The sequence below is a fragment of the Anastrepha ludens genome, chromosome 4, assembly GCF_028408465.1.
Source record: "Anastrepha ludens isolate Willacy chromosome 4, idAnaLude1.1, whole genome shotgun sequence".
NCBI classification, from domain to species: domain Eukaryota; kingdom Metazoa; phylum Arthropoda; class Insecta; order Diptera; family Tephritidae; genus Anastrepha; species Anastrepha ludens.
The window spans coordinates 104,260,425-104,404,603 of NC_071500.1; the positions used below are offsets into that span (position 1 = coordinate 104,260,425).

General features: G+C 35.9%; 3 protein-coding genes across 3 annotated transcripts; 1 reads left to right on the top strand and 2 right to left on the bottom strand.

The window, feature by feature from the left end:
- Nucleotides 1–11,053: 11,053 nt before the first annotated feature.
- LOC128860424 (type-2 histone deacetylase 1-like) lies at nucleotides 11,054–11,876 on the bottom strand. Its single transcript, XM_054097950.1, has one exon. The coding sequence runs from the start codon at nucleotides 11,874–11,876 to the stop codon at nucleotides 11,205–11,207; it is 672 nt and encodes a 223-aa protein (XP_053953925.1). The 3' UTR covers nucleotides 11,054–11,204.
- Nucleotides 11,877–12,080: 204 nt separating this feature from the next.
- Nucleotides 12,081–95,323, bottom strand: LOC128860423 (chondroadherin-like protein). The gene is made up of 2 exons (XM_054097949.1): nucleotides 94,943–95,323; nucleotides 12,081–13,951 (listed from the first exon to the last, which is right to left on the bottom strand). Exon 2 carries the CDS (start codon nucleotides 13,776–13,778, stop codon nucleotides 12,081–12,083), a length of 1,698 nt encoding a protein of 565 aa, XP_053953924.1. The 5' UTR covers nucleotides 13,779–13,951; nucleotides 94,943–95,323.
- Nucleotides 74,556–81,425, top strand: LOC128861934 (jerky protein homolog-like; the record flags this gene model as incomplete). Its single annotated transcript, XM_054100309.1, has 3 exons — nucleotides 74,556–74,601; nucleotides 80,902–81,155; nucleotides 81,213–81,425. Coding segments are annotated over exons 1-3 (513 nt in total), but the record flags the coding sequence as incomplete, so codon positions are not given.
- Nucleotides 95,324–144,179: the final 48,856 nt, after the last annotated feature.

The following is a 144,179-nucleotide window of genomic DNA, read 5'->3' on the forward strand; positions in this document are numbered from 1 at the left end:
TCGCTGGTCAGTTTCTGACGAAAAGCGCTGACTCCATCAATATTTATGGTATATTCGTTTAATCCGTATTGCGTACATTTTTATTGTTTTGAAGCGTTGCTATTCATAGCTATCGATAAACATTTGTTTGGCACATACCTCAAATTGGTCACTTAGCAACTGTGTACTTTTACTCACTCTCGGGCTAGTATTACTTATTCCATCAAATACCACTTAATGCCTGCTGAGTAGTTGACATAAAAGTCAATTCGAATGCTCTTGTAATTCTACTTTCATTTGATGGCTGCAAAATTTTCAAAAAAAAAAAAAATTCACATTTTATAGCAAAGATTCTTATAAAAAAAATATGAATATCATTCAAAAGGTCTTGACATTCTTCCTTCATTTGGCACCCATATGTGTATGTTATATAAATTTATGGAATTAGAATATTTTTTTTTAATGCTGGGCCCTAATTGAAATTTTGAAGTCTTTTAGAAAACAACTCGCTTGTGTGTTGTAACATCGAGACCAGGTAGTAATCATTCGTAGCCTTTGCCTGAACAGCCCATTTAAATAAAAGTCGAATAAATTTTCAATTTTTCAAAAAAAAAAACAAAAAACAAATACTTTTCCTCTGTAAGCGCATTCTTGTTTTTTAATTTTCAAAGCAAAGCCTGCTAACGGCTGATAGGATCATTTGCTTCAAGTTCAGCTGTTGCTTTTTAGCTGATAAGTTGGCTAATGAGGGCTCTGCAAGTATGCCCTGAACCCTTTCTAGGTGTCAATTCCGCATCGATTCAACTATGGATTGAGGACTTCATGAGCTCTACCCACAGAGGTCGTTGGTCTGAGTTGAACTCGTGCAGAGTAGCCAAGTGCTTTGTGAAAGAACCAAACAGGAAAACAGCGACCTTTCTCCTAAAACTCAGCAACCAAGGAAGAACCTGAGAGTACTGGTGGGTGTAATCACAGTACATAACGTCTGTGGTCAGCATATGACAACCATGGGGGTCTTGAACCGCTCGATATCCCTATCCTGCCTTGAGAATGACGAGACACGACAGCATTTTCTCTGTAGCTCCCCTGCATTTTGCAGAATCAGAATTAAGATATTGGGCTGCGATACACTGAGTATCCTCTTCCGGATTTCTTAAAATTCATCAATGAATGCAAGACATTTGTGGAAGAGTGAACTCAAACTAATTTATCCGTTTTTACCATCCACCTTTTATCTTTCCTATCTCTATTCTTTCTACTGATATCGGCATTCGGGTGTAGTACAATGGTCTACTGACTGCGTGCTTGGACTTATCCAGCCCCCACAAATCTACTAATCTAATCTAATCTAGTCTCAAGTCCACTCATACTTATACACACGCTAATATAGGAGACCCAGCCGCTTCTGGGGCCATGGGCAGTGTTGCTTGAAGTTGCGTCCAACTTCCTTGTATTCTTGAAGGTGCAGAAATAGTTGATATATCAAATTCAGTTACTTAATTTTTCTAATTCAACTTACCACTTTGAAAATAAAAATTGTTTTGAACCAAACGAAAATGATAATGATAATTGGTAATTTTATGTTTATTATTTGCTTTTTTTTCATATTAAGTATATATAGTGTTGTTGTGTTTTATTTCAGAGTAGAATTGCAATAAATACATAATATACATATAGAATAGAAATCAGCAAAAACAATAATTAATTAAAATTAAGTAAACTAATAAATTTAAAACAACAAAAACAAATAATATATGCAATTTCGTTTTTGCTTTTTGTATAACTTTTTTTAGTTTTTTTTGTGTTTTGTCTGTTTGTTTATTTGTTCTGACTGTAGTGACTATGGCTTACGCTGGATATTTTACAAATACTTAGTTGCTTCAGCCAATGATTTTTTAATGCAATTATTTTTTTTTTTTCTTTTTTTGCCTATGTAATGTAATATTATTGAAAAGAGCTGAATATGGTACATACATACATATAAGTATTAAGTTTTGTAATTTCATATATTTAGCTGTAAACTCGTGTGTGTTTTCTGTTTGCTTTTTCTCGTTTGCTTTGTATAATATTTCGTACAAGTATTGCTTTCTAATATTTGCAAATATCTGTATTCAATATCAATATTTGTTGTTTTTGTAACTATTATTTTTTTCATATTTTAGTTAGTAATATACATTCAATTTAATATATGTATGCATTGTACGATTTTCAATAATTATCATTCGATATTCAATTTAGTTTTTAAATTTTTGTAGAATTTTTTCCTTTTATTTTTTCTTGTTTTTAACCATCATTTTACACTTTTATGGTAATTGCGTAAATACAGCTATGTATGTCTGTATGTTTATCAGCTTAAATACACTACGAATTGTTTTTCGGCGCACGCGCTCTTCATCAATATTTACAATAATTAGTTTCAAACTTAATATTAAGATCACTGGAAATCAATTGTCGACTTTTTTCTGTCTTTTTTTCGACCACTTTTACTTACGGCACACAAACACGCACGAAAGGTTGCACAAATAAAATAATGCAAAATCTACGGAGAGAGAACGAAAACTATTTTTTCTTTATTTTTTAATTTATTTTGTTTATTGACGCCTGCCTCAGCTCAGCGTTATGCGGCATAATTTTCGCTTTTTGTTTTTTTTTTTTTTTGAAAAACACTGTGCTCTGATTTTCAATTTCAATTTCTTTCTTTTGTTTTTTGTGCTAAGCTTCGGACAGTTGATCTCACTTATGGTGGCTGACATCTTCAAAATTCAATGTCGTTCCCCGTTTTGTCAGACTGACTCTAATTTTAGAGATGCCGGTATTTGAAAATTGCGCCTGAAGCTGCTGAGAACTCTCTTAAGTAGAAACAACGTTTTATCCTAAGTTTTAAAAGAGTTTTGAAATGAGAAAACTGTTTACGTCTTACAGCCCAATTCTGTACACTTGACAGATTAGCAAAGACCTTTCAAATTATCGGGATTTTTATCAATTTTAAAGCTTTCTGAGCATAACTTTTCACCACTCTATGAGTGAGTGATGAGCAATTTAAGCAAGCAATTTAAGGTAAAGAGAAGTCAGCTGTTTAGGGCAAGAAACTGCTGAAAGGAGGAACAAAATTTATACTTCCATTATCCCAATTTAATTTAAGGTATCCATTTTGTCAGATTGGCTCTAGTTTTAGAGATGCCGGTATTTGAAAATTGCGCCTGAAGCTGCTGAGAACTCTCTTAAGTAGAAACAACGTTCCATCATACGTTTTGAAATGAGAAAACTGTTTACATCTTACAGCGCAATTCTGTGCACTTGACAGATTAGCAAAGAGCTTTGAAATAATCGGGATTTTTATCGACTTGCAATCTTTTTGGCATTCTAAGCGTAACTGAAAACTAGAAAGCTTATGTGCGCCGTGCTTCTCACCACTCTGTGGTGAACAATTTAATTTAAGGTGGAGAGAAATCAGCTGTTTAGTGCAAAACACTGCTTCCTTACTTCGAAACACATAATTTAAGCTATTTATTTATAAGTACAAAATATGACATCAAAATACGATCGTGCTATGCATAAGTAGCAGCAGCGTTTTGCCTCGAATGTACCTTTCATTTCAAATTATACAAAAAAATTGGAATATAAAAAAGTTTAATTTGAAATAAGTTTGAATTAAAAGCTACACAAAGTTTCATTTGAAATAATTTTCCTTTAAAAGCTTCAAAAATGCTTTATTCTCATTGCGTTTCTCATGCGTTTTTCACTTTAAATGTCATAAATAGTTTGTGATGACTATTACTAAAATTTTATAACCGAAACTTATCAAAACTAATTCAAGAAACGGGAAAATTCTTATCAGTTTTTAGTCTTTCATTCTTTCTCACTTATAGAAATTTTAATTTACTAATAAGCTCACACAATTTAGCACAATTCTGCAATTTCTTAAATTTCAATCGCTCAAAACAGTCAAAGAAATTCGTTTTGAGAACATCAATTGAAACTTGATTGATGTAAACATCGATTAAGTGTTCACTACTCACCACTCTAAATAAAGGGTTTTCCAATAACAGTTGTTATTTAAATATATAAAAGGCTATCGAGAGATGATGAACAATTTTTGATGGCCGAAATTGGATGGTATTGAACTGGACAACGTTTATTTTTAGCAAGACTGCGCTACGTGTCACACAAGCAACGAAACCATTGATTTTTACGGGAAAAGTTTTCAGACCGTGTTATTTCTCGAAGAGGTGATCACAATTGGCCACCGAGATCTTGTGATGTAACACCTTGTGACTTTTTTCTTTGGGCCACGTGAAAGAAAAGGTCTACGCCAATAGCCTAGGGCCGATTCAAGACCTCAAAGATGGAATTCGTGAGGCTATCGAGGACATAGGGCAGCCAGTTTGCAATTCGGTTATGGAAAATTTCATGAGAAGGATATTGTCGTGGAAGCGTGGTCTGGGTGGTCATTTGGCTGATGTTATTTTCCACTATTAACGGCATACCTTCCTCTTTATAATGGAATAAACATCCGATCATTTGTATTGAAAAATAGCATTTTTCTTTCAATATCAAAATGACACCTTTTATTGAAAAACCCTTAACAACTCCAGTTATAACTCCATGGTGAAAATATTTAATGGTGTGGCCAATATTAAATCGTTAGCCGGCTCTCAGCGGATTTGACAAAAACAAATGATGGGCTGACGTAGATGGAGTTACATATGAATCGGTTTGTTTACGAAAAAACCAAGAATGTGTTAATGGTATACGGAAAAACTTAGCACAAAGTCAATTCGTTGCCCTCTGAAGAACGACTGATTGGACGAGTGTGTGAGTGCGGGTGAAATGATCGTACAGAATTCGGCTGTCGAATCTCTGCCGTGACGTGGTAGCCGAAGTTCTCCTCACAAGTTTATTTTCCACCATAATTATTAGCCAAACCTAATTATCTATCATTCTTGGGTCGGCGTATATCTGTTGCGTTGTTCATTTAAAGTTAAGCAATATCGTCAACAGTAAATTAAAATAAATAATATTTCAAATTAAAGGTGTCTTGTAATATTATTTATTATAAATGAAAACTGCTTTGACATATTGAACTATTTGACATCTTGAAAATGTATCAAGGAAAGAAATAGAGATAAATAGCAAGGCGCATTCATTAAATGGGTAGAAAACAAAGAATGAATTCCACCTGATTCATTCTGGGCTGACATCCACGATGAAAACAAAAAACAAATCAGCTGATTTACCGATGCCACTTTTAAGGGGGAACGCCACTGTGAAGGGTCAAAAAATAGTCGATTTTTTGGATTTTTTCTTTTTGTAAGTAGAAGTGATTATTCGAAGATCGGACAAAGGGCAATTTATTATATATGTATTAGACTATGTTGGGGTAAATTTTTATTAAAAATATTGGAAATTGACAAATTTATGTAAATAAACGTAACGAATAAACAAAAACTGGCTTCATCTGGTGGCAGCGATACGGCAATGAATAATCATCTGAAGCCAAAAACCCAAAAGTTTATTAATGTACCCAAAAGTGGCTATCGTTGTACGTAGCCTTTTTTTTGGTTTTGACAAAATGGTGGTGATTTGAATTTCGATGTGTGTTTTTCACAATTCTTTTGATTTTCAACAGGCCCAAAAAAAAAGTTATTTTCAAAATTTTGACAATCGGCTACGTACAACGATAGCCAATGCGATAACAAAAATTTTGAAAAAAAGAAAATTAAAATCGGTTCGTTAGTCTTCAAGAAATCGTTGCCACCGTATAAAAAAAAAGTCGTTTCGAAAAACGCGTTTTAAATAAAGCAACGTATCGTAAGAGCTACGGGGCCGAACCGACGGGCGCTCACTTAAGTGGACATAGAATCGGGAATAAAGCGAATTTTGCTTTAAAATTGTTACCATATTTTTTTGAGTATTTATATTAACAATTTATGCAAAAAAAAATCAATTTTTTTTAATTTTCACAGTGGCGTTCTCCCTTAATAGATTCGCCTTGATAAATAGCCAATATGAAGAAATAAGTATTAGAGTAGGAATTGGGCTGTTAATGCGTATTTAATATGCGATGAAAATTAACAAAAATTCAATATATCTTAAGGGGGGAGCCTGCTTTAGAGGCTTCAAAAAGTCGATTTTTGTTTTTGCATAAATGTCTTCCCAAACTATCCAGGAATGTGTTCTCAAAATTTCAGAAGCAAATTCAAAATATCTTCGGAGTTACAGAAGAAATTGTGAGCAAGCGTCGAGCAGGTATACGAGCGGCCGGATCGCTTGGACGCGCGATTTCTCGGTTTTTTATTTTTTTCGATTTTTTCCTAATTGGCGGAAAAGATAGGGAAAAAGTTAATCGTCCTATCGAAACGAGATTACATTGATTGAAGTCGGAATTAAATTCTCTTCTAGTTGAAACTAAAAAACCTTAAGAAAGTTAAGATTAACCCACTTTTTAAACAAACTAAAGTGAATTTGTTTTTCCAAAAAAATTAATTTTTTTTTTAATTAGCGAAAAATTGTTGAATTTCTCACTTTTTGTTTAATTTTCTTGGTTTAACTAGAAGCTATACTATACTAAAATAAAATTTTTTTTGGGTTTTTGGTTTGAGATGAAAATTGCGACTTGCATCTTTCCCGCCGCACGCTCGAGGCGCCTCGGCAAAATGCTTGTACCGGGCATAACATGACATATATTTTAATGAAAAAATTTTGAAAAGACTGTTGAAATATTCGTTTCAATCGAATATTTCTTTTCTTCCCAAAAGAAAACCACCAAAAAATCGATTTTTTGAAGCCTCTAACGCAGGCTCCCTCCTTAATATGTCTTAATTTTTTTTAATATTTTGATCAACAAATTTGCTTGAACCGTTTTATAAATAACTGCCCCAATTCTAAAGCTATTCTGCTTTAATTTTGCACCTGACTGTTTTTAAATATAATCTCATTTGTAGCTAAAGACCTTCAAAAAGGAAACACTTAAATATTTGCAGCTCACAGAGAACTGATTGCTCCAATGTGAAGCTCTCAGCGGCTAAAATTTTCAAATACCGTTACTTCCAAAACTGGAGTGAATCTGCGAATACAGTGAACGCCATAGAATTTAAAAGGCCTCAATTAAGTTAGGTCAACTATCAAAAAATTGTACCCAAATTTTGAGCTTGCACAGTGTAATTTAATGCAAGAAAAAAGTGAAAAGTTAATTGCTGCTATTTTTGTAATATATGACGATTAATTTCGTTTTTTTTTTCTTTTTTTTTCATAAGTTACATAGTTTTTGCACGTATGTATGTGTGTATGTTGGTGTTTGTGCTTTTCAATTATGCGTTTTGACTACATTATAATTATATTTATTTACAAATGAAAACCAATTAAAATTATAATTATTTAGCACAACTTTAAAAAATTTACAAATTGTTTTGTTTTTTTTTTGTTTTTTTTACAAAAAATGCTTTTGCTGAATACACGTATTTTTCCGAGTTTGCAAGTAAATTTACAGCGCTTACATACAAGTACATATACATATACATAAATATAAACGATTATGCATGGGTGTATATGTAAATAAGTCTTTGTCAGACACTCATTCCTAGGCCAACCTTTATACACTACGCCGGCAATTCGAATCGTTTCTTGTTTTTGCTTTAGAGTTACTTAATACATATACAAAATTTTAAATACATAGCAAATAAAAATTATGATAATAATAATAAACTAAAGCTGCTTTTGAAAAAAAAAAATCAATTACATGTTAACGTTTTTTAATACGAAAACTAATCACGAAAATAGTTGCCTACTTTTTTGTTTGCGGAAATCGGTAATAAAGCCAATAACGCTTACGATAACACCTAAGTAAAATCCGGTTGCGACACTAAGTATTAAGTTCGGCTTAGAGCAGCTATTTGTGAGCCCAAATACAAAACTGATACCTCAGAAAAAAATGCATGCCGGAATATTTTGCGCCGAATATTTGACAGCTAATCTTATTACCCAATATTGTTAACGGTATTCTGGCACACGAAAGGCGCTGTCAGTAGCGTGGAATACACAATACGGTGTACCCAATTTGTTCCCTCATATATGCATTATGGCCTACTGATACCGCTATAACACATTTTTGCTGGTTCACAAGGTTTCGTAAGTGTCGTGCAGTCTTAAGTCTTAAAGGTTTTAATGGCAAAAAAGGGCACGTAGCATAGTACGCACAACAGAAGGGGAACTGTCAAGGCAGACAAAGAAAGAGGGAGAGACCCGAGAGAGAATAAGAGAGAGAGAGAGAGGGAGGGAGAGAGAGAGAGAGACACAGAGAGAGAGAGAGAGGGAGAGAGAGAGAGAGAGAGAGAGAGAGAGAGAGAGAGAAAGAATATAAAGGGTGATTACATTTCAAGGGCCGATATAGAATGTGAACCACACCTAAACGTCAAGTTTTTTTCTCCTCTTCGTTTGACATTTTTCAATTTCCAACCATCCCAACTTGAACCATAGAAAGATACACAATCGATCAATGCATTAAAGTTATTCGGGCTTATTATGAAAACGGGCGTTCAAATCGGGTGCATACCGCGCATTTCGTGAATTTTTCGGTCAATTTAATCGTCCAAATGTGCGTACAATCGGAAAAATTGTGCAAAAGTTTGAGCAAACCGGATCTGTAGGAGATGCAAAAACACTAGTGCATGCTCATACAGCTCGTACTGCAGAAAATATTGCTGCTGTTCGCGATAGTGTGGTTTAAGAGCCGTCCACCGCAACTCGTCGTCGTGCCCAACAATTGCACCTCTCACGCTCGTCGTTGATGGACATTATGCATAAAGACTTGCATTTAGACGCTTACAAGGTGCAATTGACTCAAGAACTAAAGCCTCTTCACCATTTCAAGCATCGTCAATGGTCAGAATGGTGGCAGGAAATGGCAACAGTGAAAGGCCAATTTTCGAAGAAAATCATATTCAGTGATGAGGCACATTTTCACCTCAGTGGATTCGTCAATAAGCAGAGTTGCCGCATTTGGGCGAATGAATAGCCAAGAGTGATTACCGAAAAACCAATGCACCCACAAAGAGTGACTCTTTGGTCCGGTATATGGGCCAGCGGCATCATTGGGCCGTATTTTTTCCAAAATGAGGTCAGTCAGGCAGTTACTGTGAATAGTGTTCGCTATCGTGAAATGATAACAAACTTTTTATGGCCCGAATTAGAAGATATGGATGTGGACGATATGTGGTTTTAACAGAACGGAGCCGTTTGTCACACAGCTAACGAAACAATGGCCTTTTTCGCGCGAAAATTCGATGGCCGAATAATCTCACGTCGCGACGATGTCAATTGGCCGCCTAGATCATGTGATTTGACACCATTGGACTCCTTTCTTTGTGGTTAGTTGAAAGAAAAGGTGTACGTCGATAAAGCAGCAACAACTCATGAGCTAAAGGATGAGATGATTCGGCACATTAACGGCATAGAACCTCAATTATGCCTCAGCGTCATCGAAAATTTGGACCATCGGATGGAGGTGTGCCGCCGAGGCCACAGCGGCCATTTGGCGGATATTTTGTTCCATACGTAATTGAACCATACCAATATTATCATAATAAAGAGAAATGACAATAAGTTTCACCCTTTATTATGGAAATATGTGAATAAATATTTGATCTTGGATGTGGTTTTATCCATTTCGATAATCTAAAAAAACAATTTCAGAACTGCTTTTGTATTTTTATTTTTATTTTTGAGCTGCCCAAAAGAATAGTTTGCAAAAAGTTGATGGTATGCTTTTCTGTTACACTGTTACTCTCACACTAATGTGAAAATTTGACTTGACGCGATTGTAGTGACTACTATTTCCAGGTATAACACCACTCTGGGGTTTCGCAAAAATCTTAAAAAAATTTTTAATTTAAGCAATTGTTCAGGGTCTTGAAAATAATATCAAATTGGTTCTATTGTGTAAATAATTTCTCGCAAAGGTGAATTTTTAATTTTGCCGCAGGTCATTGGAGCTGCTTGTGAATGCTCTCAAAACTTTACACGTAGTTTTCTCGAAGCCAAACTAGGCTGTTAGATTATTTGATTAATCTATGAATGATTTGAAATTTGAATTAGTTGCAAATTTTTTATTTGGTGATATCTGGTTTTTTGTAACAGTACATAAATAAACCTTTTTAATACAGTTCACTACTCACTCTTTTGTCCAAAAATCTATCATATTTTAATACAATTTACTACTCCAAAATCGTACCATTTTTATCATTTCTAAAAAAATTTATTAAAGACCTTTATGAGCTTCCAAAACTTCGACTTTACTTCAAAACTTTACTTTCACTTTAAAACCTTTGCGTTTATTTTTCTAAGCTATAGACTTTACGAAAAAACTATACGCCCATGAAAAAGTGAGAAAACGTGACTTTCAAAACTCCTTTTTGCATGAAAGTCGAAAAAGGAAAGAGGAAGAAACACTTTTTTATACTTCAAAAATGTTAAATACATCAGAGCTCGGCGCTGACTCATAATGGTGACATGTATGATTATAATTCAAGTAACTGTAATCGTATAAAAATTAGGTATTGCAATTGCAGCAATCGTAATTGAAATGAAGTCATAATCACAAGCGCCCATCCCTGCAATAAACCTTCTGTAGAAAAACTCCATTACCTTTTTTTTTCAAAATTAGGTATTATTTCGGCCACTAGATTTGTATTACCCCTTAAGACCTGCTTTTCAAGCAATACACGGCACCCCTTATAAATGTTAATAAAATAGCTGACAAATTTACGAACGCTTTAGCATAGATTTAAAATTAAATTTATAGGATATTCGTCCCTCTAATATTTCTCTTGCAGTGTTTTTCCTCACTCCTCGATTCCTGCTCCTCAAAATTAGCGCTTTCAATCGAGCGCGTACTAAAAACTGTGCAAAGCTATGCGTCAGAGAAACTCGAATTCTTGCTTTCCCTATCATTTCTGCTTTCCCATTAGTGCATTTACTGCAATTGTGAGCTGGTTTTTAGTCATTTCCTATCTCTGCTTCTTCTAATTTATTTATCATTTCCCATCAATGTGCTTTTTCTATTTATTTTCATTTTCACTTTTCCCCTCTACTACCTCTCTTTATGGCCTCACAAACGTACACATCTCAAAACTGTTCCTGTTCGCCGCAACCGGATGTTCGTAGGCGTGTTCGTATTTCTCGTAGTAGGCGCTGCGACTTGTGCCGCACCAGTCGCCCTTTAGCGTATATCAGTGATATCGTCTTAAGCTACCATTGTTGTTGTTGTTGTTGCCTCCAACTCCAATTGCCACACCACAACCACCAAAATGATTGCCACTTCCACTTCCAATTCCACTCCCACCGCCGCCTATCGTTGCATAACCATTGCTGCAGTTGTTGTTATTGTATGCTGGCACACGCTGTACGGCAGTATTGTTGCTATTGTTGATGATCTGTCCATTGCGCATGGGCAACGCTGGTGGCGGTGGTGTCGGTGTGGGTGTAGGTGTAGCGGCTGACAATGCATGGTCCAACGGTAGTGAATAGTGTGAATTATTGTGTATATAATTGCTTTCACTCTCACGTGGTGAACGTTCGCCGCTCAGTGTGTTGTTGGCATGTTTGCGGCCAATGCTGCCGTGTGGGCCGTGATTGTGATTGAAGTGATCCTGTGTGAGTCGTATGTAGCGATCAGCCGTGGCCGTGCGCTGTCCAGTCTGATTGGCAAGATGCTGGCTGCAAGGTGGCTCGTGTGAGAGTGAACTTTCAGCGCGTTCGTTGGCTGACGGCTCACGGCGTGTGCTGCTGAAACGTGGTAGCGAGGAGAGTGCATGTGCGTGTGGTGGCGGTGGTGGTGGCGGCTTGCCATTTGGTATTTTGTTGTTCGAGTTGCTGTTACTGGTGTTGTTGTTGGTCATCATGTGTATTTGGCTGAGTTGCACGAAGGGCGATTGTAGTTCGGCAGGTAGCACGCCGTTGGTATGCACACCGTTTGGTACTTGCAATTGTTGTAGGGTGTTTGTGGCGACCGAAGCTGTTGTTGTGGGCGCCAAAGTATTGTTAGCATTCACCGTCGCCGTCGAGGTACCCCAACCTCGATGTGGAGGTGGGGGTGGTGCTTCTAGCTATAGCTCGGTGACGGGAATGGGCCTGGAGCCCATATACGGCTGCGTCTGATGGATGTTATAACCACCATTGCTGGTATAGGGGACCGTTGGCTGTATGCTTAGACTGCATGGGTGCTGCTGTCGTGTCATGTACTCCTCATCGGAGCAGGTTTTTTGGTATTCACGTTCCTTGCGACCCAACGCGGAATTGCCCCAACCGCCTTTGAGTGTCTCACGTATGCGTCGCCGGCAACCGTAAATGAGCAATGATAGGCCAGTTATGGTGGCGGTAGTTACGACCACGACTACAACGATTAGCGCTTGCTGCTTGGAGTCGCTGTGAGAACAGCCAAGCATGGCTGGCGATAGATGCGAAAGCGGTTCTTTGCGCATGGGTTCCGGGTAGGCGCACATCACGCCGATCAACTTGTCGGTGGACGAATTCTTCGAGACAAGCAGATTGCGTAGCCACAGCACTTGACAATCACACACAATGGGGTTGTCGGAGAGATCGAGTGTCTGCTGATCGGACCAGGGAATGAGTCCTTCAGCAAGTGTATGCAAATCATTTTCTTTGAGTATGACGTGACGCAGATGTGGCAGGCCACTCAAAGCATTCTCCTGCACTTCTTGCAGCATTTTGTTAGACGAAAGATTCAAGTGCTCGAGATTGGTGTTGGCAGTGAAAGCGCCATTTTGCACGCTGCGTAATCGCTGAGCGCCCGTTATCTCTAACTTGCGCAACTGCTTGAGACCGGTAAAGGCACCACTACCAATCACCTCAAAATCATTCTGTCCCAGTAATAGTTCTTCCAATCTTTCTAAGTGACTCAGCGCATTGGTGGGCACAGTCTGTAGCCGATTATCAGCCAAATCCAAGTACCGTAAGCCCTCCAACCCTTTCAAAGCCTCGGCAGATATATTGTGCAACCCGGCACCACGTAAATCCAAACGCGTCAAGCCCTTCAGAACAATAAAAGCATTGCCTTGTATGGACGTAAAAGAGTTCGTACCCAAATAAAGCTCAGCTAAGTTAGGCATCGCTTGGAAAATGCTGGGCGCCGGTACCGTAGTCAATGTGTTATCATCCAAATATAGCGTGCGCAAATTCAACAACCCATCAAAGGCGCGTGGGTCGATGCGATTGATGCGATTCTGTCCCAAATTTAATTCTTCTAATTTCGACATTTTGGCAAACGTGCCTTGCTCGAGTTCGGCTAACAGATTGCCACGTAAATTGAGCACAGTTAGTGCGGCCAAGCCCACGAAGGTCATATTGCTGATTTGTCCGATTTTATTGTGATTCAGATGCAGCTCTTGAAGCTTACGCTGGAATTGGAATGTACGCATTGGCAACGTGACCAAATCATTATAGGAGAGATCGAGAAACAATAGCTCTGCATAAAATTGTAGAGATGAATCGATGGTTTTGATTTTGTTGCTCTGTATCACTAGGCGCTGTATGAAAGGATTCAGCGTGATGGGTAAGACGTCGAGTGTACCTTCACCGCACCGCACCACTAACGTATCGTCGTCACACTGACAGCTACTCGGGCAGTTTGCCAATGCGAAAGCGGGCGTCATTAGCACAACGAGTGCGATGAGACTGCATAGGAGTAAAATTGAGGTGGGAATGCTTCTACTGCTTGTGTGAAACCGCTGTCGTGGGCAAACTGTTGCGCCTGTTGGCTTATTTTGCAATAACTTCGGATACATTTTCGTTGTTGGTTCTTTGTTTATTTTGATTTTAATCTTGCTTTTGCTAAGCTGACTTGATTGCTATATTTTTATAGTGAAATATCAGCTGTTCTCTTCCTCGTTTGACTAATGTCAAGTGCTTGGACTTAGATTTCGCTTATTACGAAACTTCATTCGAAGGATGTTGAAAACTGAAATGAGAAATAGAAGAAGGGAAATTAGTGGAAAGTTTTCTAAGGAGTTGAAAGAAAAACAATAAGGTAATGGTAAATGTGCATACAAAATAAAACTTAAAATTTCTTTGGTTACGTTAGAGTAGGCTCTTGTAGAATATGACATAAACACATATTTTAATGAATTACTAAATAATTTTTTTTAGTCACACTGTGCACAAATTTTAACTCTTTTTACAACACGCCATGAGTTATTGGAGCTCAAATGTAGTTGATCTGCATTCTAGAGGTCTCACCTATACGTTTTTTGAAAAACTTCAAGTTTCAATTATAATCAAAGACATTTTTCACATGCTTTGGAAAAGATAAGTTTAAGCAAACATTTTTTTTTTTAATTTATTTAATATTCTTCTATTATTCGGCAGCCGCCGTAGCCGAATGGGTTGGTGCGTGACTACCATTCGGAATTCACAGAGAGAACGTTGATTCGAATCTCGGTGAAAGCAAAATTAATAAAAACATTTTTCTAATAGCGGTCGCCCTCCGCGTGTATTTCTGCCATGAGAAAACTCCCCATAAAAAACACCATTTGCCATTCGGCTTGAAACTGTAGGTCCTCCATTTGTGGAACAACAGGAAGACGCATGCCATAAATAATAAGAGGAGCTCGGCCAAACCCCTAACAGAAGTGTACGCGCCAATTATATAATTTTTTTAATTTATGCAAATTTTAAACTCTTTAAACTGGCACAATCTTACAATATATCAAAACTAAATAGGCTAGAAAGCTTCGTACTCGAAATTTTTCTAAAAATTCTGACTAAAAGTTTAAAACTTTGATGAAAAAAACATCAATATATACCCACATTTTTTTAACACGTTGGCTGCCAATGTATCACTGGTGATCATTTCAAAAACCTACCCCCAGGTGCCAATGTATCACCGGTGATCATTTCAAAAAACTACCCCCAGGTGCCAATGTATCACCTGTGATACACGCCTAGGCCCCTAGATTTTAGGGGCTGGGACCCTAACGGAAGGAGTTTTCAGAAAAATGAAAGTTTATTTTAAAAGAAAAAATATTTTATTTCACAGTAAAATACAAAGTTTTGAAATAATACGAAATTAAAAATGAGAAACTTCAATTCAATTCTGGAAACAGAAAAAACTATATTTTTTGTTTTTAATTTTAATGCAGTTGTTGAAAATGTTTAAGACATAGGTATGGTGACCCTCGACATTGGGTGCAGTATGTTGCCACTAGTTTGGCCTTCTTCCTGGCGACTGACGACGAGTTTGTCGTCTTTAATTCTGAATAGCACATGCCGCAACGATGTCTCTTGCGCCTACCATCCTTTGTTGCTTCTGTCGACGTTATTAAAAAGTGTTTCCCTGCGGAGGTGAGCGCGCTATTGAAGCGCTATCTTTTCCACTCATGAAAAGGATAATGCTTTGACGAAAATCAGGATATTTGCATTTTATAAGTTTTTGACACTATTTCAGAGGACTGGGCATTATCTGCGAAGTGAATGAATTTGAGCAAGATCTGGAACCGGTTACGAGCCATAACTTGTGGGACGAATGCGTTTTTGAACAATGTGCTTGGTTTCCAATAGTCGGTTTTTGCAGGGTATTTTACCATTCCCATAAACATGACTATGGCCAGAAACTCCATGATCTCCTGGCGATCAGTATCTTCCCACATCATCCTACTGCTGCTGCGAGTACCGATGCCAGTTACTTGAGAGTTTGCATTCCTATTTGCCTCTTCAACAATAATATCCAATATCTCATCGGTCAAAAACTTTCGTTAATATTGAAATGGCGTACCGGCATCATATTGCAAAACCTGGGGTGGATTGGTAAATTCTTCGAAATTTTTCAAAGTCTCTCCGGTAGCAGGCGAGGTCCATGCTGTCGTAGTTTCCGTCTGTTCTTCATCAGCAGTATTATTAACATTTGTAGCACTAACATCGAGGTCTTCATCAATACTGTCATCACTCCTTGTATCACTGCCTGAATCTGGGATGTACTCATCTTCATCTGGACTAAAATCCTCTCCACTAACACTGGAATTTTCCATTGAATTCAACGCATCACGTATTTCCTCGGAATTCATAACTTCACAACTTCACTTCACTATTTTTCACTGTAATTTGCAACCAACTGCTCGCTATGAACTCAAGTTTAATACTGATTTATTTTGATTTACTTGTTCGAAATGTGATCACCGGTGATCACATTTCAAAAAAAAATAAGAATCGTTTTAAAAAACGGCAAGTGGTCACCAGTGAACACAGCACAAAAACATGCTCATACGCGTCAGGAGCGTGACTTTTATTCCTGGTAAAAATATCTCGTTAAAATTCAAACGGGAACATGACTTTTTTTGCTTGGCACCTGGGGGTAAATTTTTTTTGTGATCACCGGTGATACTTGGCACCTGGGGGAGGTTTTTTTTTGTGATCACCGGTGATACGTGGCAGCCAACGTGTTAATTATTCTTCAAAAATTCCAATCTCTAAAAAGATTTGATATCTTCAAAAACTCAAAATAAATTGAATTTATCCAGACAGACAGATCGTGGCAAATCGCTGCTTAGCACGGCTTCGAAGCTATTTATAAATGTTCTCTATGAACGAATCAACAAATATGCAGAAGGCATTATTGATGACTACCAATGCGGATTTTGTAGAGTAAAATCAACAATCGACCAAGGCTTTGTTCTTAGCCACATGCTTGGAAAACATTACGAATACGAGCCAGATGTTCACTGACTTTTCGTTGATTTTAAACAAGCATTCGACAGTGTTAAAAGAGATAGGATTCACCCTGTACTGCTAAATCTTGGAATACCAGTCAAACTAATAAAGCTCGTTATCGCAACGCCCACAAATACAAAAGCAAAAGAGATCATTCAAGTGAAGCGCACAGATTCTTTCTCTATTGAAACAGGTGTAAAACAAGGTAATTTGATGCTACACTTTGTCGTAAAAGAAGTCACCAAAGGTGGTGCCTTCTTATTTAAAACAACCCATATATGTACTTACGCAGATGGCATCGCTATTCGCTCGAGGAATATGAACGATTCAAAAGAAACCTTTTTTAAAAATTAACAAAATTGCGAACGGCATTGGGCTGTTTGGAAACGAGAGCAAAACCAAAAATTCGTTGAAGTCAAGGTGGCCTATAGGCGTGCAAAATTTTCATGTGGGAGCTTACACTTTTGAAGCAATACAGCATTTTTTTAGTATTTTGGGAGTTGTGTTCGCATGTAACGGTACTCAACTTCTGCAGTCCGTGATCGCATCAACGCCGCAAACAAAACGTATTGGGCCCACCTTAACTTGTTCAAGTCCCAGCTCTTGTCTAAAGCTATTAAGCAAACTATGTATGTACAAGACCCTTTTCCGACCAATCTTAACGTATGGATGTGAGGAATGTACTCTTAAAGGTGCTGACTATGCGCTGAATGGTAGTATGAAACGAAAAATTTTAAGAAAGATTTTTGGTTAGGTCATGTTTGCTGTATTCCTGCCGGCCGTGCCGTGAAGAAAGCCATGACAGGAAAGCAGGTTGGCAGACCGAGGAACCGATAGATAGACGCAGTGGAAAACGATCTCCAGGGTTTGGTACTACGTAACTACGAGGCAAAAGTTTAAGTTCGACGATTTTAAAGGAACATTGTGTAGGAAGCCTTGACGCACCACGCGTTGTAGTGCTGTGAAAGAAGAAGAAGATAAGCAGATTTTTTTAAATAAATCTAATTTGTATTTATATATATATATTAGGGGTGGGATTATTTCGAATAATATTCGAATAAACATTATTCGAATAAAACGAATAATAATATTCGTTTCAAATAATTCGAATAGTTCATTATTCGAATACCTTACTATTCGAATACCTCACTATTCGAATAGTTTACTATATATAGTGAGGTATTCGAATAGCATTATTCGAATAAACGAATAAAAAATTCGAATAAATATTATTCGAATTACGAATACCTCTCGAATAAAAGATTTTATTATTCGAATAATTTTTATTCGAATAGTCCCACCCCTAATATATATATATATATAATTGGCGCGTACACTTTTTTCGGGTGTTAGGCCGACCTCCTCCTCTTATTTCCGGTGTGCGTCTTGATGTTGTTCCACAAATGGAGGGACCTACATTTACAAACCGACTCCGAACGGCAGATATTTTTATGAGCAGCTTTTTCATGGCAGAAATACACTCGGAGGTTTGTCATTGCCTGCCAAGGGGCGGCCGCTAATAAAAAAATGTTTTTCTTAATTTTGGTGTTTCACCGAGATTCGATCGAACCAACGTTCTCTCTGTGAATTCCGAATGGTAATCACGCACCAACCCATTCGGCTACGGCGGCCGATACGAATTTGTATGGGCAGCTGAAAAAAGATTTTTTGAAAACTTGGAATTTTCTTTCTTTTTTGGTTTTATTTCTAATTTGTTTTAAATTTGTCATTTTTTTCTAATTTACAGTCTCTCTAATAGAAATCTGACCGATATAATTTAAAAATTATTTGACCAGTTCGGTTCTAGGCGAGAGATATTTTTTTTTGCGAAAAAGAAATGCCCTATCATTAAGTTTCTCGTTTCCTGTGGCAGAACTTTAAGTTTGCAATTTGCTGGTCACGCTTTCATTAGGCAGACTGCATATAAATCGGATTTAGCTGGTAGGCAACTAGGAAAGTATAAAAAAAAATTAGAGTTTTCGGTTTTTGTTTATTTTAATTTTCTTTAATTGAAATAAATCGCATTTACCTCTACATGCAGCTAAAAAGAGGTTTTCAAACTATTTCAAATATTCCCCACCTTGAAAAAAATTTATGACGTCCTCATTTTCTTTCCACCCTGCTATAATGCCACACCGGAGTTCAGCAATTTCCGATTTTTCATGCTTCACAACGAGCAGTAAATAAGCACATACATCCATACACATATGTATGTACATCAAACGTTCGCTGTATTCGTATTCATAGTCCACGGCGAATGAGTAATTTAAATTTTCTGTGTATTTTCGCATCGGAATCCGCCTTCACGCTTTTCCCGTTACATGAGCCTTTTCCATTAAGGCGTTGCATTTAAGGCTAAAGAAGAAAACAAAGAGTGCACAAATTGCTGTTCACAGATCCTTTTTCAGTGGGATCGTGCGTTGTAGGGTCGGTCGTTCTGTTGAACATTGGAGCGACCCTTAAGCGCTAAGAAAATATTAATCTTTTATGAGTAAGTATGTGCGTAAATGGATATTTTAAACTGATGGCATCCTTCCGGCCTGTATGCCTTCCTGTCTTTATGCCGCTCTGTTGTCTGCCTACATATCAGCCAAGTGTATGTTCGCCGCTGACGCACCCAGCTCCTTAAGGCGTTTTGCTGCTTGAAATTTGTTGCTGCAGTTACTTTTGTTTACTGCTTGTGAATGCGGTATGCTGTCATAACCCAATCTTTTTGTTTGTTTTTTTTTTGTGTTTTTATTTTGGTTTTCTTGCTTTTATGCGAATAATATTTTACTTTTCTTTTTATTATGTAAATACATTACATAAACACCCAAGAGCATTGTGGCCTCCATATCGGAGGCACACACACACAAAGCCATATAGATATATATATATATCAGCGTATTAATGTATTCATAACAAAACGACCTCCTCATATTCACTTTTTTATGCATGTGGAAGAGTGTGTATTTACGAGCTGCAGCGCAATCAGTCTCTGCGGTCTGACCGCAAAAAAACCGTCATTATCATACATTTGCCATAACCAACTTGTTGGACGTAGATACATTGAGCATTTGGCAGCCATTCGTAGGCAACATATTCTGTGTGCAAAAAGATATGTAAGGGACACGCATACAAACACCTTTAGTCATACATGAATGCTATGCAAATTTATATGACCATTTACCGGAAGGAAGAAATTTTCCTCATATCAGTTTACATTTTAAAATGACGCCGCTAAGCCACCTTTCTTTAGCTTGGCAGCTTGACTGTCAGTGCGCCTGTGTGCCTGCCTGCCTGCGTGCTTGCCAACCCGTCAGTCAAACGCCTATCTTCTTACCATTTACTTACATCTCTTTCCTGTCAGCTCTTACATTTGTTCGTTCGTGCGCTCAATTCCATTGTCTTGCTGCTTCCCTCCTTTCCCGTTGTATGCCAGCCAATTGCTGTGATAGAACCCTTCACAACAGTTCAAACATTTTTTATGGCACACCATAACCCACAAGCAAAATGATGTGTGGCTTTTTGTGGTAGAGGTAGGCGAGCGCATGAAAAAGGAATAGATAAAAGACAGACCGAATGACGAATTGTGGAAAATTGTGGAATTCATGTGGCATTTTGCTTGTAAATTGCTTGGCAAAATATTACCAACTTACTGCCAGTTACTCACACCTCGTAGTGCTTATAGGCGTTAGTCACAACTGAGCGATGATAAAATAAGGGAGCATCATATTAAGCAAACAAGCAGTGAACATCGCACCAACAATAGATAACAAAGAAAAAGTTGTGTGGAAAATGTGATGGTAAAAACAATCTAAGTAGGCCTCAAGGCTTTGTTATTGTCATACGCACCAAAAAAAGGTCAGAAAGAGTGGCAGAGAGAGGGGGAAATAAAGTTAATTTTTTGTTTTCCTTTTGTATTTTTGTTTTTGAAATGGAGCCATAGTGCAAATGGCAGGCGAGGAGGGGCGTAAGGGGAAATGTTTGCTAGCGTGAAAAGTAAGTAAAAAATGGAAGTGCTTTGGGTGAACCGGAAATTTTCATAACAATGTAGCAGCGTACAAATATATATGTAGGTACATATATGGATAATAATCAAGGTTTTTACAAAAATAGTAGGTTTATGGAAAAGCGTAAAGAATAAATTTAAAATTATTTTACATTGAAGGAATTCCTTTTTGCGAAAGAAGATAACCGGTCTGCTATAGTATACTTGTATACAACCATATATATATACGACAAGGATCAGTGCTGGAACCAACTTTGTGGAACATCATGTAAAGGGTGTTTTTTTTAGAGGTTACGTTTTCAAGTTGGCACTACTTTTTTCGTAGATGGTCTTTTTGACAGCTGTCACTTGATTTATGCTCAGTTTGGTTTGCCATTTCATAATGAATAGACTTACACCTGAACAACGTTTGCAAATCGTGCAAATTTATTACGAAAATAATGGTTCGGTTCGCGCGACGCATCGCGCGCTGCGTCCAATATTCGGTCGACATAATCGTCCATCAGAGTCACTAATTCGATTAACCATGGATGGGTTTCGCACCACGTTTGCTCTAGTGCATAATACGCATCCTCAGAGACGTCGTACAGTGCGCACCGAAGACGCTATTGCTGCTGTGGAGCAGAGTATCGAAGAAGACCCGAATGAGTCCAACCGCTATCGCGCGCAGCAATTGGAGATGTGCCCATCCACTTTACGGAAGATTTTGCGGAAGGATCTTGGTTTACGGGCTTACAAAATCCAACTCGTGCAAGAATTGAAGCCGAACGACCATCAAGCGCATCGCACGTTCGGTGAATGGGCCCAAAACGAGATGGCCACCGATCCCGATTTTCACAAGAAAATTTTGTTCAGCGATGAAGCTCACTTTTGGTTGAATGGGTATGTCAATAAGCAAAATTGTCGCATTTGGAGTGAACGTAATCCACAAGCCATTGCTGAGACGCCGTTACATCCTCAAAAAGTCACTGTTTGGTGTGCTCTATGGGCAGAGGGAATCATTGGTCCATATTTCTTTAAAAATGAAGCCGGCCATAATGTTACAGTCAATGGAGAGCGCTATAGAGCCATGATTAATGACTTTTTCGTGCCTGAATTGGACGATGTTGATGTGGACGACCTTTGGTTCCAACAAGACGGCGCTACATGCCATACAGCCAACGCAACAATCGATTTATTGAAAGAATCTTTTGGTGAGCGCATTATCTCGCGCCGTGGACCTGTGGCGTGGCCTCCAAGATCGTGCGATATAACACCGCTGGACTATTTCTTGTGGAGCTATGTGAAGTCGCTTGTCTACGCAGATAAGCCCGAGACGATTAACGTCTTGGAAGAGAATATTCGGCGCGTTATTGCTGACATACGGCCCCAATTGCAGCAAAAAGTGGTCGAAAATTGGGCCTCTCGGCTGGAATTTATTCGAGCCAGCCGAGGCGGCCACTTGCCCGAAATCATTTTTAAAACATAATGGCAAACCCTTATCTTTATAATAAAGCTAAATTCTTGGCTATAACATTAAATTAATAGGACTATGAATAAGTTCGTGCGGTTTTACAACAGATGGCGTAACTTGATTATTATTCCATCGATCCACATTTCCAAACATTCATTGGAGAGCTACTGTCGTAAGGCACAAACGTCAGTATACGTTTTTTATTTGAAGCGTAAACAACAATATTTTTACCACACTTGAAAATGTCGAATTTCGTGCCAAATAATGTGTTTTTGCGGGGAATTCTTCTTCATTATTTTAATATGAAGAAAAAAGCAGCCGAAAGTCATCGTATCTTGGTGGAAGTTTATGGTGAGCATGCTCTATCTGAGCGAACGTGCCAGAAGTGGTTTGCACGCTTTAAAAGTGGTGATTTTGGCTTGGAAGACGAAGAACGCGAGGGTGCGCCGCCAAAGTTCATGGATACCGAATTGGAGGAATTGCTCGATCAAGATCCGGCTCAAACGCAAGAAGAGGTTGCAAAAACTTTGGGAGTTGATCAATCAACCATTTCCAAACGTTTAAAAGCCATGGGAATGATCCGAAAGGTAGGCCATTGGGTGCCGTATGAATTGAAGCCAAGAGACGTTGAACGCCGTTTTATGGCATGCGAACAACTGCTTCAACGGCACAAAAGAAAGGGTGTTTTGCATCGAATTGTGACTGGCGATGAAAAGTGGGTCCATTACGACAATCCAAAACGTCGGGCAACGTATGGATACCCTGGCCATGCTTCAACATCGACGTCGGCGCAGAATATTCATGGCCTGAAGGTTATGCTGTGTATCTGGTGGGACCAGCTGGGTGTTGTGTATTATGAGCTACTGAAACCGAATGAAACGATTACGGGGGATGTCTACCGACGACAATTGATGCGTTTGAGCCGAGCACTGCGAGAAAAACGGCCGCAATACGCCGATAGACACGACAAAGTTATTTTGCAACATGACAATGCTCGGCCACATGTTGCACAAGTGGTCAAAACATACTTAGAAACGCTCAAATGGGATGTCCTACCCCACCCGCCGTATAGTCCAGACCTTGCGCCATCCGATTACTATCTCTTCCGATCGATGCAACATGGCCTGGCTGACCAGCACTTCCGTAATTACGATGAAGTCAAAAAATGGATCGATTCGTGGATTGCGGCAAAACCGACCGAATTTTTCACAAAGGGAATCCGTGAATTGCCAGAAAGATGGGAAAAAGTAGTAGTAAGCGATGGACAATATTTTGAATATTAAATTTGTAACCATTTTACGTCAATAAAGTTTCAAATTTCGAAAAAAACCGCACGAACTTATTCATATTCCTATTATATCCGTTTTATTTCATCTTGAAAACCTAAACCTCTAAAAAAAACACCCTTTATTAAGTGCTGGAGGGCGAAAGTCGTTTGAGCTGAACATAGGTACACACCGTATAATCTCGAAAAAGGCGATCAAATATCTTGGGGTCTGGATAGACACAAGACTCTGTTTCAGCCAGCATTTAATAAATGTAAGTTCCAAGGCGGCTTCTGTCAATGGTGCCCTGACGCGACTTCTCCCTAATATAGGAGGGCCCCAGGGAAATCGCAGACGACTACTTTCATTTGTTGCTGACATAATTCTTTAAGCAGCACCTATCTGGGCGGGGGCCAAAAAGTCTAATCTACGGGAAGTCACCCAGACATACAAGCAAGGCGCGCTGCGTGTAGCTTGCGCGTATAGAACGGTGTCTGATGATGCAATCTGCGTAATTGCTTGAAAGTTACCTCTAAACCTCTTGCCAGATGAAATGTTTCGGTTCTATAACGGACAAGGAGCGCGCCCCACACCAGGAGAAAAATCAGCGGAGCGACTGCTGACAAGAGGCCGGTGGCAGCCGCGGTGGGATGACTCACAAAGCGGACGTTGGACCTATAAACTCATACCGCGTGTTGATGAGTGGTTAATGAGAAAACACGGAGACACCGACTATCACCTTTCGCAGTTGCTTAGCGGACATGGCTGTTTTCAGGAATACCTGCACCGTTTTAAGCTGGCAGACAGCCCTTTCTGTCCAAACTGCCCGAATATTGACGAAAACGCAAAACACGTCATGTTTTATTGCGACCGCTTAAGAGAGGAACAAGCTATCCTGAAGCAAGCCCTGGGCCATCAACCGTCCTCCAGCACCCTCATACGAGATATGTGCGTAACCAGCGGTAAGTGGGAGTCAGCGCAAACGTTCGCAGGTAAGATTATGACGCGACTTCGCCATATTGATTGGTAACGCAAAGCGTTTCAGCAACAGAGAAGGCGGACAGTTTCTGACGAACCGACAACAAGTACAGACATTTGAGTGGAACACTCAATACAATATCATATAGAAAACAAGACGGTAGCGAGTTAATATAACACTACTGCAAGTTTTCCGATGTCTCCTTTACTTTGGAACTACCTATAAACATAGTGGGAGAAATTGGGACTATCGGTGGTGTATAGCCTTCATATACCTACAGGAGAGGAACCTGAACGCAGGTACCTGTTGTGTCTTCGGACAAAAACGCGGCTCTACCCAGAAGTTATACTTTTGTGGTCCTAGGGTAGAATTAGCTGAGTTGGAGGATTGTTATAGTATTAGTGGGAGCGTGCCCCACATACCATTGGTGTGACGGCCCCTTTGAGATGTTAGTGACATTTTGATTTAACCTCATTTAAAAAAATATATATATCTATATATTATAATTACAAGTCGAAAACTGAACGGTTGACAATTATGAAAAAACTGTCCTAGTGAAAGAATTTCGAAAACGAAAATTAAATTTTGAAAATTTTGAAAAACTAATTAATTTTTTATAATTCTAATAATTAACAGACGCAATTTGTTTGCTTATACTAATAAAACGGCCGACAACTACGAGATTCGATTTAATTTTCTATATTTTATACTTGAATGGCCCCGCAAACTCTAGGTTAGATGAAATATATAAAAGAGGTTGTCTGTAAAGTCGGTTTACTGACGATAGTTTAACGTGACAACGTCATAAGAAAATGCTGATGTAATGGTTGCAATTTTCAAAACAAAATTTTAATTTTATTTGTTTGATAGATATTTTGTATGGATATAGAGGAGGAGGTAAATGGAATTGCAATGGAATAGGTCAAGTTACATTTACACAAACGTGAAAAATTACGAAACATTTATCAAATTCATGAAAGATATCTTCAATTTCGATTGTGCATCAGACGTTAATAAGTCAACAACACTAAGAGGCACCATCATCGATTTGCCTTTTTCAAGACACTTTACACTCGAAACACTCCCTTTCATTTCCTACTTCTCTTATCATCGTCCTATTCTCAACAGAGAAATGGTTCATTACCATGCACACAGGAAGAAGGCATATGCAAATACAAGTATGTGAATTTATATATAAATCCGCATATACATACATATACATACATATATATGCTCACTCAAGTAGGAGAGAGCCAGATGTCGAACGTTGCCGAACGCGGGGGCCGATTGTGCTCTTTGTCGTTCGTTCCGCGCTCTCGCTTGCAGTTCAAGCAAGGTAATGACGTATAAGCAAGATAACGACGATTGAGCAAGATAACGACACATTTTTTCGTGCGTGCAGCCGGCTAAATCGAAGGTTTATTTATGATGTCGAATTAGAGAATTTCAAAAGAGCGGAATGTATATTTGTTACAATTTTTTAAAAATTTTCCCCAAAGTCATCAGAGAAAGAAATAAACTGAATTGAAAATAATATAGCGGCATATTCCCTCTGCTATTTTTAATTTGTTAATTTTGATCAAACATAGTTATATGACCCTTGTGAACTAGAGAGCTTGAGTATACAAGCAGACAAGCAATGAAGCGCGTAAAGGTCAAAATAAAGACTTCCAGCACTCATTTAGTTTTTTATTTATTAGAACAACTATTGAGAAACAAAATTGGATGATTAATTTTGCGCCATCTTGTATTATCTATGTGCCGGATCCATTTAAGGTTTAAGTCACAAATATCACCCATATTCGTAACCCAACTAAATTATCATATTGTTTTCTTTTGTGTCTATGTGTGCGATATATTTTTTATGGCCTTAAAATAAATGTGAATAAATAATTTTACAAAAAACACTAAGCTATTTAACTCTTTTAAAAATGCAATGAAGAGTTAGTTGTAAGGACCATTGGGAGTAGAATTTATTTTGATGAAGTTTTCCAAACTTTTTCAAACTTAAATGCAGTTAAAGAAACAAAAAGAAAAAGCCTTAAAGGTTTTGCTAAAACTTTGATGACATTTGGTAGCCTTCACCTCTTATCTCATTCATACAACTTAAAGTATTTTAAATCCCCAGCACACCACAGTAGTGTAACGCTCAAAATTGGTTTTTATATGCTTGCGACATGACCAGATATACCAAAACGAAGAACGAAAATTTGCTTTGAGCTGCCTTTCCTGTTAACAACTTTTATTGAACTAAGTGCATCCTGGAATACCCATACTGTCGATTGCTTTCGATTGTTTCCGACTCATATGCATACGTCCAAGATTAGTCACTTTTTTCGATGCCTTGATGTGCTTTGAATTTCTGCAACATTTCTTTACACCAATCGAAACGAATCCGAGTACTTTTTGAAGCATTTGCCAAACTATGCGGTATCCAACGAGAACAAATCTTCTCGACAACCAAATGTAATATTTAATGTATGTGGGTTCCATTAATATCCAAGGATACCTCTATCTCCCGCTATGCCATATGACGATCTTGTGTTACCAGTTATCGCACAACATCGCTTGCTTCTGGAACAACAATCGTTTTTTTACAGCCTTCACGTAAATCATCTAAGATCAACTGTCACGTTGGAGCTCTTGGTACCAGCGTTTCACAGTGGCTAAGTGTGTAGCCTCAACGCGAAAACTGGAAGTAAGTTGGTCAATGTACTCGTGTCTCAATAATCTACGTGTCATAATACACAGTGAATGAATATGAACAATAGCCATATGAAACAGAATTCAATTTTTTGGCAGCATTTGATAGCTGTAAATGTATAATCAGAATGTGGGTACAAGCAATGGTCATCGAATTTTGGGAAAATTTTAGTCAAGATGCTGAAGATATGTGTCTTAAATAAAAAGTGAAAATAATATTGAAGTGAAAACTTCTTTAGAATCGTTGGGAGTGATTTGAGAAAAAGTGAAACGAAAAAAGCGACACTCTTGGCTACGAATATTACATATACACGTAGCGACGAACTAAATAACTTTTAGGCCAGCGCCGACAGCATGGCGCGATAGCCGAGCGGCTAGCAATGTGAGCTTCCGATCCAAAATCCTTGGTTCGAATCACAAGAAAAAAAATTTTTTTATACAGTTATTTTATTTTATTTTATGATATGTTTATGAGGAGCTTTTTTTCATGGCAGAAATACACTCGGTGTTTTGCCATTGCCTGCTGAGGGGTGAGCGCTATTAGAAAAATAGTTTTCCTTAATTTTGGTGTTTTCACCGAGATTCGAACTGACGTTCTCTCTGTGAATTCTGAATAGTAGTCACGCACCAACCCATTCGGCTACGGCGTTTGTTTAATTTTACTGATGCAAAAATGAGGAAAAATATATGAATAAAGTTTGCTTACTGTTTACACATTTTCCAAAGGTGACGGAGAACCAAAAAAAAAGTCGATTTTCAAACAAATACGAGTGCATATGTGTAATTGTGTTAGAGTTTCGGTCACGCCCCAGCAAAACCTGCGTGCATATGTGTTTGTAACATTCAAAAAAATGTAATTGTGTTAGAGTTTCGGTCACGCAGGTTTTGCTGGGGACGCTCATAATAGCAACCGCGTGTGTATTTTTATATTCGTAAATATTTTCATTTTTAAATATTTACCGCAATTATGCAGAAAAATAATGCAGAAAAGTGTCGTGAATATCGACAGAAAAAAAAATCAATAAATAGCATCACGGAATTCATTCACGAAAATTTAATAAAGTATACACCAGAAGTATCGCGGATACTTACAAAAGATTACAATAAAGTTCCAATGATTTTAAGTGGCGATTTTAACGTAAATTTTGCATTGGACACAGCGGTTCCTTTAATTGACTTTCTCAATACAACATTCAATTTAAAAATGTCTAACAATCGCACTGAATCGACAACACGATCAAAAACAACCATTGACGCGGTATTTCAAAGACATGTTGACAACATCGAAACCAAAGCATTTGTATCATATTTTAGCTATCATAAGCCACTCGTATCATTTGTTGAAATTGAAAACATTGAGGATGAATAATAATAAAATGAAGAAAATAAAATATGAACTTTATAGCAATATTATAATGAACCTATAATTATCTTGCTCCTAATGCTGCTTTCGTCTTATTCTCTCTCAGTTTGTTTTACGGAAGGTTTCACTTCTATCGCCTCTAACCGTTAGACTGGTGTTTTTTTTTATTATTATGAGAGGATTGTACCACCTTCGTGGACTTAGAGTATTTCTTTGAGCCCAATCTCCATAATAAGAATTTGGGCTGTTTTTTAAGTTTTATTTGATCTTCGAATATGAGGATATATGAGAATTTGGAGCTGAGTGAAAAAAATTACAAACTACTATGGCTTCGACTCATTATGTTAACTTCGGTAGGAAGTATGATTTTTTGATCCCAAATAGAGATCAATGGTTAAGTCCAGAGAACCTATTAACGGGATTTCAACACACTTTCTACGCCGACGGATCCAAAACCAGTGATGGTAGTGGATCTGAATGGTACTTAGTTGAAGACACTAAACAAAAAAGGGGATGGTGTATGCAAATTCGTAGTGACAGTCAAGCTACCCTAAGAGCTCCTGCTAATCTATGCTGCTCTTCGATATTAGTCGGTGAGTGTGCGACAAAGCTGGACAGTGTTGCAAAACACAACAAAGTTTGCCTTATTTGTGTGCCTGAACATTGTGGTCTTGCAGAGTGGGCGTGATCACAGAGCACAACGCCTGTGGTCCACATATGGCTACCATGGCGACCTAATATGCATATCTCGTCGTGAGAATGAGGACACTGCAGATCATTTCCTCTATAGCTTTCCGGCGGTTTCTAGAATCAGGCTTAGGCTGTTCGCTTGCGATGGACTGAGTATGGACAAGGTTCATACTCTTCCTCCTAAGATTCATCAATGAATCTAAAATATTTGCGGGAGAGTGACCATAAAACAATTTTTTCGTCTTACCATCCATACTGCGTCTATCCTGTCGCTCTATTCCTTACACTGTAATCTATCCGGGTGCAGCACAATGGTCTTCCTGAGTGAGTGCTTGGACTTGTCCAACCCTTCAAAAATCTAATATAATCTTATGGTTTCGACTAACGACAGAAGAAGCTTAATTCTGTCGCAAGACAAAACAGGCTTGTACTTATATGGGTTCCGGGACACTCCGATGTTCAAGGAAACGAAATCGCCGACGAATTGGCCAACCGTGGATCAGCGGTGCCCCCACAGGGGCCAGAGCCATTAATTGGAATCAGTTCCGCAGGAATTATGAATTGGATCAGCGATTATGTAGGCAATCTACATTAAGAGCGTTGGTCCGGACTAGAACGCTGCAGAACTGCAAAGAGTTTTGTTACAAGTCCGAACAGAAAACTGTCAAACTTTCTACTAAAACTTGGAAGGAAAGATGTCCGGTTGATGGTCGGTATCATTACAGGACACAACCCATGGGGTCAGCATATGACCACCATTGGAATCATTGAGGACCGAATGGGCCTGTCATGCTTGGAGGAGGCGGATAGCACTGAGTACTTTATCTGTGAGTGTTCTGCCTTTGCTAGAGCACGGCTACGAGTTTTGGGTATCGGGTCCAGAGAATGAGTAATATTCGTTCTCTAAAACCGGATGATATTTACAGATTTGCCAAAGAATCTGGAAAATTCTCACAGGAATAACTATCTCTATCTCTGTCTCTATACTTTCCTATCTCTTTCTCTGATACTTTTCTCCTTTTCCTCCTTGACTATCTACCCTCTTTCCAGAGCTTCAAATACAATGGGTTTTTTAGCCTGAAGGTTTTAGGAACCACCAAATCTTCTGGTGCTCCTTGGCTCGACCGTTTCAAATTTCATTTCAATTTCGTGGTTTCGACTTCTGTGAACACTATTTGAAGTTTTAGTCATATGACACTTTAATACCGTTTCTGAGGAACTCCTAACTAAGGGTGCGACCAGAGTGAACGCTAAAAGCCGAGCCGAGATTGTCAGTGCGATAAAGATTGTCAGTGCGAGAAAACTGATTACATACAAGTCAATACAAACAAGCTTGTGTATAACACAGTGAGCGCCGACAAGAGCAGAGAGCAAAGCCGATGAGTGCGCGAAAACAGTTTCAAAGCGTTTTGCTCGCTTTTTTGGATTGTTGATGTTTACTTTTTAGAGTGCAGTTGTGTTTTTAACACGCTTTTATTAGGTCGGGTTGTATGTATGTGTGTATGTATGTATGTATGTATGTAACGGAATCTTTGAGCTTAATTTTCACTGGCTTCTAAAAATCTGATCGACTTGAAATTTTGCACACCTATCAAGGAGCGATGACAATGCAATAATTTGATACAAGTTTTCCATTATCTTTGTTAGGATTGTCAGGATTAATATTTTCTTTTTTTACCTGTGGGCAAAAAGTAAGGTGAATTTGGTTGTAAAATGAAAAATCTTTATTTATTCTTGTAAATCAATTTCATCCCCTTCAAAATAATCCCCTCTCGATAAAATACACCTATGCCAACGATTTTTCCAATCCCCGAAACATGCCAAATAGTCCATTTCCGGTATAGCCATCAGCACCTTCTTCGATTCAACTTCTATCTCCTCAATCGACTCGAAACGCGTTCCCCGGAGTGGCCTCTTGAGTTTTGGGAATAGCCAGAAGTCACACGGAGCCAAATCAGGCGAATATGGTAGTTGCGGAACGATACGCGTGGAATTTTTGGCGAAATGGTCACGAAGAACGAGTGCAGTGTGAGACGGTGCATTATCATGATGCAAAAACCAAGAGTATATTGTTGAAATTTAGCTGGATATTTTCTTAAATCATTATATAAATGATGAAATTCACCAAATTCATTCCTTTTTAGTGTAATTGGATGTTTTCCAAACTCTTTTGTGTTAATAATTGCATTAATCACACTAGGAGAAGCAAAATACTCTTCATCAGATGAATCCATTACCGTGTACAGCAATTTTATAAACACAAATGAACAACAAAATTAAATGACATAAGAGCAAAACACATGGAATAAACAGAATTTCAGCGCTGATTCTCGCATTCACTGTGTTATATACAAATTTTCTTCTCGCATGAAAATAAGCGTCAATAAGCTCGGCTCGGCTCCGCTCGGCATCAGCGTTCACTCTGGTCGCCCCCTAAGTGAAAGCAATTGAGCATAACAATAATTTCAATTTTCAACAACTCTCAAATTACAATGAATATTTTTTTAATTTTCTGACAACTGTGAAAAAGAGCAAAATGGAATTTCACAATTTCTGATTTGTGATGTGGTAGACACTTTTTCAGACTGGAGACAGCGTATCAGCGTACAATGAACGATAAATGAACGGAACGTGGAATATGCATGGTGGCGCAAAATTAATCATCCAGTTTCGTGTTTGAATAATTTTTTAGTAGATAAAAAAAAAATATTTCGAGTGATGAAAATCTTTACTTTGACCTTTATGCGCTTTATTCCTTGTCTGTTTCTATCCTGAAGCCCTCTAGTTCACAAGTGATTGACAATTGAAATATGATTGACGCACGGCGGTATTTGCATAAATTATAAATCTGCCGATAGGATGTTCAATTTTGAGCCACCTTGGATGTACCATAGCTCGAACTTCAATAGAGCCTGCTTCCCTAATAAATACTAAAAACTGCTTTGAGCGATCTAACTGATAATAACTGGCAAAGGGACAAGTAATAAGTTGCACATTTACTTATATATCCACTCACTAGAAAATTATTCATTTTAGTTTCCAAGCAAATTGTAATGCCCAGTTTTCTGGAATTTTTGGTTTTCCCCATAACCAGCTTGAATTTTCTATATCATTCAAATTAGTAAAAGCATTGAACTGAATTCCTGAGCATTTGGCTTAACTTAAAATATTTCAAATTCCATTTCACTTTCTCCATTTCCCAGCTCAACTAGCACTTTACCTCTGTATCCAGTGCACCTCCGCTCGCAATTCCCTCATAACCTCTAGCATTTTTGTTGTGGTACAGCTGGTTGTTTTGTGGCAACACTTTGCTTGTTGGCCTGTCGTTGGCTGTTTGTTTGCCTCGTAAATGTTTTTCTCTATCAACATTTTATTTACAGGCATTTCGTTTACCCTCTTACAAGCTTCGTGTTTGTTATTGTCGTCGCATGATGTATGCGTGCTCGTATGTGTGTATGTAAATGTATGAATGTATGTATGTATGTATGAGTAGAAGAAGAGTGCAAAAAGAGTTTGCAGAAAAAAGGCAACTTTTCCAGCCATCACTGCGTATATGCGTTTTTTGGTGTGTGTGTGCATGTTGTTGTACTTATTTATTATGTAAAATTTGTACGAATGAAGATGTGTCTAGATAACAAACAACAACAAATTTAAATTGCTAAAAAGCTGCTGTGGGAGCAAGCGTTCAAACAAAATGCTCAGCACGCTGCCTACAACGATAGTTAAGCAGAGTAAAGGGAATTTATGAAGTTGACGGGGGTGTAGTGTAAGGTTAACGTAAAAGTGCCGGCAGCAGTAAAGAGGTAAGAGAATTGGCAAGCGTTTGAAAGGAGCTGCTGGTGTTGAGTGTAGATGATGATGCGACACAAATGTAAGCATAGCAAACACAAGCGCACAGCAACTAACTTATGTTCAAATGTACATATTTACATGTGTATGGGTGACAAGCGAACACAGTGATTTGTTATTTATTTGTATTGCAGTAGACACAAACAGGCAGCATGTGACGCAACACAAACAAAGATAAGGAAGAAAGTGCCTGCGGGTAGGCGAACACATACACACATACACACATATAGTATATACCTTATGATTGTATATACGTATGGGCAATAAGTATGTGGACGAACGTAGTGCATAATTTAAATACAGGCGTTATAACGCCAGCCGGATTGGCACTTAGAGGAGTTAACAAACCGAGCGGCAGGATCAAGTCATAGCCATGGCCATTATGCATTGGGCAATGTACATATGTACGTACATATGTATGTGTGAATGACATCTAACAATTAGATACATATACATATACATTCACTGGCGAGCGTGACTGGATGCAAGGTGATTTTTTTCAATATTTAAAATATTTTTCTTGTTAAATTTTTGATTTTGGTTTAAATTTTGTTTAAGCTTTAAGAAAAATCATACAAATCAAACTTTAAAACTTTATAAAAATTTAGAAAACTCAATTAATTCTCCCTTAAGTTTTAAACTTTTAAAAAAGGAATTCTTAGAACATTTTTTGCTATTTACGAAAATGCATTATACAATTTTAGTAAAATAAGTGCGAGTCTTAAGTTGCTAAAAAATCGTTTTGATTTTTAATAATAAATTAATAATAATTAATGCAGCGTCTTCAAGTTTTTTCATATATTATAAGAACTGAAATTTATTAAATTTAGCGTTAATTCCTAATATTTTTTTTTAATAATGTTTCTACGCATTTTCTTCCACAAGAAGAAAAATGCCGTCAGCAGAGCCCAATCTTTCCAGTGAAATTCTACCATGAAACATTGGCACAAGTCACGCTGATGGATATACCCCACGGGCATTATATCTCAGCGCATAAAAATCATCTGCCTTTCAGAGGTGGAACGAAACTGTAGATCTCTTCAAAACATCAATAGAGATACCACAAAATATATTATATTATATATATATTAGGGCGGGTCGATTTAAAAATCGCTCATTGCTCTGTGAAAATCGTATTGTAGGGATCAAAATAAGAAACTTTGCCGAAGGAACCATACTTCTAAAACGAATTCTGACGTCCCCCAATTTGGGTCGAACGAAAAATCCCACTTTGACCCATTTAGAGTGCTCCAATCGAGTCCAAATGTATGACCGACCCCCACTAACTTTGGACGGCCGATCCACCCATACTAGTGGCACACCCCCTGGAACTCCCCTGGGGGTTCCCCATACAATCATTTCAAAATATCACCATTTTTGGCCTTTTCATGAGAAAAGAAACTAAAAAGTTCGACCCAAATTGGGGGTCATCAGAGTTCGTTTTTGGGGTATGGTTCCTTCGGCAAAGAATATGATTTTCACAGAGCAACGGGCGATTTTTTTGCCTCCCCACAAATCGACCCGGCCTAATATATATAACTTACGATAGTTGCCACTCTCAATAAGGATATAGAGGGGATCACTTAGGCATGGAAGCCTTTGAGATATATGTAGATCCAAGTATCTTTAAAGTATGAGGTCAGCAGTCTTTTACAATTGAATTCAATACAAGACACTGGTATGGAAAATGCTGAACTGTACTGTCTTCAAAGTAGAACTCTTCGGAAATAATACATTATGCCAAAGAATAACTAATCATCAAAAAATAATCTGCAAAACCCATTTTCGGAAGTGAACTTCAGTTCTTGCCACGACTTCTCTTCTTTAAACTTTTATATCGACTGAGAATGGCTGCCTCGAGTTTGCGAGGCAGAAAAATGCTGTCAACGCCAATTAGGTGAATGGAGTTGCTGCTTTAGGTCCTTTGTTCAATTCTTGCACACAAATTTATGCATAATGCTAGCCTAGTGGGGTGCAAAATGTATGAGTTCCTGTTCACAAATCAGGACTTCTTTGACTCTCAAATATCACTTAACTCCCAGCCAATATTCTGTATTTTTCATTCCACCTTTGTTTTGAATTCTGGCAATTTAAAAGGTATTTTTTCAAATATAATATACACCTGCACACTCATATATATATTTAGGTATATTAATGTCGCTCAGTACCCAAGATATCCCTTTGGCTTTAACTCAATTCCAAGGCACTCATTAAAGGTGATGGCACTAGACCAACAACAATATTTTGTACGTTTGATTGTCTTGGCAAAGTAGAAAACAAAAAATGAATTCGCCTCAGTTCATTCTGTGCTGACAGCCACATGGACACGGCGAAAGAAAAAAGAAACAAATCAGCTGATTTACCAACGCCACCTTTAATAAATTCGCCTCGCTCAATTGCATAAAAAGTTTTGAAACTCTATTTAATATTTTGATATTTATGATTTATTTTATATCAGAATTTAAGAAAATATCTAACAATGTTTTCAAAGCCTCGCTGAAGAAAAAAAAATGTATTTTTGACTGGTATAAACTTTCCCTGTTTAGTTTTTTCTGTTACTCACTGAAATTTATTTTCAACAGGAAAAATTTTATATGTATTTTCTACAATCCAGAGTTAAAAAAAAAATCCCCTCAAATATCTCTTTTTCATATTTTTCACTGGATGTGATTTCAATTAAATTTTAATTTCCATTTCAATACAAAAATTAAATATTTCTCTCACTCCAAGATAAGAATTTGTTTTTTTTTTTAATATTTTGGTTGGTTGGTTTAAGGGTGACCCCGCATCGGAGTGCCACATAGACCGCAAGTTGGGTCCGTTGTGTTGCCCTAGAGCTCATTATTTTAAATGATTTCCCCACCTAACCGAGATTTTTATTGTAGATTTTGGTCAAAGATATTAATTCGTTTCGAGAATTTGATGAGGGATTCGATTTTCAGGTCCGAAAGTACTGAAAGATTGTCAATTGTTGGAGAGCCTAGAAGAGCGAGTCGACTTCTGGCTAGTTTTAAATATTTTTCTTTTAATTTTATTTTTGTGAAAACCCAAGAATTATTTCCAATGTCTGATATAAAGTGAGAATAACACATATTTGGTACGTAAATACCGAGCTCCAGCCTTTGCATAGTATTTGCTTAAAAAGTCATTCCAAGTTAAATTATCCAAAAATTTGCTTATAGTCGTAAATTTTTCTAAAAATTGTTTTCCAATGCTTTAATCAGGCCTAGAGAATGCAATAAGAAGTAAACAAAAAAAAATGTTTCTTTAAAAATTTAAACAAATTTACTTTTTTAAAATAAAATATTTTTGGTACTTTTTAAAATGTATACAATTTTTTTTCAATTTGTTGGCATAAAATATATTTAAAAAAAATAAATTTGAAAAAAATTTGAAAAAAAATTATTTTTTTGTTGATTTAGAAAAACATTTCTTTTGTCATTTTCGAAAACCACCCTCTCAAATTTTTGTTTCATTAACGGCTGTGGCTCAGTAATACTTATAATTTTCTTGGCGGGATTCCTCTAACTTTTCGAGTTACATTCAAATACATACAGCGAACCCATGAAAAATCAATGCAAAAATTCGCACTGCTCAACCAGTCCATTAGTCCAATTGCAAATCAATCGAACGGTCGCTACATACATTAGTAAGTAAATACAGGGAAAAACCAGTACTAATCCGAGTAGTAGAAAGAAAATTCTGCTGAACTCTTTTTAATATTCATAAGCCATCGTGAGTGGTCGCCAGCAAGAGGCATAGCAGCTAGAAAAAACAATCATATTTATGGTTAAGTAGACTTTTGAACTTATCAGAGAGCATATTTTTTATGCGTAAATCGGGCTGTCAACTTTAAATGCGAAGCAGTTACCATTTTTATATAATTAATATATAAAAATCACAATCTTCAAAAATGTATTCGTTCTTCTCAAGCGGAAATACATATCGAAACCGAAAAATCCCGTCACGTCATGACAATACCTAAAATTCAGTCAAACTCTAACATTCACATGTTTACATAAAAATATAAACTCCATAACAAAGTTATGTTACGCAACACCTGAAAACAAACATGGGTGTAAATGCATATTTTAATAAAACACACTCTTGCTCGTCTTCGAGCAGGTTACTCATACGCCCCACACTCTTTTAATATATGTAGGTATAAACTAGAGTTGGCCGTATTTGTGCGCAGCAAATGTCTGTACTTGCCTTACCAGGAAAATCCAAAATTTAATTTTAATTCTGTGCATATTTTATCGGTGTAAATATACATTTTTTGTAAATATAAAAATAAACTTCATTTATTGAAAAACTCTAAAATTGCCGTAGTAAGTGATGTTTATAGTAAACTCTCTACAGCTAAGCTCTCTACAGGCAATTTATTTCGGTAGCAGATATACATATTGTACATATATATATGGGTAAAAAAAAACCAAATTGTATTTATACCTTTTCTGTTATAACGATGCAGTAATTTGATGCTTATACGGTACGCAGACTATATTTTATAAATAAGCTTTTCTAAAATAAGTAGGTATTATATAAGTAGCGCTATCATAACACATTGCAATCAACTTACAATTAATTCTATTTTGAGACGTACTTTTTCTTCATTTGAATTAATTCTTATTAAACTGAATTTCAGACGCACATTACTGCTTTACTAAAAGAACATTTCATGAAGTTTTTATGTAGTCGAACAGCACAGCAACAGGAAGAGCTAAATTTATACCTACTAACGCATTGCAGGCTATTATTAAAATAAATTTCCGGATTTCAAGCATCAATACAAGAGACTTAAAATTAATGTTTCCTTCCATTTTGGAGTGTATTTTTACTTGAGTATATTTTGCTAGGTGCTTGGCCGAGTAGCTACTCCAATTAGTGTAGTGTTGTTTGGTGTTGCTCAACAAATGCCAGATGAAATTTTATGCAAAGGTTTTTAAGGGCAGAAATTCATTTTATTGTAGAAAGATTTTGTGAAGAAAATTTAATTAATTTAAGTAATTTGAGAAAATTGGAACGAACCCCCGGTAACTCAGGTAATTGGCAAACCGAACAGTGAACAATTATTTGTTATTATGGAATTGCCTAAACTTAGCCTCCTCTATAGCGAGCGCCTTTTAGGCAAGATTTCATCACTTAGAGGAACAACAACGTCAAATAATTTTTGAGGAAGCTAAGTGTCATCGTCGTAATGGGGGAAGAGTGAGACCGATATAGTTGGCACAGCACTCGAGATAGACAATTGAATTCATAATTTGCTATACAGGGCTCCAAAATGAGAATGAAAAGGGGCCTACCTGCGCTTGGAGGCCCGATGTGGCACCACTTGTTTATGCATATACTAGATTATATTCTAATGTGCTGAAACCATTTGGTTTTACTGATTAACGACGAGAAATTGTGAATTGTTGCAGATTTTAAGTCTGTCAGACATCGAAAGGGATAAAAGTATAGGCAGCGTTGTCGCGTTCTGGCAAAAAATTTGACAGTAGCAGAGAGAGTGCTCAACACTCTTTACTTACCTATCGCAGCTGCGACAGAAGTTATTAGACGGAAAGCCCTTCCGCCTCACATATGTTACGCCTCATACCGATGCACAGGCTAATTAAAAGCCAGTAGCTCGATGAGATGCTTAGTTCTGTGTAGGCCAGACATATTTAGTTGCCTTAGAAGTAGGCTGGGTAGTCTATCTTCTGTTGGCCAGCGCTATGTAGACCGACCTTGACTATGTAGACCGACCAGAACTTCGCGACGTTTTATTAATCTTAGCTGCAGTCAGAAGAAATCGACTAGAAATCGATGATAAATGAGCAGCTCTACCGTAAACATTCTTCCTTACATCTTCTAGGCAAAGGAGGAATATAGGAGGAATATAGAGAATCCTGTCTAACACGAAGAGTAGAAACTAAATAAAAAGTAGAAAGTGGAAAGATTCCAAGCCGTCCATTAACTATTTTGGATTAAGTTATATTGAAAAGTTACAAAAAAAACCAACACGAATGCGGAAATTCTAACTCAATGCACTGGCATTATTTTGATTATTATTGCAGGGTCCGGCACTCGAAGTGTAACCAAGTTCAGACCGCTCACGTAGCTCATGTATGGGCTCCAACTGTCTGTTAGTTGGCCAAATAAGAGTCCAGAGTATTGTTTACAAGCGCGCGGAAGCATTTTGCCAAAAGTAAACGCAAAAAATCAGTAATGGATTTCAAACGTAATAGTGTGATTGCACTACATTTAGCTGGCAAGTCACAACCAGCGATTGTTCGAGAGCTCGACCACCTTAAAGTAAATAGAGTTTTTGTTTATCGCACAATTACTCGTTACAACAACACGGCAGCATCGCGAAACGTCATGGAGGTGGTCATCGAAAGATTGCAACGTCACGTGAAATGGCTCAAAAAGTGAAGAAGCAACTTGAGCGAGATCCCCGACAAAGTGCCAATCAAATGGCGAAAGAACTGAAAATATCTGACCGTAGCATCCCCGCGCCGCCTCAGAAAAATAATCTCAAAGTCAAACCTTACAAGATCCAATGGGGCGCATAATCTCACACCAAAGCAGCAACAAGTCAGACAGTTGGACTTGAGAGAGCGAAGAAGTTGCTTTGCTGGACCAAGCGAAATCCCCGACAAAGTGCCAATCAAATGGCGAAAGAACTGAAAATATCTAACCGTAGCATCCGCCGCATACTGAGAACTGATCTTAAGGTCAAGCCTTACAAGATCCAAAAGGCGCAAGTTCTCACACCGAAGCAGCAACAAATCAGACTTGAGAGAGCGAAGAAGTTGCTTCGCTGGACCGAAAGCGGTCTATTGCCGAACTTTGTGTTTTATGACAAGAAAATATTTCACATTGACCAATTCGTAAACTCCCAAAACGATACGGCTTATTTGACCGGCTGGTCATACGAGAATTTGAGTCATCGATCAGGAGGCAGCACACGCCATAGGTAATCATTAAGACCACTGTAACCGCAGCTGAGCGCTCTCCAATCGTTTTCATCGAGCCTGGCGTCGAGGTAAATGCGAAACATTATCATGTAATGTATGCTGGAGGTTGCTTTGAGGTCGTGGGCAGACATACATTTCGGTGGAAGATCATGGACGTTTCAAGAGGATTCAACACCGTCTCACAAAGCTCGAGTGAACCAAGAATGACTACAAAAGAAAGTTCCAAACTTCATAACGTTCACACAATGACTCTCAAATTCACCAGACGCGAATCCGATGGATTATTCTCTTTGGGCCATTTTGGAAAGCAGGGCCCGAACTAAAAGATTCTCCAGTCTCGGGGCGCTGAAAAAACTAAAAAAAAAATTTACCGCGAGTGGGCCAAAATACCTTCGGTCAGCTTGCGATTTATTACGGGACCGTCTCAAGGCCATAATAGTCAAGGCAAAAGTTGGGCACATCGGGCAAAAGTAAATCAATTCTTAATTTTGTATTATTTTCACACATTTTTTACTTTGAATTGAAGAAAAGTAATTCTCCAAACTAAATTTATGGCCTTTTTCATTGGTTACACTTCGAGTGCCGGTCCGCGTAGTATTAATATTAATATTTTTATATAATTTAAAAAATAAGCAAACACAGTTCAGCATAATTTATAAAAATTAAGTTTAAAAAGAAAAAAAAAAATCTCTCAAACAATCGCTCAATTCTTTAATAACTAACGAGTCAGCGAGTTTTGGATGGTGAGCATTTTATTTATCTGCCAATTTCGTCTAAGCGCGATAATTTATTGCTAGCAATAAGTTTTGCGCTCGCTTACAAAAATGCAAAAGAAAAATAACAAAAGTAATGGCAGCATTGCGCTTTGCAACAACAGCAATGATGAAACTGATGAAATTTATCTGGCTTTGTGCAGCAAAGCAATTCATTTTCGAGACTTTAGAGGAGCTGCGTTAGAACAAGTTTTTGTTTATTTGCAAAACAGCTGGTTGGTGGAGCACAATTTTCCATTCAAGTTCAACATGTGCAGTTTGCTCGATGCATATTCGTAAAAAAGAGAACAGGCACTACATTCGGGAAGACTTTTGATCGGATGTAGCTTGGAATTTACTGCCACGCTGTTGCTTTTTGCAATATTCTTTATTTATTTGAAATAATGCTTGGCAGAGTTTTCTTGTACATCAGTAATCTGAGGCTGCTCCGACTGTTAGAGTGATGAAAAGCTGAGCGAATGCTGACGTTGGGTGGTGATATATGTATGTATATAGGTATGCATGTGTGGAGGAGTACCGCAAGTACGGCAGAAGAAGTTACATGTGTTTGTGTGCGTAAAATAACGGGCGTATCCCCACTTACGGTAGATGACGAAAAGCATGCCAGGCGTTAGCTACACATGTTGCTTGTTGCCACACAACAATTTCCAAGACATTGCTGAGTACTTGACTGCTTGCTGGCAATTTCTCGATGCCTTTTTGTTTTTGTTTTGTTTATTTGAAAAATTTTCCCACACACTGTTGCCTCCGTTGCCATATTATTGCACTATTATTTATTATTTTGCCATTCCGTTCAACCATTTCTTCCTTCTTATTATGTTTGTACGCGCAAAAATCATCGCTGATCTACGTAATTACATATATACGAACTCGAACTATCTGCTGTTTTTTTATTGAAAATTTATCCATTCCGTTTCACGGGTTAACAGTTTTTATGTAACTTCACTACGCACATGCACATAGGACTTTCCACGCTGTCGAACCCGACATTTGGACGACTTTAGAGCTAAATAAAAGTCCTTTGAAAAATTTTACCCTTGAATGAAAAAAAAAATTAGGAGTGCTTGAAAGCTTGGTATTTTCTTAACATTGATAAATTTTAGTGTAAGTTGAAATTATACAATTTCCGATTTTCATCTGAAGTTTGCGCATATGGTTAAAAATTTTCGAATATATTTCGACTCAAAATTCACATTTGCATCCCATATAAATTATATAGCGGCACACTCCTACTCCATGTTGGCATGTGTGCGTCGGAGGAATCAACATGTTTTGGATTCCCATACACAAAGCAAATTAACATGGCTTTTACTTGGAATATGATTCTTATATACTTAACTGGCGTCCTACCAAAGCCTCATATAAAGGGTGGTTAAATTTCAAGGGCCGATGTTGCATGTGAACCACACCTAAACGTCAACGACACCGTTGGACTTCTTTCTTTGGGGTTATTTGAAAGATAAGATATACGTCGTAAAAGCAGCAACAATTCAAGAGCTAAAGGATGAGATAATTCGGCACATTAACGGCATAGAACCTCAATTATGCCTCAACGTCATCGAAAATTCGAGCCATTGGATGGAGGTGTGCCGCTGAGGCCGCGGCCACTATTTGGCTCATATTTTGTCCCACACGTAATTGAGCCATACCAACTTTATCACAATAAACAGAAATGACAATAATTTCCTAAAAAATTTGTATTTCATTCAAAACCAATACCGGGCCTTGAAACTTAACCACCCTTTATAAAGGCATAGAGCACATCCAAAAATATTTATAAAATTTCTACTACAATTTATAGTTCTCTCACATCCTTTGACTTCACGCAATCACCGGTGCTAATTCTTATGTTTAGAATCATTTCAGAGTAGAGGAAAATATGTGGTGCGTTCATGTATTTTAAAAGAACTAACTCAAGCTATAGCTTGGCTTTGAGGGTTGAGTATTTTGCAATACCACTGCCTATTCAGTGATATGTTAGTTAGAATGCAAATCCATTATTTTTTTTTTCACTGTCACTAATTATTCAGTGGTAATGAATGTTTCAGTAATTCACTAAAAGTTTAGTGATAGTGAAAAATAAAAATTGCATTATCACTAAGCCATTTAGTGATAGGAATTTTTTTCGAAATCTATATTCAAGTTGTTTTTTTTTTATTAATTATTATTACTATTATTATTATTCATTTTATAAGTATAGAAGCGTTGTACAATTGCATGTATTATATATAAATATTTGTATCCAAATAAAACTAAAGTAACCCAAAGGTCTGAAAAATATTTTCGTTTGCACTCTGACTTCTGTGAAGCAGTTATTGCAGCACTCATCTCTACCGATATGAAATCAAAATTTTGTAATGTTGTTATGCAGCAAACCCAATTTGTCATGTCTGCCGTCCCATTCCGACCGCTTTTCTTTCTTTATTTGAGAGCTCGATTCAAACGTATTAGTTGCAGTCAGTTACGATCGCCGGTGATGGTTTGAGATGGTTTAAGGAGTGCATAACAGATGACACCCTGGTGATCCCATCAATTGGACAGCACAACTTATGAAATAATAATATTTTTTTTCGCTGTCGATGTACCTGGTTAACCTGACAGGCTCCAACATTTTCAACGCTTAGTGTTATCATAATAGATCCATTTTTCATCGCCAATGACGATGCGATGTAGAAAAACTTTTTCTTTTCTGCCGTTCAAGAAGCATCTCACACATCACCAAATGTCTCTCGATATCCCTCACCTTCAATTGATGTGGCACCCAGTTAATTGCTTTCTGGACCATTCCCATCGCGTACAACGTTTACAGACGATTCTGTCGGATCGGTCAACTTCCAACTCTTTAAACATATCATCAAAGCTTCGACATGCGTCTTCATCCCATAACTGTTGTAATTGAGTATCTTCGTGTTTTTTTTCGTGGCCTCTTCGCGAAAGGTCGAAACTGCCACTTTGGAAGCGTCGAAACCATCCATCACAAGTTTTATTGGAAATATAAATATTGGCCAATATATAGGGTTGTTCAATAGGTGCGCTTCAACTTTTTTCCGATAGGGAGGGCGAACGACGCAATATTTTTTATTTTTCGCTTGTCATTTGTAAACTTCATTAGTATACATTTCATCATGGAACGCTACACACTTGAGCAACGATTGCAAATCGTGCAAATTTTTTATGAAAATAATCGTTCTGTTGCTGCTACTTTAAGAGCATTACGGCCATTTTACGGTCCATTTAACAAGCCGTCCCGTTTTGGGGTTGTGTGAAGTCATTGGTCTACAGTAACAAGCCGGCGACGATTTGTGAGCTCAGAGCCAATATTGAACGCGAAATTGCTGGAATCTCGGCCGATTTATGCAAAAGAGTGGTCGAAAATTGGGTTCAACGATTGGACTTCGTAAAACGTTCACGCAGTGGTCATGCAAAAGAAATCGAATTTCATACTTGAATGTATATGTTCAAACTCGATAATAAAACAAAAATTAGTTAAAAAAGTCAACCCGTTTGTGTTTTATTCAAAAAAGTTCAAAAGTTGAAGCGCTCTTACTGAAAAACCCTATATTACCAAAACAAAAAAAAACAATGTGTTATAAGCGAACACCACACACCCTCTACCAAACACCCTATTCCAAATATCAAACCCAAATTCCGATAATTCAGTTATCACAAACCATTTTTTTTGTTTTTTGCCTCGACGAGATTCAGTCTTTCGTTGGTTTCATTAATCTATTTGGATTTCTGACAGGGTAGGTGATTAGCCTGCCGATAAAAACTAAATACCAAATATCAAATATCAAACGCAAAGAAACATTACTAAATATGAAACATCAAATACCAAAGAAAAAATTGAAAATACAGATTGTTTATAAAAAATTTATTAATAAAAGCGATTTCGTTATTTAGCTCACGGCACACCATGCCTATTTAGTTTATAGCATTAATAAAGGAGAAATTCCGTAGATCACAAATTCAGTCATTTATCTACAAAATTTGCATTTAAATTGCTTTGTGAGTTCTCTTCAATGCCCAAAGGGGTTTGAAACTAAAAACATCAGTATGGAAAATAAAGGAAAATAACAACACAAAAGAAAGATTTGAGTGAGTCAAAACGATATATGTATAAGAAAGCCTTTTTATGGTTTTACTTGTTTTTAGTAATAGAAAAATTCAACAGTTGCGCCTTAAAGCAGGCAAAAACTGAAAATATGCATTGGCATATCCGTTAAAATATCAGCAGCAGTTAAAGAAATAAAAGCGCATGAACACTTTTTATGATAGGCTAATAGGAGTAAATCATCCAAATTCTACTAAGTAAAAATATCCCCAGCTTACCTCAATTGCAATAGCAAAAAATTAGATCTTAAAGCTGAACCCCTCTTCCTTTTCAATTTTAGCATGCGACTTTTTCGCCATCTTATTGCGTCAATTAGGAGATTAATATGGGGTGGGCCATGTAAAATTTGCTTTTTGAATCGGCTATAAAAAAAACTAATTAATATTTTTTCAAACTTTTTTTTTTATTTTGAAGCTTGAACATAGACATTTATGAATGAAAAATAATATTGTTCAAATGACTGCCACGACTGGCTGTACAGTAGGCCATTCGATCAACCCAATTTTTAAGCACATTTTCGATTGTTTGGCCTCCAATTTCATGAATGGCAACTTCCATTTCGTGTTTTTAATCATCAATCGTCTCTGGATGGTTCGCATAGCATTTGTCCTTAACGGCTCCCCACAAAAATTATTCCAACGGGCTTAAATCACAGCTCCGAGGCGGTCAATTGATATCGGAATTTCGGTTGATTATTCCGTTTTCAAAAACGGTAGCCAAAAGTTCGAGTGTAACTTTGGCAGTGTGACAAGTAGCGCTCGCCATTTACTGTAACCGCGGCTCCTCGCTCATTTTCGAAAAAAATGGCCCAGACCAAAAACCGCACCAAACAGTGACTCGTTGTGGATGCTTTTGCTTCTCTACAGTAACGTGTGGATTTTCTGAGCCCCAAATCCGACAATTTTGCTTTTTGACGTAGCCACCGATGAGAAAATCAGAAAATAAGAAGAAGACTCACCACTTTGGAAATAGGTTTTCAATATTTCCCAATTTTGTTCAAGCGTATAGCGTATAGCGTCCCATTTCGTAAGTGTCAAACCTTTAAGTAAATTATGAACACATTTGACATGTCATTTATGTTACCATTCTCAAAAAATAGGTGGTTCAAAAACAAACACTATATGACCCACCGTGTAGCATTGCAGATGTGCGCTTAAATTTTTGTTAAAACAACTTGGACTCATAGTATAAGTACAAAATTTTGAAAATTACTTATGTAGTACAAATTTGTACATAATTTCTAAAATTTACGAAAACTCTCATCGGCTGATAGAAGAATTGAAAGAAGATAAAGAAAAACTAAAATAGTACAGAGACAAATATTTTGAAATATTTTCCTATTCGTATTTTAATACAAAATAAAATTAATATCAAATTGCTTCTCATTAAATATGAATTCGTTGTAATGACCCATAATTTGACTAGACATTTCTAAGTTTTAAATTTTTATGGATATAAAGCATCAGAAGATTCCCAGTGTTTCACTAATTTTTATATGTTTCAGGTACCACTTTTATTTTCGTCATGTCGGGTATTTATTTATTTATGCAATACTTTCTTATTTACAACACTAAAACTAGACCAAAATGTGATTTCAGTATCAATAGTTCGATTACTTTGATAGGTTCTTTAAATATTCAACTGACTAATGCAGGATTAGATTTGGCTATGCATAAGTAGAAGCGTAATACAAATTCTTTGTACCAATATTAATAGGTATAATACTTAGAATATCAGGTTTGGCATAGTGCACTAAAAAATAAATGCAATAATTAACGACTACTACTTCTTCAGTGGGAGTAAAGGCACGAATTTCATCCTCACGGAATATTTAGTGACAATAAAAATCTTTAGCGATAAGTAACATTTTTCAGTGAAACAACACTCCTTTTTTAATAATAAGAGTAAGACTATATGGGCTGAAGCAGTATACGGAAATCTGTTCAAAACAAACCATCATTTTGTAAAGTATAAAGTTCCTGTTTTGATGTATGAAATTCAGTGTTTGAGATTTCGTACCTGAAGTAAGAATATGAAGCTTTGGAAATTTAATTTAAAATTGCAACTTTCACCTGTAAATTCCTAATTTCTTATTGAGCTGAGAACTCATTGAGCTGCGTATTTCGGGATGGACTAGACTGTGTGTCAGAGAACTTTTACATCTTTTAATATTTTTCTATAAAATAAATAAATAAATGAATAAAAAATAATTGGCGCTTCAATTCTGCAAGTTGCTTGGCCGAGCTCCTTTTTCTATTTGTGTCGTGCGTCTTGATGTTGTTCCACAAATGGAGCAACCTACAGTTTTAAGCTAACGTCGAACGGCAAATGGTATTTATGAGAAGCCTTTTCATAATAGAAATACATTCGGTGGTATGCATTGCCTACCGGGGTGCGACCGCTATACAAAAAACTTTAATTGTTTACGTTTTGTAGCATGGGATTTAAAATCGTTGCATCTTTAATAAGAAAACTGAACTACTAAATTTCACATATCAAACCTGATTTTCTATTCCAAAATTAACATAAAATTACGTTCTCCAGCTGCACCTTCGAAACTAGATAGCTATTTGCGAATAAAAACTTTAGACTAATGCTTCCAACAATCATATGCATGTACTCGTATGTGTGCAGATATTTGAATTAATCGCATTTCCAGCTCAACTCAATTTCAAATTTTTCTCATTATAAGTTTTATTTAATTTTTCCTAAATTGCAACTCCGCCAACTTTATTTGGTGTTCGCCCAAATGTATTTAAAAAAATTTCACAAAAATACACAATTCAGACAAGAACAATTGCATATCAAACTCTAGTTTACCGCATGAGTACCCCATGCAGCGAGACAGGGAGACACAGAGAAGCTGCAAGTGATGCTTTTAAGCCGCCACACTCTCGTAGCCAAGCAGATAAAGCAATTTTTAGCTGTTGAAATAAATTGCAAAAAGTTTGCGAAATGCATAAAATCAGAAACAATCATTTATTTTGCAATTTCATTTAGATGCCAAAAACGCAAAACAAAAACCAAATTCCCAAAAGTCAATAAAAGCAGAAAAGCCAGAGTCAGAATCAGAATTGCAGGACCAACCGGGAAACTGGCTGGCTAGCTGGTTGGCGGACTGGATGGCAAAGTTTTTGGCAGTTTTTCAAACAGTTGAAACAGTGCAACCAGCAAATGAATAAGAAGAAGAGAAAGAAGAAGAAATGAGTGAATGCGCAGGCCAGAGTGCCAGAAAAGCGGCGCTGTTTGAAAAAGAGCATTACTGCCACACATCCATGTATACATGTGTGTACTCATATTAATGTATGTACTTACAGTACCATACTCGTACTCGTACATGTTTATCATAGCTCTGCCCCTAACTGATTGCTTTCTGGAGGACATGACAATGAGTTAGCCGATTGCGTAGGTCCATATGACATTTTTGGCGGAAGTGAAATTTATTTGTGACTACACACATGGAAAAGTCGGTCAGGTGAGCAAAAACTGCAAGTATTTACGATGAAGTGCAAACTTTTTGAGACCCACAGTAGGATGTTGGCAGTAACTACAGAAAGAAAGTTACTGGTTACAGCGCCATTCGTGAAAAGTGCGTTGCAGATAAATTAGCAGCGAAGCGAACAAATTACCTCTTTGTGAATTCAGATTAGCGTTGCATTAGAAGGACTTTCAGTGAAGAGACAAATGAGAGATGTATGCATTTAAAAAGACCAGAGAAACAAGAGCTGAGAAAAGGTTTATGAAAGAGTTCTAAGTGGATCAAACTTGAACTGGTATGTACTTCATCTTTCAATACTTGAAGCGGCCGCATGTGTACATTAAACTTAATTAAAAAAAAATAATTAATAAAAAAAAGTTGCAAAATTCCATTCCTCCATTTAGAGCTTATATTGAAAGGACTTCGCACCCGACAATTTTTTAACCTTCTAAACCCCCCGAAAAGGCGGTTTTCAAAAGGATAAAAATATAGGCCCCTATTATGAGTTGTATTCGATCTTCGATATTCGCTGGTTGTCGAAGATCGAAAATCGAATGTCAATTTGGTATTATGAGCGGTGCAACCCTATCGAAATTTTCGTTGTTTACCGAATTTAGAGTCGAATGCAATTTTGCTTTCGATCGTGTAGCGTATAGTGGGAAAACTTGTTAAAGTGTAAGTTGTTTGCGATTATTTATGGTTTTATAGTAACCAAATAATAAATATATACTAATTTTGTTAATATTATGCAGGGCGAAGGTCATGAGTACCAAACAACAATTAGAAAGGCGAATCCACAATTCGCAAAAGGGATTTGCACCAAACTTCAAGCAGCAAAAAAATGGGAGGAATTTACAACGGAGCTGAATTGCTTGGGACCACCAGTGAGAACGGCAGCAAAATGGATTAAGCTTAATAATGGTTTTTTTTGTGATGTTTATAGAAATACATTTTCATATTTTTTTCGAATGACGAATAATTGAATAAAGAAAATTTATAACAAAAATAAAACAGAAAGTGTGGTGTAAAGGTTTCTATTTAATACTTTTTAGATTTTTCTATAATATTCTCAAAATTTCATTTCTTATGTTTTCCAATTCTCCGTTATTTGACTCCACTTCAATATCTTCAGCATCATCGTACACATTGGGTTGAGCAAGTCCTAGCATACCTTCATTACCAATACTCAATTGGTACGATCCCTGAGCACAAACTCGCAGAACTGTGGCTAGCTTTAAAATATTTGGAATCAATTTGGCTCGGGTGCACTGCTGCAACTGGTTTTCTGTACTGGACAGTAGGTTCACAAACGGCTCTTTAGATAATCTAAAGTTATTTAAAAATCTGTAAGGAAATTTCTGTAATATTAAGTACGTCAACACATTTTGAAAGCTCTAAATTTACTCAGTGGAAGCCATTTCTAGGTGGTTGGATGCGTCCCTCAACTGTTTCCTACTTCTAGCTAGTTCCACTAATCTTTCATCGTCCGATGAATCGTCGAACCACAACTCCGTTGTACTCATTTTCACAAAAAAAAACTTTTTTTACCTTTTAAAAATAATGTTAGCAAAGAATTTCAACACAATCGGTTTTTCTTTTAATTTGATTTGCTGTATCAGCTGAGAAAAAATTATCTATTGTAAATGCGTCGAGCGATCGAAATTCACAATAGTCCTATTCTTCAACGAATGAGCACTATAATACCAAATGAAAATTCGTTCGATCAGCACTTTCGACTACAGTCGAAGATCGAATGTTGCTCATAATAGGGGCCATATATTTTTGTAGCACAACATAAACTTTAAATACAGAGGTGGACTTTTGCAACTTTTGTTCTTCGTGTGGCTACCGACCCGATCTGGGATATGATGAAGAATGATAGATTACCACGCTTGGCTACCCGCTGGAGTGAAAAACAAAATTGTGAGAGTTACTTCGTCAACGAGTATTCGGCATCCGAATTCTGCTTGCTCATTTCACACGCATTCACACACTCGTCCAATCAGTCGTTGTACATACAGCAACGAGCGGTAACATGAGCATAAACCGCGCTGGTTTTTTCGTGTATCACCAACACAATCTTAGTTTTTTCGTAGACAAACCGCTGTCATGACTCCGTTTACGTCACCCAACCAGCTAATTTCCTCGAAATTGCTGAGACTCGTCTAAGGGCCTGTTGCTTGCCACACGTCGTCAATCTAGACATCGTGAATGCGCCCTACCCGCTGCAGATCATGTGAAAAGAACAGAGATCTAATCTCATTTCAACTGTGGAGTTATCGTAGTATAAATTTTGAACAGAGTTTATAATAAAATTTTATGGCACATATTTTTGTCCAACACTTTAACCCAATATTTCTTATACTAATGGGTAATTTTCACGCTTATTTTTTTAAATTTTAGAAAAAATAAGTTTCTATGGTCCATGGAGGGTTTGAATGTTCCACAAAAACATTCCCCTGAAAATTTCAATACAGCTCTACTCGCACGAAAACACAGTACGACAGCGAACCAAACTTTTGCTGAGCGGATGAGCTGGCCAGACAAAGAACCAGTGAGGTGGTTTTGCCCGGATATGAGAGAATTGGCTCTCGCATTTATCTATAGTAAGAAAATCAAGCTTTGGAAATTTAATTTGAAACTTCGACTTTTGGTTGTAAAGTCTTACTTTCTCATTCACCTGAGATCCAGCTGATCGAGCTGTGATTGATTCGAGATGGCTTTGAATATAAATTAGAGAATTTTTACATTATTGTTTACATTTGGTAATATGGGATTTAAAATTTATGCGCCTCTAACAAGAAAACTGAACAAGAAACCTAACTCAACGAAGGTTGGGCAAGTGCACAAACTTGCAAGGTCGCGAAAATTTTCTTCCCACGTGTGGATCGGAGCCACTCGAGGAAGCTTCTAAGGTCTACAAAGTTTCAGCATTTGAATTTTGTGAGTTCCTTTACCGGACATTGTCTACGAGGCATGCATGCTGAGAGACTCGGCATTGCAGCGAGATGTCAGCTGTTTATAGGATAAGGTAGAATCACCTCTGCTCCTTCTACTTAGCTCAGCTTGTCTTGGGGGGCCAAGTTTTAGGCATCTTGCTTGCATTTCTTCATCTGATGAACTCATGAGTAGTTTGAAGCTCGTTAAGTGAAGGTCGAGATCCTCCCCTCAGCATAAATATTACACTATGAATCGAATGGTAGGCCTAAGACTTAGAAGTCGGCGTTTTTTTTTACATCCATACAAGCACTTCAGTCCTAGATACGGTATTCAGTGTTTCTTAAGATATAAAATATCCCTTAACCCTGCGTTAGACACCTTTTTAAAACCTTCAGTTGGTCAACCCCGTCTGGCATTCTTCGTCCTGAAAGAGGATTTTTTTTAAATGTTTTTATCCATAATTTGATAGAAAATTATGTAAAATGGTAAATCCACATCCAACGTCGAAGAAGCCAGTCTCGGCCAGACCCGGAGAATTAAAATCAGTTGAACGACAGCAAACCCTTCAAGCAACGATACGAAAAGAAGTTTAAAAATGTGTTGCAAAAATGACCAACATCACAGTGAATCACAAATTATATGTGCACAGAGTAACTATGAATTATTCCCTTTTGTATACATTTATTATATTTTATTTTTTAAAATATTATTTATTTTCTAAAATTGCATAAATTCCTTTTATTTTGCTTTCACAAAATAGATTTTTTGCAGCAATAATTTTTTCTATATTTTGTTGTGGTTCCCATGAAAACTACATAGAGGTCTGGCCAGACCTATTCGCTCTCTAGTGGTACACAATTCGCCCACTAGAACAAGTTTTAAAATAAAACTAAATAATAAAAAAGGCGGCCGCCGTAGCCGAATGGGTTGGTGCGTGATTACCATTCGGAATTCACAGAGAGGTCGTTGGTTCGAATCTCAGTGAAAGCAAAATTAATAAAAACATTTTTTTAATAGCGGTCGCCCCTCGGCAGGCAATAGCAAACCTCCGAATGTATTTCAGCCATGAAAAAGCTCCTCGTAAAAATATCTGCCGTTGGGAGTCGGCTTGAAACTGTAAGTCCCTCCATTTGTGGAACAACATCAAGACGCACACCACAACTAGGAGGAGGAGCTCGGCCAAACACCTAACAGAAGTGTACGCGCCAATTATTTATTTATTTTTAATAAAAAAAGCTTATACAAAAGCGAAAATTCCGTACTTCGTTGAACGGCGAGTACCAGAGTTGACGTGCGTATGTAGTGCCTGCTCTTACTCATCTTCCGTGCAGCTGATATATCAACTAATTGACTAATCAGCTTTATACGTGCCTTTGATATTCTAATGCATTTTATAAATAATAAAAAAAAAACTTCAAATCGCTTTGTTAAAGCAAATTTGGTAAGCTGCAGTGTTGATTGCATGCTTCAAATTTAATTTTACTTTCCTCATTTATGTAGAGGAAATAAAATAATAAAACTGTAGCTGAAAATAATACAAACAAACCATTTCACACAGACAGTTGCTGAAACTAAAAACTATTCGCCTTCATCACTACGAGCAATAAACTGAATATTCATATAGTTTGAGTTTTTCTTTGTCGTGTAAAGTCATAAGCGAGTAGCGTGCAGACACAACAGACGATTGACTGCTGGGCAGACAGCCACGCTATAAAAGAAAAAAATATTAAAAATAAAAGAAATAATAAAAAATTGCACTTCTGGGTAACTTCAAACTGCAACCAACTATAGTCTGTCATACTATCAACTGCCAATAACGAACTACTCTTCAACTCGCAGACAATTCGACCAAAATCAGTTGGTACTTAAACGCCGAAATGCTTATTAATACAAACGCTACCACGAGTTATATAAGTAAAGTTATATAGGCTGGTTGAAAAGTATTAAAAGCAATGCTTATTAAACAGTAAAGGAATTAATCGAAATTCCATCGTCATTTAAATATTTTATTCATCATTGGAAGAAATAAAAAAAACGTTTTCGAGCTGGGAATTCGTGCTTCATTTACAAGCCATTTGAAGCTGATTCTGATTATTTCGCAATAGAAAGAACAGAATATAGGGAGTAATAATATTCTTTGAAAGGTTTTTCAGCAACAGAAATTCATCAAAAAATGGTAGAGGTGTTAAAGAAATTTGCTCATTCATTGCCAAATGTTTATCGATAGGACTTAGAGTTTAAACGTGGATGTGCATGCCTTCAATGTGAACGCCCAAAAAGTACTATAATCCAAAAATCATGGAGCAAGTTTATTGTTTGTGAAGTGGCAAGTTTTCTTAAGCCTCTCAGATAATAAATACTGCATAGTTTACGGCCTGCGAAAAAATAATACTTCCCAAATATTTCGAAAAATGTAGACTTTTAATTTATTTACTTTTTAATGAAAAAATTACCTTTTTTTATAACAATGTGGTTCAATCGATATTGAATACCATAATAGTCCCAGTTTCAAACTCTATACAAGATTTATGAAAATTCAAACCATTTGAAAATTTCAATCAAAAATTGGAAGGGAGCAATTTTAGGTCTTCCTCCTCTAGTAGGTACGAGCCCAGTGATGATTCGTGATTAAGTGTTCCATAGACTCCTATTCATGACAGCAGAACCTGCATAATCTTGTACTAGATAATCCTATTGTGTTAAAGTGCTTATTACAACCTTTAAGTGCTCCACAGAGTAATCTGAGGCCCTTTTTATCTAGGATTCCAGCAGATTTTGCTCTGTTAGGATTGAAGTTCAAAAACTTTTTGGAGTGATTAAGGCCGCTTGTGCCGTTCCAGTGTTCCTTGATTTTAGTTTGGATCCATTTTTTTGGTTTCCTGTCTTATATGTATTATTTTTGTTAAAGCCGAAAAATCGGGCTGGCCCAATAAATAGACTTTCTGTCCCTTTTTTGGCATAAAAGTCTGCCTTCTCGTTTCCTTCGTGTCCTGCGGAAATGTTATATGGCAAATTACGTAACGGTGTCGGAAAAAATTATGGAAAATCGATAAGAATTTTAATCACTTCAAGCTTACATTGTATTACACTAGAATTCAATGAGCTATAAAACTGCGTATTGAATTTTTTTTTGTTCTGGTTGAAAAGTTTGAAATTTTGATAAAAATGAAGCCAATTTTTCTAGTTCTTGTATAAAGTGTGAAATTCGAATTTACGTAGTTTTTTTTTAGGGGGTGTGGGGGTAAGGGTCACAGCGGAAAGCAACACTATTTTTGCGAATTTTTTTCTGAAATGGAGTAAGTGAGCTGAGGTTAAGCAAGATTATATTTTTACTCGAAAATAGAAATTTGTATTTATTTTTATTTGTATAATTTTATTTTTATTATTTTATTTTTGTAGAATTATACAATATTTATATTTTTATTAATTATATGTACATTATTTTTTAATATATATATATATTTTTTTAATTACTTTTGCTTCCTTACTTTTCAACCACCCTGTATAAGGGCTTTTGTACGCATATAAAATGTAGGTACTGGTACATGCCACATAAGCGCTTACTTAACTGCCAACATTTCCATATAGCAAAAACAAAGACATTCCAACAATTTTGACCATTTGAATCATCAGACAGCCGCAAACAACTTTTAGCTGCTCACACTGCCTCGCCCTGCTGCCTTACAGGACATTTTTGGTCAAATGTGAGAAGCTGCTACTGCATTTGGTTTCCAGCTTTCCGACAGAGGAGTGTATGTAGATATTTACAGCGTATATACACACACACATACGCACCCATCCATTAAACTTTATGACTTGCACTCGCACAAGAGACCTAACAAAATATCCGCCTTTTAGAGCTGCTCAAATATTTACTCCGGTTTATGCTAACCTTTTACTTTTATCACTTTATTGTGCGCGCTTCTTTTCATCAAAAAGTGGAGTAAAAAAGTAAGAGAAAAAAATTTAAAAGTAGAAAAAGTATTGCAAAAAGACATTCAACAAACTTTGCTTTAGACGCCAACACTTTGAGTCCCGTGCTTAGTTATTTCGGGTCCATTTGTATGCTTTTCGCTTCTCCCTGAGTGCCATTAGAGTGACGCAGAGCAATCAGTTTAATGTCGCAATGGAAGTGTTCAGCATTTGAAGTTCTGACTGAGTCATAGTATTATTAGTTTTAGTATTTATATGTATAACAGGGATGTCTGTCGCCAGTTTGGTCATAATTTTTGCGTGTCGTTATACTCGTCCTATGCAAAATGACAGCCAAAGAAAGAATGATATTTTATGATATTGTACAAGATTGCGCAGATTGGTGTGGAAGCAAGAGCGTAACTTTGACGTGACGTAGTTGTAGATGTGCTTTGGGAGAGAGTTAAGAGGAGAGTGTCAATTTTGTGAAGGAAAATGAGAATTGGTGTTATGTTAGTGTTAGCCAGCAAGATTACCGAAAAGGGAGTAGAAAGAAAAAAGTTGTTTGTAAAGAAAAAATATAAATAAATAAGTTCTACAACTATGTCATCTCAACAGCTGTTTCTGTCAAATTCACAGAGAGCCAAGTAGGCGTACTGCGGTATGTGCCAACTTCTATATACTTTCAACTGAGCTGCGAAAACAATCCACGACATTCATTAAAGGAGCGGCGAAAGGAGCTTGGGGAGAATATCATCTATTTATCAACACTAGATTTTTGTGTTTGTATTTACAGAAGTAATCGATGTTGGCCGGCATGTTAGTACCATCTACCCTAAAATTGTTTTAAGCCATTTGCGCAAAGCTGGCTTCAAAAACAAGCTCGAAGCTGGATCGAATTGCCATCTGCGAAGCCTTGGCCAAACGGAATGAAATCGACCAATTTCTTAAACGGATCGTGACTGGGGATGCAAAATGTGTCATATACGGCAATACTGTGCGAAAGCGATTGTGGTCAAAGCGTGATGAAGCAGCTCAAACGGTGGCCAAATCAGGGCTAACGGCTAGGAAGGTTTTACTGAGTATTTGGGGGGACTTGAAAGGCATCATTTGTTATGAGTGCATTCCGTGTGACCAAATACTAAATTCAGATCTCTACTGTCAGTCAGCAACTGGACCATTTGAAGTTAGCGATTGACCAGAAACGGCCTGAATTGGCCAACAGAAGAGGTGTTATGTTCCATCAAGACAATGCAAGGCCACACATGTCTTTAGTGCGTTGCCAAAAGCTCCGAGAGCTTGCTTCGGAAGTTTAAATGCATCCCTCCTATAGTCTGGACTTGGCGCAAAGCGATTATCTCCTTTTACGCTCATTGCAAAACTTTTTGAGATAAGAAATTTGTATCAAGAGGAGATTGTGAAAATTGATTACTAGAGTTTTTCGCCAAGAAGAATAAAGACATCTATGAGAGAGGCATTATGAAATAAAAGGGTGAATATTTGACATAAACCGGGCAATCCAAAACATCTTAAATGAAGTTATTAATATTACACAAAAATAATGCATTTATTTATCATTTTCATTTATATGTATATCAGAAATATATTAGATAGATATAGCCTTCGCTTTTGTGACTCTTTAATCCCAATGGATTCAAAAATATTTTTCTAACTCTCGTCAATTTTCTTAACTCTCGCCAATTGTGATCAGCTTAGGGAACTAATCGGCAAAGGCTGATCTCAAAACGATTAGATTTAAAAAACTTACAAAAGTAATAAAACTTTATAATATTTTTTATTAATTGGGCCAAACAGAACATTTCAGGCTGTATGAAATGTAATTGTTGAGATATTGGTGTGGTTAGTGAAATAAAACTCATAAATTTAAACTATTAATTATATTATATTAGATTATTATTTATTGTTATTAAAGAGTGCGTGCGGGTGCGTGATCTTTACTCGTCGGGTGCTCGATCAAAACTAAATCTCTCTCAACGTCAATGGCAAGCGGGCAAGCAGAGTGACGCTATCCCCACTTACTCACTTCATACATATGTATGTATATGTATGTATAACATATGATGTATATATATAATATATACCGTATAATATAAATGTACCTTACACATTCTCAACACGCCTCCTTACATTTATATTATACATAATAAAATAATTTTCAAATAATTATTAATACATAAATTTTCATCATTAATTCAAAATTACAATTTTACATTTTCATAATAACTTAAATTAAGTTTAACATATTTCTAAATTTTTCAAAACTTTCTTTACATAATGATTTAGTGAAAATATCCGCGACATTATTGTTCGACTCGACCTTTACAATGTTTATAATCTTTTCTTTTACCATTTCATGTACATAATGATAATGGACTTCTATATGTTTGGAATTCTTTGTAAAATTACCATACTTTGCTATATTTATCGCGCCTGAATTATCTTCATATACATTAATAGGTTTTTCAATTTTAATTTCAAATAATTTTAATAATTCAATTACAAATTTAATTTCACTGGCTGCTTCTGATAACGCTACATATTCAGCAAAGGTTGAAGCCTTTGTTACAGATTTTTGTTTTCGTGATTTCCAAAACACAACATTACCAAATAATTTTAATACGAAACCAGTGGTCGATTTTCGATCTATATTATCGCCAGCCCAATCGGCGTCAACAAAACAATCCAAAATTTCACAGTCATTATCACCTTTGAAAGTTAAATTTAAATCTTTTGTTTTGTATAAATACTTCAAAATTCTCAAAGCATATTTAAAATGAGTTTCATTATAACAATTTTGAAATCTACTTAAGTAATTAACTGAAAAACTAATATCTGGCCTTGTAGCCGAACTAATATATAATAGAGCGCCAATTAAATTTCGATATTTAATATCCAATTCACAATTATCCGATTTTTCAATTTTTAAATTAACTTCCATAGGTGTATTATACAATTTGCTATTTTCCACATTATATTTACTCGCTAAAGACTCTATATATTTAGTTTGATTTAGTTTCATTAATTTTTCCGGCACACTATAATCTACGGTAATACTTAAATATTCTTTAATTTTTCCCATGTCTTTCATTTTAAATTTTTCTGATAATTTACCTTTAATTAAATTAATCAAACCTTTACTTTTTCCACAAATTAATAAGTCATCAACGTAAATTAATAAATAAATAGTATCTTTCTCCAATTTCAAAACATATAAACAAGAATCAATATTATTTTTCTTAAATCCTAATTTTAATAGAAAATTATCAAGGCACTCATACCAAGCTCTTGGACTTTCTCGTAAACCATACAATGCTTTATTCAACTTACAAACTTTATTCGTTCCATCTTCATAACCTTTAGGTTGTTTAACATAAACATCTGATTTCACGGTACCATTGAGGAAGGCTGTTTCAACGTCCATTTGTTCTATAATAAGGCCCATTCTACAACAATAAGATAATAAGATTTTTAAAGTTTGCATTTTAACTACCGGAGCATAAATATCATCAATAAATTCCTTTTGTTGAAAACCGCGTACAACTAAACGAGCTTTATATTTGTTATCAGATTTTTTCGTATATAACCATTTCACATCAATAACTTTTTTATTTTCAGGATTTTCAACTAACTCCCACGTATTATTATCCTTTAAACTTTTAATTTCATTATCCATTGCTATTTTCCAATTTAATTTATCTTTTGAATTTATCGCCTCCTCAAAGGTATGTGGTATATCAGTTCTACATAAGTTCGCAAAAATACAATTACTATACGCTTGACTATCATATCTATCGGGAACACTTTTTGATCTGGTAGACCTTCTCATAGGAAAAAGTTCATCCTTTTTTATTTCTTTTTTATTTAATTTCGTCTTATTTTTAATTTTTTCAACATTTTCTAAGTTTTCAACTTTTTCAATTTTTAAATCAATCCTTTTATCATCAAGCTCATCTTTTTCATTTAAACTTTTAAAACTATCATCGTTAAATTCATCATCAGAATTTTCTGTGTTTTCATCAAAATCAGAACTAGTTTCATTAAATTCACTCTCGCTTTCATCCATATTTATACCGATACATTTTTCTTTTGAATTTAAAATTTCAATATTTCGAGAAACGATAATCTTGTTATTCAACAAAATACGATAACCCATGTTGTCATAACCGACCAAAATTCCAATTTCGGCTTTCTTATCCCATTTAGACTGTCGTTTTACTTCCGGCGTACGAACAAAAACCTTACTTCCATATAATCTCAAATTTGACACGTCTGGTTTTTTTCCAAAAAATATTTCGTATGGTGTTTTCTTTTCGATGGTATTTGTTAATGTTCTATTTTTCAAGTAAGTCGCCGCGCACACGATTTCCGGCCAATATTTTCTATCAATTTGCGCTTCGTCTAATAAACAACGCGACATGTTCATTATTGTGCGATTAAATCTTTCGGCAACCCCATTTAATTCATGAGTATACGCGGGACACGGAGAAATTACGATACCCTTACTTTTAACAAAATCATCCACGTCACTATTAATGTATTCTTTACCGTTATCGCATCTCAAATATTTAACGCGCTTACCCATTAAATTTTCACATTCATTCACAAATCTTTTGAAAACATCACATACCTCTGCTTTTGATTTCATAGTATAAACACGAGCAATTTTACTATAATCATCTATAAATGAAATGAAATATTTTTCACCTTTGAAACCCACCGTTTGAAAAGGTCCACAGACATCAGTGTGTACAATTTCTAAAATTTCTTTTGCTTTCTGTCTGTTATTTTTAAATGGTAAATTTGACATTTTAGTTTCGATGCATGTTTTACATTTCATAAATTCACTCGTTATATCTTTAGGAATACCGTCCAATAATTGATCTTTACTTAAAATATTTAAATATTTAAAATTCACATGACCCAATAATCGATGCCATTTTTCTTTCAGATTCATATTATTTTCAATTTTGTTCGCGATATTTACAAATTTATTTTTCTTTTTCAATACGATAATACTTCTCATATGATATAAACCATTCCTTTTTACAGCAACAGCTGTTATTTCGTTTTCTTTATTAATAATTTTTGCCAATTTATTTTCTAAAATAATTTTATTATTATTCGTAATTTTACTCACACTAATTAAATTCGCAGTCATATCTTTTGCAAAAAATACATTTTTCATATTAATTTCACCTTTTTTACCGAAAACATCAAAAATACTAACTACATTTCCGACTTTTGTAGCTTTTACAACACGATTATCGCCCAAATGAATATTTATAGGATTTGTTAAAATTTCAAAATTTTCAAAATATGAATCATCGTTAATAATATGGTCCGTACAACCACTATCGAGTAACCAATTAATTTCGCATACATTATTATTATTATTAACCTTACAATTTTGCGCTGTATTACAGTCAACTCTCGCAATCCAAGCTCTGTTGTATTCTTTTTGTTCTCCTTCTTGCTCGGCTTGGTGCGCACGCATTCCTCTTTGGCCTCTGCCTCTTCCACGGTTGCCACGTCCTCGATGCGTGCCTCTGCCTCGCGTAGATGGCCATGTTGAACTGCCGCTTGCATTTTGGTCGCCATTTTTACAATCTCGCTGAATATGACCAACTTTTCCACATTTGAAGCACCTTCTTCTATCGGACATGAATGCATTTGACCTCGGCTTGTAATTTTCCTCTTTTTGCATTTTTATTTCTTTCATCAAAATTTTGCTTTTTACATATTCTGCCGTTTGTTCTTCTTCTTTTAATACATCAATTAAATCGCCTATATAGCTATAGGACTCCGGCAAAGTATTCAATATATAATTCAGTTTTTCTCTTTCTGTAATTTTTGCACCCGCACTTTTTAAATCATTAATGCACTTTTCAAAATCGCTAAAAAATGTAGAAGCGTCATTATAATTTTTTAACTTAATTTTTTCTAACTTATTTCTGTACACAATTTGTAAAGCCGTTGATTCTTTCAGATATAAAAAAAAAATAAATAATTGGCGCGTACACTTCTGTTAGGTGTTTGGCCGAGCTCCTCCTCCTATTTGTGGTGTGCGTCTTGATGTTGTTCCACAAATGGAGGGACCTACAGTTTCAAGCCGATTCCGAACGGCAGATATTTTTATGAGGAGCTTTTTCATGGCAGAAATACACTCGGAGGTTTGCCATTGCCTGCCGAGGGGCGACCGCTATTAGAAAAATGTTTTTATTAATTTTGCTTTCACCGAGATTCGAACCAACGACCTCTCTGTGAATTCCGAATGGTAATCACGCACCAACCCATTCGGCTACGGCGGCCGCCGCAGATATAAACTATCAAATTTTTTAATCATGTCATATGCCGTTTCTTCGTCATTAATGAATTCCATTTGCTTATTGGAAATACCGTTATAAATGAGACTTATTGCTTTCACTTCTTTTGCGTCCCATTCTTCGCCTTCTTTGTCCGTCTTTGCTCGTTCAATATTATCTGCGCACTTTTTCAACTTGAGCGACATTGTTAATCGTTTTTTCCTAATGGCGTAATCTTCACCATCAAAAATAGGTATCTTGATTTCACCATTGTCAGCCATTTTGTATTGTAAAACTTTCTCGAATTTTCTGACTTAAACAAGAATACAATTTTGACTTTTATTTTAAAACGATAACACTTTTTAACTTTTAACTTTAACGGCAATACTTCACAAAATATTACACGTGCTTTCTGACATACACTGTAACTTATTATTTTTAATTTTCACTTTAATACGGTACCATAGAAAAACTATTATCACACGTGCTTTTTGACATACACGGGATTATTTTATTTTTATAAAAAACGGTACCACTGAAAACCACCTAACCACAACCTGGCACTGCTACCATGTTGAGATATTGGTGTGGTTAGTGAAATAAAACTCATAAATTTAAACTATTAATTATATTATATTAGATTATTATTTATTGTTATTAAAGAGTGCGTGCGGGTGCGTGATCTTTACTCGTCGGGTGCTCGATCAAAACTAAATCTCTCTCAACGTCAATGGCAAGCGGGCAAGCAGAGTGACGCTATCCCCACTTACTCACTTCATACATATGTATGTATATGTATGTATAACATATGATGTATATATATAATATATACCGTATAATATAAATGTACCTTACACATTCTCAACAGTAATGAAGGGCAAAATTTGTCAGGAACAGGCCAATTTCCTCTTCATTGTGCATTAAGGAATACAAGTCAAGGTCTTTGTACGATTTTTACACCCATTAAATATGCAACATTACACTTGAAAATTGTCAATTCGTTTTTCAAGTTGCTACTACTTAACATGCAACAGCTTTTGAAGGTCTCAAAACCACCTTGAACAATACTTTGCGTAGAATTTTCACAACCATTTTTTGTTTTCGCAGCCATGGCTTCAACGTCGCTGGTGTCAACTTAAAAGCGATTCGAGTAGAACAGTTATAAGAAGGAAAATAAAAGCTCATATTTTTATTTTTAAGATTACAGATATGTTGCTTTGGTTGTTATGATGCCACTTCATAAGTTATTTGCACATTCAAGGTCGTGGGATGGCATACGAGCAAAAACAACAAAAAGGACTTTGCACAAAAATGTCTTACAACGACAATGAAATAAAACCAAAATATTTGTATTCCAACAAAAACAACATCAGCAAAACACTTTATAGTTGTATCCGTCACTCAGCGTGGTTTTTAAGTTATTCTTGCTATTTTTGTTGTTCAATGCGTACCATACGGGTCATTGTGGGTGGGAAAAGAAAAGAAACGCGTAAAAGCAGAAACAGCGAAATGACAAAACACTCAATAAATTATACTTATTGATCGTTGGCAGTAGCGCCTCGAAGTATGCTGTGGAAAGCAATTGACGCTAGCTGAAAGGAACGTAGCAAAAGCAAGTGGTGCTGTGAAATTTGAGATGGTATTTTATATTGGTGATGAGAATATCCCAGTTGGAAAACCGCAAGTAGTGATGTGAAGGTTGCGAAGTATTAGCATGAGGATTTAACAACGAAATCATTGCTGTTATTCTAGAGACAAGTATGGGAAATCAAGACCTTGGCTTTAAATAGCTTCAATAAGCTGACAAAGTACAAAAAAAAAAGAAAACAACATAAAAAAAAAACAAAAATATGTGCGCAATTGAATTTCTTTTGAATTCGTAATTTGAATTCTCAAATGACGTGTCAAGCAGTAAGTCAGCGATATTTACCACCAGTGGTCCTCAATACCTTTAAGGAGGTTTTGAGTATTGGACTTACATTTATTCAATTTTCCAGAATTTTATGCTGAAAAAGTTTTCTGATGTTAAAACATACGACGTCCTTGAAAAAAAAAACTCATAAAATATGGTAATTTAATACGTCAAAAACTGTCAGACTGTCAAATGGCACATTAGGCACAGAAAAGCGATTACCTAAACCTGAATGTATATGAAGCGTAGAAGACTTTTGTTGAGCAAAGATATAGTCCAGTTGAGAAAAGCCTTAAAAGTGTGTTTAAGCCGGCACTAGAGTATTGAATTTTTCTTCTTCTTGATTGGCGCGATAACCACTTAAGCGATTTTGGCCGAAATTAACAAGGCGCGCCAGTCGTTTCTTTCTCGTGCTAACCAGCGTCCATTGGAAACACTAAGTCAAGCCAAGTGGTCTTGCCAACGCAGACTACCTCTACTACCACAAGCTGGTTGGTTGGTTAGAGTGGTGACTCATCCAGAAACCAACTAGCGCTTCCGCACCATTTTTTTGCCACATCCTCGTTACCAACTTGTTTAACAGTTACTTACAGCAAAATTATATCCAATCTGTGCGGTTTAGGAACCTTATTAGGCTGTACACGTCTATGCCAGACAGTTGCTCGAGACTCTCGAACAGCGGTTTGCCCAGGGTTAACATTCCGTACTTCCATAGGGTAGAGCATTCACAGAGGAAATGGAAGATTGTTTCCTTTTTCTATGGTTGTTTACAACTATGACGGTATGTGTTATGAGGGATGCTCATTTTGGCGGCTTGTGCCGCATGGGATAGTTTCAGAGCCGGACCATTTGCATCCATACGGACGACTCAACCCAGCCAACGAGGCCGTTGGAGCTTTATTTGCTGCACTATATCTATGTCATCGTAAAGCTCATGCAGCTCATCGTATACATACATACTCACCGTCGCCAACGTGCAAAGGTCCAAAAATCTTCCACAGAATCTTTCTCTCAAACACTCCAAGTGACGTCTCATCGGATATTGTCAACGTCCAAGCTTCTAAGCTGTACGGTAGGACGGTCATGATGAGAGCCTTATAAAATCTTAGTTTTGTTAGTCGAGAGAGAACTTTACTAATCAATTGCCTACTTAGTTCAAAGTAGCACTCGTTGGCAAGGGAGATTCTCCGTTGGACTTCAAGGCTGACATTGTTATCGGTGTTAAACCTAGTTCCTAGTTAAACGAAATCTTTTAGCACCTCTAAATCATAACAGAAACTGTTGCAAAACACGAAAAACACAAGGAATTTCCGAGATCTGCAGACTTTATTCAGCCTTCCTTCTTGCAAGGGAGCTTAATTTTTCTGAGCCTCTTACCTGTCGAGCTGTCCTCTATGCGCGAAAGACAGTTCATGTGGGAGAAAACACGAGAGCAGCGAGTTATCCGATCAAAACGCCTTCTAAACAAAATAAGACACCTTGAAGCGCTTGAGATGTTATGGTATTTTTCTGACGAAAAAATGCTTACACACAGCCACTGTTATGATTTTAGATATTGTGTGCATTAACAGACATGTCGTGGCACCACACTTCTTTACTCAAGGATTTCGAGTGAATTCTGTTGCATATATCGAGGCTCTAGAGGCAGTAGTAGAACACTGTATTGATAGTTTATTGTTGTTTACATGAAGGCAACATAAAACTGCCGATTCTATTATAGGACAACATCAGAAATTTTGTTTCAATTTAGAGGATATTGCCGACAAAAGACTGAACGGCTTGCTAAAACTCACGAAGACGTGCATTATGAATTATATAAAATTATATCTTCGACCAGAGAAATAGCACTGGCAACACAGTGGAGCCTAGGGGTCTAAGTAAGATCCTTGTACAGATCAGGCAGCACTACCTAACCTAACTTAGTGGAGAAGCTCGGCCAACCAGTTAGAGAAGTATGTAACTTAATTTTTCTACAAGGGATATCTACAGTATGTGCAATAATATTTATATACATAGTAAAAATTGTATACAGCAGTTTTGTAGCACCAGCGCAAGTAGAAGAAAATCCCACTATGCAAAATTGCTGTCAAGAAAAAATTTGAGAGCGAGAGAGTAATTTTCGCTGAAAATCTTAAGTATGCAGAGCTCTGACCTTATTAATTCGTTGTTCTTGTTCTACTATGTCTTGTTCTCTATGTTTGTTTTGAACCTTACATCACTGCTATAAGCAGAAAATTTAATTTTCAGCGGAAATTTCTGTGTCATTTGAGCAAAATTTACAGCTCACTTGCATGAATAGAGTTTATACGAGTATAATACAAAAATACGGTTCAAACAGCAGACGAGACATAGAATCAAACGTAATCAAAGCGAATTTGTTCTACGAAAATTCCAAATATGTATGTACGAGTATGTAACTTGGCTAAACACCAGACACTTGAATGCTTGTTTTGGCCGTTTTTGCCCAAAGGCGTTCAGAATGTCCGACATGTGAAGCATGAAATTTGTGCTCAATAAAGTTAACTGCCTTCTGCAAACCACGGCACGGTGTGAGAATCTATTAAAACACAAACATATACACAAATAATATATTTGATCAGCTATTTTGCAGCAAATCTGGATGAGTGAAAGAACCCACTGAAGCCTGAAATGTGCTTGTGTGCATGTGGAGCCGTAGCAAGTGGTCGGATTCTTAAGAATTTACCCTCAAACCAAGAATTTCGAAACAAAAGTTCACTTGTCTGCCGCTTTAAATGCTGGTGACCTTGTCTGTTATGCGCTAATGTATAGCACACTTAGACGCATAGTAAATAGTTGACTTTTGTTGCATGCCACAACTTTAAAGAACACCGAGGGACATACGTGGCACAGCGAACATTGCCGCGAGCAAGTCGAAAAGTGTCTGCGTCGATGGCAACTGAAATTTATGGCAGCTTTGGAATGGCGTTTTTTTTTAATATTTTTTTTTTTGTGTTTTTTGTGTTTTTGCGTACGCTAATAAGTAAGTAAGTACTATATATAGTATAAGTTTGCGCATGTATGTGTGTATTTGTCTTTTCTTTTTATCTGTCAACAAGTTTGCACATGCTGCACGCGCATTCTTGCGGTGGATGTTGGAAAAACCAGCGGCAACAAAAGTTTTTCGATGGCAAGCCAAATTCGCAGGCCTTGAAAGTGGGCAACAAAAGCGAAGGAGAAAAATGTGGAAAGAAAAGTGACTAGGAAGAAAAAGAAAATAAGAAGCGAAAAGTCACAGCATATTCCTAGCAAAAAGTGCAAATGTGTGCATGTATGAAAACATATATGTATGTATGTATGTACGTATGTATGCATATGAGCAAGACCAATGGAGACACTGCTAGCAACGTCTCAGACGTAGAAAAACTGGCAGCATTCCAATGAGATTCGGAGTAGTTTTGCTTGCGTTTTGAAGAAAAAATTACTTTGGCACCAAAAAAATGCCCAAACAAAATTATATATTTATTCACATCTGAGGGCATCTGAGGAAATTAAGCGAAAATTGTGTGTGTGTGTGTGGGTGTGAGCCATTCAAAGAAAAACGTGCATTTCAAGCATCGGTGTAAATTTTCTATGCACGCAGACACATTGGCGCTTTGGCCAAGGAAATCACACGAAATTGCCGAACCACACGATGATGCTCATGAGAGGCAAATCAAAGCAAACCAAAAAAAAAAAAAAATTTAAAAAAAATACATAAACCTAAAAGTCATTCCCCAGCCGGTCCACTACACTACTTTTATGCCTTTAAATGCATCCCAGTGCGTATACACACACACACATACAGGTAGATTTCTATGCAGAAATTATACCAACTGCTGAGTAGTCAGCGTATTTGCACAAAAACCTGAAAAAATTGAGAAACAAATAAACTTGCGAATGATTTCAGCACCCAAATTTCAAAAAAAAAAAAAAAACAAAACAAAAAAAAGTCTGCCACTAAAAAATGTTGTACTACCAAATAAATGGCCACGCAAAAAAGTAGTAGAAGAAAATATATAAACAGGCAGGCATTGAGCAAAGTGAAGTGTGCAACAAAGAAAAAGAAAGAAATTCACAATGTGCATCTACAGAACTATGGCGATTCAAAGATGTACAGTAAATTTAGTGCACTCGAAAATTTAGTTCCTCACAAAGTGGCACAGTGGGAGAAGATGTGATTTTTTTTTGTGTTTTGTCCTTTCACGTCAACGAATTATCTCTCTATTACCAATCCCGCCGATCCTTCGTCTTCTTCTTCTTCGTCTTTGGTCGTCTGCGGTCACCAAAGATCTCCACCCCGAGGTACTTAAACTACATCACTTGTTCAATAACAGTTCGCTCTATTTCCAGTTTCCATTTTATTGGATGTTTTGGTATGACTAAGCTATTTTTCTTTTCAGTTGATACCTCCATATAAAACCCATTTGCGGTGACTAAAAATTTGTGTAATAGACGTTGTAAATCATCCTCTGAGTTGCCTACTAAAACAGCGTCGTCCGCATAACATTTATGAGAATGATCGTCTTCTTAACTTAGGTCAGCTTCTGTCAACTGTGCTCTTCTTGTAGTCTTTGAGGAAGCCTGCGTCGGTGACCGTCTTTTGGCCAGATAAAATGACAGGTCCGCTTACATGGGAATGATACGATTTCTCATCTTTTAAGCTGAAATTATTTAAGCTGGACAATTGAGTTGATTTACCATATCTTTAATCGAACGTCCATCACAGAAGTGCTAAAAGGCTAGTCACACTCTATGTAAGTTCCACCGCTATAATGCATAGAAAACGAAACTACTGGCCAGCTTTACACCAACAGCTTTGATTTCTCTGTTCGGGATGTACCAGTAGGTCTCACGAGGTCTCACGCTCAAAAAAGAGAAGTCGCAAAGAAGCTCATTTCGCAACTAAGGTAACTACTAATACCATTCACGGTTTCCCCAGTCTTCTTAATCTAATCAGGTCGGCTTCAATAAATTTCTGAAACACAGCATGAATAGTACGCCGAATCACTTGACAGTCACAATGATGACCTAACTTATATCGCAGCTCGGAACCTGCACACCATTTGCGGTATATGCTGGGGTTGGCCGTGTTGACGACTTTACCGCAGCAAATACTGACAAACAAGGCCAGCCCACAAATTTAATACTTAGTCAGATTTCAGAGTTATTTTCGGTTTGGATGAGCAGTTTACTGATTCCAAATCTGAGACTCCCTGTCACACTAGCATCCATAATCCTGTTTTTAACTAGACATTACAACAGCTGTAATAGCAGAGGGAGGTATATATCACACGACCATCAGAGCTTTTTCTGATACCATCACATAGATGAGCCTAGAAATGTAAAAATTCCCCACATTTCAGAGATCTTGTGCCTCTTCGAATCTGTATTAAATAATAGGATGCGTTACATCACTCACTAAGTTGATTACTTTACTTAGAAGGTGAACAATAAAATTAAATGTTTATAGGAAGTTTTCTCAACACGCAGTATTTTAGCTGAATCCACTCAGTCACAAGAAGTTAAAGAATCAGTGGATTGGTTGCCTGCTACTGCAATTACTCATACTGTAAGGGAAGTAAATATCTACTCCGACAGTCAGGCGACAATTAGGCCTTTAGGCTCGTTGTTTGTACGTTCGAAATTAGTCAGGAAATACCATGCTTCGTTTTCGACTGATTCTAAATAGTTCTGTCCTTAGCTCATTTGGGTTGTCGGTTACAGTGGTATAGCGGTAAACTGCTGGGATGATGAGCTGGTCAGACAGCGGACCCTCCAGACGGTTTAACCGGAAAATGAGAGGATTGGGGATCCTTAAGAACCTGCAGTCTGCTTTTGGGCTAGTGCGCAGACGTGCAAAGTCGTGAGATCCTTCTGGCCACGGGTAGGTCGGGGTAGCTCGACGGAATTTTTGAGGCTAACAAAGCCGCAGCTCTCAAATTTGATGTGCATTCTTACCAGTCATTGTTCGTTAGATGTCCATGCGGTGAGACTTGGGATTCCTCAAGTCCCTTCTACGGAAACTGCTTGGAGGACGAGGTGGAATCAGCTCAGCACTTTCTCCTTAGCTGTCCTGGCCTCGTAGGTTCAAGTTTCAGATATCTGTGCTGTCACTTTTTTGTTACGCCTGTGGATATAGCAGATTTGAATATTACGCACCTGATGAATTTCATCAGCAGATTGAAGCGGTTAACCTAATTAGTCACCGTTTGGTTATCATCCTGCTTTTCCCCCCCTTTTCGGAGTATGTTTTGTTTCTTTCTCTGTTTTTTCCTTTCTGTATGGCATACCAATGGATGAATTTGACTTTTTGTCCGCATAGGTCCTCGTTTGGGCAGCCATATATCCTAAACTGACCTAACCTGGGTTTGCCCCAAAGGGAAATCGTATTTCAGCTTCTTATTCCTTGCCAAATTTTTGTGGGGTCGTGCAATATTATCTCAAAACAGAACCAGTTTCTCGTAGTCTTCAGTAAATTACACCAAATACGCTAACATCAGGTGCTCGGCGCGCAAGACACCGTAGCATGCATTTATGGAATGACTCCAAGGATACTCCCTCGCGAATTCCGTAACACATTTAGATGCATATTCTTCAGAGTTATACGTTGCCGTGATCATAAGCAGAAATCAAAGTTCTTTTCACGAGCCAAGTCACACAGTCAAAAATCAAGCTTTTAAGTGTTGAAACATGAAGTCCAACATGTAGCCAAATTAATCAAATTTGTCCGAGATATAAATGTTCTAGTGGGTCAGTTGGGGGCACTATATCTGCTTGCCTCTTCACTTTTCCAAAATAAGGAATTCGCAAAAAAGGGAATGAGAAAATGCGTAAATTTATAAAAAAAAATTAAATTTAATTTTTTCCTTTATATGGAAAGTGAAGCAGTTTCACCAACTCTCCCGAGGAACAGTGAGAATTTCCATTTCAAATTTGTGTACTGCTACTGATTGAATTTTGCGGCATATTTTCGCAGATATTTTCCTCGTCCCTAGAGTGGCTGACCCCAAGCCCTTCAAATTTTTTTTCATGCAACGAATATCTCTCTTTTTTGCTTTTCAACCAGGACTCGCCTTATCGACATCAGCATTTCGCCACACTGTATACTTTTGCGGTACGTTTTATGCATTTCCGAAAGCATTTAATTTCTTGTCGCCGATGTTGAGGCTGACGACGATACCACGCATTCACGATACTCGCAGCTCACCTAGCAGAGCACAGTCAGTTTTCTTTTATTGTTTTATTTTTTTGGGTTTTATCTGTTATTGGTGTTGGATTTAACATGAAAGGAAATGCACTTTTAAACACCGCCATCTCCAGTGTCGCCTTCATGCTGAACGAAATGCATACAGACACACGCACACCATAAACTTGCACTTACACATAAGGGTGCCATATATACATATTTATGCAAGAAAAGCTGCATTACACCACATATGCACATAAACTTATTCCACGCATAAACAATTTATGCATGCCATACCCACACACGCAAGCGCGCTGGGCGCATACTCGAGTACAAATATACACATGCATGCGCAAGTGTTGATTCATCGGTTCGCAGACATATCTACTCCTGCCTTACACTCACTCATCGCACAGCGAAGGGCATTTTTGCAAGACATCAGTTAAGTGCGGCTGAAATTTATGGGCGGAATGCAACACTAACACAACAAACACAACGGCAGCAACATGTTTAGAAGCAAAAATATCAGCAGGAACCAACGATACATAGCTGGGAATTCGCAAGTGACGCCTCGAGGTTGGCAGTGGAGGCGCAGCACGAAGGTAGCAGCATAAAAAGAGTGTTGGTGCACATTAAACATGTGTATAAATGTATCTACAGCTCTGTTCAAAATAATAAGGATGTGAAGATTTATTTTCTTTTAATTAAATGAAATAATTTTTTAAATGTTGTTCGCTTTATTAACCAAAATCATATGAATCAAAGCTTAAAACTTTGTGCAAATTGAAAAACAAAACAAAATTGAAGAAATTTTCATTAAAATTTTTCAGAAACAAAAATAAAAGCAGCACAAAGGTACAGCTTAAAGAAGTGGTCGCCTACACCTGTGTTCAAAATAATAGGAATGTTAAAATTTATATTTCTTTATTTAATTAAAATAATTTTTTTCAATTCATTTTCAAGCTGGAAACTTTGCGCACATTGAAAACCATAAAAAAAATTGAAGAAATTTTCGTTATAACTTCAAACATTTTTTTCAGAATAACAAAGAAAAGCATAAAACAAAGGTCGTATACTCCTGTGTTCAAAATAATAGGAATGTGAACATTTTTTTTATTTTTTTTTATTTAATTTAAACTTTTTTTTTATACAATTATAGTTCATTTTAAAGCCAAAATAATATGAATCAAAGCTTCAAGCTTTGTGCAAGTTAAACAAAGCAAAATAATTTTATAAAAATTTCTAACTTTTTATTCTAAGTTTAAAAAAAAATATATGGGTACACAATTCTAAAGCGCATTTGATTCTAATATACAAGAAATTAAAGCTTAAAGTGGCTAAAAATATAGTATATACAATTTCTTGTAAAAACATTCTGAGTGCGCTTCATTTGGAAGAAAGTGCTCAACTCCTTCCGCAAAAAAATTATAAAAAATTAATAAACTGGCTGTTCCAGACGATTAAGGTTACTGAGTGATTCTTCTTCGACAGCCTGGGGCAGTGCGCCAACCTAAATCACTTCAACCATCTCCACTACATCAACAGCTCTGGTTGGCTGTAGATATCTGCCCTTTGGAGGTCACAAAACGGTATCAAAATGGTGCTTAAGTGCTACTTGGCGAGTGCCAGTGTGGTACTTCAACCATTTCACCTACCTACCAAAACTAGCATTTTATTATAGTAGAAGTGAATGGACTGACGGTCGCCGTTGCCGAATGGGTTGGTGCGTGACTACCATTCGGAATTCAGAAAGTAAACGTCGGTTCGAATCTCGGTGAAAGATCGAAAAATTAAGAAAAAGTTTTTTCCAATAGCGGTCGCCCCTCGGTAAACCTCCGAGTGTATTTCTGCCATGAAAAAGCTGCTCATAAAAATATCTGCCGTTCGGAGTCGGCTTGAAACTGTAGGTCCCTCCATTTGTGGAACAGCATAAAGGCGCACACCACAAACAGGAGGAGGAGCTCGGCCAAACACCCAAAAAGGGTGGACGTGCCAATTATATATATCTATTAGGCCGGGTCGATTTGTGGGGAGGCAAAAAAATCGCCCATTGCTCTGTGAAAATCATGTTCTAGGGATCAAAATAAGAAACTTTGCCGAAGGAACCATACCTCTAAAACGAATTCTGATGTCCCCCAATTTGGGTCGAACTTTTTAGTTTCTTTTCTCATGTAAAGGCCAAAAATGGTGATATTTTGAAATGATTGTATGGGGAACCCCCCACGGAAGTTCCAGGGGGTGTGCCACTGGCATGGGTGGATCGGCCGTCCAAAGTTAGTGGGGGTCGGTCATACATTTGGACTCGATTGGAGCACTCTAAATGGGTCAAAGTGGGATTTTTCGTTCGACCCAAATTGGGGGACATCAGAATTCGTTTTAGGGGTATGGTTCCTTCGGCAAAGTTTCTTATTTTGATCCCTACAATACGATTTTCACAGAGCAATGAGCGATTTTTAAATCGACCCGCCCTAATATATATATATATAAAACTGCATACTAAAATGTTTTGTGCAAGCTTTGGAAAAAAGTTCGAAATTTTTATGAGCTTTTTACATTTTTTTTAGTTTTGCACAAAGTTTGAAGTTCGATTTATAGGATTTTCGTGGTAGAATGAACTGTATTTTTGTAAAAATTAGTTTTACATTCGCAATTAGTTTAGGAAAAAAACTAGGGTCTGTCAGACTCACGCACGGTAGAAGTGAAACTTCTAAGTTGGTTGTTCCATGCATGGGAGCCCCGGTTTAGATCTCTCCCCCCTCTCGTGTTAAATTCAGGTTTTCATATTTTTTTTTTCTATATCACTCCACATAAATTTGTACTATTTATTTTTGTCCTTATTAGCTTCAAATTTGACACTTGGGTGCAGTGTTGCACTTGACGCTGACATTTCTTTGCACTTCCAATGGTATTTTTTGCCTACTTTTGGCGCGTTAATCAATTTGCTTTGATCACCGAAACGGTTGAAATGTCATTTTACAACCTTCTACTTCAACTATCGTCACTCGTTTGGCAAACGCACTCATTGTATCGCTTCGTCTCCTCCATACCTACCATCTATTTACTTCACAGCAGTTTCTTATTGCTTTCCCGCTTACACACATTCAATCGGCGCTTTATCTGATACTCACACACAGCACTCATTTGCACGGGCTATGGCTATCTATAATACCCGTTGTCGGTTGTCGATTGTCGGTTGCCTCCCTCACATCGTTCAGCGCTTGCGATGCGAGAGAGCGACAGAGAGAGCGAATAGGCGAGAGTGGGAAGGAGCAGCTGCTCCTTGGCCCCGCCCATTTGACGGATTTCGGTAACGCTCCGAACTTACCGTTTCACTCGCCTATTTTCAATCTGCCTTCGGCCCCCGACGCGCCTAAAGAAGTTTCACTTCAAAAATTCACATCCCTATTACGATGAACACAGGTTTTAAAGAAGATTAAAATTGATATTTTAATGAAAATTAAATTTTTTTTTTTGAACTACACAAAGTTTAAAACTTTGTTTTATAAGATGTTCGTTATAGAATGAACTATATTTTTATTAAAATCATATTTAAATTAAATAAAAGCAAATAAATCTTCACTATTATTTTGAACACAGCTGTAGATGCACTTAATGTGGGTGAACACTTTTTTATGATGTTATCTTCATGTCGCTTTTCTCATTAATACTGAATAAAGAGTTTGAAATTTTGATCAAAATTTTCCCAATTTTTTTTTTATTTTTTTATTTGTTTTATTGTTTTTTTAAGCTTTGTTTTATAGGGTTTCGGTAGTAGAATGCACTGCATCTTTATAAAAAAATAGTTTAAATTAATTAAAAAAATAATTATCAACACTTCTCTACATACTACATCACATTCCTATTATTTTGAACTCAGCTGTCCGTACAAGTATACTTTTGTTTGTATGCCCATATGCGTAGTCATTGCGTCTGCCACTAGTGGTGCAGCTACCATTCGCGCGCAACTATGGCGCTGGAGGGCGCTAATAACGAGGAGGCTGCTGTTGCTGCCGGTGGCTGTTGCCTGGTGACTTGCAGCCGGCTGTGGACAGCCGTTGCGGTTGTGTCGCTTATGTTTTAAGTTTTCTACCTTTTTCCCAGCACTTTTCGCCTGTGTGCTGATTTCATTTGGTAGTTGCATTTTCTTATTTTCTTCTTTTGCCTGCAAGATATTAAACCACAAATGAAAACTCGCAAAGAGCGAAATAAGAAGAAAATGAAAATGAAAACGCTGCCATGCACGGGCACATGTGGCATACATACATACAGACAGACAGAGTATCATACATGCGCATGTGTGCTTATTTGTATGGCTGCTTTTAGCTGTGATGAGGAGCCGTAAAGAGGTACATCTATGCTTGGTACCTACATACGCATACACATATACATACATATACATATGCACAGAAACACCTATTTCATATGTATTCAGTTTACTTCGCTCGTTGTGCCAGCTCACGTGCATTAGTGTGAGTGCAAGATTTTATGGAATTTAAAAATTTATAAAACAATTTTTTAATCATAAAATTTTAATTGAAGCGGAAGAATTTAATTACTTTAGCGTATATCGCACATTCATTGTACATTTGCTGAAATTCTCAATTACATTTCTTAGTTAGTGGTTTTTAGTTCGTTAAGCGGAGATAGAAGCGCATAATGTTGCTGCCATGGGGCGAAGGGGGAAGCGCTTACATATACATATATGTAAGTAAATTATCTAATATACAAAAAAAGGAACAAAAGAAAAACAGACACACTATTTGACGTCAGCAGGAGCTTTTAACGTTAATTAAAATTTACTGCAATTGAAAGAAAAAACCGCAATAAAGGAAGGGAAAACGATAAAAACTGCATTTGGCTTTTATTATGAATATTCCAAAGTGAAATAAATGTTAACCTGCCATTTTTTGCGCGAACAGCTTTTTTACTCACTGCTGTGAGGCATTACTTTTAACTTTAACTCGTAAATATATTTTCCCTCCTCAAAGCAGTCGTTAGTGTATGAAAGGCGAATGCAACAAAATATATCTTTTATATGTATTAAGCACCGTTGTTTTTCGCTTACCATTTATGGCATTATTTTAAAGAAGGTACTTACTATTTTGTAATAGAAACCTGGAAGATGTTTTCGTCTTTTGAGGCGATCCACGGCTCGATTTATTTATTGACTTTTGCGTAAGAGTGAAAATACTGGCTGATCAGCATATGCCAGCGTTCGAGACAAATGATAGCACTATGTTACAGTAAAAGTGATATGTATGTGTATGTCAAGCTATGGATTTTATTTAGTAATGCTACATAGTGGCTTAAGTTTGAACCTCCGTAAAACAGAACCCATGCTTTTTAATACTACATATAAGGCACGCAATTTTATCTTAGCACTAATTAATGGAGAAACCCTACCAATTTCGCCCTGCGCAAAGTACTGAGGAGTAATCTTGGACTCCAAATGTTGCTGGAAACTGCACATTGAAGAATGGATAAGGAAAGCTGAAACTTGTTTGTATGCCTGCAAACGTATACTTAAAAGAAGATGGGGTCTTCAACTTAAGTATACTTTATGGCTGTATACCTGTAAGGCGGTTGTGCGACCAATTTTAACATATGGATGTAAAGTTTGATGGAAAGCTCGCGGAAGAGATTATAATATCAAGCTACCTCGCAGAATACAAAAATCAGCCTAGGCAACTAGACGGTGCATCTAGATTATGGCCTAGGCAGGCTCTTAATGCAATGGAAAGCTCGTGGAGGAGATTATAATATCAAGCTATCAAGCTACTTAGCAGAATACGAAGATCAGCCTGTGCAACTAAACGGTGCATATCCACATTATGTCATAGGTAGGCTCTTAATGCACTGACACAGGTTATTCCCATAGACCTACATATTGAGAAGATGACTACCATGAGTGAGTTTAGGTTAAATGTAGCGGGGTGCTGGAGGGGAAAAAACTTATGATCAAGACAGTCTATTACTGCAACAAACACAGTATATCTCGGAGAGAACTGACTACATCGCCTCAACGGTAACATTCAATAGGAATTTCGCCACTCTCTTTGCGTCTCAGGGATTATGGAGTTAGGGATTCTCACTAAACAACTTCCACACTCCAGTCTATGCAGAGGGCTCTAAGATGGATTGTGGTAATGCAGCAGACATATATTCCCATAGACTCAGAATTCAAAAATCGGTGCGTCTTCCTAGTACGAGCAGTGTCTTCCGAGCGGTAGATCTGGCAATCGGGGAAACTTATAGGCTACTAATCGCAGATTCCTTTTTAAAGGAAAATACGGCCATTCTTTCGGATAACCAAGCCGCAATCCAGGCACTGAATTCGGCTCTAACAACCTATCAAAGGTGGATCAAAGCAGAAGCCTTACCACCTTGAGTGTAAGCCATAAAATTGCCTTAATCTGGGTCCCGGAACATCGGAACATTGAAGGAAACGAACTGGCAAGGGACCTGCTATAAATAACATTCTTGCAGAATTGGTATTCACACCAATGGTTGCAATCAAAAATGAAATTTCCATAAAATATCTACAAATCACGGAATGTGGATTGCTCACCTACAACCGCAAACAAACGTCAATACTGACAAATTGAAACGAAGGGATGCCTGAAGACTCTCAGCAATGATAACTGGCTTCTGGTCTATCGGAGAGCATAAAACCAAAGTGGATATCTCCAACAATATGTACTGCTATAGTTGTAAACAACCAAAGAAAATTACCTACCTCTGTAAATTACCTACCTTAAGGAAGAATAAAAACATTTTTCTAATAGCGGTCGCCCCTCGGCAGGCAATGGCAAACCTCCGAGTGTATTTCTGTCATGAAAAAGTTCCTCATAAAAATATCTGCCGTTCGGAGTCGGCTTGAAACTGTAGGTCCCTCCATTTGTGGAACAACATCAAGACGCACACCACAAATAGGAGGAGGAGCTCGGCCAAGCACCTAACAGAAGTGTACGGGCCAATTAAAAAAAAACAAAAAAAGGAAGAATAGAATGCCAACCCTGGCAAACAATTGTGCGAGAGTCTAAAATAACTGTCTGGCTTACAACCTAACAACGTTCTTAAATCGCACATACTGGATCTAGCTATGCTGTAAATAGCCATCAAACAAGTTGGTAGTGAGGATGTGGCTACAAAATAGTGCGGAAGCGCTGGTTGAATTCTGGCTGAGTCCCCACTTTGATAAACTAACCAACCACTGCTTTTTATTTTTTCATCAATTTAATTTGTTCAAGGCTTACAAATTTTCAAAGCACTAAATTTTCAAAAACTCGTATTAAATACTTGTACTCACTCTATGTTATTAGAATGGATATCAGATGAAAGAGAAAATATCCAGGTATTAAAACAAATTGTGTTTACTTTTCGCCTGAACAAATTTAGCACAATAATGTCTTGTCAAAATATATCCTTATTCTATTCTGAAAAAAAAAATGTATATATGTTAAAAGTATGCCACGCTGGCGCAAAATTAATCATTGGGTTTTGTTTTTGAATGACATTTTTACTGAATAAAAAAAAATTATTCTGAATGATGGAAATGTCACAAATCTGGCGTCGCCCATAGTATAGAGACTAAATGCCTATTCATTGTATTACATTTTGCTTTATTTCCTCTTGGATACAAATAAACAAGGACATATTGAATTAAGGCTTTACATTTTACCACATATTTTGAACAGCAAATATGTATTTTGCCCTTCACGCGCTTCATTGTTTGTTTGTTTCAAAGGTGACGCCATTTGTCAAAGTTAAAAATCATTCGATAGGATGAATAATTTTGCGCCACCTTGTATATTAATGCATTCCTCAACTTCCTTCTTTCTGACGTTTTATAAAAACCGTATAAAAAATAGTTTAACTTTCTTCCCATGGAATAAAGTATGTATAGCCAATGGACACCTCTGTTTAAGTTTCCCCTTTGAAATTTCAAGTCATATAAAAAATTCAGTTGATGAGAAAATGAAAAACTGTACAGCATTCCTATAAAAATCTATAGTTTCACGAACATATGCAATTTTTCCTGAATAAAAAAAATTGGTTTTTGTTGCATAGTGTATTCATCCAGTACGATGGCTGAGAAAATACTTAATAATCTAATGTCCATGCCCAGGGCAACATGAAAAAACGCCTATCGTTTCAATATTTATAAGTGTCTCTTCACACCTTTGCAGCATGAGACCAAGTGAAGTTAACTAGAAATTATGGCTCCATGCCCGGTTTCCCCCCAGCGTTCGCCTCAAATGCATGAATTTTGTTCCATAGTGGCTTCCAGTGATTGTTTCACTTGGTTTGAATGATCTTTATTAATTGTATCTTCCACCGCTATGCCACTCTTCGACATCAAGAGCGTCACAATTAAAGCGTGCATACCACTCACGAACCGTTCTTTTACTAATTACAGCCCAGCCATAGTTAAAATAACAATATTTGGCGTATTTCGTTGAGTATTCGGTCGGAATTGTCATCCACTTTGTGGCGTTTGTTTTGCTGTTTTTTTCACAAATGGAGGGATCTACAAATTATATGCCGCTTCCGAACGGCAGTTGGTTTTTATGGGGAAATTTTTCACGGCAGAAATGCATTCGGAGGTTTGCCATTGCCTACCGAGGGCGACCGCTTTTAAAACAAACTTTTTCTATCATTTGGTGTTTCATGCTCGGAATTTCGAACGCGGGCACTACCAAATGATAGTCACACTTCAGCCCTTTCGCCTACGGTTATCGCCATAAATATTTAAGATAATTTAAGGAGCTAAGGCCGCAGTTTTTTTTCGAATAGAAGCAGGAGCGCAGAACTTCCCGCAAATTACGACACAAAAACTGGCATCTATGGTCGGGAATGGATTGCTCACTTTAGAGACTTACTAATGGTGTTTCTCTTTTTATTTAAAAAAAAAACAAATCTCATTCCTCAAACGCAAAAACTTATCCTCTCCATCCTTTACATCCTTACTCTTGTACAATAGTCAGCGCACGATTTGCATTGTGGCTGCTAAAAACAAGCAAAAAAAAAAAGGAAAGCACACAGTTACACATTGCATCAAGTGGCGAAAGCAAGAGGACGCGGGCAGCCGCTGTAATAGCGCAGACGCACCACATTAGTGAAGTCCTCAACCATATCTGTGATCCTTCTGCCAGAAAAATGTGACCCACAGATGGAGCTCCAAGCAGTAAAGAAGGCGTTGTTCCTAAGCAACGACAGGTGGGCATTCCCACTACTTAGGACTGATAGCGGCAGGCTTATCACCTACCCTGTCAGAAATCAAGAACAGATTAACGAAACCAACGCAAGAGAAGGCCTGTCGAGGCTCTATGCTCCCGAGAGGAGTGGACAAGGAAAAAAATGGTGTTTCCTATCGCGGGACACCTTGGAAACTTTGTGTAGCGACCCCTAAAAAGGTCGATAATAAAAGGTTTCTGGTAACTTAATTTGCTAGTGTTTTTTTTGTTTGGTTTTTGTTTTTTGTTTTGGATTTTGTTTTGCTTTTGTTTGAAAAAATTCCCTGAACACAATGCCACAGCTCGAATTATTACATTTTTTTATTCATTTTTAAGAATTTTTATTTTTTCTATGTGGAATAAAATTGTTAATTAAATTTTAAATTAAATTTTACTTATTAAATTTTTACTATTTTCATTAATTTTTACCAACTGGATTAAGATTCGAAAAGTTGCTGCTAGGCTTAAGTTAAATTATAAGCGATTCAGTGAATAAAGCCACTTATTTACAAAAACAAACAAAAAAACGAATTATGAATTCACTATTTTTTTACTGCTTAAAACTATTTTTCGAATTAAAGTTTGATCTCTGTAGGAAATAATAGATTTCAACCATTAGTAAATTGCAGTCATAAATTTTAAATGAATGCTAATTAAGCGCCAAAAACAAATTTTCCATTCCAAGTATATTACAACTACAAATTTATATATATAATATAAATATGTAGATATGTATAAGTATATATGTATATGTATATAAGTAGATTTATACAATTTAAACAACATTACCTATATACAGCGCACGCTCGATAACGTGAACACCCCAAAACGTGAACGGACATTTTTCTGCATTGACTACTAAAAAACGTGAACAAACCCAAAAAGCTCTATAACATGAACAATAAACGTTACAATTATTTGAATGTAGTTTACATTGATCTCAAGTAATTCTGAAATTGGGGAATCCCCTAATTATAAAATAGGCATTTTATTCGTAATTGCATGTGGGAGTAAAGTATTTCAGTTGCGGTTTTGGTTTTGCAAAGAGTGTTTCGTCTTATGTTTTCTGGTGAAAAGGTCAGAGAAAAACGTACGCGTTAAGTTTGGAGAAGAGAGCCCCAGGGGTAGAGTCCGAGAAGCAGCGCAACACGTTTTTATGCTGTTCAAACGCCACTGGATCCCACAAGCTTAAGCTTTTGGTAATTGGAAAGGCGAAGAATCCACGCTGCTTTAAAAACTTTCAGTGTCCCACCGACTATAGGAGCTCAAAATCCGTCTGGATGACGTCGGCTGTTTTCAAAAAATGGTTTCATGAGCCATTTGTTCCACAGGTGAATATTCTTTTTAAGTTTTGTCCGATTTTTAAGGTTAACTGGTTGTTTTTTAAGGTTACATCGTTTTTAAAGGAGAAAACCTTACCAATTAAAGCTCTCCTCCTAATCGACAACGCTCCTTCTCAGCCAAATGAAGCTGAATTGACAACGGAGAGTGGCCAAATTTCGGCAATGTTTATGCCACCAAACGTTACTCCCCTCATTCAACCGATGGATCGGAATGCAATAAAAATCACTAAGTTGCATTACAGAAACAGCCTTCTAGCTTCAATACAAGCGACAAAGTCTGATTTGCTCGAGTCGTTAAAAAAAATTAAATTAAAAACAGCTATAAATCTTTTGGATGCGGTTTGGTTTCGTGTTGGTGAAGCAACATTAGCTAAGTGCTGGAACAGTATTTTAGATTTTGCGGTAAACAATGATGATTCCGAAGATAATTTTCCGTTGGCGGTTTTAAAAGAAAAATGGGAAGCTGAACTTCGCACCCTGATGAGCAACACCGTCGATACCCTTAGTAGTTTAAATCCCGAGGCTCGTTCATGTTCGCAGATATGCTCAAAGATATGTAAGTGGGTTATTTGAAAAAACTTTTTTTATTAAAAATTTCAGATTGAATTCACGTTACCAGCCATTCATGAATGAAACAAAGATATCGAGAAGGGCAATGTATCAGAGCAACTGGAGAAAATTAAGCCGACTGAAGCAGTTGAAATTTTCAACAAGGCGTTAATATGGGCTGGTCATGAAGACGTCGATCAAAATGATATGAGTGTGCTAAGGCGGTTAAGGGAGAAAGCTGTGCTTCAAGTTTTAGAAAAACAGAAGATGCAAAAAAATATGACTGATTTTTTTAATGAAACCATCGTATGACTTAATTTTTAATTAATATGTAACGAAAACAAGAACAAAATGTGAAAAAATATATTTACTTAACCTTTTTGGGCATTCCAATATGTGAACACTTTTGTTAACGTGAACTGCCTTGGCTTGAATTAGTTCACGTTATCGGGCGTGCGCTGTACGTAGATATGTATATGTATATAAGTACATTTATACAATTTATACAACACTACCTATATAAGACCTACTTTCACGTTAATATATTTTTGCATTGGCAAATTAATTACCAGCTGTTAAGCTAAACCTTTCAAATTAATATCCGCTTTAACAAAATCTGCTTGCGGTTATAGCTTAACGTAAAAAAAATAAATATTTTGTAATTTTTGCTAATTCTTGCACCATTTAACTCTAGACATAAATAAATAAAATGCGGAAATGTACTATAAAATTTATGAAAAACATTGCATTTGAGCTGCAGCTGTTTAAAGAATTTTTTATTATAGAATCTAATTTTGGATTATAGAATCTAAAAAAACAAAACAATCAGGAACACAACCAAAATAAAATTACACAAAATCCATATTTTACAGCGCAATCCAACTACAATTCAACAATGAATTTACCAGACATCCATTTGTATGTATGTACATATGTACGCATATAAGCCTTTCCCCTAAATGTAAAAGCAAACGGCATTTAATTCCCATTAACATTATTTCCATTTCAGCGTTATTGTATAATTTTGGGAAATTCTAGGATAATTTGAAAAAGAAATGCATTACTTCATTATTACAATTCGTAGTTAATTGGAATTGCCATTAATTCAATTGTTTAAGATCTAACAGCAAAATCGGGCACGCATTCACTGCACTACACACACACACACATACACGTATAGCTCATAGAAGAGAATGCAAGTGCAACATTGCAGCGTGCGTTCATTGGTTGCTATTACATGAACGTGCCTTAAGTATGTGCAGCATTTAACTGTATGTAACATATGAGTGTACGTACATACACACATACACAGTTGCTCATTCATCGTTCGCTATGCAGCTTGTAGTTTGGCCCATCGGCTTATAGCTTGGTCCATTATGGATGTTAATACCGATATGCCGGCTTTCCGGGGCTTTTTAGAGAGCATGCGGTGAAATATCATATTTTAGTTCAGGAACTGGTGTTCAATGGAAAAAGTCACACTAGTCCGTATGAGACTAGTATTGTACCAGTTGCAAACGGACCAACTGAAGGGGTGTACAAAACAAATAATTTTCTATTACTAAAAATATGCACGAGATGAGGTTTAAATGAAAATAAACTTCGAGCCCAATAGTCTACTCTTTTCATCCATTATGGACAAGTTCATTAACTGGTTTAACATAAAGGGGTTTTCAATAAGGGCGGGTAGATGTTGAAATGGAAATGGATGGCGTTTGCTGTGTGGCACGTAGAGCCGTCCTGCTGGAACCACATTTCGTCTAGATCCATATGGTTTAAAATGGGTCATAAGAAATTGGTTATCATCGTTGTGTAGCGCTCGCTGTTGACGGTGACCGCCTCACCAACGTCGTTTTCAAAAAAGTACGAACCAATGACGCCGCCAGCCCAAAATCCACACCAAACGGTAACTTTTTGAGGATGCATTATCACTTGGTGAACATCGTGGGGATTGGTGTCGTCCCATATACGGCAATTTTGTTTGTTAACACAGCCATTCATCCAAAAATGTACCTCGTCACTACAGATGATTTTTCGCCAAAACAGCGAACAAACGGCGTTGTCTATGGTCATCAACTTTGAGCTCCTGGATCAGTTGGATCTTGTACGGGTGTAGGCCCAAGTCCCGACGCAAAATTCGCCAAGTTGAAGTCTGCGAAAGGCCAAGTTCTTGTGCACGGCGAGGAATAGACTGCCTCGGGTTCTGCTGTACACTTTCACGGACCGCGGCAATGTTTTCGGCTGATCTTGCGTTCTTTGAACGTACGGGTGTTGGCTGATTGTATACTGACCCGATCGTCTCAAATTTAGCCACCAAACGTTGAAGAGCCGACTTTGAAGGGCCACCACGTCTACCGAAAAATGGGCGCACTGCGCGCAACGTTTGCGTTAATGAGCACTCATTTTGATAATAAAGTTTTATCATTTGAACGCGCTGTTCAATCGTGTAACTTACCATGATGATTTGGCATAAACAACTGCATAATAAACAAAAGATTTGACAGATGTCACCAAAACCAAATGGCTGCCACAGGGCGCCAAAATCGACCCGCGCCAATTAAAAAACCCTTTAGATGCATATGCTTACCAGTTTAGTAACTGGTAGTATGGTAATTTAGGAATATTAGGCTTAACGGTAGAGTAGTAGAAGAGAAATCTGCACCTGAATCTTTAGAAAAAACTTATCTCAACTTCTTATCTATCTTCAATAAGTTTTTTTTGTCCGAGCTCCGCTTGCAGCGCATAACCATATACGAGTATGAACTAAGTATAATTAAAAAAAGATATTTAGACACATTTTTTAAATAAGTTTTAAACAATTTCAATCCCAAAAACAGTCAAAAAATCCCGAAATGTCGGGATTGAATATATTGGCCGTCTAATGCCTACTTTCATGTACATACATATTTGGAATTGTGTCGAGTGCGCAAATACTTATATGCACATACTTCATGTCTGTATGTATATACATATGTATGTATGCTTATATGTAAGTATGTAGGGGGAAGAGACTTGAAATTGCGTGTGCAGCAGCGCATTTGTCAACCTCCTAATCATCGCTTTGCATCCACGTTCTAATTCGCTTGCCTTTAAAAACAATAAAGTGTGCATTCAGGGTTGGTATACTCGTATGCGCGCAACGAATTGCAGCGCATTGAATTGTTTTGAACAACTGGCAAGTGAGCTAGAAACGCAGCATGACATAGTCGACACATACAAGTACAATACATACACAACAAGTATGGATGCTGCATAAAATAGCAACTCTACAAAGCATCTGCGAACATTGAGGAAAAACTTAATTTAACTTAGCACTTTATTCCAGTTTAGTACAAATTCCCGGTTCTGATGTAAAATTTAATCTATTCATCTCGAGAATTCCTTGAAATAAAAGTTGAACAAAATAATAAATCCTGTTATAAGAGGTCAGGATTTATTGGTCATGATTTAAAGCCTATTAAAGTTAAATGACTTGTTTTGCTAGAAGCCCCCAGAAATGTAAATAACGCCCATTTTAATAGCAAGCTCTCACCAAGAGCTCTCCTTAACACGTTGGCTGCCAATGTATCACTGGTGATGATTTCAAAAACCTACCCCCAGGTGCCAATGTATCACCGGTGATCATTTCAAAAAACTACCCCCAGATGCCAATGTATCACCAGTGATACACGCTTAGGCCCCTAGATTTTAGGGGATGGGACCCTAACGGAAGGAGTTTTGGGAAAATTGAAAGTTTATTTTAAAAGAAAAAATATTTTATTTCATAGTAAAATATATTACAAAGTTTTGAAATAATAAGAAATTAAGAATGAGAAAATTCAATTCAATTCTGGAAACAGAAAAAACTATTATATTTTTTGTTTTTAATTTTAATGTAGTTGTTGAAAATGTTTAAGAGGCTTAAAAGCATCTGGGTCAATATATTTCAAGTTGGACTGGTCGCATTGGTCGCAATTTTCTTTTGCAGTATTATTGCATTATAGCAGCTGTTTTACGGACAGTTTTGGGAGATATATGTTTGTTTTTTTGTCCTTGAAAGTTTTGTTTAAAAAAGAATTTTTTTTTCATGAGGTATTACCGCGAATGCAAATGGACATAAATGGAAAATTTTCAAATAATTTAGTATTTGAAATGTGCTTAAGTTTTTCATAAATCGTATACCAATTAGCTTCTGTTTTTGTATTGAATTAAGGATTTGACTTCATTTGTCATTTGACAAAAATTTGTATTGGTGTCTCTGCTTCTGAAATCCTTGTAAATAAATCAAAACCGTTTTACAATGATTTCATATTTCAGAAAAAACGAATATCACCATATTGATACTAAAATATAAAAGTGTTCATGCCACACACTTTCAAATATAAAAACAAACAAAACCCAAAAAAAAAAAATTATGCCAATATGGAAAACTTTTTTCAAAACACAAAACTTTTAAATTTTTTATTATTAATATTATTTTAATTATTAATTTTTAAATTATTTATTATTAATATGCAAGTTTTCAAAATATTTCAGAAAAGAAAATATATCAAAGCCGAAAAAATTTTTCAAATACAAAATTATAATTTTTCAATTACTAATTATTAATATTCAAGTTTTGAAGAATTTTGTTTTTGAAAATTTTTAGGAAAAGAAAATATGGCAAAAAGTAATTAAAATTGGAGGAATGTGAAGAAATTGTGTTTTTAAATTATAAAAAAAAGAAACAAAAAACAGAAAATATGGCAATGTAAAAACTAAAATATTTTTAAATTAAAATCGAAGAAAAAATTGAAAAAGTTTCGAAAAAATATGGCAATGTTGAAAAAATTTAAAAACAAAATTTTAGTTTTTAATAAGTAAGTTTTGACGAATCTTTTTTTCAAAAAAAGAAAATATGAGAATGTCGAAAAAATGGTTTGAAAAAATGCTTAAAGTTTTCATCATCATCATTGATGGCTGGACATCATTGGACGGGTATTCGCCTGCTGTAGCATTGTAGCAAAATTTAAAAAAAAAGTAAAAAATAAAAATTTTAATGATTCATTATTAATTATTGATATGTAAAAATGACATGAATTTTTTTTTTTAATTTTCCAAAAAAAAAAAAATAAAAAAGAAAGTTTGGCAATGTCGAAAAAATGTTTAAATAAAAGAAATTTTTAAATTTATTATTATTGGAGTTTAACATATTTTTTTTAAATTAATTCCTAGAAAAGGAAAAAAGTCAGTCGCATCCATGAGCTTTTGCAGAAGTTATTTTGGCGTGCGAAAAAAAGTTGCTTGAGCGAATATTAAAAATTTGCTATGTTCGCATAAAAAAAATTTAATCTTTCTAAAATGCCGATTTCAAGTACAAAAAATACTTACCTTCTAAAATAGTATACCTAAATATTACTGCAAAACCGGTTTTCTACACGGGTGATAGATACCAGATATGCTCGTTAGGTGTGAAGGAAAAAAAAATTGTTTAAAGGGAACTTTGGATTCTACGTCATTCTATGTGATTCACAAAATTTAGCTTAGCTTAGTAAAACATAATAAAACGAATGACGTCGGCATATCTGTCAAATTCGCTCAAAGCCGAATAGTGGTCTGTTAGATAGTACACCTCTAAAAGTCTTTTCACCATGGGTTTTTTACCAGGTCAAGCGTATCCGATTTGAAATGGTTTGACCCACCTTAATTGATTGACTTTAAGGAATCAAAAGAACGCCTTAGAGCATTATGCCGAAATCCAGAGGTCTTATTTGTTTTCGAAGCCACGTACAATTTGTGTTTATGTTAAGAGGAGTGGACGACTCACATATTGCTATGCGAAGAGATCTATCACTGGATTATGGTATTCCTTGACCAAGCTCGCTTATCTGAATGTAAGCCACTCATTCATTGACCCTCAATCAAGGCTAAATAAATATTAACCTTCAAACCTGCAATATCTGCGCATCACACCACAATTCCTTTATTCAACTTTTGTAAAACTGATTTTACTTTCGACTTGATAGACGAGGATAGAATTAACTTCATTTCAGGATCGATAGAGCTGAAAGCCTAGATTCTCACTTTTCCTACTTACTTTATATTTCAAAATATTTTTGAAATGCGACAGATGGTGGGTTGGAATAAATTGTTTGCAGTGAAGACTGTCGATTCTTCAGTTCGTATATTTGGCTGGAAAACCGTAGTTATTTCAGATACTCTTTTCAGTTAACTGTTAACATATAGCATCTTCTGAGTGTAATTTATCCAGAAATTATTTTTTGCGGTGAAATTAGTTAGTTTATATTTCATGCACCAAATTTTTTTTTTGGCTTGCTAGTTCAATAAACAGAAATGCTCGTACAAGTACTGCTTCGGTATTTTATAACTAATTGACTTTGCTTTTCTGTATGTACACTCAGATATGAACTAACCACGAAATGCCCTAACTTGCAGCAATTACTGTGACGCAGAAGCCGCCGAAAGGCAGCAACAATTTTGTTACGGTATTGCCTTTGTCATTCAATTAAATTTCTACTATAGCTGAAGTTAGAGTTGGAAATACTGCATTTAACGAGAACGAGTTGGTGGCGCTCACTTGACTGCCTCACTGCCACTGCCAGCATTAGCTTTGTGTCTCTGCAACGCAGCTTTGCTGCTGCCGCTGTTACTACTACGGCTTCAGCTTCGATGCTTCAGCACAGTGCGTATTGTTCATTTAATTGTTAAGTGCATGCAACACTGAGCATTTTGAACGCGTGACGGAATGGAAGCCAAGTGAAATATAGCGGCCATGACAGCATAGAGGCATACATACTTACACTTATATATTTACGATATACTCCTATACACTTATCTTTGTATGTGGCAATGCAACAGAGGACACCCAACGTTTGCAACGGCAGCTCAACGACGAGCTATTATAATTGTCACGCAATTGTCAAGCGAATACGTTGGCAGCCCACCAGAACGTCCGCACGCCAAGCCACCAACTCGCCAAGCCTCCAACCCGCCAGTCGAACAGCATTTCAACGCAAAGCAGCTGCTCATGCGGCTGGTCGACATACAGTTAAAGTCATGTTGCATGCGCAAATTTTCTACTTACATGGAAGCACATATGTGCATACGTATGTATGTGTGTGGAAATCATGTGGATGCAACAGATGCGCGCAGCTTATTCATTTGGCTCCTATTAATTCCACTACTTTATGTGTGTCTCGGGTAAGTGTACTCACATGCAAGATTGTGCAGCATGTCACATTGGCGACTGCGACTCGCCCTGCAACTAAGACAATAAGCAAGACGCCTCTGCCTTTTGAGACTCATAATTGGTCGTCATTTGCTCGCCAACAATAAATTAAAATTAAAATTTTATGCTTTGAGGAAAAATTCACGCGCTCATAAATTTAATGTGATGCGCATTTGATGAGGATACAGTATTTTATTCTATTTTTCGTAAATTCTTAAAGTCATAAAGAAAACTTCTCAGTGGGTAGTACGAACAGAAGGCAAAAGAGGCGCTCTTAGCTGTACCATATAAATATTATTGACGGGGGTCAGCCAGTAAAAAACAATGAAATTCCGAAAACAGGCGCCGATAGATCTAAACAAAGGCCTATTGGGAATTTTATTTGCCTCAGAACGAAATTTGTTTTCAATAGGCGTTTTACAAAATATTTGAGCAAAATATGAACCTAAAAGAGTGGTCTGGCGATCTTCTAAAGCAAACTCGGTCGCAGCTTTCAGCAATGATGATGGAAATCTTACAGTGCAACGGAATAACATCAATAGTTCCAATTGCTAAAGCTAATTCGCCGCCAACAAGCGCGGATCATCTTAATATTTTCATTTCCAACAACCACCTTTAGCCAGAAAAGCTTTAAGTATTTTGATCGTCATTTGTTTTGTATCTCTTGAAGGTCCGCTAGCAGTAATTTGAGTTTTTGCAAAGAGATAAAAATCAACAGGAGCCATATTTAGCCCTTCATATACCAGGTGGCGCCAATTAATCACCCTATCGGAAGATTTATATTTTTTAGAAATGACGTCACACACCAGTCGTATTTGACACTGTTGAACAGGACAGCCGCAGCATACAAACAGATAAGCAAATACAGACTTGTTTATCTCATCCAATATATAGCGGCGGCCCCTGTAGCCAAATGGGTTCGTGCGTGACTACCATTCGGTAGTGCGTAGGTTCAAATCTTCGTGGATGAAACTGATAGAAAAAGTTGTTTCTAATAGCGGTCGCCAGGCAATGCCAAACCTCCGAATATATTTCTGCCACGAGAAAGGTCCTAATAAAAACCATTTCCCGTTCGAAGTCGGCTTTAAACTGTATGTCCCCCCATTTGTGGAACAACATCAAGACGATTGCCACAAACAGGAGCAGGAGCTCCGCCAAACATCTAACAAAAGTGTAATAAGTTCTGTTGCAAGTTAAGTCGTAAATAAAATAGATATGAAATTGTAATACCTTTTTTAATGCAGCTAGTTGTATTTAATCATGTAAATATTAGAAAACAAAAAATTTAATTTTTTTTTCGAAATGGTCACCATTTGCTTTTACAATAACCTTCAAACGATTAGGCCATGCAGTTGTTGGAGAATGTACAGTTTCCATGGATATTGACGTCGCTGCTGGAACCAAAGATTGTTTGAGATTTTTCTAATTTCTGTGAGGTCTTCATCAGTCCATGTTCTCCAATTCTGACCGCAAACTGTAGTCCAATGGATTCAGATCTGCACTTCCAGGTGGCCAATCTACTGCGGCCATGTACCCAGAAAAATTTTGTTTAGCCACTGCTGAGTAGTTTTTGCTTTATGGTCTGGAGCGGAATCTCGCTTGGCTCGGCATTGAAGAGAGTACTACTCAACTGCCTCACCATGCCTTCTACTACATCCTCTTAGTACACTTTTGCCCCGATCTTAACCCCATTTTTACAGAAATTAAGAGATTTAACGCCCTTACACGACACTCCCCACCAAACCATTACGGAGGCTGGATGGTGACCACACTGAACCCTTACAGCAACGTTTTTTGCATCTTTAAAAGTTTTAGCAAAGATTTTGTCGTTTTGCTTATTAAACACTTCTGAAACTGCGAACATTTTCTCATCTGTGAAAAAAGTTTTCATGGCCATCGACCGCGTGCCCCCGAAGAAGCCGCTTCCATCTGTCGAGCCTATCTTTCTTCAAGCGCGTTGTCAAAAGATGACCAGTTGAGCGACGAAAGGCTTTCATATGGAGATCATCTCTAATTAGTCTTAACATGGATCGGGTCGATACATTCATTTCCCTGGACTTAATTTTTTGCTTTCTAAGGAGATTTCCTCAGCTTCCCACTCCATTTTTAACAAGCGAAATTTGTCACGAAACTGTGAGCAATTTATGAGTATACAATGCATGCGAACAAAAGCAAAAAAACTGAACTTTTTTCTGCGAATTCCTTCTCGCTATATGCGTTGTAAAATGTGTGCAGAATTAATAACAAGACTAAGTAGAGCAAGAAACGTTTTTCGCGTGCGCAATTTTCGAGCGTTTTCAAGAAGGCAGAGAGCTCGAGAAGACGTTCCAAGCGCTTCCATGCCCAAAATTGAATATCGAAAAAATTAGTAATTCATCACTGGTTCCTCAAACTACTATTCATTACTTAATGTTTACCTTCACCTGAAATTATTCAGTGGACATTCATGGATACTTCAAGACGATAATGGGTGCGCTTACTCAGTTTCGGCTATCAAAGATATTTTAGCAAGCACAGCATCTTAATGTTAGACTAATCGGCTTATTCGCTGGACGCTGCACTTGGTGGCTGCTATTGTTTCCTAAGATGACATCTGCATTAAAAGTAATTCGATTTGAAACTCTTGAAGAAAGCTGATACGCATTCCGAAGGGGTTGTTGGAATATTCGCATGATAAAAGGTTTGCATGGAATGATGTAGCTACACTTGTGTTCACAATAATATCAGCGCGACGCATCGCAAAGTTATACATTTTTCAACCAATTTTTTTATTTTTATAAAAACAAACTTCATACTGCAACAAAAGCCATATATAGTAAATAGAAGTCTCAAACTTTGTAAAAAATGTTAAAGCTTCAACAGATTTTCATCAAAATTTCAAATTTTTTAGTCAAAATGTATAGAAGAATTCCGGGTAAGCAGTTTTGTAACACATTCAATTTTGAGTTAGTATTGTGCGAGTTTACAGTAGCGTTTGATTTTAATTTTTATTGACATATTCGTCTGACATATTCAGTCTTACAATATTGACAGTTTTTCTATTAACTCAGGTTCGAATTTTTTTTTATTTGGAGGAAAAGCGCTAGTTCGCTAGGAAAAACAATTAAAAAATCAAAGCGATTATTGAGCGACGTCGAACTTACACTTTATTAGGCGAAAATTTAATGCACTCAATAACTGGATACTCAAAATATTTCTAGTCAAAAAGTCTAAAATGCTGATGAAAATTTACTAAGTTTTTTTTTTTTAATTTTGCAGAAAGGTTTAAAACTTCATTTACATTATTTTTCTTGTAGTATAAGCAATTATTTTTATAAAAAAATTTATAAAAAAATTTTAAAAATTGTCAAAACCTTGTAATAAGCAGCTGTGCTTTTATTTTACACACAGGTGTACAACCCATTAAGGGCTTCCGGTAGTCTAGAGCTCGAAAATGTGGGAAATTTTCAGTAATTTTTTTTACAAAAAAAAATGAAAAACGATATTTAAATTTGTTAGGCAACAGTTATTAAAATTTCAGATGCTTCAGTTGAATGGCGTTTTTTTTATTGAAAACACCAGGCCGAAAATTTAGGTTAGATTAGGTTAGCCTGTTTGGCATTAAGCCACGCATAGACCTTTTGGTCCCTTTCGATACCAAATGGAGATAGATCTCTATGAATTCTGAAGGTAGGATGTCAGCGCTTTTGGCGAATCTAAGCAGAGCTGGGAGATCCGCTTTTGAGACGTCCTCCAGACCCTCAAACCGTGGGGCTCCCAGGCATTTGAAACGCGTTTTTAATAATGCCGGACAAACGCACAGAAGGTATTCTAAAGTCTCCTCAACATCCTCACCACATTTCCTGCATTTGTCCGTGTTAGCAATCCCTATCTTATACGCAAGTGCAGCCCATAGATTATGGCCAGTCAGCGTACCTATGATAGTTCTGCAGTCCTTGCGCGAGAGCGTAATTGCGAATTGAGTCAGGTTTTTGTTGTTAGGTCTGCACATAACTTTTGCTGTTTTGCGTGTGGTTAGATTAGTCCACTTAGCTTCCACTCGCCTTTTCGTGTAGTCGTCCATTTCGTTGTACATATATTGTATTTAGCGGTTTTGGTATGTCGTTCTTTTGTTCAAAAGGTAGTCTAGCAGCACTTTTTGCTATCTCATCTACATACTATTCCTTTTCCCATAAAGCCTTTGTGACCAGGTACCCAATAAATATGCAGCCTTCCTGCTCCGTTGAACATCTTTGGGCTTAATACAATATGAGCTTAGTGCTTTTATTTCTGCTTTACTGTCCACGAATATATTAATTGTTGAGTTCTTTCTTGTTCTAGTGTAGGCTAGCTCCGCGGCTTTCCCGATAGCAAACACTTTCGCTTGGAAAATACTGCTGTAGTCTGGGAACTTGATAGGCCGTTTTAGAGCCGTCTATGTAGATGTGAAAAGTTCTATGGCCAGGCTAGTAATTTATTGCATTTGCTTCCAATAAAAAATATTTTTATTTCATAATTAATATTTATTTATGAATCTATCCAATCAATATGAACTATTTTGCAGCGTGAATCTCGTAATTTTATAGCCATACCTCGTACCACATTTTTGATTTTTAGACGAATTAAGGGGCGAAAAAAATGTTTAACAAAATAATCCCCACGGAGAGTGCTTGCAACACCGCTATTAATAAAATTAGCTATTCCATTATAAACCCATTAAATGCAGTAGGCTCCAAAAAACAACCAAAATTTTCAACAGCCGTCAAACCGTTTCAACGCATAAAATATTTATTAAAGCATGAAAAATTAAAAGTTTAACATAAAATTCTCTTTCACCATCTGAATCAGCTTCGGTAGCTTTCACTACATTAATTTTCCTAAAATGTTTGACCACATTCGACTATTAATATCTTTTAAAGCCAATCAATAATTGATAAAGTGACCAGAAAACAAAAAATTGAAAAACATGGAACTATTACGCGGCGGCTACGTGGTTAACGTTATTATTAACTAGCTGCAAAACACTTCATGATTTTCTCTTCACACATACAAACACACAAAAATACAAATGCATCTACTAAATGTAATACTAAAGGGTGGTTAAGTTTTAAGGGCCGATCTTGAATGTGAACCGCACCCAAACGTCGAGTTTCTTTCTGCATTTCATTTAACATTTTTCAATTTCAGACTAACTCAATTTCAACCGTAGAAAGACACAGAATCCAGCAAAGCCTTAAAGTTATTCAGGCTTATTATGAAAACGGGCGTTCAAATCAAAATGCATATCGCGCACTTCGTGAAGAAAATCATCTTCAGTGATGAGGCACATTTTCACCTCAGTGGATTCGTCAATAAGCAGAATTGCCGCATTTGGGCGAATGATAATCCAAGAGTGATTGCGGACAAACCAATGCTCCCACAAAGAGTGACTGGTGCGGTTTATGCGCCGGCGGCATCATTGGGCTGTATTTTTTCCGGCCGGTCAGGCACTTACTGTGAATAGTGTTCGCTATCGTGAGATGATACCGAACTTTTTATGGTCCGAAATGGAAGATATGGGTGTGGACGATATGTGGTTTTAACAGGACGGTGCCACTTGTCGCACAGCTATCGAAACAATGGCTCTTTTGCGCGAAAAATTTTTGATGGCCGAATAATCTCACGTCGCGGCGATATCAATTGGCCGCTAAGATCATGTGATTTGACACCGTTGGACTTCTTTCTTTGGGGTTATTTGAAAAACAAGGTGTACGTCGATAAGCCAGCAACAATTCAAGAGCTAAAGGATGAGATAATTCGGCACATTAACGGCATAAAACCTCAAATATGCTTCAGCGTCATCGAAAATTTGGACCATCGGATGGAGGTGTGCCGCCGAGGCCATTTGGGCGATATTTTATTGCGTGCGTAGTTCAGCCATACCAATATTATCATAATAAAGAGAAATGACAATAATTTCCTAAAAAAAGTGTATTTTATTTAAAAATCAACACCGGCCCTTGAAGCTTAACCACCCTTTATAATAATTTTTCCCACTCACCTTTGTTTTTTTTATATTTAAGTGCTCGTGTTTTTTATTAGTGGTCTCTCCAATTACGCATTTAACCGTTTGTGCGTTAAGCATTCACGGAGTATGAATATTTTAATGATTGTTAATTTGATTGGTTAAACGTTTTTATTGGCACTTTGCTGCTGCCACCAATGAACTACCGCACACAGCTGCACTTATCAAGCGGCTGCACTTGGTTTTGCTTTTGTTATTATTGTTGTTAATATTTTTTGTGAATTTTGTGGTATGCAGTTGTTTGTTGTTACGGTTTTTATTTGCTGTATTACTTTTGCCGCCACAATTACCAACAAGCATATTTGGCTTTACACTTCTATGTGTGCGTTTATGCTGGTATTGAACACTTTATTAAATTCAATCTGCAAAGAAACAAAAGAAAAAAGCGAAAAAAATTAAAATATTTTATTTTTATAAATTGAGTTTATAAGCATCATTGAAATATATATATTTCGCCACTTATTAATATTAATTTTCTGACAAGCGAATTGGTTGGTATTTTTGAGGAAGTAGGCACTGATGCTGCTGCAGCACTGGCGCGCGTCGTAACTTTGTGTGTTTATGTGTAGCACGCCGGCAGTGCAAGGCCGGGTTTCAGACCCATTGCGAGCATGCAACATAAAAAGAGAAATAGAAAAGGGTTTTTCTTTTAGCGACCTCCTCCTCGACAGGAAATAACAAGAAAAAGAAATTATGGCATTTCATCTACGTAATAAACCATTTCTCCAAAAAAAATAGCTTCAAAAACGTCAGAAGTGTCAGAAACACTAACTAGAAATTGAAGTAGGAACTTAGCTTAAATGCTCTACAAGATTTTATTTGCCAGTTTATAGGTATAAATAGCGAAGCGAATATTATTGAAAATTCCATGCATCAGATAATTGTCCAAAATAGTCTTATTTGCTTAGTAGGATTTTCACAACGGACTCCATTAAAATATAATTTTTTTCTTTAAAAAACGATCTCGCCTTTGCAGGCGCTACTACAGGATACTATTGGATTGGCAAATAAGTAATTGCGGATTTTTTTAGAAAATCAACCCAAATTTTTATCGAGCTAAATAACTTTATTCTGTAATGTATTGCCCATTTTGATCAATGACCTTTTGCCATTTCTCAGGCAGCATCATAATCCCACGTTTATAAAACTTCTGGTTTTTATTAGCAGAAAACTGTATCAGGTACGATTTGACATCAGCATCATTATGGAAATTTTTATCATTCAAGGAGTTTTGTAACGATCGAAACACAAAAAAAATCAGATGGTGCAAAATCAGAACTATATTCACCTTATGGCAAAACATCCGAACCAAGCACCAATAATTTTCGCCGAGTGGCCAAAAATGTATGTGGCCTTGCATTGTCTTGATGGAATACAATACCTTTTCGACCGGGTTTTCTTCAACTGCATTGTTTAGTTTCGTTAGTCGTTCAATGTAGACATCAGAATTGATCGTTCGTTTGGGTGTTAAGAGTTCAAAGTAGACAATTCCTTTGTAATCCCACCAAACTTGTAACAAAACCCTCTTTTAATGAATGTCAGCTTTTGATGTTTTTTGAGTTGTTTGAGTTGGTTAACCTGGCCTGCTCCACAATCTGTTTCCCTTGATATTGTTGTAAGCAACCCATTTTTTATCACCAGTTATCAGGCGTTTTTAAAACTGATCATTTTCATTACGTTACTTTAACAAATCGCAGCTGTTAATGCGCTTCTTTCAGTTAGTGAGGAACCCATGTATCGAGTTTTTGAACATAGCCAAGTTGTTTTAAGTGCATTTCAATGCATGTATGTGATACGTGAAGCTTCTCTGCAATCTCACGCATTGTACTGTGACGATCCAAATCGATTATTGCTTTAATTAGGGCGTCATCAACTTCAACTGGACGACTAGACCGTTTTTCATCTTTGAGTGGAAAATCACCAGAACGAAATTTGGCAAACCAATTTTTACACTGGCGTTTTTTTAAGGCTTCGCCACAATAAACAGCACTTTCTATGAGCTTGCGTTGCGGTTTCCGCTTTGCAGAAATAAAGAAGCAAAATATGACGAACATGTTCCTTTTGATTTTCATTGACAGCTGAATTGCCAACTATCAAATAATAAAATGTGTTTTACATTTGAACTACGTCTGCAAACCTACAAATTCAACTGAAGCCATCTATGAGTGAAATCCAAAATTACTTAGCTGCCAACCAATAAATTAAAAATCTTCTCACAAAAGCCAGCTATCAATCAAAGTCGACATATAATTCCAGACGCCTCCATACGCTCTGCCACATATTGAAGATAAAACTCGGCCCAAAACTTTAGCCAATTTTTATTTATTTGTTACTCAGTGAAGCCATAAACATTACAAGCATTGTTATACTTTTTTTTGAAATATTTGATGAACTTTTATAAAATATTTGGTATGAGTTTTTTTGTATTCATCCTTTCCTTATTTTTGAAATCTTTCAATGAGTTTATTAAACAATTTTTTCAAAGCTCAAAGGTATTTCCGCGCTACGCCTAAGTATGCAAATTTTTACATTTTTCTACATTTGTGTTCGTATAATTAAGTCAATTATGCAGCGCAAAAGAATGTTGCCAAGCAAATGTATTTGATAAAAGGAATTCCGAAAGGTAAAATTTTTGCAGTGATAGCGTTCAAATTAATTTACCTAAAAAAATGCATAAATTTTAAAGATTTAAGGGAAATTTAAGAGAAAAGTTTTTAACCGATCTCCCTGAAATCTTGCACACATTTTTTTATGATATTACTTTCTATGTGAATTTACAAGTTTTTGAAAATTTTTTGACAAAATAATTTTTTCGAAGCAAAAATAGTTGGAAAATTCGCCCCGAAACTCATTTTCTTTTTTTGAATTATTTTTTCCCATTTTTGTTTAATTCATATAGAAATTATGACAATAATAAACAAAAAAAATTTTTGTTTTTTTGTATTCACGTCATTGACGTCGATGCTACAATGCCCGCCGATTGAGAAGCCCCGCTGCGACCTTCCTGGAAGAATTGAGTGTACATCCGCCATTTTAAATGATTAAAACAAAAAACAAAATTTATATTATTTTAATGTATAAATAAACTGTATGCCAATTTTAATGAAAATCAGGGAAAATATGGCCGTTTACAGGTATCTGTCCCCTTAAAGTCATATATCCTCATGAGTATTTCTCTGATTACCTTGAAATTTCTGCTGAGAATTTAAGAAGTTGTATGCTTTAAAAGGAAATAAAAGGTCAGAAATCGCTGTTTTGAAAATAAGTCTATAAAAGTCGTTTAAAGTTTCCTCTGCTCTAAAGCTGCCTATCTAGACTAATTCGGTTAAAGTCATATATCTCCGTAAGTATTTCTCTGATTGCCTTGAAATTTCGGCACAGTATTTAAGAAGTTTTATGCTTTAAAAGGAAATAAAAGGTCAGAAATCGCTGTTTTGAAAGTAAGTTCATAAAAGTCGTTTAAAGTTTCCTCTCCCCCAAAGCTGCCTAACTAGACTAATTCGGTTAATAGCTTTAACATTTACGCTCATACAAAATAATTATACTACTAAGAAATTATAAGCTATTAATACAGGTAGATTCTAAATTGACGCGCAAAATGGCAAAATATTTACAAGTAATGACAGAATTATTTTTCACAAATTTTTTAGTTTAAACGTATTGCAAATCTATTAGGCTTCAAGTAACGAGATTTTAATCGATTGCGAAATTTTGTTGGTACTATTTTTACTATCAATTATTACTCTTTTTTTGCAGATTTATTAATTATATGTGTTATATTCTTGTAATCATTTAATTTTTATTATCCACTTAACTTCTAGAACCGATTTATTTTCAGTTATCGCTTTATTTATTATAAACTTATTTAAAAATTGTTCAGACATATTAAATAAATAAAATTTTCCAGAAAAATGAGTTGTAGTCGGTTTTCAAATTTTATCGATATTATTTTATTTATTTATTTATTCTTTGCTATTTTTTTATAGATATTATTTGCTATTCGTAATCGAATGTAAGTGATTATACAATTTGAAAGTAATAATTTTTTTACAGGTTTTTTTTTTGTTTTTTTTTTTATACAAATTGAAAATAATTCGCGGTCTCTAGCTGCTTCCAAGAGCGGACTCACACGTTGATTACCGGTCCACTGCCTAAACTTAAACACTCCTAAGCCAAGAAAACTGCTTACGTCCGATACCTCTTCTTCCTTCAATCTTGCCCTGCAATATGAATTGGAACAGTTCCCCAAATATGGAGTTTTTCTTCGTTTGATGCACTTGAGTAGTTGTCTCTCGCCATGAACTCTTCGCAGCACTTCTTCATTAGAAATGTGGTCGCTGCATGGTATCTTGAGCAATCTCCGGAGAAGCCACATTTCAAATGCTTCCAGTCTATTCATGTCGGAGAGTTTTATGGTCCATATTTCCACGTCATATAGCATAACTGACCACACATAGCATTTTATGAAGCGCATTTTTAGTTGAAGATTGAAGTCGCGACATTTTAGGATTTTGCCATATTTAAGAAATGCGGATGCTGCCATTTCGATGCGACTTCTTATTTCTGTTGAGTCAACGCAGTTTTCGTTGGGAAGGCAATCAAGTTATCTAAGTTTATTTACTCTTTCTGCAGGAGCATTGTCGATTGTTAAATAATGTTTGCTTTATGTATTTTTCTTTATTATCAATTTTTTTTGTAGCTTATTTCCGATTAACCGATTTATTTTTTATTAACTAATAAACTCTTGCTATCTACTAATTTGAAGCTATCGCTTTATTGACCTTGAGACTTGTTTCATGTAAATATATCCATTCAATTATTAACTGGGTTTTAGTCGCTTTTCAAATTTTACCGATATTATTTTTATTATCTGAACTTTTTTATCTATATAATTCTTATTGGTGATGCATTTCTTATAATCGATTTATTTTTCATTTTCAGCCATCGATTTATTTTCAGCTGTCGCTTTATTCGCTTTGAATTTTTTAAGTGTTATCAACCGGGTTTTAATCGCTTTTCAAATTGTATCGCTGATATTTTTATTATCGAAACTTTTTATCGATATATTTCTTATTCTTATTATCGATTTACTTTTTATTTTCAACTTAATTTTTGCTAATTTATATTGATGTTTTATTTCTGGCTATTTATTTATTTTCAGTTATCGATTTATTTACTTTGAAATTTTTTAGTGTTATCAACATGTTTTAATCGGTTTTCAAATTCATCGACATTATTTTTATTATCAAAATTTTTTATCGATTTATTTCTTATCCTTATTATCGATTTATGTTTTATTTTCAACTTCATTTTTGCTACTTTATATTGATGATTTATTTCTGGGTATTGATTTATTTTCAGTTATCGATTTATTTACTTTGAAATTTTTAGTGTTACCAACTTGTTTTTATCGGGTTTCAAATTCATCTACATTATTTTTATTATCGAAATTTGTTAACGATATATTTCTTATCCTTATTATCGATTTACTTTTTATTTTCAACTTAATTTTTGCTAATTTATTTTGATGATTTATTTCTAGCTATTAATTTATTTTCAGCTATCGATTTATTTTCAGCTGTCGATTTATTTACTTTGAAATTTTTTAGTGTCATCAGCCGGGTTTTAATCGGTTTTCAAATTGTATCGGTATTATTTTTATTATCGAAACTTTTTATCTATATATTTCTTATTCTTATTATCGATTTACTTTTTATTTTCAACTTAATTGTTGCTCAATTATTTAGATGACTTATTTCTAGCTATTGATTTATTTTCAGTTATCGATTTATTTACTTTGAAATTTTTTAGTGTTATCAACATGTTTTAATCGGTCTTCAAATTCATCGACATTATTTTTATTATCGAAATTTTTTATCGATATATTTCTTATTGTTAGTATCGATTTACTTTTTATTTTCAACTTAATTTTTGCTAATTTATTTTGATGATTTATTTCTATTCGATTTATTTTCAACTGTCGATTTATTTACCTTGAATTTTTTTAGTGTTATCAACCGGGTTTTAATCGGTTTATCGATATATTTTTTATTGTTATTATCGATTTACTTTTTATTTTCAACTTAATTTTTGCTTATTTATTTTGATGATTTATTTCTAGCTATTAATTTATTTTCTGTTATCGATTTATTTTTAGCTGTCGATTAACCTTGAAATTTTTTTAGTCCTAATGTATTCCCAACCTGTTGAGCATTACACTATCGAAACTTTTTTATCGATATATTTCGTATTGGTTATATATTTCCTATAATCGATTGATTTTTTATTTTTAACTTAACTTTTGCGATTGATTTATTTCTAGCTATGAATTTATTTTTAAACTATCGATTTATTTGCAGCTGTCGATATATTTACCTTGAATTTTTTATTTTATCAACCGGGTTTTTTATCGGTTTTCAAATTGTATCGATAATACTTTTACTATCAAAATTTTGATTTAAAACGGATTTATTTTTTGAATCTAATTAAATTTTGCTATTGACTTATTTTTGCTATCGATTTATTTACCATGAAATTTGCTTTGTGTTAATATATTCCCAACTCATTAGACTTTACATCATCAACCGGTTTTTAATCGGTTTTCAAATTTAATCGATTATCGATTTATTTCTTATTAGTAGTATATTTATATTATTATATTATCGATTATCAATTTATTTCTTATTAGTAGTTTTTTTTACAACAGATTTGTTTTTTGTATTTAGTTAATTTTTCGATTTATTGTTCGCTATCGATTTATTATCTAAACTCGATTCCATTTACCATTTTTGTTCTAAAATTAGTCCTAGTTATCAATCGTTGAATCCTTTATCCGAAATCGAAGTATTTCGTTACAATAGCAGCCATTTTAGTTCCTTCAACAACCATTTCCTGTGTTTAGCGGTCCTAAGTAAGCCGAAAAATCTAAATTTACATACCTGGAAATGAACAAAGCTGATGCTTTCCATTTCAATTCAACCGGGCTATTCGGGTCATGTTCTTCGATTTCGATGTAACTTAAATATGTTGCTCTCTGATCAAAATAATGAGACATGTATTTTTTTGTTCGCCCGAAAAAATTTTTTTTCAAGAGTTATCGGCAATTTTGTTTTTCGCCTCAAACTCGATTTTTTTTAATTATATAAGAAAACATTTTTTTTTAAATGCCCATAACTTAGTCAAAAATGAACTGATTTTAATAATTCTGAGTTCAAAATGATCGTAATTACTTACACAAGCGACTTCATGTAGAAACAAATGCAAAAAAGTAGTTGAAAATTTTTTATTTAGCAAAAAAGAAAAAAAATTGAAATTTTTTCAAAATTCAATATTTCAAAAAGTGTATTTTTTTTTTTGTATAACTTTTTCCAAATCAAAAAAATATCTCAAACTTTAATTGAGCTGCATGCCTAGTAGCTAAAATGAGTTGTTTTTGAGTAATGAATTTTTGAGTAAACACCCTGTTTCGCACTTTTTGTTTTTTGCAAAATAAAAGATTTTCAACTACTTTTTTGCAACTATTTCTATATGAAGTCGCTCGCGTAAGTAATGACGATCATTTTGAACCCAAAATTATTAAAATCGGTTCATTTTTGACTAAGTTATGAGCATTTAAAAAAAAAAATCTTATATAATTAAAAAAAAATCGATTTTGAGCCGAAAAACAAAATTGCCGATAAATCAGGAAAAAAATTTTTTTCGGGCGAAAAAAAAAATACGTGTCTCATTATTTTGATCAGAGAGCAACATATTTAAGTTACATCGAAATCGAAGAACATGACCCGAATAGCCCGGTTGAATTGAAATGGAAAGCATCAGCTATGGATTCTATATATCTTTAAATTTCACCAAATATTAGCGAATCAACACGCAAACGCACGGCAACTGCATTTCATTTCAAAAGAAATAGAAAGTCAAATTCAAGAAATTTTTTTTTGTTCATTCCTCTTTAGCACGTTTATAAATTTTTATTATTTTTGCTAAAAATGGAGATGCTGAAGCCTGTTTCTGTATAGTACCAAGTAGTAATAAAGAAAATGGAAGATCGTTTTTTCATCCTCATCGTTTCTACAGCTTCATATCAGGTAGGCGTATAATAAACTTTCCGTACCGCAACAGCCCAAACTTTCACGCTGGCTTTTACTTTATGCTCGTATGCCTGCGTGTAGGCCAAAAGTGTATTTCTACTAGTTAAAATTTTCATCTAATTTAATTTAATTTTCAAGTGCTTTAAACTTAAACTTTCGGTTAGTTACCTTTTGTAAATCCTACGAAAAGTTATTAAAGTCACCCAAAGTACCTTAAAGTAGTCGGAAAACGGAAAATGTTTGGTAACTATGTCGATATTCGCCTTTTGTGTCATATCTTTTATTCATTTATTTATTTTTATTTTTTGGCTTGTTTGTGCTTTCGCCATTTTCTAGAGTAGCATCGATAAATGAAAGCACACTAGTGCTCTTGTTACTACCAATTTCAACTTTTGCGGTTTACTTTTGTAGCATATTTAAAGGCGCACAACGACCACACAATGTTGCTGGCGTTGACACGAAAAAGTCAATAGTTATTTGGGTCAACGACGGGCGGTGATGATTGGTGGTTTTGCGGTGAAATTGCAATATGAGCTTGGTATACAAAGAAGCAACCAGCTGGTGGTATGAGAGGTGAAAATAATCGAGCAAAGCCGCATTTGACCTTTGACACAACAGTGGCGACGCAATTTGATTGAATGCCTAAGAGTGTATAAAAGAGTGAGTGAGTGAATGAGTGAATGAGTGAATGAGTTCGACATTTTTATGTTGACCCATATACCACTCGCAAATAGACGACTGGGTGTGGAGCAGTCAACAACTATGCAAATGGAGCAGTAAAACTTGACGGGTCGTCGCGACCCAACCCAACGTTCCAGTTGAATTGCACTTAACTGAACTGCGTTGAACTTAATTTCTTCTTTTTTTTTGTGAGTGCACATGTGAAAGCCATTTGTAAGTAACCGCATCTGCAGCAATACATTTACATACGGAACACACTTGCGTGCACACATACATGCATACATTTGCAATTGTCTATAGGTTTGTGCGCTTAAGAATGTGTAACGACGTTGTTGCGTTGCGGTTGTGGTATAGGCAACAAGAGCAGCAAATAACAAGACAGCAAATGTGTCACTTGCAGCAGTGCAGGACAGTGCCGCGCGACAATGCTAAAAGCAACAACAGTAGAGCGCAACTGTGGCAGCAACAAAGTTCAGCAATAACAATAACATTGTGGCAGAACGCTTAACCAGGCAAACAAGCAACACTGCGAAGCATGTGGCAAGCATGGATGAGTGTGTGCGTGTATGTGTTTATGGATGTATGTATGTAAAAGTATGTTAATAGTAAGTGTCGCAAGCGTCGCGCTTAAATACGCATTTATGCAAACAGCGAGTCGTCACAGCTTAAACGGCCAACAAGAATAGCAACCATAAAAAACATAAATGTATGTAAGTGAGTGTGAGTGTGTGCGCGTGCATTAAAAAGCGACAGCAAGTCGGCTCTCCTTGGGGCAACATTAGCGGCAAGTGAGTGCAGATAGGTGTAATATGTGGCAGTGATGGAGGCGGCGGAGTTATTGTGTGGCGCAATGGACAACAACTAACGGAAGCTAAAACCGCAATGCCTCACGCGGTTGTTGCTGCGGCGTGTGACGGGTGCTTAACGACGCTCATGAACGCATACACAATCTATATTGTTACCGCTTGTTGGTGTTGGTAGCATTGTCGCATCACGCCACGTCAAAGTGTGATTATGCATGTGTGCGTGCGTTGGCAAATGGCGAGAAAAGCATTGACCGCGACACCCGACACGACACATTCTGTTGCGACAAATGTGTGGCAGAAAATTCGCAAAATGATAAGAGTCATACGAACTCATATAAAGCAACGGTGGGCGCGGCCAAAAGTAGTGAAGAGGATTGGCAGAAGAAACAATCAGTAGAGAGAGATGAAAATGGGGTTCCAAAGATTACTGCTGATTTGTAACCCTCTATTTGGGACTCGCGAATGATATCGCGGTAGTAATAGTAGTAAACGGTCACCGTAGCCGAATGGGTTGGTGCGTGACTACCATTCGGAATTCGGAGAGAACGTAGATTCGAATCTCGGTGAAACTCCAAAATGAAGAAAAAGTTTTTTCTAAGAGCAGTCGTCCCTCGGCAGGCAATGGCAAACCTCCGCTTGTATTTCTGCCATGAAAAAGCTCCTCATAAACAAAATATCTGCCGTTCGAAGTCGGTTTGAAAATGTTGGTCCCTCCATTTGTGGAACAAAATTAAGACGCACGCCACAAAGATTTGGAGGAGCTCGGCCAAACACGCCAAACGGTAATTCTATGTGTATTTGTATGTATAATAGTAGGATACATATTCAAGACAATGAGAGGATCGCCAGCGAATCAGTAAGTAGGATCAGGGCTTGGTTGACGTCCGTGAACCTGAAATTAGCTGAGTACAAAAGTGATGTGGTTCTAATAAGCAGCAGGAAGGTAGTAGAATTTATGAAATTAAATGTTGGCACAGTAACTATCAATCCAAAACCCGCTATTAAACATTCAGGGGTGATGATTGGCAGTCGTTTAAACTTTAAAACGCACCTAGAATATACTGCGAAGAAGGCATCGAGTGCGCAGGCCTGTCAGGCGCAAATTATGTCAATCAAGGGAGATCTCAGCCACAGCAAAATAATCTACTTGTATATAGTAGGGTAGTCAGCGTGGTTCTTTTGTACACGGTACCGATCTGAGCTGATGCATTGACCACAAGTAGCTATTCAAGAAAACATCTATCGGCTAAGCGTTTTGCGGACTATCTGCGGCTTCCGTACAATTCCTGATGACGCTTCCTTTGTTATTCCAGGACTAGTTCCGGTAGACGTTTTGTCAAAAAAATTAAGAGAGTTTACATGAGACGATCCGAACATAGAAGCGAACCAATCGAGGCGTAAATAAATTGCAGCAGAAGAAAGGCATCGTTGGATCGCCCACTGCCATTACGGGTGGAACAAATCACCCGAGGCTAGTTGGACGCATGAGTTAATGGCCATTCTCACGACGAGAAACAAACTACCACCTAACCCAATCGCTTTCAAGGCACGTGGTATTCCGAAAATATCTCCATAGATTTGGGCATGACTATTCACCAAACTGCCCAATCTGCACGAAGAGGGAAGAAGATGTTGATCATGTCTTATTCCAATGCCTTCGCTCCCGAAACGTTTAACCTCTTAAGCGGTAAAAAATATAGATTTTATGCTGAAATCAGCTGATAACTGAAAGGAAATCTGTGTGGATGTGAAATATATTCATCATGATTAACTAGCAGCCTATGAGCTTACCAGTCCAGTGAGGTAATACCTTTTCGACAGTCTCGCGGAGAGAGTGGTAGATTGTGAAGAGATGTTTAATACGTGGGTGTAGCTGTGAGGCTAGAAGTCGTGCATTTTGCTCTGGCGCTATAATAGTACTCATGGGAGTTTCCTCGTCACGGGTGAGATCCCGGAAAAAAATGGTTACCCTCTGCAAGCTGGATGCAGATTACTAAGGCTCTTCGTGAAATAGAAATCCTCGGATGCCTCAGAAGAGTTAAAGAACATAAAGGAGTAAAGAAGCGATGCGCTCTGGGTCCACTACTCTGGCATATTATGCTCGAAGGTGCACTTCGATTACAATTACCTAAGTGGGATTTGCAGATGGCATTACACCAAATTTATAGGAGGGATTAGTCACGTCAAAAACGGTTCAATTCGAGGTACGCAATCATGGCTGGAAGAAACTGGTCTCGAACTGGCTTTTCTGATAAATAGTAGAAAGTGTAGAGAAGTTGGCAACTGTACGTAAGCGTCACTCCCGTGAGGAGTTGCCTGACCTCCCATCGGGCGCGTCCCAGGTGGTGGATAGGGAAGCCCTGGCATCACACGAGAGCCCTTCCCTGATGGGATAGTGTAATGACTCAAAGTTGGCATAGAATCAGGGTGCCATCCGCGAACCAAACTGGCTAGGGAGGAGTCCCGAATAGAAACCTTCCTTGGTAATGGACAACATAAAGGATATTACTCCAGGTGGAACTCGCACAAGTGGCAATCCACCCGCTACGACGGCAGTCGCATGGATTCTGGAGGCCCCAACCATTACTCAAGCCTCTCAGCTCTATGAGCGAAAGCGCATACTGAGGCTCTTAAAAAACCTTCATGTGAACGTAAAATTACAACACCGTATCTGGGCTGAAGAACCTCAGCAGAAGCAACACTGATGATCGGAGAATTTTGACTCATGAACAATCTGAAAGTGAACAAGACGACCGACGAGAAGATAACCCACAGCTAATGGTCGATGGCCATATCGGCTTATTCCCTCGATAACGAGGTGGGTGAGTAGAAAAATTTAGAAAATGGATTTCCACCCGACCTTAATACTAACTGGACTTGAATGCTGTAAATCATACTTATACAGATGAGCATGAGGACGATCCGAACTGCACCTTCAGTGCAGGGAATATTGTTGAAGACATCAAGCGTTGGTTTTGTGTTTTGTCTGTCTGAAGCTGATGTTTCCAACCAAAAAGGACGACTTAAGCATTCGAGTGAGCATGCCACTTAAGGTAGAAAACCCTTATTATGCTTGAATCAATAGAAAATGTTTCTGTTCTTTGCTCCAGAGCAAAGACTATTCTAATTTAGGCCGCTCCCCATCCGCGAAGTAATGGTCAGATTAACCCGGATTACATCCTACTGAATTGGTTTTCAAAAAATTAACTGATAATGGGTGTAAAATTTCGCAGTATTCATCATCTTCCCTTACCAACCACTCTTGAAATGGTGCAAATAGTCACCGTTTGGAAACATCAATGGGATTCAGAGCCACCATAGCCTAAGAAACCACTTGAAATTTAATGAATTGGGTTGTCAGCTAAAAATTGCCAAAAATCAACGATATTTCGCAATCACTTGAAACTTGCACTTCGTTATACTAAAATTCAATTGGCTATAAAAGTGAATCTCCGGAAACATTGTAAAAATTCTTGTTAGAAAATTTAAAGTTATGAAAAAATTGTAAAAAATGTTGTACAAAATTGTAAACACTATAGTTTTTGTTGTAGTATGAACTATATTTTTATTATACTATGGTTTGGGCTATTTTTAGTGAGCCGAAGTTGAGGAAAATATTACAACAATCACCCAGAAACGATTCAATGGCTGAAATATGAAATCTAAGCAGCCATTGAAGAGATAAGTGCTGGAAAATTTATTTCAAAATTGATGAGTCAGCCAAGACTGGCTGAAAAATTACTACCGAAAAATCAGATCGACAAAACGGGCTGCTTACTGTAAAGCTAAATGCGGAAAGCTTTGAATAGAGAATGAAAGGCAAAGTATTAACGTTTTAATAAAAAAATCATGGGAAAATATTTTTGTGTTTTTTATTTATAGCCGAATCAAATTTGAAATACTAGATGAACCATCATTCATATAAATATGAGCCGTCGACGAAAAATCTATAGTACCACAAAATTTGTACCAGTTTTGACGACTTTTCTGTTGTCTTTATGATTTCCATACATATTTTTATGAAAATTTTACTTTATTCTGCAACAAATATCAAATAAATTAAAAATTTAAACGTATACAAAATTTGTTAGAGTTCAAAAAATTGTCTCCAAAAATTTAATAACTTTATTGAGAATTAAAATAAAATGCGTGCGCAGTCGTGCATTCGTTATATGGAGAAAATGAGCAACACCGTCAGGCGAACACAAATTTCAAAAATTATAGCGAACTTTTCAGTAACTTCAAGCTTGCCTTTTGTTTTACCTTATTGAATAAGCTATAAAACTGCATACCAAAAATCTTTCTAGGCATTCTAATTAAAAACTATTGAGTCGGAAAACAATTTTGTGTGAAATAAAAATTTTAATTTTTGTATAAAATTTGATATTATGTAGGATTTACATGGCTTTTGGGGGCAATTGGAAATACTTTTATGTTGTAAAAATATAATGAACATCTATGGTAAGAAAAAAATTTGTCAAAACTGATCAAAATATTTTTCAATAATTTCGAAAATTTTTTCTTTTTTTTCAAAACTCATCAAAATATTTTTTAAATATTTCGAAAATTCTTTTCTTTTTTTAAGTTCATCAAAATATTTTTCAATAATTTCGCTAATTATTTTTTGTTTTAAAAAACTCATCAAAATATTATTCAGCAATTTCGCATTTTTTCTTTTTGAATTCATCAAAATATTTTTCAATAATTTCGAATTTTGTTTTTTTTTTAATTCATCGAAATATTTTTCCATAATTTTGATAATTCCTTTTTGTTTTAAAAAACTCATCAAAATATTATTCAGCAATTTTGCATTTTTTTTTTCTTAATTCATCAAAATATTTTTCAATAATTTCGAAAATTCTTTCCTTTTTTTCAAAGTCATCAACATATTTTTAAAAAATTTCGAAAATTCTTTTTTTTTTAATTCATCAAAATATTTTTCAATAATTTTGAAAATTCTTTTCTTTTTTTCAAACTCATCAACATATTTTTAAAAAATTTCGAAAATTCTTGTTTTTTTAATTCATCAAAATATTTTTCATTAATTTCGAAAATTCTTTTCTTTTTTTCAAACTCATCAACATATTTTTAAAAAACTTCGAAAATTCGTTTTTTTTTAATTCATCAAAATATTTTTCAATAATTTCAAAAATTCTCTTTTTTTTCTTAACTCATCAATTTATCTTTCAATAATTTCGAAAATTGTTTTTGGTTTTAAAAAACTCTTCCAAATATTATTCAATAATTTCGCATTTTTTTTTAACTCATAAAAATATTTTTCAATAATTTCAATAATTTTTTTTCCTGGGCTTTTTACGCTCATAAAGGGGGGTTAAATTTCAAGGGCCGATGTTGAATGTGAACCACACCTAAACGTCAACGACACCGTTGGACTTCTTTCTTTGGAGTTATTTGAAAGAAAAGGTGTACGTCGCTAGCAATAATTCAAGAGCTAAAGGATGAGATAATTCGCAGCAGCCACTTGGCCGATATTGTGTTCCATACGTAAGTGAGCTATACCAATATTATCATAATAAAGAGAAATTACAATAATTTCCTATAAAAATTGTATTTTATATAAAATCAATGCCGGCCCTTGAAACTTAACCGCCCTTTATAAAGAGCTTAAACACTTATCGCAACGACATTTATGTCGCTTTAATAAACACAAAACTCATCGCATGCAGCAAAACAGCACTCAAAAATACAACAGTAATGCAGATAGGAGTGAAAACTTAAATGAATACCAACAAAAATCTATAGTAATAATATATCTATGCATGCATGTATGTAATAATATATCTATGTATGTATATATGCATGTGCAAAAGTAATGTCAATAACAATAATACCATTGGTATTTGTGTCGAACGTGTTTCATTAATGGACTATTTTGATTTTTGTTTTTTTTGTTTTTCTGAAAAAAATCATTACTCATTTCATTTCAATGCAAATATCCGCATTTATTTATTTATTTAGCTGTTTCAGAGCCCTATTAGGTGGCAGTTATCGCTAAGAGTATCAAGTAAAGCAAGCTCAGAATTATTTATAATTTACACATACACCCATATATACTTGCAATTTTATCAAAATTAGCAACTGTTTACTTTGGCAGCTGTGTTGGCATTCTGGGAAAAAATGTTCAGTAGCGGCAGTAGTGGAATCATGTGGGAGTATCAAATGCAAGCGAGAATGGGACCAAATGTACAATCCTATGCACCTATATACATATAGTCGTATAGCATAGCATCTGCCAATTACAAAACTTCAACTGCATGGGCTCAATTTGCTTCACACAGAGTCAGTTGGATGTAGTGTTTGTTGCTGGTTGTGAAAATATGAAAAAAAAATTCAAAGACTGAATTTTAGTTTTTCTATTCAAGTGGCATTGCAATGCATGCGGCGTATCAGAAAAAATCAAAATAAAAATAAACATAAACATATTTTATTCAAAACAATAAACCTCGACCTTATAAATTTAAAAATTTCTTAAAACATATTTTTTTTAATATTCATGTCGTTGCTTTTGTATATAATTAATTACAAAAAAATGTTAATAGTTTCTAAGCATCTCAAATCAACCTCTTTCCACGGTTTGCTTCTGTGAAATTCGCCGCAAAACTACCTTTTATTGTTTATTTCTTGCAATCAATTTAATTTCATTTAAAGATTTCAATATTTGTGCATCCACATACATACATAAGCATACAATAAATTTATGTTTATTAGCAGAGCATCTGGCTGTGACAGTTCCACTAATTAACTTTATGCACCTTAATGAGTTGCTGAACGAACTCCAACGGCCCCAATGGGAGGAGCGGAGGTCAAGTATTTTGATGTTTTGACCTGTACAATGTCCTAGGTGTGTTGCCGTTAAGCGCTTAATTAGAAAACAGTTAATGCACTGGTGTATACAACACACATACACACACATAAATGTATACATTTGTATGCTTAAATCGGATGCTTGAAAACGTGTTTGGTTGAACTTGAAAATCAATAAAATCCAAAACAAAGCTTATTAAATATTCAAATAAAGTACAGAAGCTGGAAATTTAATGATTGGAACTAAATTTTGTTTTGGTATGCATACAGTGAGTCAAAAGAAACTTTTATTGTTTGGCTTCGACATGCATTTTCTCTACAATCATTTGCGCAAAGTTTGAACTTTGTGTTTATGTGGCTTTTGTAGGGGAATGAATCATATTAAAAAAAAAAATGGTTCAAATTAATTAAGGAACATGCAAATTGTCAAAACTTCTCATAAGCCGCTGTTCTAAAGTACAGTAATTAAAGGCAGTGTATATTTAACACTAAACCTACCGGTATTTTATGTATTCTTATTCCTACCAATGTGGGTCAAATGACCCGTCTTTAAAATATTATTTATATTATTAAGATCACATATATTTCTCGGTAAAACAATAAGCAAGAGAAGAGTAAATCTTAAAAAATACATTCGATGTATTTTTTAATAAAAGTCGTGAAGGCAAACGACGATTTATTAATGTTATTTCTAAGAACTTCTGACAAAAAGTTTAAAATGGGTCATTTGACCCGTCCATGGTAGGTTTAGTGTTAAACTTGTATTTTGATATAACATTAAAATTTCGGTAATTTCTCACAATAATCTAAAATTTCACTGAGTTTTTAACAAAATTTTCAATAAAAGTGCCGTGTGAGATTGCAAACCTTTTCAAAAATATTTTGGAAATTAATATTTTTCCTAAGTCTTTCTTTTAACGCTCATATTGCTATATTTCATTAATTCCATCATTTTTACTTGAAATTAATTTGCAAACAGTTATCAACTCTTTTCAAAAAATTTTCGAAATTAAGATTTTTTAAAACTATTTTTCTGCACTCATATTGTTATATTTAATTTAGTTCGTTATTTTTACTTGCACTAAACTTTTATCACAGGTGGCAACCCTTTCGAAAATATTTTCAAAATTAAGATTTTAGAAACCTCTTACCTTTGACACTTATATTGTTATGTTTAATATAATTTATTATTTTGTTGGAACAGGTGGCAACCCTCCTCAAAAATATTTTCAAAACTAAGAATTTTCAAGCCTCTTGGCGTTGACATTCATATTGTAATATTTCATTTATTTTATTATATATACTTGAACTAAATTTTTAAAACAACTGGCAACTCTTTTCAAAAATATTTTTCAAACTAAGCTTCTTCAAACGTCTTCCTTCTAACACTCATATTGTTATATTTCAGTTATTTTATTATTTTTTACTTGAATTAAATTTTCAAAACAAGTAGCAACTCTTTTCAAAAATATTTTCGAAACTAAGATTTTTCAATCATCTTCCCTTTAACACTCATATTGTTATATTTCAGTTATTGTATTATTTTTAACTTGAACTAAATTTTTAAAAGAGTTGGTAACCCTTTCTACAAATAATTTCGAAATTAAGATTTTTCAAACCTCTTTCCTTTGTGAGTCAGATTGTTATATTAAATCACGTTTATTATTCTTATTTGAATACAAAATTTTAAAACGGGTGGCAACGCTTTTCTAAATTAAGATTTTTCAAACCACTTTCATTTTTATATTTCATTAATTTTATTATTTTTGCTAAAACCTAATATTTAAAATATATGGCAACCCTTTTCAAAAATATTTTCGAAATTAAGTTTCTTAATCTTTTTCTGATTGACACCTGTATTGTAATATTCAGTTAACTATTTGGTTTAATTTATTAATTAAATTTGATTTCATTTCTTTAACAAGTAAATTTAGTTTTTCTTAAATGTAAACTTCATTGTCTCGATCTAACGATTCTCTCCATGTCCCTTGACTCCATGCCATCAAGAGTCGCAGTTGAAAAGAGATACAGTGTAGTGGCTGCCAGAGGCTAAGTTGTGGTCAAACTCAGGAAATGAGCCCGGCAAACACTGTTTTCGCATTTTTACGGATGGCTCCAGGACCGAGCATGGCTCCGGCTCTGGGGTCTACGTGGAATCCAGCGGGACAGAACTGCACTTTGCTCTTAGAATGCATGCATTTGTGTTTCAAGAGGAGGTGTACGCAGTTCAAGAAGCGATGAACTTTGTTGTAGAAAACCGATGGAGAGGCAGATTTATATGTGTCTTCAGCGACAGCCAAGCTGCGTTTATGGCCTCTGACAGCCCCCAACCACATCAGGAGTAGTCGAGTCCTGTAAATCCAGGCTGAACTGTGTCGGTTGACATAATCGCCTGATGCTAACATGTGTCCCGGGACACGTGGGTATCGTGGGTAACGAGACCTCTAACTCCTTAGCTAAGATGGGATCTGAGGCCAACTTCTTTGGCCAAGAGCCCGTTTTGACACTCCCTTCTGCAGCCATCACAGCCACGGTTAGCCCAGATCGACTGTCGCAAACCCTTCTGTCATTAAGCAGAGGGGAGTGCAGGCGGCTGGTTGGTCTGATGGCGGGCCACTTTCTGTCTCAGTATTTGTTTTCTACCCTAAGAGAAAACCCCAATCTCATAGAATATGGCTCAAAACTAGTTCTACTATGGCTTGCTCTTCCACTTTGTCTAGTGCTGCTTGATGTTTTTCTACAAATAGTGGAACGACAGTTGGTTTTTTACGTTGAGTATTTTCAGGCCAAAAATAGACTCAAAAGCTTGCCAGGGACCACTGCTACTCGAAAAAATATTCTTTGCATGCCCGAGGCTTAGAACCCAGAGATTGGACAGACACGCATCAACCCATCCTACTACGGCAGCCAATACTCTTACTAAATATTACTATTTATTTTCATCCGTTTTCAATAAATTATTAAATAAATATTGTTATTATATTTTTTCCTTAGCTTTTAGCCGACATCCATATTTTAGCACTTAAATAATGCATGACACATTGCTATTTTGCAATAAAAATCATGTGGCAACACCAAAAATATATATATATATATATGTGTTTTTTTTTTTAACTTTTTAAACACCTTTCATTTGATACCTATAACTTCCGCTACAAATTAAATTTGTGATAAGTTGCAATTTCTACAATGAAGTTCAGGTGGCAGCGTCATAAAAAAAGTTGGTTTTTGAACTAAAGTCGTAGATTGTGCGCTTCTACAACGAATACTTCCAGAGGTATGCAGCATGAAGTTTTAGCTATTATGGGAAGTGTCCGGCCTTCTTTTTCCATAACTAATATACATTTTTTCTCCATTGGTATGAGATTCATAACATTTGTCTTCCTGCTTGTCTCACATAACGCCTATTATTTTCAATGAGTAGAGCATTGATTTTGTATATTCTATATTAAGTTCCAAACTCTACCGAAATCAAAAAAATAAATAAATATTTGTGACGTGCGTCTTTATGTTGTTCCACATACGGCGGGACCTACGGCAAATAGTTTTTTATGAGAAGCTTTTTCAAGGCAGAAATACACTTAGATGGGCGACCGCTGTTAGAGAAAATTTCTTTTGCTTCTATCATTTTGTGTTTTATGCATGGAGACTCGAACCTGCGTGATTCCGAACGGTAATCACGCACGACGGCCGCCGTAAATATGCAGTATGGAAAACTTAGTATGTATGGAGGCGTCTTTGTCGCTTTGTCTAATTGATATAGAGGCCGTCCTATCTTTCAAGTTGGGCTAAATGACACTAGCGTGCCAATTTTATGCTGATCGGTTGAGTAGTTAATGCGTGAAAGCGTAAGAAACAAAAACACTCGTTTATGCATCTGTAATATTAAGTAAAGAATTGTAAATTAGTTGGTCTTACAAAACTGCAACAAAATTCGCTACTCATAGTTTGTACTTCAAAGTTAAATGGATTAATAAATATTCACCCTTTTAATAGAATTTTCCTGAACCTACACTCAGGCATACGCGTCTACTTAATTATCCATTCTCCCATGTTAAGTATTACCATGGCCTCCAAACTGCACCAAGGCGGCATCTTGACATCGAAGTCAACAAGGATTTGAAGTTTACCACCAAATGCCGGCCACAATTTGCCTCTAAATTTATTGAGACTTCATATTCCCTAACTTAGTAAAACATTGTGTCTCAATACAATGCAACTACACAAAACAAAGTTTCATAGTAATTAAAAAATAGTTTTCATGGCGTTGTAAACATTGTTCCGCCAATAGTATGCACGGGTATATGTATTGTATATGTGCAGGTACAAGCAGTTGAACTAGAATTTAAATTTACTACACAGCTCCGGTGTTTATGGCCAGCCACATATGAGAAGCAATTGGAGTTTTTTATCAAAAATAGTTAGAAGTAATTACGTAAAATCATAGATTTTGTGGCCACATATACACATACACATATGCACATATATCTCTGTCTATATACACACACACATATGTAAATGATATGGCATAATTACACTCTAGGGAATATGCAAGCAATTTTAGAGGCACTTAGATATGTATATGTGTGTGCCCATCATGTAACTGCATATCTTAAAATCTACAAAACAACAACGACACGTGCCTGAAACCGCTTGCGACAATAGCGCTTACTTTGTATGTAGCAACATAAACAATGGTAACAACACCAACAACGAACCAACTACGGCACAACACGCAACTGAAGCGCTTCCCTTGGGTAATTTTCATTGTTGTTGTTGTTGTTGTTAGTGTCGTTAGTGTTGTTGCTTTCTTTGTGCTGCTTAATTTTCATACAGCTGACCGACCACTTGCCTCATTAGTTTTGCGGCTGGCTGTGTCCATCGTAAATTTACCTCTAAAATTCTAGTAAATTGCTTTCTATGAAATTTTCGTTCGACACTCGCACTCACAGCCGAGCATAATATCATCCGATTATATAATTGCTTTTGAACAAAGATTGTTGTTCTTGTTGTTATTGGGTGCTCTAAAATTCGTATGCCGCAACACGCATGCAAAATGCAACACGAAAGAAAACATGCGTATCTATTTACTTATATGCATGCGTACCCACCTTTGAGCCGCATGTTGCACATTGCCTGTAGCATGCAAAGGTACACACACGCACATATACATTCGTACACGCGTGCAAACTAAATAGGCTCGGCACACGTATTTCCACTTTTTCCAATTCTCTTTTTAATTCTTCTGAAAAATACATTGTTTATTGCTCACACTTTGAATACTAAGTGCCCCAGCGCGGCCTTTTTCTTCCTTTCCTGCTTTTCCTGCCTTTTTTGTTTAGTATATTGAGGCCGTCAAAGGTCAGTTCCGTAGGCGCTCTAGAGACTACCCGGCCAGCGCACCTTTATTTCGTAAGCACTTCCGGTGCGTGGCCACAAGTATGTCCGTAGATGTGCCCCTTAAGTTGAACACTACTTTGCAACAAAGTGTATCGGTTTATGTCAGCTGGTAATGACAATGTTGTCACCTTACGTGTGGCGCGTTGTGTTGCATAAGAAATACATTTCCGCGAAAGTGTTTGGAATAGTGCTCAAATTTTTAATTTTTAATTTAATTTCAATTTCGTGTTCTGAAATCAAACTGCAAATGTTCGTAATAGAAATTCAGGATGAGTATCAAACTGCGCCTAAGTTGGTGACTCCGCTAGCCACTGGCTCGGCAGATCGGCAATCCAATTCTCATTTGCGTTGCTATGTGACTTGTTGGTCGGCTTGTATTCAAAGTGCCTGTCGCTTAAAGCAGACCTGCCTAATTTTACAGTACAAAATACAGGGTGGCTGATGGAAGCCGCTACCAAAAAAAAATTGAATAACTTTTTTTCTTTTTAAGTTATCTGTTCCATTTTTGTTTTAATTTGCAGATTGATCTTTAAAATTTATTAAAATGGATAACTGGGACACGCAAACAAGAATTTGGATAGTCCGCCGCTATCACGCACTGGAGTTCGTACAATAGTTTTGGTACAGAGAGAGTACAGGCGGATGTTTGGCGGCGATCCCCCGAGCAGATGGACCATAATGAGACTGGTGAATAATTTTGCTGAGCAAGGAACAGTCGCAAGAGGGCCTTATCATCGAAACCCACCAGTTCGGACGGAGGAAACGATCGCTGCTATAGCTGCAGCTATACAAAGCAATCCAAGGGTTTCAACAAGAAGCTTATCTGCTCAACTTGGTGTCAGCCGACAGTCTTTGCAAACAATAATGCGCAAAGATTTAGACTTATTTCCCTACAAAATTCAAATGGTTAACAAGTTGAATGCAGCAGACTTGCCGATTCGCTTGCAATTTTGCCAGAAGATCCTGCAAATGGTGGAAGAAGATCAAAACATGTTAAACTGCCTTTTCTTGTCTGATGAGGCCCATTTCGATTTACACGGCAATGTGAACAAACAAAATTGTCGAATATGGAGTACTTCTAACCCACAGATACTCCACGAGACGGAATTGCATCCTCTTCGCGTGACAGTGTGGTGTGCGGTTTCTTCACGCTGTATTGTCGGGCCTTATTTTTTTGAAGAAAATGGTCACACCGTTACGGTTACTGGAGACCGTTATTTGAAAATGCTGAAAGAATTTTTCTATCCAGAACTACGCCGAAAGAGAATTCCTTTCAACTCTGTGTGGTTTCAACAAGATGGGGCAACGTCTCACATAGCCCAGACTGTTATGACAGAGTTGCGACGAAAATTTCCCAATAAACTGATTTCAAGAAACTCCGAATTTCGCCTGACCTTACTGCACCTGACTTTTTCTTGTGGGGTTTATGTAAACAAGAAGTTTATAAAACAAAGCCAACAAATTTGGATGAACTAAAACAATCCATTCGGGCAACAATTGCGGCTATTCCTGTCGCAACTCTCAAAGCAGCAATGAACAACTTTTTACTAAGATGCCGCACTTGTGTCAACGAGCATGGGGGGCATTTAAATTCAATTATTTTTAAAACTAGTTAAGCTACATTTAATAAAATTTAATGACCTTCAACTTGAAAAAAAAATAAATGAATTCCATACACTAAAAAAAAAGTTATTTGAGTTTCTTAATGTAGCAAAATTCATCAGCCACCTGTATGAAGCTCAAGGCTTTAATTTGATATGGAAAATGAGTAGCATGGTAAAGGTTTCCTGTGTGGCACATCAAGAAAGCGATTGAAAACAAAATAATATTGTAATTATCTTAAAATAAATCCGCGGTTTTTCTTCGGAAAGAAAAAATAACTAACATAATTAGAAGAAAAAAAAACGTTTGATGAAAAGTATAGAGCCATTTGCAAAGTCCGTGCAAAGTCAGAGAGATGTCACTACTGGCGCGTAGCGAACTTATGTTGAGTTAGGAGTATCTCTTGGAAGAACACAAGCCAAGTCTCAGCCAGATCGATATATTTTTTTGTGTTGGGCATTCGTTTGAATCGAGGAAGTCATGTAATTTTCCTTATCCATCACGACAACACACCAGCTTGCACCTCAGCTGTTGTGAAGTCGTAAGTGAAATGCCAATGCAATATTTGTTATATGTTAAACAATAAAATATATTTATTGCATAAATGCATAAAACGCTAGCAACGAGTCATTCCTACCAACCAACGTTTTCCAACCACCGAAGGTATCTATAGTAATGCAGGAGAATGCCAAAAAATAATAATAATTGGCTCTGTGTACACTGCCCCAAAAACCTTAAGGTGTACCTTCCACTAAAAATTAGAAATTCAATTAGCAAGATGCAGCTATTTAAGCGACTGTAGGTAATTTGTAGGAACAGTGGATGACAAGTTTCTTATTGCGGTTGATTAAAATACCAAGCGAAATAATTGCGCAAAGCCAGAAATATGCAAAGCTTGAGGCTCCGATAGTATATAAGATGCCGACATCTCATGGCACGGTGCAAAAACAGCAGCACAGAATCGTGTACGATGGAAAAGTCTTGTCGAGGCTCTATGCTCCCGAGAGGAGTGAATACGGAAACAAAAAAAATGTATTTAGAATGGGTTCAGGATCAAAATTCACATTCGACATTATTTCTCCTTATAAAACGTTAGATGTCTGTTTAAAGGAAAAATAAATAATTAGAAATATGTATATGTGACCTGGTCTATGAAAAGGTACCTTACGTGTCTAAAAATCATTTTTCACTTTTTTGTTGATTCGAACAGTGTGTGAAAGGCTCTTTAAAATGGTGAAAACCAGAAAGTCATAATTTGTTTAAAAGTTTGTCAAAAGTAAAAAAAAAAGAAAAGTACAAATACGAAAAAGACAGATTTTTTTGTCATGATACAAATTAGAATAAAGAAGACAATAATTTGTGCAAATTAAAAACTGAACCATTCCTAGGCAGTCTGAGGTGTTATGAATACGATACTGAAGTCTGTTTTCAAAAAATTTGTTACAAAAAATGTATTCATAACTTTATAAATGGTGGTTTTTAATGATTTGTCAAAATTTTTGTCACGAATTGTGGCATTGTTTCAACATCAAAAGTTAATTAAAATATTTAAAAACTGTTATTCGGGGGCTTGCGAGGTCGCTGAAAATGAATATGAAGTGAGATTATTTAAAATCAAAATGGCGGATCTAATATGTCGGACATGTTTTTTTAAATTTAACGGATACTTTTAAGATTCAATACACTGGGGTTTTTGGCGTTGCTGATTACGAATCCGATATCAGATTTCAGAAATTCAATATGGCGGACATATTTTTTCAACATACATCAGATCCGCTTGAAACTTTTCACTCGGGGGTTTTGGAGGTCGCTGATTACGAATCCGTTGTGAGATTTAAAAAAATCAAAATAGCTGATCCAATATGGCGGACAAATTTTAAAAAATGCATCGAATTTTTTCTAAACTCGTTACTTAGGGATTTTTTGTGCCGCTAATTGCGAATCCAATATCAAATTTAAAAGATTCTAAATGATGGATCCAATATGGTTTTCGAAACTCAAAATTCATCGGATTCGTTTGAAATTTTTTAGTCGGGGTTTTCAGGGTCTTTGATGTTTTGACAAGAATTTGACACCAGAATCGTATTCAGTACTTCGAAAAATTTTTGTCACCGGGTCTTATAAGTTTTTTTTGTCATGGATGTCGGTACAAAAGCTAACTTATTTTTTAAAACGATTTCTGCGATTTGCATTAACTATTTCTTATTTATTTATATAAAAAAAATGTTTTTCACTGCTTCTGTGATTTTATTCATACTGTGATCCATGCTGAAGAAAATAAGCCAAGCCGGATTGAAAAATATTAATATTTAAAAAAGTTTCAAGGGTTTTTAGAAGTTTAAACTTTAACTGCTGTTTTCTCGAAAACTTGTTTTCGCACGTAAGGTACCTTTTCGTAGACCAGATCACATATGATAAAATTTCAAAACAAAAAACAAGGAAATAAATAAAGCAAACAATAAAAACAGAATTTATCAAAATATTGCCTTAGCTTTTTTTTAATATTTCAATATTTTATCAGAAAACATGGGAGAAGTTCTATAGCAAATCTCTCTTTTATTTCTTTTAGACCGACAGTTAATCCACTTAAACTTTAAAGAAGGAAATAAAATTTTTTTCCACCCGTTTGCACAATTTATGCTGCTGCAGAGTAAAGCATCTTCACCGAATTTGATCAAATTGGAGGCTACGAAGTTCTTAGGCGCTTACACTTGACGTGTTTTGTGACATTTAAGGGTCAAATAAATTAAAATAAAATAGCTTAAAATAAACTAAAATTATTGTAAATGAAATTAAAAATATTTAATTCAGTTAAAATAAAATAAGAAAATGAAAATAAAATTAATGAAAATAACTAAAAAATAATAATTAATAAATTAAAGTATGTTAAAATGAAATAATTTAAAATAATTTAAAACGCCAATAGACGTTATACCCAACGTATACGTAACTGAAACTGTTAATTTCAAAATGTCATAACTTTTTTTTTAAAAATCGTACAATAATTTTAAAAAATGGGTTTTAAAGCTAAAGAGTTGTACTATGCAACCTTTTCGTCGAAAATTGAAAAAAAAAATGTCTATCCCAAAAAAAATGATCAAAAATGGCTAAAATGGCCATTTTTTGACCTTTTAGGCTTCATTTACCAAAAATCCTGACGTGATGGAGCATTTTGAAGGTCAGATTCGTTTTCAGCGCATAAAAAACTACAAGAAACAAGTACAGCCATTCTAGAAACTCACCCTCGCAGGACTGTGTAATTGGAAAAGCTATCGCTGTTTCTGTGGAGCCCGTTTCTACAGAAGTCGCTTGCGGAGATCATCACAAATCCTTAGAGATTGAACTAAAATCAATCGGACAAAAGAAATTAGTTTTATTAATAGATAATATTGTGCATGATCGAAGCTTTTTTTTTGTTTTTTCAAAATTAACAATATGGCGGCCTCAGGAAGTATTTTTCAGATTTTCGAGAAAAAAACCGATATTTTTGAAAAAAATCCTCGGATCAGACACGAGTTGTTTATGTTTTCCAAAAACAGTATAAATTTTAGTGAAATCTAATCCCAACGCCTTAACAAAACTGGAGAATTAAAATGAAACAAAATAAAACAAAATAAACTAAAATGAAATCAAATAAATCAAATAAAACTAACTAATATCCCAGATTATTAAAAAAAATTAATGTATGTGAATTAAAAAAAATAGTAATAAAAAGCTTAATAACAATTATGAATAAAATTAAAGCAATGTGAAATAATATTAATAATTAATAGTAATATAAAGTATAATAAAACAAAATTAAATGAAATAAAATAAACTCGACTAAATAGAAAAAAAATTAAATTAAATTAAATTAACTACTAAAAGTGTAATTAAATTTAAAAATATATTAAATGAAATTTAATATTATCAAATAAGCAATAAATAAGCATTAACAAAATAACAAAAAATAAAACATAACTAAATAAATAGAATAACTTTACAGTAAACGTTTTTCTTGTTAGTAAATTTGTTAACTATTTTGTATAATATTTATATATATATTTAATTGTATTATTATTATTATTATTATTATTATTATTATTATTATTGAAAAAAGGATAATATAATTATGCCTTAACAATCTAGAAAAAGCGTTAGCAACTAAGGCATCAGCTTCTTCAAATTAATTTATTTCTACTATGTGTACAAATAAGACTTATGTTTATATATATCACACTTCAAAATAGATGTTTAGTTTAGTTATAAATCTTATAAAATTCTTTTATGTTGGTGTGTGTTACATTTGAGAGCAATTCCCTTATATTGGGGTTGGCCATAGATTGGCGTATTGTTTCAAGCGCTAGGCATCCTTCGATTATATGTGGTATTGTTAAGTTCGCATCGTAGCAAAAATAGCAGAGTGGTGGTTGGACGTTTTGGAAGAGATGTTGTTGGGTTAGCCTGGTGTGTCCTAGAGAAGCGGGTGTAAATAATCTGTTGTCTTCTTGTTATATTTGTTGGTAGTGTTGTTGGCTGACGAATTGGGTTTATCTCTTTGTAGTAATGAGTATATTCAGACCATTGGGTAATTTCATTTCTTAGGCAGTTTTTGTAGGCCAGTTTTTTAATGTCCTTTTTGTTGATGGTATTGATGAGTTTAAGTGGGGATTTCGTGGCTAATTTGGCAGCAGAGTCGGCAAGTGTATTGCCTTGTATTCCGATGTGGCCTGGAACCCATAATAGTTTGATTTTTTCGGTGTATTCAATAAGAATGTCTCTTATCTGTGATATTGTTGGGTCGGCAAAATTAGCATTTAAGATTGCTTGGATTGCTCCTAAGGAGTCGCTGCATATAAGGTATCGGTGTTTATGTTTTGCGGCATATCGGCAGGCAAAGAGGATTGCTGTTGCTTCTGCTGAAAAGACTGATGAGTACCATGGTAATACTGCAGATAGAATTGTTGAGGTATCGTCCACTACGCTACACCCAATGATATTACTGTTTTTGGATCCGTCTGTATATAGGGCTCTCCAGTTTACATGTGAGTTGCGTATATTTAGAAAGGATTGTAAATATACTGATATAGGTGTAGTTTCTTTTTTGTATTTCGTTAGGTCGAGCAGGATAGAGTTTTTTTCCAGAGTCCAAGGAGGTGCACGAAGTGGGAGTGTTGGTAATGGAGTAATTGATATATCTTCCTCGTTTACCAATTCTATAAGTTTCTGCAGGGTAGAAGTTCTCCTCGTATTACGTTTTCTTTTTAATCTTTTTTTCAAAATAGCTTGAACTGGGGATCCTTCGTTATATGCCAACTTAAAAATCATCCCTGTATTGATGTAAACTATTTGACCCTTTAGTGTTGGGAGTCCAGCTTCTGTTAATATATTTATGATGGGGGTGGTACGAAATGCTCCAATGGCCAGTCTTGCTGCTGTATGGTAGATTGATGATAATTTTGATAAATTTCTTTTTGAAGTTAGGGAAAATATTGGAAGGCCGTAATCTATTTTAGCTAATATTGTCGCTTTTATAATTCGCACAAGTGTGTTGGAATTGCTCTCCAATTTTATATTGCTTAAAGAATTTATAACATTCAATCTGCTTTGAAGTGAGTTGTGCAGATATGTGATGTGATCATTCCAGGTGTACTTATTATTAAACATTAAGCCTATTATTTTAAGACTATTTACATTAGTAATATTGTTATTATTTATACATATGTTTATGTCGTGACAATTTTATTTGTAGCAAATGTGTAGATGTTTAGATTTATTAGCTGATATAATTGTTCCACTGGCATTACACCAATTAGAAATTTTTTGGAGTAAAGTGTTTGTTTGGAATAAGAAATTATCGGTATTCCGAACAGTAGTAAACACGTAAAGGTCATCCGCGTAAATAACGTGGTTGAAAAACTTGTGTTCTTTTATAAGGCAGCTTAGTCGCTTAATTGTAATATTTTGTACATGTTATAAATTACTGGCTTGCAGCTAAGCTGTCGCCAATTAATGTAAAACACTCCTTTTTTGGGATGCAATAAAAAAAAAATAAAAAAAAATAAAATAGAATAATATAACATAAAGTAAAATGAAATAAGATTAATAAAAGAAAATAATTAAATTAAATAACGCAAAAATAATTAAATAAACAAGTTAATAGTTAATTAAACAAAATAAATAGAAAACTAAAATAAAATTAAATAAAATACTGTCAAATATAATAAGATAAAATTAATTTAACCAACGTTAAATTAAATTAGTTGTAAAATTTCTATAAATTCTCGGTTTAGGCACCTATTGATTTGCACGTAAATTTTTATTTAAGTGCAATTTACCGAATCAAGGCTGCAAATGTGTGTACACGCACACTCACACGCACACACACTCATAACCATTTGCATTTTTGCTTTCAATTTATAAGTTATGAATGTGGATTATATAAGCGTTGCATATCGAGTGCTGCCATTGACGTTGACAATTTATGGCATAACTAAAGTGCGGAGCAACACAAAAGATACCCGGCGGCAGTGGCGGACGCAACAACAAATACATACAACCATGCGAAAGTACATACATACATATACACACATCTATACATACATACATCTAAAGCAAAGATGCATTGAAATGTGTTGGCTGCATTTGCAATGTCAATGACAATGATCTGAGGCATACAACTACATCAGAACGTACAGATTTGCACGCATTCATAAATGCATTTACATATATGCGCACACACACCCATACAAGCACAATTGCCAAGCGTTGCCTACAAACACTTAATGGTGCACACAGTTATGCGCTCCCGTGTGACAAACTCTCGTATATTGACTTTTAGATTGCGTCCTGTCACTCAATCGGTTGCTTTTATTGCTGTCATACTAATGGAAGTGGTTGTTGCAATAATTGTTGTTGTTCTTATACATATGTACGTATGTATATAGCTGCTGCCGTTGCGGGAGATCGTATCAATTTATTGGCATTTGGTGTTGTTCTTCTTGTTGTTACTATCTGTGCGCTTGCAGACGCCTGGCAATTTGACCCAGTTCACTTTTGCACAAACACAAAAGTGTTGCATAATTACACACACGCATACACGCATACACATGCATACGCACATATGTACATATTAATGCATTCAGTTCGAAAGCAATATTTTTATTGAAATTGCCTTCCGCTCAATAAAACTTCAGCGCCACACGTCGCATGTAGCGCACCGACAGACAGACAGACAAATTCAACGCGCATAATGCACCACACAAGTTCAGCGATAGGTAGCATATCATACACGTTTTTAGTATCTGTTATATAATATATAATAAATATGTATGTGTGCATGTGCGCATTTTTCACATTTATTTTGCATTCAATTTACCAACCTTCAACCGCATGCAACTTGCGTTTTTGTTGCTCGAGTGTATGGCACATTCAGTGCCACATCCTATTGCAATCAATTTCCATTATTGTTGTTATTCATTTGATTTGCCTGTGGCTGCGTTTCATTACACTCTTTCTCTCTCTCTCTCTCCTTAGCTCTCATGGCCACTGTCGTCAATATTTCTATTTACGGCAATTCGTTGCGGTAACTGTAATTCCTATAATCGTAAATAAAAATGCTGAAGATACTCTGATGCAAAAATATATTCGCTAACTATCCCATTGACATGAATGTTTAGCAAAATCGCATATGAGCGGTCTAAATATTGTACATTTATTTATGTTTTTGCTTTAGTTATGCATTTGAAAGCTTCCAAGTTTAAATTGAAAATTTCCAATCCAAAATAATTTTTCTCTTTCATGTTGAATTTATTAAATTTATTTCCATTATTTTTTCATGCCTATTTATTTAAGGTTGTTTGTTTATTTATTTGCTTATTACTTTATTTTCATAGTGGCCAGCAGGCAGCTGAAGCTGACAAAATGCTGTTTTATTTTGAAATTTGAAGTTTGAATATTAAGCACACACATACACAAGCACATATGTGCCTACATGGCAATTATTTATTAATTTTTTTATATATTATAGTTTTTTTTTATAAATATCTGAATTAAAATAAAGCTATTTTCGCAAATAAAATTTCGCATTTCCATTAACCCTCAATAGGCGCCACGCACAAGTTGAACAGTTTAAGTGTCACATCTTTTTATGTACTTAAAGCATAAAGAGCGATAGTCCAGTCTAGACCACTGCAAAACTGCAATGTGTTTTGTGACAAGCCAGGAAACAAGGGACAGGCCAAACAGGAAACTGTCGGACTTTCTTTTGAAACTTGGTAGAAAAGACGTTCGGTTGATGGTCGGTATTATTAAATGACACAATCCATGGGATCAGCATATGACCACCATTGGAACCATTGAGGACCCAATTCTCCTGTTTTGCTTAGGCGGATAGCACTCAGACTTTTCTCTGTGAGTGCCCCGCTATTACTAGAGCAAATTTTGGGTCTCGATGTCATGAGAGGGAGTAAAATCAGTTCTCTCAAATTGGAGGATATTTTCAGATTTTTTAAGGAATCTGGAAAATTCTCACATTACTAGTTGTCTCTATCTCTGTCTCTGTCTCTGTCTCTGTCTCTGTCTCTGTCTCTGTCTCTGTCTCTGTCTCTGTCTCTGTCTCTGTCTCTGTCTCTGTCTCTGTCTCTGTCTCTGTCTCTGTCTCTGTGTGTGTCTCTATCTCAATCTCTATTTCTATTTCTACCTCTTACTCTATCTCTGTCTCTGTCTCTATCTCTATCTCTATCTCTATCTCTATCTCTATCTCTATCTCTATCTCTATCTCTATCTCTATCTCTATCTCTATCTCTATCTCTACCTCTATCTCAATCTCAATCTCTATCTCTATCTCTATCTCTGTCTCTATCTCTATCTCTTTCTCTATCTCCATCTCAATTCAATTCAATTCTATTCTATTCTATTCTATTCTATTCTATTCTATTCTATTCTATTCTATTCTATTCTATTCTATTCTATTCTATTCTATTCTATTCTATTCTATTCTATTCTATTCTATTCTATTCTATTCTATTCTATTCTATTCTATTCTATTCTATTCTATTCTATTCTATTCTATTCTATTCTATTCTATTCTATTCTTTTCTATTCTATTCTATTCTATTCTATTCTATTCTATTCTATTCTATTCTATTCTATTCTATTCTATTCTATTCTATTCTATTCTTTTCTATTCTATTCTATTCTATTCTATTCTATTCTATTCTATTCTATTCTATTCTATTCTATTCTATTCTATTCTATTCTATTCTATTCTATTCTATTCTATTCTATTCTATTCTATTCTATTCTATTCTATTCTATTCTATTCTTTTCTATTCTATTCTATTCTATTCTATTCTATTCTATTCTATTCTATTCTATTCTATTCTATTCTATTCTATTCTATTCTATTCTATTCTATTCTATTCTATTCTATTCTATTCTATTCTATTCTATTCTATTCTATTCTATTCTATTCTATTCTATTCTATTCTATTCTATTCTATTCTATTCTATTCTATTCTATTCTGTTCTATTCTGTTATGGCTCCTTGCACTAACTCGGAATGTATTCAACAATCCAATTCCAAAATGGATGAACTCTGGGAACGGTACTGGGCAGGTCTCTATTTACTGGATATCAGGACCCAAAGGAATAGAAGGAAGTGATAGAGCTAATGAGCTCGCTAAAGCAGGTATTCATTTACTGAGATTGAGCACGTCAGACAAATATCCATCACTCTCCTTTTTGAAAATGAAATTTAATGAGCCACTAGATCTGGAAACGCAGTCAGACTAAGGACTTGGAATAAGAAAACTGCAAACCTTATTTTATCACTTTCTAGAAAATACTGCAAAATATTAGTTGAGTAGTGACAGGACACTGTCTCTCCCTACATCACGCAGCCGAATTGCGATTAGTTCAAAGCAATGCGTGTAATACATGCAACGCGGCGAATGCTAAAGGTACTTTGGAACAATTACTCTCTGTAGGGCTCGACAAATGTGCCTAGAATAAAGATATTTTTCATCATTGAAGGATATTGTTGACAAAAGTCTGAACGACTTGAACTCGCGAAGACGTGCACTACGAATTATTGTATATAAAATTATATCTTCGACTCCAGCTACATAGCACCGGCAACACAATGGACCCTAGGGGTCTAAGTGAGATCTTTTTACAGATCAGCCAGCACTAACTTAACCACCTCCTGAAAAGGAATTTGCCATACGAAAATGCTTCATACTTGTACATATAGTGAAGAAATTTTGAGCATAAAAACCTTCGGAATATATTGACGGTTAGAGCCACGTTAGCAAAACCCTCTATGTAACTAAGTGTAATTTATAGTCAGTATTGCTTTAATTGTTGTCAAAATGAGTTATCCAATGAAGCGCCAGTCGATTTGTCTACGCGACAAAATATTCTATAAATTTGCACTACTTATTTGAGGATTTGACATCTGTAGAGTCGACTTCGATGTAGTGGAGATTTGCAGTTCGATTTCATGGTCTTTTGTGTCCATACAAAAATCGATTGATTGTTCATCAATAAAAAATGAAAAGTGCATAGTTTTCTTAATCTTTTGATCTGGAAATGAAAAATAAAACAAAAAAGGCGTGACGAATTTTTTCTAAAACTTTTAATATTGCGTTTATTATTTCAATTTTTTGATATTCTCTGAATACAGCAGAAGTGTATATATAGAGACTAATTTTTTCAACCACTCAAACTTCATTATATCGAGGTTTCACTGCATGAAATAAAAAAAATATATAATATACAAACGCATTTATTTATATGAATTGACTATGAAAGCAAGGAAATTTTATGCTCCTCGGAAGCAAATTTTCTTTCAGATTTTTCGCGCCGGAAATGTTTAAGTTTTCATTCAATAATTCAATTAAATGCGAATGCAAAGTCAGCAGAGAATCGATTTGACTATGGAAAAATTACGAAGAAAAATATCAAAGCTGTCTTAGATAGAGCTGAAGAGTGTTAATCACATAGCAAAGCATGGCAGACGAACAAGAATTTGCACGTATATATGCCTGTGTTTATCAATTCTTGTTTTCGTTGCACATTTTCCATTTTGTTATGTGTTTCATTTGTATAGCAAAGTATAAGACATATCGATTCCGCTGATTTGCTGATATAAGCACAAACACAAATTTTTTATTTTATAAGCAAAATCCAAAAACATAGCGACTTCAAGTTCGTAGAATTTTCAATGCTTGGGTTGCAATTACACACATATTTTTAGGCGTCTCAGCACTTATTTATTTTTTTTGCATTACTTTATATTTGTAGGCAATTTACTCGTACATCCACACAGATGTTGTTAAAAATGTCAGCCAGCTTGTACACTTGCGTTTGCAAATTCATCTGCTAAATTTATAAAGTGGGAAAACAGCAGCTTACCAAGCAATTGCGCGATGTGTATAATTACACGGTTTTCACCTAATGGAGATTATACACCTATTAATTCGCGAGAATACCATTGACAAATATGTCCGCTTTTAACTCGTTGTTAAGAGCAGGAGAACCAATCTGTACAACTGCCAAGTATTGCATTATCTTGGGGCTGCTACTGGAACATACAAAGGCTTATCAAGGGATATTAATAGTGGACTATTGGCCAATGTTAATGACATTCTCTGCAGCCAGCCAGGGTTCTGAGCCCCAAAAATATGTAGAAAAAAGGCAGAGTTCACTCAGTACTTCCAGTGTGAATGTAAAGTACTTAAAGCACTTAGATTTGAATATTATCACATCTTCGATAACCTATACAATTTAGCTAATAGACTGACGGAAAACGCGAGAGGAGTATTTTAGCTCAGAAAAGGTAGAGTTTAGCATTTGAAAAATTCTTATTTCCTAGACATTGCAATGAGTATTTTTGATATCTTGCGGAGAATAAATAAAACGATTTTTTTTTTTATTTTTCGAAAAATAACAAACAAATCCAATATATTTTGCTGTAGCTAACACGGTCAGAATTGTCATGAATTTTTTAAATTAAAAAAAAAATAAATTCTGAAATAATTTTTAATTTAATTGATTTTTTTACTCTAATCTAACGCATCTCGTGATTAGTTTTTAATAAATATGTGTTTTAAGTCAATTTTAATTTTAAAAATTTAATTATAATCTTTTTTAATTAATTTTTAATTCAATTCACTTTTCTATTTTAATCTAAACTTTTGTTTTTTAATATGTCGGTATTTTAATCCAGCTGGTCCACCTACCCTAACATATTGCATATGCGACAGGGTTGCCGTGCGATTTTTTACTATGCCATTTCTTTCTTCAATGTCACGCAAAGTGCATTGGAAATTTATTTTGACACATTTTTATGCACTCATTAAAAATATTTTATTTTGTATGCTAGCCATCCTCAGATATTCCCACCCCTACGACGACAGACTCGAAGCGACCGGCAACCAGTCCAGCTACCTCCGAGAGCTGTAACCCAGGGCAAAAGAACTCTCAGACAAAATGGATGAGGCTTAGCAGCCAGTTATTAAGCAAAATAATCAAAAGAAGCCAAAAGGTAAGCCAGCCAAGCCAAACAAAAAGAACAACTTGCGAATGCAGGAGGTAAAACTAGAAGCGGTTGTAATAAAACTCGCAGAAGGCCATAGCTATACAGATGTGCGGAAATACCTGCGCACGTAGGTTACGACCGATTAGTCAGTCAATGTAAGGCCCGTCGGGAAATCAAAGATTAGAGTCATATTTTTGAAGTTCGGAATGGGAAAAAAAGTTACGCCAGAGTTTGTACATCAACTGAAAAGCAGTGTGCTGGACACGGTTTCCATAGCGGAGTTAAAGCCGAGCGCCATGATTGAGGTACGAGATCTCGTCTCCTTGACAGCTAAGACGGAAGCGGAAACAGCAATCCGGAAACTGATTATCAACCAAGAAAACAGATACAGACGAGAATTATGGCGCCGATCACACGTGAGCAAGTGCGAGTATTTCTCAGGCAATCAAGGAAGGGTACGAGTAATATTAATAAGGAGGCCACAGTCTCTTTAGCCAATACATCCCAGTTATACCCCACTCAAATGCTAAGGAGAACTTAACTTCAAAGGATGATGGATTCCGCTGCTATATTTCACTCATGAATTCACACCTGACTGGTACTGTTAGAAATCATGCCTGACCGTTGTAGAGCGTGCCTGTGTCAATTTCAATAAGCAAAAAATGTTTTTAGCTCTGATTGTGTGCTGATGCCCTCTTGAGGGTTTGTTGAGGGTGGTCCATAAAGCGTTTTTTATCACATGCCAATTTGAATGATATACGGAAAAATTTGATATCTGATATCATTTGAAGTATAATCATTTATACACACATACAGCCATATAAAAATTCTTATATCCAGTTATATTCACATTTAATAAAATTCTTTGCTGATTTCATAGAGAATTTGAGCGCCTTACAAAGAAGTTGAAAAACAAGATTAACTCTCAGCGTAAATAAGAATACCGTAATTGTGTTTATTAAAAAATTCCGTGTCTGTATATGTACAATCTCAAGTTTCTTTAGTCTGCTAACTTGCATACTTACATACATACTCGTACAAGTTTATGCCAATAATCGCGGCTTTTAAGCAAAAATCAATCAACTGTTGACAATAAATTTTTGCTTTCTCTACAAATGTCTTTGCTGCTTCAATGATTTTTATGTTGTCGTCGTTATGTAGCCGCTGAAATAGAAATGGAAATTTTTTTGCTTATTGCAATTGCACACATACACATGTTCGTACATGTGTTGCGCCAAAATAGACCCGTCTACCACACGCCACGCCGCGTGCTTATTTGCCACACATTCGTTCCCTTAACGTTTCGCTTAAAGCGATTATTGTGATTTTATTGCATAAAAAAGTAAATAAATCCATCAGCGAACCCATGCGGTATAAAGTATCCTACTGTTCAATGAACCGCCAAACACCATGCAGCTCTTCACTACTCGCCTCGCCGTGCCGTGGGCCACATTGATCGGCGCACACCGAAGTAGCTGCTATTGAACTTTTGGTACTTCTCTTATGTGCATATGTATGTGTGTATGCGTGTATTCACAGCTACAGCTTTTGATGACGAATCAGTAAACGTACAAAGCAACAACAAAACACACGCACACACAGAAATTTATGCGCTTATCCGAGTACAATAAATAAATATTGAAATTGAAAATGAAATTGAAATTGGAGCATACTTGTGCGAGATAAGTAAATGCACGAAATAGCAAAAAGCAAAATGCTTGCCGACATAAAAATACAGCATATCGCAAACATAGAAACTGGTAGATTGAGTAGCACCGCGCTTTATGTGTGTGTGTGTGTGTGCATATGTACGTGTACGCGAGTGTATGGTTACTCCGATATCACATTCAATTGCCTATAAGCAAATCTGCGATGTAACGCTACCGCTGCGGTTTCGCGGATACGCAATTTGCGAATATTATTTTTATTTATTGCCTTTCCCTTCTCTAAAATTTTTCATTTTGCGCTAAGTATTCCGTATCGATATCCACTGCTCTGCCACCAGCAGTGCTGATTTGTGGTGTACGTTTGTTTATTTACTTTTCCATGTAATGGAATTTAAACGCAAACAACATCAAGCGGGCCACCAACTTCATATCATGGAAATATATGTAGCTGCCGAATTGTACGCGTATATGTGTGTGCGTATGCATAAACGAGTGGGTGGTATATTGAGCTACTAAATAACACCGTTGTGGGATGGCAAATCAAGTTTACATTTACTTTTACCTGTAAATTCAATTGTTTGTATGAAAAAAACCTTTGTGAAACGTGGAACAGGTGTTGGAATTTTTTTTTAAATTCAATTTACTTGAAAATGCGTGAAAGTCTGGGAAAAATGTGGCGAACAGTGTATGGTAGTTGTTGTATAATGGCAAAGAAATTTAACTGAGATGGAAAGGTTGTGGAATAGCAAGAAAAAATGGTATCTAAAACGAACTCAATTTGAAGAATATTGTTAGACGACACTTACTTAGTAAAAAAAACCATTTAAAAAAAATGAAAAAACCATGTGCCCCTAAAAGTAGATCACATATTTTATTATTTCGAATTTATTAAAGGCTGCAGCTGCAATTGCAATATATTAAGAGTTGGCAAGAACAACACGTTTCGGCTCCTAAAAGTAGGCCACGCTTTTAATTGCTTCGAACGCTTAAAGATCACAGACGAGACTGCTGCATATGTGTTTTGAAAACTGTTGCGGGCATGCCTACATTTCACACAAAATAAAAATATTATACAACACCTAAAAGTAGGCCACACTTTTAATTCCTTCGAACGCATTAAAGATCACAGACGCGACTGTTGCATATGTGTTTTGAAAACTGTTGCGGGCGTGTCTACATTTCACACAAAATAAAAATAGTGTACAACACCTAAAAGTAGGCCACATTTTTTTTATTTTGACCTTATTAAAGGACTCAGATGCGTCTGCTGCATATGTGATGGATGAAAATTATTAGCAAAAATAACAGTAGTCAACGCCTAAAAGTATACCACATTTGTAATGTTTTGAGTTTAATAAAAGTTACTGGCACAAAGAGAACTCGAGAAAGAAGATACAGAATTCATGTAGAAAAACTCTAACAATATTCACTTCCTAAAAGTTTTCAGCATCTTTGGTCACGTCGAATTTTATAAAAGTCTTAAATATTGTATAAAAATATTGTATATGGATTTTCAGAAATATGCTTACCTACATATATAATATCTCAAGAATACAACAGATGCGACTACTTTACAAGTTTGAAGAAATTTGAATTATTACTTATGTAAAAGAAATAATATTAGGCCTAAAAGTAGGTCATGTGCTTTATTATTTCGAGTCTTAGTATGCAAAATAGGTATATAAATATGACTTTGAAAAAAGTTGAGACAGCAAAAATAAAAAAATAAATAAATAATTGGCACGTGTATTGCTGTAAGTGGTTTTGCCAAGCTCCTCTTTATATTTGTGGCATGCATCTTGATTTGATTCCACAAGAGACCTACAGTTTGAAGCTAACTCTGGCAGATAGTTTTTATGAGGAGATTTTTCATTGCAGAATTGCACTGGGAGGTTTGCCATTGCCTGTCGAGGAGATTGGAATCTACGCACTCCCGAATGGTAGTCACCCAACACACTACATCGGCCGCCGCAGGACTAGATTTGAATAATGTGAACGTTTAACCTCTACTAGCAACACACCAATCAAGTTCCATTCACTAAAAATAGGCAACGGGTTTTTCGGGTAAACAAAATCTTACTCTGAATTAGAAGTTTTATTTTAAGATCAAGATTTTTGTCCTGATATGAAAACTGAATCGAGTAATCTCTGTGACAGATCACCTTTTATTCTTCAATGACTACGCGTGTGACTGAGTTTGTAGCCAAGAACATTTTAAATTAAGTTACTGTGGATTAAAGGGGTTCGAAAGCCATTTATTTGAAGCAAAATTTACTTGCCGCAAAACTAGTCTATCACTGAGCATTTCTCCAGACATATTGAGCATATATTCTATATAAGATAATTACTATATAAGACCTAAAGTAGACAATGAGTTGGATATTATTGGTTTTTTACGCAAGTAGCTGCAAATACACTTTCGACGGAATCGTTGTACCCCCAACCAACCTAAAGTAAGTGCGAATAATCATTAGGCGACTTAGGAACAACAAAGCCGCTGGAGCAAACTGACTTCCAACTGAGCTATTCGACGCTGGAGACGAAGAGCTGGCGAATGGGTTGCATTAGCTCCTTTTTATGATATGGTCGGATGAGAACATGCCAAGCGATTGGTACCTGAGTGTGATTTATTCAATATATAAGAAGGGTGGTCCTCCCATCATCGCAAAACTCACGCGGGATAAGCCTGCTTAATATTGCATATAAGGATCTGCAGAACGTGTTGTGTTAGAGAATGAAGTCGGCTGTCAAGAAGCTGATTGAGCCTTAGCAGTGCGGCTTCAGACCTAGTAAATCAATCATAGATCAGATCTTCACAACCCGCCAAATCTTGGAGAAGACACTAGAAAAAGAACCCGACACGCTCCATCTTCTCGTTGAATTCTAACTCGCCTTTAATATCACCTCTATGCCGCTATGTCTGAATTTGGTATCCCCGCGGCACTAATGCGGCTGTGTGGGATGACGCTGAGCACTACCGCAAGTTCTGTTAGACATGGAAGTAACTTCTCCAAGTCATTCGATACCAAACGAGGTGTCAGACAAGGTGATTCTTTACCCTGTGACTTTCTCAACCTCTTACTGGAAAAAATCTTTCACGCTGCCGAGCTAAACAGCTATCTTTTACAAGATGACTTCGAAATTATCGGCGAAACCAAACGCGCTCTATGCTCGGCACGTTCTTAAAAAGAGAGGCGAGCAATAAGGGTCTTGCGGAGAATGGGGCAAAACAAAGTACGGTTGTCAACACACAATGAGTCAACACGTCATGGGCAGTATGTCAGTGTTGACAACCAGCAATGAAGTTGTGAAGGCCTTTGTCTACCTTGAGACCAACATCAACTTAAAAAATAATGTCAGCCTGAAGATCAAGTGGAGAATAACTCTTGCCAACAGGTGTTACTTTGGGATCAGTAGACAATTGAAAAGTAGAGCTTTCTCTCTCTCGAAGGTCGAAACTGACACGAAACACTCACCATTCCCGTTCTGCTATATGGCGCCAAAGCGGTTGTAGCGCCACCTAAATCAGTAAGTTGCTGCAAGTGCACTAAGTTTCTGGAAGAGTATTCAATACTGCTGTATATTTATGTGCTATAAAATATGTAAGCCTCCTAACCTGTGCACTCTTGCCATTGCACCAAATTTAGGTGGAAATAGCTGTCAATAACCTTTCCATAATTGCGTGAACACGCAACAGGCCAAAGAGCCACATATTTTTATAATCTGAAGCGCGATTCTGAACAAAAAATAAGCTGTATATGAACAGGAAATGCCTAGCGATGTCATATTCCGTTGCAGACTTTCGATTCTAACTGGTAACAATTTCGCAGATTGAGCACTTTTCACTCACTTGGAAAATAAAACAAAGATTTATAAAGAAAAAATTAAAAATAATCAACTTATGCGCCTTGTTTCAACAATCACACACATACACAAATGTATACACATACATACATCTGTAGCAAAATTGCGCTCAAGTGTGTCGAACGTCAACGGCAAAAACCAACTAAAAGTCATTGAAGCTTAGCTGCTGCACGCAACTTTTGTGGCATGCAACTGAAAAAGTACTTCTACGCAAACAAACGCACGCTGTGGAACTTTAAGTGCCTTCGCTTTGAAGTTGAACTGGTCAGTGACAGTTTTTTTTGTTTTTTTTTTTTTCTGTTGTTCTTCATATGGCAATGAAATGAGCAATGGCACAGCCGCGGAACAATGCCACACAGTAGCAACAAAAAATTCACAAAGTGCTGCAATAAAACTGCCACTTCAGTCCAGCTCACAGCGCGCTTGATTGACTGGCTGACGCTGGCAATGATCTGCAACAGATCACAGAAATATAAATGTAGATGTATGTGGCGGATGCTGTTTGGAGTTTTCTACTTCATAATTCAATGTTGCTGAGGCTCAGCAATAAATTGAAGAGCAGCCAAGGCAGTTAAGTGGAGTGTTCACTTCCGAGTATGTAAGGGACTCTCTAGGGGGCGAATATACATATTTATATGGTATTTAATTTACTTATTTGCTTCGGTGGTATGGGTGAATTAATGAGCTTACAGCATTTCATGTAGCGCTAATAATTATTTGACTGAGTTATTCCGCTTAAAAAGAACAATTTTTTTTTTTTAATTTTGAAAAATAATTACCAAACAAATTTGGTAGACGCTCCAAGCTAAAGTATATGATTATGTGTATATTAGGGCAGTAAGTCCCGGGATTCCGAAATTTCGGAGATTTTAAAACCAGAGATTTTCGGTATTTTTTAAATACCGAGGTTTTTGATTTTTTTGAATCCCAATATTTGAGTTTTTCTTAAATCCCGAAAATTCCGGATTATAGGCAGCTAATCCTGAAACTGCCGGGATTCAAAATTTCTTATGAAGCCTATGAAGTGAAAAGAAAAGTGGCGGCAAAATCGATTTTAATAGCAAAAAATATGGAACAAGAAAATCTTTCAGCCACAAAATACATGACCTTTTTCTAACCAACGAACCTTTTTCTAAAATATTATTATAAATGTAGCTATTGCTTTTTGGTTTATTACTAACAAAATATATTTTAAACCCATTTATTTATTATTCATTAAGGTGGTTGGCTTCTCAAACAGTGCTGATGAAATTTTTTCGAGTTAGGTTGCGGCAAAATAATGAATATCTAAATCCTAGAACTAGTCCCAAGATTCCAGGGCAATAATAACGTGATCCCAAATATCCTGGGACTGTGAAAATCGGCAAAAATGGCATCCCTAATATTTATGCATATATTTTAGGGGGCATATGCACTTGCCAGTTATGTATTAGTGTTCGATAAACTTAACGTGCAACCAAAGGAAAGAAAATTTTCACTATCCAAAATAAAAAAAAGTTTCAAACTAATCATTTTAATGCTGAAAACACACACCTGTGATCAAAGGCAATAACCACTCAAGTCGAAATTTATCTTTTTGTTAATAAGGTCCAGAAAAAACTGTAACTTAAACACAGCTTAAGCTCAGACTATATTTTCTGAATACCCCTTGAACGGAATTGCAGAGGGCAGCGGGTAACAGGTTGACTACAAGCAACAGCACGCAAAGAACAAGCAAAATTTTTCGATTTGCACAAAACAACCTGTAAAATATTAAAAATTTAGAAATAAGTTTTTTTTTGTAACATTGCGCTTAAACGAGTTGCTTCACAAATGTAGCAAACGAAAAGATTTTACTACAAAATTAATTTTATTGTAACCACAAAATGTCAGCTGAAAACTGTTCCGTCGCTATTGGGTTTAACCGACCGAATTTGGAAAATGTATCAGCTGTTCACCACCCGTCAACCGATTACCCGCTGTCCGCGGCAATTCTGTTTCAGGTATAGCCATTAGACCCACCTGCAGAAAAGTACCTCGCAAACTCTTACTCATATAATGAGGGAGCTTGAACTCGCACAGACAATCGTAGGAGAGGTAACGTAGAAGTCTCTAGTCAACTGAGTTAGTTCGGCTCCCCGACTACTGTAGTGTCTTTCAGGCTGAACTGATGGCAATAATAAAAGCCGCGACACTGATACAGTGTCATGCCATATCCGGAAATGATATCTACATTTTCACTGATAGCCAAGCGGCAATAAAATCCCTCACAAAACAGTCGACAACCTCCAAGGTAGCCATGAAATGCCGCACATCTCTTAACGAGATGGCTGAGTCATTTCACCTAAAGGTAACATGGGTTCCTAGCCATCGCGACATTGAGGGTAACTGTAGAGCTGATGAACTAGCAAGACTCGGCACTAAATTGTCTGACGAGCACATAGATAATGACATAGGGATACCCTTACAAACATGTGAGCTACACATCCTTGAAGAAATTGTAAAGAAAGCAAACGAAAGATGGCGAAATGAAGCAACCTGCAAAATCGCCCGTCAACTTTGGCCGACTCTAAATGCTAAACGCACAGAATCTCTGCTAAGCCAAAATAAACACAGTCTTAGCACATTGATCTCAGTCATAACGGGGCACTGCCTAATTGGCAGACACGCCCAAAAGATGTGTGTGCAAACACATGACTTCTGTAGAAGTTGTCAAGATGAGGACGAGGAAGAGACAATCTCGCACCTACTGTGCCACTGCCCTGCTCTATCCAGATGCAGGTTTACTATTCTGGGTAGACAATTCTTTAATGAGCTAGAAGACCTCAGTACTATAGAATATCAGAGATATTTTAAAATTTTTGAAAAACACACACTGGTTTTAGGAGAGATAGGCTCTAGGAGAGATAAGCTCCCCCATGCGACATCACAATGGGCTATGAGCCTGAGTGTGTCTCACAGGACAACCGCTTCAACCCAACCTAACCTAGAGCTAAAGCTCACTTTATAAGCATAAATCGCTTTTTTGTGAAAGCTCTTCGAACCCAACATTTTTTACTACTCTAGCACTAAACACTTGAAAAAAGGTTTAATTAAACTTTTTTTAATCTTACAAAACTGTCAACTAAAAGCAACTTCAGACAGTAATAATCTTCGGCGGCCGCCATACCCGAATGGTTTGGTGCTTGACTGCCAGTCGGAATCATAAAAAATGATATGTTGCATGAAACGCCAAATGATAAAAACAATTTTTTCTAACAACGGTCGTCTCTCGGCAGGCAATTGGCGACCTTCGAGTGCATTTCTGGCATCAAAAAGCTCCTCATAAAAAATATTCGCCCTTCGAAGTCGGCTTAAAACTGCAGGTCGCTTCATTTGTGGAGCTACATAAAAACGCACGTCACAAATAATAGGTGCAGCTCGGCTAAACACCCAGAAAGGGTGTAAGCACCAATTATTTATTAAATTTTTAATTTGTGTAGGTCTCCACTACAGATACTCCAAATTTTTGCAGATACCATTTTTCCCCAATATATTCGAATTATATTTGAATTTTTTATGAATCAGAACTGTAAAATGGCAGTACTAAAATCGTTACCTTGATTTTATTGACTAACTTACTATCCTCTTACCTCTTTAAGTATTCCATTTCTGAGGGTATTTTAAAAAAAGCTTCTTTTATATTATACTTACATTAAAAAAATAATAAAATATGAAATTTAAAGATTGCAGAAGCAAAAGGTGCATCTTTAGCAAAATTAAATTTTCAGAAATTTAGTTTTACACTATTTCCTCTTGATTGGCGCGATAACCGCTTTCGCGATTTTGGTCGAGTTTAACAAAGCGCGCCAGTGGAGCTAAGTCTTCCCCCTCCTGATCTTTCCAGCGCAGAGAAAGCCTTCCTCTTCCTCTGCTACCACCAGCTAGTACCGAATCACCAACTGGTACACATCGAACACTTTGAGAGATATATGCAAAACCATTTTAACTGTATAAAAAAATCTAAAAATGTAAACTGGTAAAAGCTTCAAAAGCTTTTAGATTTTTAGTGGGATTTGGTTTCGGTAGCCAGCTGAATATTCGCTTGCCTCTTTCGGAATTCAAAGTGTAAAGATCGTTAATGGAAGAATGCGACTCAGAGATATCTTGCAGGTAGCATATCTATTTCTTTAAACGCTTTTTATGTAAAGAAAAACTATCACAAAATTTATGAAAGCTCGAGGAGTGCTTAGGTCTTTAGTTGTAATGGATTTCGGTTACCGGTCTAAACTTCACTAGCCTCTGAAACCATTTTTGATGCATAAATATTGAGGGGGACAATAGAATAGAAAATGAATCTAATATTTAAGTCTTAAAATGGTTAGAGTAATATATTTTTCAGGTTTACAAGTTCTAAATCAGTGGTGAAACTCAGCTTGCATATTCCGAAGCTTTAGCGTGAAAGCTCTGAAAGTTCATGTGTTGAAAGTGTCAATAAATTGTCTTATCAAATTTATTTACTAACTCATATTTACTATATGTCTATTGTTATTTTATAATTTCCGAGAAAACTTCTCAGTTTAAATTTTTTGCTTACGAGATTTTGTATGCCTGGGAATTAGCGCGAGAATATCGATAATGACGAAAATTAAGTTTGTATGGTAAGTGCGAATTTGCAGCCTCGTCATCTCTGTCAAATTCCACGCTCACTATATCAAATTTTATTTAAAATCAAAATAAAAATCAATTTAAGCGCAAAGAAGAAAGTTTTTGAAGCAATGAATTTAAACGAAAAAGCTAACTCGTGAAACATAACTTTTTATAGAACAACCGCACTGAGCGAACGAAATTATAAATGCTTTATTGTTCAAGTGCTCAATGAATACCTGCACAACAATAACAACTGTAGCATAAACAACAACAACAAAATGTTTGTAACCACAATGCCGAAAATAACAAATATTCGACGGCTAGAGCCACACGATAAAGCAAGGCACAGAAAGGAAAACAAAAGAGCAGAGGAAAACACATAAAAAAAACTAAATAGCGGCAAAGAAAGTTAAAAATAAAAGCCGGGTAATAAAATAAAATAAAAAACATGAAAATTGAAGAATTGTAACTAAAAACCGCAAAGTCGGCGATTGAATGCCGAACTTGAATTTCAACAAGTTCACGCCTCGAAAATTATGCGCCATTCGATATTTGTTTCTGCCACAGCCAGCTCACATGCAGAGTAATTTTTTTCCTCACTGTTGTTTTATTCATTTTATTGGCGTTTATCTTCCATTTTTTTGTTGTATTCATTTGATGTTTTCCTGCTACTATCATTGCTTTTTTACATAGATTTTACCTCATAAATCCAACAAGTGCTCGACTGAATTGAACACAAAAAAAACTTCGTATGCGACGGCAAGTGCGCTGAAACTTTATGGTTCGAGGCAAAGAAAACGGAGCAGAAATAAGTTCAACACTCTTACCGCAAAGATTTTTTCCTTAAAACATTTATTTTTTCTTTCCAATAACTTTTTCCGAACCTGTTTTGCTGATTGCTTACTTGAGTGCAGAGCCCAAATTGCACAGCTGTGAAATGAGGTGAATGTGTAAGACAAGAGAATCTGTGTAACAGCTGGAATCCATAGATTAAGACTCAGCTGCAACAAAAACAATATTGCAGCATAAAAATTAAAAAAGTATGTCTGAATGAAATAAAGTTAATAAAAAATCACAACTAATAATTTGGAGCAATAAACCAGCGGTAAATCTGTGATTTCAGCGGCAGTTCGGGTTTTAATGTTGAGCGAGTGAGCGGAGTAGAAATTTTCGATGGTCAAAAACAAAAAAAAAAAATCAACCACAAAAGTTCATAGAAAGTAACGCGCGGCTATCATAATTTGAGATTTCTTCAGCTGCAGTTCGTTTGCTGGCGCTTTGGCTTGCAGGCGGCGTGTCTGATGCCACTTGCGCAATTTGTGGTAGGCAGTTAAGTATGCACTACGTGCAACAAAGGCAAGCGAATCTACTTACCGGTGACTGGTAAATTATTACAAGTAGCGGCAGGTTGTGCTTATGGCTGAACTCTTAAATGAGGTTAAACTCGAAAATTTTCTCAGGTAATAATTATCTGTTTTTTTCTCTTGAAAATAAATGACGGAAAATGTGATTAAAATCAAAAATTTGAAAGTGAAAATGCAATGGAAATTTCGAAAGTATCTATGTAAAGGAAAATGCCATTAAATTTCAATTTCTAAAGATTTCAAAACCATTTGCAAATAAACTACGTAGAACAGCCAGAGTTACAGGAAATATAACATAAATATCAGAATTATCTGTCACCGTCGAAAATCCTTCTACCAGACGCAGTGCAGTTAATAAAAATTTATTTAAAATTAATTAAAAATTTTAATAAATTAATCAAAATTAATTAATTAATTAATAATAATAAAAATTAATTAGTTAAAATACTCCTAGAGAAGCTTTAGAAGTAATCACTCTAAAATTCTGAACACTCGAAGTTTATGCCACTCGACTAGAGTTATATTCGGGCTATATAGCACAATTGAAAAGCCAATTGTTGTATGCGTTACTCATCTAGAGGAACTCGTAGGAGGGAACGGAGCTGATTAAGAAGTTAGAGCGAGTTCAAGGTTCTGCCCTCATTAGAATCAGTGTGAAGTCTACTCTATCGCTTAACGCAATACTGAATGTAGTACCCGAGCACATCTCAAGCAAAACTACCGCTGCAGGTGCCACTATCAGATCGAGGTGCTCAGGCTACCAGCTAGACTTAATCTACGGACACTCCAGTATCTTCAGAAACTTAGAGTTCCTCCAAAAGTGGCTGATCAAAGCATATTCTCGCTGGGTCTGAGCGGAACTTTTTCCATTCATATTGATTCAAGGGAGAAAAGGGCAGAATGTAATTTTAATTTTTGTTTCAATTTTAATTTAATTTTTTTATTTTAAGTTTAGGATTAATTTTAGTTTTAGTTTTAATTTTAATTTTAATCTTAATTTTATTTTCAATTTCAGTTTTAACTTTAATTTTAATTTTAATTTTAGTTTTAATTTTAATTTTATTTTTTAATTTTAATTCTAATTTTAATTTTAATTTTAATTTTAATTTTAAATTTAATATTAATTTTAATTTTTGGTTTAACTTTAATTTTATTTTTAATTTTAATTTTATTTTTGATTTTTTTAGTTTTAGTTTCAGTAGCCGAATGGGTTGGTGCGTGACTACCATTCGGATTTACAGAGAGAACGTAGGCTCAAATCTCGGTGAAACACCAAAATTAAAAAAGAAAACGAAGAACATTTTTCTAATAGCGCTCGCCCCTCGGCAGGCAATGGCAAACCTCCGAGTGTATTTCTGCCATGAAAAAGCTCCTCATAAAAATATCTGCCGTTCGGAGTCGGCTTAAAACTGTAGGTCCCTCCATTTGTGGACCAACATCAAGACGCACGCCACAAATAGGAGGAGGAGCTCGGCCAAATACTCAAAAAGGGTGTACGCGCCAATTATATATGTATATTTAGTTTTAGTTTTAATTTTAATTTTAGTTTAAGGTTTATTTTTGATTTTAGTTTTAATTTTAATTTTTATTTTAATTTTAGTTTTGATTTGAATTTTTATTTTTAATTCTATTTTAAGTTTAACTTTTCTTTTTACTTAATTTTAATTTAAAATTAAGTTACAATTTTTTTTTAATATTAATTTTAATTTTACCTTCAATTTAATTTTATAGTGATTTTAATTTTTGTTTAATATTAAATTTACTTTTAATTTTAATTTAAATGTAA

Excerpts from the sequence above, each read along its gene's own strand:
- LOC128860424 (XM_054097950.1), bottom strand. The coding sequence starts at position 11,876 with ATGATGACCAACAACAACACCAGTAACAGCAACTCGAACAACAAAATA.
- LOC128860423 (XM_054097949.1), bottom strand. The coding sequence starts at position 13,778 with ATGTATCCGAAGTTATTGCAAAATAAGCCAACAGGCGCAACAGTTTGC.